Here is a 144,179-nt window from a genome sequence, read left to right as displayed (position 1 = left end):
TACATTTAGGAAAGGAGAGTTAGGAAAGTAGAACAGGGACAGCCTGGAGGCACTGCAGGACACAGTGCAGGAGATGATCAAGTTATGGACAATCAATGCTTTTTTAGTGGGGAAAAGCCATGCTTAGAGACAAAGGAATAAATAGTTCAGTTAAATGTTTGAGTTCTCCTCATCCAATCCCAGGTCAAATGAGAAGAGGCAAGAAGGAAGCTAGCTAACAACACCTACTGTGGACCAGTGCACTGCTAGTTTGCTCACTATCAAATTTGTCCCAGACGCTTTTACAGAGTAGGTGGTATCACCCTACTTTTACATTTAATGAGAGGTGCTGGGGTTAAATGATTTGACCATGTTCACACAGCTAGTAAAATGGTAGTACCTGAATTCAAACCAAGTGTATATGATTCTAAAGTATATTCACTTTTCTCCACACACCAACATAGTTTAAAAAACAAAAACTCAGGAATGAGAACACTGAAGAAGGCTTAGTTGGTAGTCACCCTTTACTTGATGTCAAAACTTAATAAGCTGCTTCCCTGATAGCTCAATGAACATTTATGTGTATTTGCTGGCTTTTATATGCAAATTTTACATGTTTCCTTTGTGAAGATTTTAGGATCCTAAAGAACCTTCTCATAACTGTACTTTGTGCATTATACAGCCACATGCATTTCCCTCATGGCACAACTCACTGTGCCTTGTATTTTAGTTGTGTCCGTATCTGTCTAGCTTGGAAGCTTTAGAAAGATAAGGCCGTGTTGTCTTCATCATTGTGGTACTCACCATGCCTCTGTGTTTCTCATGGAGTGGACATTCATTGTTCAGTAGATATTTTATACTCGAGGCTGGAAATTAATCATCACAGCACCCGTACCTTGCAAAAACAAGGGTAGGAACAGGGAGAAGTCAGGAAGGATCCTTAGGGAAAAGCCAGAAGAATGAAGCTGGAAGCACCCATTTTCCTCAAGATTTTCACAACCAGTTGATGCTGCTTGGCCCATTCTCCCATTTATAGGCCAGGGAGAAATAGTCAAAGGCATATGTAAGGAAAAGTAAGTTCCCAGTTGGCCCCCTCCTCGTACTTGTAGGTGAATTTGCCATTATTGTGCTGTGTGTGGAAGCACAAGAAGGAAGGAATTAACTCGTTCTTCAGAACTGCTGATTGAGGAGCTATTTGCTGGAAGTACCACAGGTAGGCAGAGCCAGGTTGCCTTTTAAGAGTAATCATTGTATTAGCCAAAAAATCTGGAAGCAATCCAAATATTGAAATGACTTAAATGGTCCATCCACTCTGGAATATTATGCAGTCATTGAAAATGTTTAGAAAGACTAGCAACATGAAAAAAGCCGTGGTATGGAGACAAAAATAAAAAGGTTACACTGGGTGTGGTGACTTAGGACTGTAATCCCAGTGGGAGGATCGCCTGAGTCCAGGAGTTCAAGGCCAGCCCGGGCCACATAGAAGGACTCCGCTCTACAAGGAATGTTTAAAAATTAGGCCGGCGTGGCGGCACCTGTGGTCCCAGCTACTCAGGAGGCTGAGGCGGGAGAATCGCTTGAACCCGGGAGGCAGATGTTGCAGTGAGCCGAGATCGTGCCACTGCTCCAGCCTGGGCGACAGAGCGAGACTCCGTCTCAAAAGAAAAAAAAGCCGGTTTTACCTTAGAGACATAAGGATACGGGGATCAAACAGCTGTGAAGACTTCTTTTTATTTGTTCATTCGACATGCATGTATTAAGCACCCAGTTGGCCAAAAGCTAGGACAAAGCCAAAAAGATTACTGCTGCAGATTCACAGTTACAATACAATGGCCCCTTCTCCCCAGAAGCCACCGCATTCACACGTTGTGCTTTTCTCAGTTCAAGCGGCCTCTTCCTTTTGAGTAACCCGGGTAACCGCGCTGTGCCCGCGTGTGCCGGGTGGGGAGGAGAGCCCGCAGCCCCAGCCCCGCGGGGCCTGGTTGTCTAGTCGAAGGGAAGTAAACGGCCCCAACGCAAGCCTGCCTGCGAGACGTGCCCAACGGGGGTAGGTCGAATGAGGAGGGTTGTGTGAGTTGCGCGGGCGAGCGGGATAACGGAGGAGGGAGGCCCGCGGCCGAGGCTCGGGCGGGCGGGGGGCGGGTAGGGGCGGGGTTCGCCGGCGCGCACTCCCAGGCAGGCCCCGCCCCCCTCGGCCAGCTCTGCGCGTTGATTGGCCCCTGCCGGCCTCGCGCTCCCTCGCTCGGGGTTGGCGGGAGACCTTCGAGCGGGTATCGCTGCTGGCGAGCTACCGGCGAGTAACCGTCTGAGGCCCGGAGCGCTGCGGCCGAGGCTTGACCGCCGCTGCCCTGCCCTCTCCCGCGCAGCCCCGGGCTTCCGCAGGTACCTGTGCTCGCCCCCGGGAAGGGCCTCGCAGGCGAATCTCCAGTTTCGAGTATGCCTGGTCCCTGGGTTCTCTCGCCGGCGACCCCACCGCCCGCCTTAGATGAGAAGGCGGTGCTCCAGCCTGGTCCTCACGCCGCCTCCCGTGGGCGCCCTCAGCTGCCTTCGCGGCGACGACACACGCGCTCCCCACAGCGGGTCCTGGGCTGCGGGGCCTGTCGAGGGAAGCAGTGGCCGCGCAGGTTGGGGCGTTGGCCGCCCTCCGCCCTCCGCCCGGCGGCGTAGCGGGTGGAGGTTCCAGGGGGAGGACGGGCAGGGCCGAGACCGGAGGCTGCTCCTGAAGCTCGGCCGCCTGCTCAGAGGGAGGACCCTGGGCAGGAGCTCCCGTCTCCACGTGTGCCCGCCGCCTTTATTGTGGGGGGAATGGAGATTTGGGGGTCTTTTTAATAAATCCTGCCTCTTTATGTCCCATTAAACACCTCTTTTTGCCCCCAAGATCGTCTGCCCCAGAATCTTGAGATCTGAGGTGCTGTGCCTCAGTACCAGGCCCTTAGCCCATGTCTCAGAATTCACGAAGATTCTCTTACATGACATCCAGTAGGACTGGAGGCCCCCTAGTCTCAACATTTTAAAAAGCCTTATGCCGAGTTGGGCTGATCCTTGAGGCCAGGATTCGAGAGCAGCCCGCAGCGAAAACCCCGTCTCTACAAAAAAAAAAAAAAAAAATTAGCCGGGCGAGGTGGCGGCACCTGTAGTCCCAGCTACTTGGCAGGCTGAGGCGGGAGAATCGCATGAACCCGGGAGGCAGAGGTTGCAGTGAGCTGAGATAAAACCCGTTTCTACAAAAAATAATTTTTTAAACAATTAGCCAGGCATGGTGGGGGGCGCCTGTAATCCCAGCTACTCGGGAGGCTGAGGTGGGAGAATCGCTTGAACCCGGGAGGCAGAGGTGGCAGTGAGCCGAGATCGCCTTATAGCTGGGGTTAGCTGGTTTTGTTTTCTTGGCAAGGTGACGGTAAGTAATACTGGAGTGCTATGTGTCAAGTGTTTTATACATGATGGTATTTAATATTTAAAACAGTGATTTACTGGTTAAAGAATATGGGACTTTGATGTCAGTTCTGCATTCAAATTCTAGCTTTATCACTTACTAATTATAAGCCTTTGGGAAATTTAACTTCTCTAAGCCTCAAATTTCTTATCTAGAAAATAAGGATAAAATAATACCACATAGAGATGTTTTGAGAGTTAAATGAGATAATGCATATAACACATTCATCAGTGTCTGGCACATATTCTGTGTGTGTGACTGCACTCATAAGGAAGTTAAGGCTTACTTGCCTGTCCCAACTGAGTTGCCAATGGATATTGCTATTAGGTTTTCCATATAGGCAAATGAATACCCAAACAACTTCTGCTTGTTTCATTTTATGGCTGTGAACCACCACCCTTTATATTACCCCCCCGCCCGGAGAAGAGGTTATTTCAGATGCCTCTCGAATTTTTGTGATATACTTACCAAAAAAAAAGAAAAACGAAGAAAAAAATCCCAGACATCCTATTCAAGTATGAATTCTGGTATGATTTTTTTAATGTCCATGGAGCCCATATAAAAATTAATTGAAGGAGGCCAAGTGTGGTGGCTCACGCCTGTAATCTCAGCGCTTTGGGAGGCCAAGGCGGGCCGATCACCTCAGGTCAGGAGTTGGAGACCAGCCTGGCCAACATGGTGAAACCCCGTCTCTACTAAATATACAGAAATTAGCGGGGCATGGTGGCGGGCGCCTGTAATCCCAACTACTTAGGAGGCTGAAGCTGGAGAATCGCTTGAACCCAGGAAGCAGAGGTGGCAGTGAGCCGAGATCGAGTTATTGCACTCCAGCCTGGGCGACAAGAGTGAAACTCTGTCTCAAAATAATAATAATCATAGTAAAATTAAAATCATTAAAAGATTTTACCTGATGAGCATAGTTTCTCCTACTTCTCCTTCTTTCCCCATCTCTTGCCCTTCCTAAAATGGCTCATGGTTCATTTTTTTTTTTTTTTTTTTTTTTTTTTGAGACGGGAGTCTCGCTCTATCGCCCAGGCTGGAGTGCAGTGGCCGGATCTCGGCTCACTGCAAGCTCCGCCTCCCGGGTTTATGCCATTCTCCTGCCTCAGCCTCCCGAGTAGCTGGGACTACAGGCGCCCGCCACCTCGCCCAGCTAGTTTTTTTGTATTTTTTAGTAGAGACGGGGTTTCACCGTGTTAAGCCAGGATGGTCTCGATCTCCTGACCTCGTGATCCGCCCGTCTCGGCCTTCCAAAGTGCTGGGATTACAGGCATGAGCCACCGCGCCCGGCCAGCTCATATTTTAATTTGATTTTTGTTCTTTTCTTCTTGCTTGCTCTATCAGAACTCTCATTCTCTTAGTATATCTAAACGAAGAGCAAAATTAAAAGATACCCCTAGGTAGAAACTGACCAAGACTAGCATTGATAGCTTCTCTCCTTCAGCTTGTTCTATGCAACTTTCCTGCCAGTGTTTGCTTATTAATGTCAATGAAGCTCCTCTTGGGGTATTTCAGACATTTTCTTCTCATTCAGTTTTCTGAAACTGTATATGAAATATCCCAACACATACATAACATACATAAGGGAATAGTGTAAAGACACCTACTGCGGACATATTTTACCTTTTTGATTGATAGAAAATTTGGATTATATTTTATGACATATCCATGGTTGTTTTAATATAAAAGCACTATTTTAGGTTACGCTATTAGCATTGAGTAAAACTTATCTTCTGGAATATGTGCCACAGTTATTTTGTGTTCTGGTACATTCCACCCAAGTCTAGCCCCAACACTCAAATTTGAAGCAGAATTCTTAGCCACGGTACTATACCACTGATAAGTCCACACTAGAATTTGAGAAGCCTGACTACTGTTTAGTTTCTTCTATCTGGATTTAAGGCTGCTCTTACTTTTAAAAAAAATTTGCAGATGAAGCCTCCAGCTGTCTCCCAGATGAGGTGGGCAGGAAAGAGCAGAAAGTTCTTACTCAAGTCTCAAGACTCAATTTATCACCTATTCCTCTTTCTATGGAGTTTATAACCCGCACCCCAAGTACATAATTGCCTTCAATTTGGCAGGACTTTAGGATCTAGGAAGAAAGATGGGATGAGAGGAGCAATTTGATAAGTATAATTTTCTCTGCCTAGTTCTTCAAAATGTAGCCCTGTACTATCTAATGTGGTAGCCACTGGCCACTTGTGGCTATTAAACACTTGAAACTGAATAATTTAATTTTTACTTTAAAAACTGAAGGAGCATATTTTTCTCTTACAAATTGCTTCATTTTTTAAAATAGGACTGCATTTCACTTTTACTGTTGAAAAATTAGTATCAGAACTGGGATTTGTATGTAAGCATATTCATCTAAAGTAACAACAACAAAAAAAAGAATTGAGATATGCTTTAAGAGGAAAACATGCAGCAGATTTCAAAGACAGAATGTGAACTATCTCATTGGTTTTTATATTGATTACATGTTAAAATGGTATTTTGGACATATTGGGTTACATAAACTTTATTATTAAAAGTTATTTTATCTGTTTTGTAAGGTGGCTCTAAAAATACAAAATTACATATGCGGCTTACATTATATTTTGGACAGTGCTGCTCTAACCTTACTATATTTTCCAGTCCTTCCTTCAGCAGGGAAATTTCTGAGGGTCAGGAAGGGGAATCTATACCTCACTCCTTGAACACCAAGGGAGGCATGGCTGCCTGAGTCACTGTGAGGTTGCATTCAGAGGTTCTCAGTAGGGTCCTAGAGTAGTTTCCTGTGTTGCCTATTCATACCTCCATTTCCCATTACCCTAGAAATATTTGACCACAAAAATAATACTAAGTGTAGTAATTATGTGAACTATTCACCACCAAAGAAGGTGATGATTACATATATTATTAAATATTGATAGATTAACTTTGTCTCAGATTTTATTAGATTATAACAACATACATTCATATACACTTATAATCAGTCACTCAAATAGCTTTGTCATACACTTACAACTTTAAAAATTAGAACAGGCCAGTCAGTCATGGTGGCTCAAGCCTGTAATTCCCGCACTTTGGGAGGCTGAGGCAAGAGGATGGCTTGAGCTCAGCAGTTTGAGACCAGCCTGGGCAACATAGTAAGACCGCATCTCTACAAAAATTTAAAAAATTTGCCAGGTGTGGTGTCATAAACCTGTGGTCCCAGCTACAATAGAGGCTAAGGTGGGAGGATCACTTGAGCCCAGGAGGTCGAGGCTGCAGTGAGCTGTAATCATGCCAGCATACTCCAGTCTGGGTGACCGAGCAAGACCCTGTCTCAAACACACACACATACACGAGAAAAAAAGGAAAACAGAAAAGTAAGTAAAATAAAAATTAGACCAATTTTTGAAAGGCCTTCAAAGCTCATCTGCATTTTGCTAGAATTGCTTTCAGCTTTTCAATAAATACCAATAAATGCTTATTGAATAAGTGAATTTTATAATATATCAAGGAATTTACCAATAAAGAGATATGGGGTTTTGTGTGTGTGTAGGTGTGGGGGGGTGTGCTTTGTAATACAATTGAATTGATATTGATAATAAGTTCTGGAAATAGTTTTCCTTGTTTATAAAAATTTTGAGGTAGCATATAACAACCATATAATAAAATTATGTCAATTCAAGCAGAATAGAAAAAATTAGCAGGAAAAAAGAAGACCACAAATAAATTATGAAGTCAGCATCATTTCTATAATTAACTTTCAAATTTGGTCAAGTTCTGTAGCCAAAGCAAAATGGCATACAGTATCTTATTATTTGGGAAGAGGATGTCTATCTGTTACCCAAAGGAAGCATAGCTTTTCCTAGCACTGAATTTCAAAAGCAATTTTTAATGGGAGTCACTGTCACAAATAACATTTTAATGACAAGTTCAGTAACATTTTATATGACTGCATATGGTAGTATCATCCAGTTGTTTTTATATGAAATGAATGTGTGTGATGAATAATTGTATGTTTTATTTTTACAGGAATATTGGGAAACCAAAATGAGGCACAATCAGATGTGTTGTGAGACACCACCTACTGTTACTGTTTATGTAAAATCAGGGTCAAATAGATCACATCAGCCTAAAAAGCCCATTACTATGAAGCGTCCTATTTTTAAAGATAATTGGCAAACATTTGAAAAAAATACACATAATAACAACAAATCTAAACGCCCCAAAGGACCTTGTCTGGTTATACAGCGTCAGGATATGACTGCTTTCTTTAAATTATTTGGTAGGTTTAAAATATTGTAATAGTGGTAATTATAAAGTACTAAAAACCTAGAATGTAAACATCTAATTGTTTTCATGCTAATCAAAGAGGATATCATTATTTTTGTATTAAATTTCCCATCTCCAACCAAATTTGTTTTTGTTTTACTTAGTCTTTTTTTTTTTTTTCAATGTTGGGTTTTTGTTTGTTTTGTTTCCTTACGGATTAAAAATTCATACTCATCTAGCTTCTAGACTACTTAAATCCAAATGTCAAATGTAAATTCTGGGCAATTCAACTTCATAGCCCATGGCATGAGTTTTGTTTGACCTAAAGTTAAATACTACATAAAGAATCAGGTGAGCTAACTGACCCAGTTTGACTGGGCCTAAGGGGTTTCCCAGGACTTTCTCTGCTAAACCCAAGAAAAATAGGAAGCTTGGTCCCACTAGAGAAGTTTCAGGATAACAGTTTGGGAACATTGTTAAAAATTAACTATGTTTTATCATGTCCATATAATGAAACTGAGTTTAAATTTGTTTAGGTTATGAGACAGTGCTACTTTGCTGATACATTTCTTAACACTGGCAAAAAGAAACTTCTTTATAGTACTGTACTCCTAACTAGGAAAGAGAGGGAATCTTTTTTTTTTTTTTTTTTTTTTTTTTTTTTGGAGGTAGGGTAATAAGGTAAACAGATTAGAAAAAAGGGTAGAATAGATGAGTTCTGAAAAATATCTGGAGTAATGAATCAAGTCAAGTAGAGGCTACAGTCCGGTAGATCTAGGTAACAAGCTTCCTTGTTTCTAGAGGAAGGTCAGGTGCATTAAAGCAAGCTAGTTACGATTTAAAGAAAAGCAAAATGAAAAGATGAAAAAGGAAAAAAATGTAAGGAATATAAGTAGAAAAAGATATAAAGATGCTTCCCCATCAGGATTTAGAATGTTAATAAAAGTTCCCTTTCTTTTCATTAAGAGCAGAACAAAATTATTACCTGCAAACTTTTTTAGTACCAAAACTCATCATGAGAAACGGGAAAATACCTGGCTGTACCATTTTAAGTAACTTAAGAACTATAAATAGAGGCTGGGTGCAGTGGCGCATGCCTGTATTCCCAGCACTTTGAGAGGCCGAGGCGGGCAGCTCAGCTGAGGTTAGGAGTTCAAGACCAGCCTGACCAACGTGGAGAAACCCTGTCTCTACTAAAAATACAAAATCAGCCGGGTGTGGTGGCGCATGCCTGTAATCCCAGCTACTCAGGAGGCTGAGGCAGGAGAATCGCTTGAACCCGGGAGGCAGAGGTTGCGGTGAGCCAAGATTGCACCATTGCACTCCAGCCTGGGCAACAAGAGTGAAACTCTGTCTCAAAAAAAAAAAAAGAAAGAAAGAAAGAAATATAAATAGAATTAATGGGCCAGGCGCAGTGGCTCATGCCTGTAATCCCAGCACTTTAGGAGGCTGAGGGAGCAGATCACTTGAGGCCAGGAGTTTGAGACCAGCCTGGCCAACATGGTGAAACCCCATCGGGCATGGTGGCACATGCCTGTAATCCCAGCTACTTGGGAGGCTAAGGCAGGAGAATCGCTTGAACCTGGGAGGTGGAGGCTACAACTGAGCCGAGATCATGCCACTGCACTCCAGCCTGGACGATGGAGCAAGACTCTGTCTTAAAAAAAAAAAAAAAAGCCAGATATGGTGGCTCATACCTGTAATCCTAGCACTTTGGGAGCCCAAGGCAAGTGGATCGCTTGAGCTCAAGAGTTCAAGACCAGCCTGGGACAACGTGGTGAAATCCTCTCTCTACAGTACAAAAAAAAAAAAAAGTTATCTGGGCATGGTGGTACACACCTGTAGTCCCAGCTATCTGGGGGGCTGAGGTGGGAGGATCTCGAACCCAGGAGGTTAAGGCTACAGTTGAGCCGAGATCACGCCACTGCACTCCAGCCTGGATGACAAAGTGAGACCCTATTTTAAAAAGGAAAAAAAAATAGCAAGTCAGAAATTACTATTCTCAGGAAATCAGTAGTTATTCTTGGAACTTTCCATGTGACTACATTGATGATATTTTAGTGTACACAAATGGATATAAAGAAGTTATGCCTTTTTACTTAAAATGAAAGAGAGGAGACTGGCATGGTGGCATGCACCTGTAGTTCCAGGTACTCAGGAGTCTGAAGCCAGAGGATCACTTGAGCCCAGGAGTTCAAGGCCCACCTGGGCAACATAGTGAGACCCTGTCTCTTAAAAAAAAAAAAAAGAAAGAAAAGAAAGAGAAAGAGGGAATGGAAAAAAGCAGATTTTTCTAGATTACATCCTGACAACTATTAATATATTTTGAGACTATATATTTTAGCCCTTTAGAATTGAAATTAATATTTTACCTACTTTCTAGATGTTATTATTTTAACAATGTGTTTGTTGATCTTTTTATCATAATAATTTTTTCAAATGTTAATTATAAATAACTAATGAATTATGAATCCTTTATATAGACATTTTCATATGTATTTGAATAATAGAAAGTGGAATAGAGATAAATAGGAGAGAAGAATGCAAAACTAAAAATACTATTGGATATTCAGTAAACCAAACACTTCTGCCATTCTCCAGTCTGAGCCATATATTAAGGCAAATCAGATGGGTTGATGAAGGATAAAGCAGTAGTGTTTTGTACAGTCCTTGCAATGGTAAATACACCAAAGAACTGAAAATTCCACCTTAGGCAACACTGGTTCATTCATTTTTGTTTTATTTCTAAGCACTATGTGTAATCTCTTGACATAGAAATTCTTCAAAAGGAAACATTCTGTTTTTAAAAGACAAGTTATAGCTATCTTTTGTTGTAGATGACGATTTAATTCAAGATTTCTTGTGGATGGACTGCTGCTGTAAAATTGCAGACAAGGTAAATTTGGTAACAGTATAACCATTAACCAGCATTATAATGTAACTGAACCATTAGAGCTTTAATGAGACCTTATAAGAATTTTCTATCTTATTAGTTATGATTAAGAAAAGAGCTAGCGGCCAGGTGCAGTGGCTCACACCTGTAATCCCAAAACTTTGGGAGGCTGAGGTGGGCGGATCACTTGAAGCCAGGAGTTGGAGACCAGCCTGGGCAACATAGTGAGACCCCCATCTCTAAAAAATTTAAAAATTAGCCAGGTGTGGTGGCATGCACCTGTAGTCCCAGCCACCCAGCTGAGGTGGGAGGATCACTTGAACCCAGAAGTTGGAGGATACAGTGAGCTATGATCAATTGTGCCACTGCATTCCAGCCTGGACAATAGAGCAAGACTCTGTCTCTAAATAAATTAATTAAATTTAAAAATTAAAAAAAATAAGAGCTAGCCTGCGCTGCTCCTTCGAAGCAGAATCTTTACACATTAATTTTTGGAATTAGCATATAGCATAGATTGAGTCTATACTTGAAGAATTGTAGAATATTATTGATTACATTTAAATGACCTTAAATTTATATTTGTATTGAAAACAGAAAGCAGAACAGGTGTGGCAGCTCATGCCTGTAATCCCAACACTTTGGAAGGCCAAGGCATCAGAGGGTCACTTAAGCCCACGAGTTCCAAGACCAGTCTTGGCAACACAGGGAGACCTGGTCTCTAATTAAAAAAAAAAAAAAAATTATCTGGACATGGTGACTCATACCTGTAGTCACAGCTACTTAGAAGGCTGAGGCAGGAGGATTGCTTGAGCCAGGGAGATCAAGGCTGCAGTGAGCTGTGATACCACCACTGCACTCAAGCCTGGGTGACAGAACAAGACCCTGTCTTAAAAACAAAAAAAAAACAAACAAACAAAAAACACAAACAAAAAATCAGTATAGACTTAATGCATTTTAATCAGTTATTACCTTTTATCAGGTTGTGGAGAAAAAATATTCTGAGATTTACTGAGGTAGTCTGCATTTTAGTATTTTGTAAGTAACTCAGAGAAAACAAATCTCAGTAATTTTGTAGGTAAAATTAGTTTAACATGTTCTTTAGGAATCAGTGTTTCATAAAAGAATGTCTAACTTACACATTGGGAGCAGCGATGTTTCTATGTTCTTTAGATTTTGTTGAATGGTTAAAATTTCAGCTTTGTGACTCATGCCTGTGATTCTAGCACTTTGGGATGCTGAGGCAGGCAGATCACCTGAGATCAAGAGTTCAAGACTAGCCTGGCCAACATGGAGAAACCCCGTCTCTACTAAAAAATACAAAAATTAGCCGGGTGTGGTGGCGTGCACCCATAGTCCCAGCTACTCAGGAGGCTGAGACAGGAGAATTGCTTGATCCCAGGAGGCAGAGGTTGCAGTGAGCCGAGATGGAGCCACTGCACTTCAGCCTGGGTGACAGAGCAAGACTCTGTCTCAAAAATAATAATAATAAAATAAAATTTTCAGCTTTTTATTTTAGAAAAAAATTTCTTGGCCGGGCGCGGTGGCTCAAGCCTGTAATCCCAGCACTTTGGGAGGCCGAGATGGGCGGATCACGAGGTCAGGAGATCGAGACCATCCTGGTTAACACGGTGAAACCCCGTCTCTACTAAAAAATACAAAAAACTAGCCGGGCCAGGTGGCGGACGCCTGTAGTCCCAGCTACTCGGGAGGCGGAGGCAGGAGAATGGCGTGAACCCGGGAGGCGGAGCTTGCAGTGAGCTGAGATCCGGCCACTGCACTCCAGCCTGGGTGACAGCGCGAGACTCCGTCTCAAAAAAAAAAGAAAAAAGAAAAAAATTTCTTGTGCTAAGAATTTTCAGCTTTGTAAATGCCATTTTGTATCAAGCAGTCATATTTGAAAATTAAGCGTGACTTTACATCACTACTAGCCAACAGTAAAGGGAATGAATGGAAGGTTAGCTTGTGATTAAATACAAAGTACTGGGGTGAACATTTTTATTTAAGCTTAAGATGACAGGGATACACTAGAAGAAGGTTTATAAAATTTTTAAAATTTCATTTTGGAAAATTTAAAACATACACAATTTGAAGTAAATAGAACAAACAGCCTCCATATGCCTCTCATCTAGCTACAGTAGATCAACTGTGGCCATTCTTGTTTCTTCTAATGCTTCTCACCAAAAACTGGATTATTTTGAAGCTGATCCCAGACATCCTAACATTTTTCCATAAATATTTCACAATATATCACTAAAAGTTAAGGGCTATTTTAAAACAATTACAATGTCATAATACTTTTAAAAATTAACAGTAATGCTGTAATATCAAATATACAATTCATGTGGAGTTATGATGGGTTTTCTTTTTTTTCTTTTTCTTTTGAGATGGAGTCTCACTCTGTCATCCAGGCTGGAGTGCAGTAGCATGATCTCAGCTTACTGCAACCTCCGCCTCCCGGGTTCAGGCAATTATCCTGCCTCAGCCTCCCAAATAGCTGGGATTACAGGCATGTGTCACCACGCCTGGCTACTTTTTCTGTATTTTTAGTAGAGATGGGGTTTCACTATATTGGCCAGGCTGGTCTCGAACTCCTGACCTTGTGATCCACCGGCCTCGACCTCCCAAAGTGCTGGGATTACAGGCTTGAGCCACCGCGCCCGTCAGGAAGTTTTAAACTTTACGGTTTTAAGGTGCATTAAAGTTGTTGCACAGAAGGGGGCAGTGTTTGAAAAGTAACTACTGTATCTTAACACTATCTCAAGAGTACTTTACTGGAAGTTACTGTGAAAACTTGGTATCACCTTTGTGGCAAATCCTGTTACAATAGGATGAATAAATGTCTTATGAGAGATAATCTGATACATTATTGTAACTTGTTTTTAATTTGAACAGACAGAACATGGCCTATGTGCTAATAATCAGGCTAGAGATGTATCTTTCTAATAATATCTTTAAAATACATTCTCCCCATGAAAATAGAACCATGTTGTTCTAATTTCTGAAGTCATTTGGAAATCATTTTAACAAGTTATTTTAAAAAGTTAGTATGGATGTCTGCAACTAACTCAAAGGGCTTAGAAAAATTATATATACACATACATACACATAAATAGAGATAGCAAACATGGCAAATTTGGTGCATCTAAGTGAGGATGCATGGCTGTTCATTTTGCTGTTACTTCAATTTCTGTATAGATTTGAAGTTTAAATTAGATAAAAGTGGGATTTTAGCTCAAACTATTGACAATAATAAAATTTAGGAGTCCGTTCTAGTAAATAATGATATAATAAATAGTCAAGAATTACTTTTCACTGTTCACATGGTGGATTACAGAAAGTCAAAAAGTAAGTACACAATTCTATAATAAGTAACACTTTATTGTTTTAACTTATTCATCAGAAAATTTTAATGTTAACTATTTTAAAGCAGTTTTCTTTGTGAAAGCAAAATATTAATATTAATTTTTAACTTTTTTCATTATAGTATCTTTTGGCTATGACCTTTGTTTATTTCAAGAGGGCTAAATTTACTATAAGTGAGCATACCAGGATAAATTTCTTTATTGCTCTGTAAGTATACTTTCTACTAAGTCGTTTTTGTGTTATCTGTTATATATATTACACCTTATTTAAAACAGAGGCTGTTTAAAACCTTATGTATATCTTTGAATAGGCCTTCCTGTATAAATGCTATACATTTTTTACTTTAATAGGATATTTTTATGTTTTTTTCACTTACGCTATATGCCTAAGATTTCCTTTTTTTTTTTTTTTTTTTTTTTTGAGACGGAATCTCACTCTATTGCCAGGCTAAAGTGCAGTGGCATGATCCTGGCTCACTGCAACCTCTGACTCCCTGGTTCAAGAGATTATGCTGCCTCGGCCTCCCAAGTAGCTGGGATTATAGGCACGTGCCACCACGCTCAGCTAATTTTTGTATATTTAGTAGAAACGGGGTTTCACCATGTTGGCCAGGATGGTCTTGATCTCCTGACCTCGTGATCCACCCGCCTTGGCCTTCCAAAGTGCTGGGATTACAGGTGTGAGCCACTGCGCCTGGCCAAGATTTCTTGGAGTATTCCACTTCAGTTTGTATTGCATGTTTTACATTTTTCAGAATGCTTCCATGTAAATTATCCCAAATTCTCCTCTTTGTGACTTAAATATTTTTTCAAACCAGAATATTCTCTGAAATTTTCCATTAATATATAGTAAAAATCACCATCATCATTGCCCTTTTACATTGAACAACTTGTAGAAATGCTCTAAACATAATCTTTGTGGACCTATATATCTAACATAGGCATTATTCATATTTGATACCACTGGTATTCACTGGCTCTTTTACTAAACACACTGAGCTGTGACAAAGGAATACAGTTTGTTTTCCAATTCTTCCATTGACTTTATATTAGTTTATATTATCATTGTAATCTGTGAAATGATTTTCCAATCTATAGGTCAGAATTCATTTAGACTTTGTATTATTTAAGAATATATTTCCAGCCAGGTGCGGTGGCTCACGCCTGTAATCCCAGCACTTTGGGAGGCTGAGGCGGGTGGATCATCTGAGGTCAGGAGTTCGATACCAACCTGGCCAACATGGTTAAAACCCCATCTCTACTAAAAATACGAAAGTTAGCTGGGCATGGTGGCGGGCACCTATAATCCCAGCTATTCGGGAGGCTGAGGCAGGAGAATTGCTTGAACCCTGGAGGTGGAGGTTGCAGTGAGCTGAAATCACACCACTGCACTCCAGCCTGGGAGACAGAGCGAGACTCCGTCTCAGGGTAAAAAAAAAAAAAAAAAAAAAATATATATATATATATATCTATATACACACACACACACACACACACACACACACACACACACATATATATCCTTTTCTACCCTATAGCTGGATATAATGCTGCAGTTGGGAATGCATGAATGTACATATATATGGGTTTTTTTTTGAGACGGAGTCTCACTCTGTCACCCAGGCTGGAGTGCAGTGGTGCAATCTTGGCTCACTGCAACCTCCGCCTCCCGGATTCAAGAGATTCTCCTGCCTTAGCTTCCCAAGTAGCTGGGATTACAGGCACCTGCCACCACGCCCAACTAATTTTTTGTATTTTTAGTAGAGACGAGGTTTTACCATGTTGGCCAGGCTGGTCTCGAACTCCTGACCTCGAGTGATCTGCCTGTCTCAGCCTCCCAAAGTGCTAGGATTACAGGCATGAGCCACCACGCCCGGCCACATGAATATAATTTCAAGTGTTTAACTAGAAAACACATATAAAAAATATTTAAGTTGAATATCACAATAGCTGTCAGCACTGAAGATTAAGTTTTTACTCAAAGTGTATTTAATTCAGAATCAAAGAGTGATTAAAGAAATAGGACTAGACTGGGTATAGTGGCTTATGCCTGTAATCCCAGCACTTTGGGAGGCGGGGTGGAAAGATTGCTTCAGGCTGGAAGTTCAAGACCAGCCTGGACAACATAGCAAGTCTCTACAAAAATAAAAATAAAAAAATTAACCAGGCATGGTGGCGTGTGCCTGTAGTGCCAACTACTTGGGAGGCTAAGATGAAGAGGATCACTTGAGCCCAGGAGTTCAAGGCTGTAGTGAGCTATGATCACCACTGTACTCCAGCCTGGGTGACAGAGAGAGACTCCGTCTCAAAAAAAAAAAAAAAAAAAAAAAAAGACTAGAAGAAACTGATTTCTTTTTTTCTTTTTTTTTTTTTTTTTTTTTTTTTTGAGACGGAGTCTCTCTCTGTCACCCAGGCTGGAGTGCAGTGGTGTTATCTTGGCTCGCTGCAACCTCCACCTCCCAGGTTCAAGCAATTCTCCTGTCTCGGCCTCCTAAGTAGCTAGGACTACAGGCCCCTGCCATCATGCCCAGCTAATTTTTTTGTATTTTTAGTAGAGACGGGGTTTCACTGTGTTAGCCAGGATGGTCTCGATCTCCTGACCTCATGATCTGCCTGCCTCGGCCTCCCAAAGTGCTGGGCTTACAGGCATGAGCCACTGCTCCTGGCTGAAGAAACTGATTTCTACATGTATTCAGGAGATACATTTTCCAGTACACAGGGAAAAATGAACTCAAAATTTGGGATGATTGCTAAACTGGAAAAATATAATAGTATTAGGTAATACTGAGTACTATGTGCAAGGCACCACAAAAAATTTTAATGTAGTATTAACTCATTTAATTTTCTCTATGAAATAAATTTTTTATTATCCCCATTTTACAGATGAGGAAACTGAGAGGAAGATTAAGTACTTGCTAAGAGCAAACAAGTTAGTAAGCAGCAAAGCAGGGGCACAAACTCAGGCATGGTTATCAATGACCAAATTCAGCCATCGACCACTAAGTTAAATTGCTGTTTATATATCTCAGTATTGTATTGTATTTGTAACTTGATGCAATATTTATTTTGTGGGTTTTTTCACCTGAGAATTAAAAACAAACCAAAAGAAGCTTTAGTTTAAATCTTACTAGATGCCTGAAATTGAATTTGTTTCACTTGTTTTATAAAGTTATTACCAGTAGAGCACTATTGAGTTTATGCAATAAAATTATCTGTAAGGTTGTATTGCATGTTGTATTATGTAAGCTCCATATTAAAAATAACATGAATTATAATTTCCATTTTAAGTATAATCATACTTTTTGTATGGCCTCAATAGTTCTCATTAAATATTTTCTCAGCCATAGTTCTAAAGCTCAAGTTCTTTTCATTTTTATACAGTCTTATAATGTTTCCTTTCTGTTTATTCTTATAAGACTCTGAACTTCTATTATCATTCTTCCACACTACCTTTCACAATTATTTGTTTCATACTCACTTGCCTTCTCTACTTAATTGTAGGCTCCTTATCCTTATGGTCAAGGAACATGTTACTTTTTATTTCATCTTCCAATTACTAACATACAGGAGATTCTTAATTTTTTTTTTGTTTTTTTTTTGAGACAGAGTTTCACTGTGTCACCCAGGCTGGAGTGCAGCAGCATGATCTTGGCTCACTGCAACCTCTACCTCTAGGGTTAAAGTGATCTTCTTGCCTCAGCCTCCTGAGTAGCTGAGACCACAGGCACATACCACCGTGACACCCGGCTAATTTTTTTTTTTGTAGAGATGGAGTTTTGCCATGTTGCCCAGGCTGGTCTCAAACTCCAGAGTTCAAGCCATCCTTCCCAAAGTGCTGGAATTACAAGCATGGGCCACACACCTGGCCTTCTGGCTGCTTTTAAGACCTCTTTGGTGTTTGGCACTGGTTTCTTTTTAATAACCTACTTGGGATATGGTAAGCTTTCTGGATTTGAAGATTAAGGATTGATGTTTTTTGTTTTTGTTTTTTTGTTTTTTGAGATGGAGTCTTGCTCTGTCACCCAGGCTGGAATGCATTGGCACAATCTTGGCTCACTGCAACCTCCGCCTCCCAGGTTTAAGTGATCCTCCCACCTCAATCTCCCAAGTAGCTGGGACTACAGGTCCCACCATGCCTGGTTAACTTTTGTATTTTTAGTAGAGACAGAATTTCACCATATTGGCCTGGCTGGCCTCGAACTCCTGACCTCAGGTAATCCACCCGCCTCAGCCTCCAAAAGTACTGGGATTACAGACGTGAGCCAATCAGCCCAACGTGAAGATTGATGCCTTTCAACAGACAACTCAGAAAATTCTATCCACTGTCTCTTCAAATATTCCTCTTCCTCTGCTATGTCCTTTTTCTCCTTTTGAAACCAGTTAAACTTGTTATGCCTCACTTAGTCTTCTACATCACTTATTTTTGAAATTTTCTTTTTCTTTCTTTCTCTCTCTCTTTTTTTTTTTTTTTTTTTTTTAGACAGTCTCACTCTGTTGCCCAGGTTGGAGTGCAGTGGTGCGATCTCAGGTCACTGTGATCTCCACCTCCCGGGATCAAGTGATCCACCCACCTCAATCTCCCAAATAGCCAGGACCACAGACATTCACCACGACACCCAGCTAATTTTTTGTATTTTTTTGTAGAGACGAGGTTTCTCCATGTTGCCCAGGCTGGGTTTCGAACTCCTCAGCTCAAGCAATTCACCTGCCTCAGCCTTCTAAAGTGTTGGGATTATAGGAGTGAGCCACCGCACCCATTCCCATCTTTGCTATTTTCTTTTTCTCTTCTTCTTCTTTTTTTTTTTTTTTTTTTTTTTTTGAGATGGAGTCTCGCTCTTGTCGCCCAGGCTGGAGTGCAGTGGTGCCATCTCAGCTCACTGCAAGCTCTGCCTCCGGGTTCACGCCATTCTCCTGCCTCAGCCTCCCGAGTAACTGGGACTACTGGCGCCTGCCACCACGCCTGGCTAATTTTTTTTTATTTTTAGTAGAGACGGAATTTCACCATGTTAGCCAGGGTGGTCTCGATCTCCTGACCTCGTGATCCACCCGCCTCAGCCTACCAAAGTGCTGGGATTACAGGCGTGAGCCGCCGACCCTGGCCAATCTTTGCTATTTTCTATCTATGTTTCTTTGGGCTGCATTTTAGATCATTTATTTAGATTTATCTCTCAGTTCACTAATTTTATCTTCAGCTTATGTCTAATATGCTAATTAATTTCATTATAAAATTTTGCATTTATAAAAGTTCTATTTTCTTATTTTTCAAATATACTTTTCCATTTATCATATTATCAAGGTACTTTTAATTTTTTTACATGTACTGGAAATAGTTATTCTTACATTTTGTGTCTATTCCATTACTTTCAGATTTCACGGTCTGTTTCTGCTCTTGGTACCTTGTTCCCTTATGTGTTTTATAGTATTTTTATTGTAAGTTGCCTGTTTTTCTTGGAAAGTCATCTGTGAGACTTGTATTATTTCCAATGAGAAATCTACCCCATCCTAATCGTGGTGCCTGTGTTATCTAATATGTTATTTTTTCTCTACTTTTAAGATTTACTCTTTATCACTGGTTTTGAGCAATTTGGTTATGCTGTTCGTTGGTTTAATTTTCTTCATGTTTCATGTGCTTTGAGGTTCATTGAACTTCTCTGTAGGTTTATAGTTTTTACTAAATTTCAAAAAGTTTCAGCTGTTATTCCTTCAAATGTCTTCTGTCCACCTGATTTTCTGTCTGCCCTATTCAGATTACAAAGCATTGAAAGAATCCTGCATTGTTATTGATACCGGCCTTTAGAGTCTCCAATTCCACCTATTCCTTGAAGTGCCACATCAAACTGATGCTCTGTTTATTTTTTTTAATTTTTTTCTTTTCTTTCTTTCTTTCTTTTTTTTTTTTTTTTTTTTTTTGAGACAATCTCCCCCTGTCGCCCACGCTGGAGTGCAGTGTTTCGATCTCAGTGGCTCACTGTAACCTCTGCCTTCCGGGTTCAAGTGATTCTCCTGCCTCAGCCTCCCAAGTAGCTGGGATTACAGGCGCGGGCCACCACGCCCAGATAATTTTTGTATTTTTAGTAGAGATGGGGTTTTACTGTGTTGACCAGGTAGGTCTCCAAGTCCTGGCCTCAAGCAATCCGCCCACCTTGGCCTCCCAAAGTTCTGAGATTACAGGCGTGAGCCACCATGCCCGGCCCTCATCCTGTGTTTATGATTTTTGTTTCTTTTTTCTCTATGTATTTCATCTTGAATAGTTTCTATTGTGTCTTCAATTCACAGATGTTTTCTTTGTGGTATTTAATCTGCCATTAATCCCAATCAGTATATTTTTCATTGTAGACATTGTAGTTTTCATCTCTAGAAGTACATTTTCAATATGTCTACTTAACTTTTTGAACATACAGAATAGTTATAACTGTTTCAATGTCCTTATCTTTTATGTCAACCTTGTCAACCATGGGTATCAGTTTGGGGTTGATTTTGATCGATTATTCTCCTTATGATGAGTCATGTTTTCCTGCTTCTGTGCCTACCTGGTCCCCATCAAGTATTTAGCAGAATACTGAGTTTCATATGTGTATAAGAAAATTACCTGAATCTGGGGAAAGATGTTAAGAAAAGATTAGGAAGAATACTGCCTAACATTCACATAGGGCTGCAAATAGTGGCTGTTCCCACCAGCCAGGCTGAAAAGATTCATAATTCATGGATCTTTGAGAAGAGTATTCAGGAAGGTCTTGCTTCAGTAGTGAGGAATAACTAGCCCCAGACTGAACATTGTTCCAGATCCACCTAAAAAATCATAAAAGCAACATCTGAAAGAATCAAACTATTTCAAAGTAATTTTAACTGCATCCCAGAACAAAGCTCAAGATTTGTAGGAATAAGAAATACCTAGAACCCAACAAGGTAAAATTAACTGAATCTCTATTTTTGAACTGCATTTCTTTAAGTAACGTTAAACACCTTTCATGTGATTATAAGCCATTTTTATGTCTTTTGGTGTGTGTGAACTACCTGTTTCTGTCCTTTACCCATTTCTTTTTTGGGTTGTGATCTTCTTTGTTAGGTATCTGGCTAATACAGTTGAAGAAGATGAAGAAGAAACCAAGTATGAAATTTTTCCATGGGCTTTAGGGAAAAACTGGAGAAAATTGTTCCCTAATTTCTTAAAGTTAAGGGACCAGCTCTGGGATAGAATTGACTATAGGGCTATTGTAAGCAGGCGATGTTGTGAGGAGGTAAGAATTTTTAAAAAACTTTACATATGTAATTTTTGTTTTCTGTTTATCTAATTATCCTTGTTTTTTAAATGTGCTTCTAATGTTTTGGTATTCTGGGTTTGTTTTTTTTTTTTTTAATATGTAGAGTAGACCATTGATCATTGCCATGAATACAACTTGTGTATTACAATGTTGCTGTCTTGTTATCACCATAACTAAAAACTGTCATCCAGGTAAGCCGTGCTCACGGCTGTAGTCCCAGCACTTTGGGAGGCTGAGGCAGGTGGATCTCCTGAGGTCAGGAGTTTGAGACCAGCCTGGCCAATATGGTGAAACCCCATCTCTACTAAAAATACAAAAATTAGGCTGGGTGCAGTGGCTCATGCCTGTAATCCCAGCACTTTGGGAGGCCGAGGCGGGCAGATAACGAGGTCAGGAGATTGAGACCATCTTGACTAACATAGTGAAACCCCGTCTCTACTAAAAATGCAAAAAAATTAGCCGAGCGTGGTGGCGGACACCTGTAGTCCCACCTACTCGGGAGGCTGAGGCAAGAGAATGGTGTAAACCCAGGAGGCGGAGCTTACAGTGAGCATAGATTGCACCACTGCACTCCAGCCTGGGCGACAGAGTGAGACTCTGTCTCAAAAAAGAAAAAGAAAAAGAAAAATACAAAAATTAGCCAAATGGGGTGGCCGATGCCTGTAATCCCAGCTACTTGGGAGGCTGAGGCAGGAGAATCACTTAAACCCAGGAGGCGGAGGTTGCGGTAAGCTGAGATGGTCCACTGTACTCCAGCCTGGGCAACAGAGCAAGACTCCATCTCAAAAACAAACAAACAAAAAATTGTTATTTCTATTTTTCAGAGCAGCCTACTTCTATAGTACGTACTTTTTTTTTTTTTTTTTTTTGAGACAGAGTCTCGCTCTGTCGCCCAGGCTGGAGTGCAGTGCTGCAATCTCAGCTCACTGCAACCTCCGTCTCCTGGGTTCACACCATTCTCCTGCCTCAGCCTCCCGAGTAGCTGGGACTACAGGCACCCGCCACCATGCCCGGCTAATGTTTTGTATTTTTAGTAGAGACAGGGTTTCACCATGTTAGCCAGGATGGTCTCGATCTCCTGACCTCGTGATCCACCCGCCTCAGCCTCCCAAAGTGCTGGGATTACAGGCGTGAGCCACCACGCCCGGCTTATAGTAAGTGCTTTTATTTTAGTGTATTTCTTCTGTCTAAAGGATCATCAATATATTGAAAAAGGGTGATATGAACAGACCAAAATATCTTATTTAGGATTAGAATAACACTGGAGTTGAATAACAATTTCTGCTCAATAAAGTATGTGAAATTTCAGGTTCCCAAAACTGAAACACTATTTAACATGTGTATTAAATGGTATACAATTTAAATTTTTTTTAAAATCATAACTCTTTTCACATAGAATATATTGTTTCCTTGATGCTAAATCTTATTAGGATAAATCAGCAGGACACTAAAAATTTAATAATCAAGTTATTTTATCAGATGTTCTGATTTTTTTTTTTTTTTTTTTTGAGACGAAGTCTCGCTCTGTCGCCCAGGCTGGAGTGCAGTGGCCGGATCTCAGCTCACTGCAAGCTCCGCCTCCCGGGTTTACGCCATTCTCCTGCCTCAGCCTCCCGAGTAGCTGGAACTACAGGCGCCCGCCACCTCGCCCGGCTAGTTTTTTGTATTTTTTAGTAGAGACGGGGTTTCACTGTGTTAGCCAGGATGGTCTCGATCTCCTGACCTCGTGATCCACCCGTCTCGGCCTCCCAAAGTGCTGGGATTACAGGCTTGAGCCACCACGCCCGGCCAAATGTTCTGATTTTTAATAAAGTCAATATTTCAAACTACAGAAAAATTCTAGAGTAGAAAATTAAATGGAAAGCAGTGGTCACTGTAAGCTGTAGTATTAGTTCAGAAAAATATGATAAATGTGGGCTAGTTTATATACTTGCAAATCTTAAAATTTGATAGAATTAACTTACTCATTAATATACATTGACTTAGTGAGCACTTAGTAAGTATCTACCAGAAACTATATTATTTCTTTTAATTTAAAAATGGCAGCCAGGCATGGTAGCTCACATCTGTAATCCCAGCACTTTTGGAGGCTAAGGTGGCCTGGATCGCTTGAGTCCAGGAGTTCAAGACCAGCCTGGGTAACATGGCAAAACACCATCTCCACAAAAAATACAAAAAATTAGGTAGGTGTGGTGGTGCACACCTGTAGTTCTAGCTACTTGAGAGGCTGTGGTGTGAGAATCACCTGAGCCCAGGAGATTCAGGCTGCAGTGAGCCATGATTATGCCACTGCACTCCAGCCTCAGCAACAGAGCAAGACCCTGTCCCAAAAAATAAAAATAAAAAAGGCTTGAACAATAATAGCAGTATTACATCTATTAATTACAGGCAGTAGGGATATGAATGTTTGTTATATTATTCCCAATGCTTTTTCATAATTTTAAAATTTAGCAACATTTAAAAAAATATTAATGGAACTTATTTTTCCTCTTCAAAAAGGTCACCTTATTTAAATGAATTTAATTCCATTATCCTTATCACAATACTTTGTTTCTTTCTGTAGCACTGAATAAAATTTGTAATTATTTATTTGCTTATCTATTGTCTAAACAATAAACTATAAATGTAATGAAGTGAAAAATCTAGTACACTTCTAATATCTCCCATCTCTGTCCTCACACTTCAATTACAACAATCACGCATTATTCTCTTTTACTGAGAAAACAGAAGCAGAACAGACTGTCCACATGCTCACATCTTATCATCCATCCTACCTACATGCATACCCCTATATTCTGCCTTCCCTTTGTTATTGTGAAAGAATGATCTTTGCTCCTATCCCAGTCCATTCCCTCTACTTGTGCACTAGATCTCATTTTTTCTTGCTTTCTCAAGGACATCACATTCCAGTAATTGTCCCCTTTCCAGCATTTCACATTTTTTATTTTATTGGATCACTGCCATCAGAATATAGAATTGCTCTAAGATATCCATCAATAAAAATAAAAACGAAAACTTTATCCCCCAGCTACCACTACATTTCTCTGCTTTGCCTTCCTTATAACTAAACTCCTTGAAGAATTGCTTGTATTCTGTCTCTACTTCTGTTCTTTCCATTCTCTTTGAACCTGTTATATAAAGTCTTTTTTCCCTCATTCTGTAGAAACTTGTCAGGCCACCAAATATCTCTATATGGCCAAATCCCAAGGTTAATTTGTAGTCCTCAATCTACTCAATATAGCAGCATTTGACACTATCCCTCATTTCTTCCTGAAACACTGTTTTCACTTGGTTTTGAGGATACCAGGTTTTTTTCAGTCACTTTTGCCAGTTCCTTTTTACCTCACCAACTTCATTAGAGTGCCCCAGGGCTGACTTAGGATCTCTTCTCCTTTCTATTGGTATTAACTTATTAGGTGACCCCATTCACTCTCAAGGCTTTAACACTAACAACTAATAATTTCTTCCAATTCCAGATCTGCATACCAAATCGCCTGTTGATATTTTTTGTCTAATTGATACCTCAAACTTAACATGCCTAAAATTGAACTCCTGACTCCTTGACACAGACCTCCAGATCTGCTCCTCCTGCAGTCTTCCACATATTCATAAGTAGCAACTCTATCATTTTAGTTGCTCGGGCCAAAACAATTATTTCCATTTACCCTTCTTTTTCTTATATTTGTACCTTGAAAAAATATCCAGCATCCTACCATTTCTCACCACCTCCACCACTAATAGTGTACTTTTAAATTGTCACCTCTTGCCTCAATTACTGGCATAAGTTTCCAAATAGTCTCTCCACCCCCCACCTTTTTTTTTTTTTAAAAAAAAGACAAGGTCTTACTCTGTTACCCAGGCAGTGGTGTGATCATGGCTCACTGCAGCCTTAACCTCCTAGACTCAGGTGATCTCCTGCCTTAGCCTCCCAAGTAGCTGAGACTACAGGCATGTGCCACCATGCCCAGCCAATTTATTTTTTGTAGAGATGGGGTCTCGCTATGTTGCCCAGGCTGGTCTCAAACTCCTGTGCCCAAGCAATCCTCCCACCTTGGCCTCCCAAAGTGATGGGATTGCAGGTGTGAGCCACCATACGCAGCTATAATCTATTCTTCATACAGCTGCCAGAGTAATTTTTTTTTTTTTTTTTTTAGGTAAGTCAAATCATGACTTCTCTATTCAAAAGCCTCCAGTATCTTCCAGCCATACATAGGGTAAAAGACAAAGTCCCTGTCATGGTCCAACATGGTCTATCAGCCCTTCTCTCTTATCTCTTTGATTTCATCTCAAATCTTTGCTCTTCCATTCAAGCTACACCAGCCTCCTTACCTCAAAGATACCAGTTACACTCCCATCTCATGGTCTTTGCACTTACTATTCCCATAACCTAGAATGTTGTTCCCCAGATATCAGTATGCTTCACTTCCTAACTACATTCAGGATTCTGCTTAAATGTCACCTCAGAGAGACCTCTCCTTATCACCTTATATAGAGTAGTATCTCCCTCCATGGAATAGAAGTGCCCTCACAATTATGTTCAATTGAATTTTGACAAGGGTACCAAGAAAATTCAATGGGGAAAGTGTAGTCTTTTCAACAAATGGTGCTGGGACGACTGGATATCTACATGCAAAAGAATGAAGCTGAACCTCTGGTTCATACCATATATAAAAATTAACTCAAAATGGATCAAAGACCTAAATGTAAAACCTAAAACCACAAAACTCTTAGAAGAAAACATAGGGATAAGTCTTCATGACCTTGAATTAGGTTTCTTAGAGATGATACCAAAAGTAACAAGTAACAAAAGAAGATATAAAATAGACATCATCAAAATTAAAACCTTTTGTCCTTCAAAGGATACCAAGTGAAGAGATAACCTACAAAATGAAAAAAATGTTTTTGCAAGTCATCTATTTGATAAGCGTCTTGTATCTAGAAATATAAAGAGCTTTACAACTTAACAATAAAAAGACAATCAATTTAAAAAATGGGCAAAGAATCCAAATAGACATTTCTCCAAAGTATGCAAATTGCTAACACACACACACACACACACACACTTGAAAAGATGTTCAACATCATTAGCTGTCAGGAATTGCAAATCAAAAGCACCATGAGATATTACTTCACACCCACTATGATGGCTATAAACAAAAATAAAAGTATTGGAGGATGTGGAGATACTGGAACACTCATACATTTCTTATGGAAATGTAAAATGGGGAAGTTGCTTTGCATAACAGTCTGACAATTCCTCACAAGGCTAACATAAAGTTACCATATGACCCAGAAAGTCTAGTCCTAGCTATATATGCCAAAGGATAAAAACAAAACTATGTCCACATAAAAAATTTTAACATGAATGTTCATAGCATTATTCATAATAGCCAAAGTAGAAACAACATAAATGTCCATCGGCTGATAGAATGGATAAACAAAATAAGGTATATCCCTACAATGAAATATTACTTGGCAATTAAAAGGAATGAAGTACCTGGTACAAACTACAATGCAGGTAACCTTGAAAAGATTATGCTACATAAAAGAAGCCTGTCACAAAGGACAACATATTGTATGATTCAATTTATATGAAAGGTCCAGAATAGACAAATTCAGAGACAGAAAGTAGATTAGTAGTTACTATGGGCGACAGAAAGGAGAAAATGGAGTGTGATTGCTTTATTTATAGAGTGATGTAAATATTTCAAAATCGAGTGTGGTTATGGTTGCTCAACTCTGAATATATTGAATATCATTGAATTGTACATTTCAATTGGGTGAATTGTAAGGTATTTTAATTACATTTCAAAGCTGTTAAAATTAAAAGTAGTTCCTCCTACTATTACTCTGTATTCCCTTTCTCAGTTCCAATTTTCCTCATAGCACTCAACCATCATATAACAGACTCCTTTTTACTTATTTATCTTGCTAACAAACTTCCTCCCACTAAAATACAGATTCCAAGAGAGCAGGATCTTTGTTTTGCTTTTGTTTGTTTGTTTTGTTTTGTTTTTGTTTTTGAGACAAGGTCTCATTCTGTTACCCAGGCTGCAGGCTACAGTGTGCAATCATAGCTCACTGCAACCTTGAACTCTTGGGCTCAAGCAATCCTCCCACCTTGGCCTCCCAAAGTTCTGGGATTACAGACGTGAGCCACAGTGCCTGACCCTATTTTGGTTTTTTTTGTTTGTTTGTTTGTTTTTAGACAGAGTTACATTCTGTCACGCAGGCCGGAGTGCAGTGGCACAATCTCGGCTCACTGCAACCTCCACCTCCTGGGTTCAAGCAATTCTCCTGCCTCAGTCTCCCAAGTAGCTAGGATTATAGCTGGGATTACAGGCATGCACCACTACGCCCAGCTATTTTGTATTTTTAGTAGAGACAGGGTTTTCACCATGGTGGCCAGGCTGGTCTCAAACTCCTGATCTCAAGTGATCCACCTGCCTCAGCCTCCCAAAGTGCTGGATTACAGGCGTGAGTACCCAGCCTTATTTTGTTCTTATCCTATCTCCAGAGCCTAGAACAGTGCCTGGCACATAGTGGGTAGTCAATAAATATTTGTTGACTGATCAAATGAATAGAACTTCCAATTCTGTTTCATACCTTCTTATCCATGAAATAGGGAAACAATAAACTATAATTATTCACTGAGCTCACTTTGCACTGCCCCTTACTCCAGTGGCAGATAGAGAAGCTGTTTTTTGGCTGTTCCAACAAGGTACATTTGAATCATGTTGGAGTATAGAAAAGGTAACTGCCTAGTAGATTTTATCCTGTTCTGTTAAGTATTCACTGGACAACTACTTTATCAATAACACACCAAGTTCAGTGGCCTGGGAGTTTATTGTAAAGAAGTATTATTTCACCCCATTCCCATTCCTGAAGTAGCAAGACATACTGTTGAAAATTTAACTATTCTATACATTTGTTACTGAAAGCCTAGCATACTGCCAAATGAAACATTTCTTTAGTCTCATATCCTAAAATAACCTCAAGTTAGGATAGTAGCTACAAACTAGCTTACAATAATAATACTTTACATTTGCATAGTGCTTTACAAATTATGACTTTTCCCAGAAATTATCACACAAATAGCTGTGAGGGTGGTGGCATCCCCATTTCACAGCTAATGAAACTGAGGACCAAAGAGGCTGGGATTTACTCAAAATCACAGAAGTGGCAGATCCAGAACATCTAATGACTTCCTAGTGTTCTCTTTTTTCTGTGACATCTAGCCTCCATATAAGCTTCTCATATTGGTTAGTTTAGAAAATGCATTTATATCTTGTCTTGGGAATTAAATAGCCTCAGTATTCTCTCCGTTTCACAGATGCAAAAACTGTGGCTTAGTAAGATTGTGATTTGTCCATGGCCATGAAGTTAATAAGTAGCAGACCCAACGTACTTAAACTTAGTGCTCTTTGCATTATACACCACTGACATAAGAAAGAACAAGTGCTGTCTTTTCAAATAATGAGTTTTGTAATTTGTCTCTTTTATTTTTTTAATCTTGGCTGCAAAGAAGCTAACAGCCAGGTATTATCCTTGACCACATCGACTCTATTACATTTTATTACTGGCATGTCTGCTTTCCCCTTTTAGTCGAAATTTCCCTTTTGGGTCTAAATTCAATGAAATTTTTCCCCCTTTTTTGTCAGCTGCCTCATTCTTTTTTGGAAAGAGATGAGGTGTGATTAAATTGGAAAATATATGTAGGGCTTCTCCAGAAAAGAGTGGACTATTTCTTTGTTTATTCTGATTTTTATCTTCTTACCTGATGATCTTATCAACAACTCCTTTGAGGTGGGATTTTATTACATTGGTGATGGCTTAATTTCTAAACTGGTTCACACATTAGGGAGGATGCCTATCAAATGAGAGAGTTAGACTACACTTCCAGCCCCTTTCATGCATCATGGAGGGTAGCAATTTAATTAAGAAGTTTTTCTCTATTCCAGTTAATATTCTGGCCAAGATGCCACAATATCATCATAGCTGAGTTCTTCACTATCTATTACTTGATTCCAGATTAGGAATTTAGAAAGCAATGAGATAAGTAGTGTGTTTTGATAGAATAATCCAATGACAGTATGCAGAAGAGATCCAATATAGGGAATGTATTGGAAACTGCTAAACTTGCTATAGCGGGAAACAAGGGTGTGACGAAAATTGATAGCAGTGCTGAAGAAAATGAAACACATGTTAGAAATGTTAAAAAATTATAATTATCATTCCCTAGTGACCAGTTGGATATAGGGTACATGGGAGAGGGAACTGTCAGTTTCAAATCTATATAACAGGAAGAGTAATGGGTTCCATAATGGAAATAAGGAAGGCTACAGAAGCAAACTGGATTCTTTGGGGAGATAAAGGAATTTGGTATATAGACATGAATTTAAGGCAGTAACTGGATGTAATTAAATGAATGCTCAACAGGTATGGTAAAAGTCATTACATATAAATGATGCTTAGAGTATTTAAGAGATTCAAGGTGAAAGTAATATTAATACTTTTAAAGAACTTTCCAGGCACTGTTCTAAGTATTGCCCATGTATTAACTCTCACAATTCTTAGATCTAGCTAGGTAATCCCAGATAAGAAACTAAGGAACAGAGAGGTTAAGTGACTTCTCCAAGGACACATAATAATTAAAGCAGCACTCCAGTATTCAAACCAAGGCAGTCTGACTCCAGAGTCAGTGCTTTTTTTTTTTGTTTTGTTTTGTTTTTAAATTTTTTATGCCTATATCTGTCTCCTCCCCATTCCTCCCCATTCTCCTCCCTGACAGGGAGAGGAGAAGCTGACTGGGTTGGTTTTGAAAGTCAGTGCTTTTAACACCTATACTTTACTACCTCTTGAGATCACAGAGAGGGAGAGTATATACACAGAAAAACAGAGGGCCAAGTATCAAATTTTAGGAACACTGTTGCCCAGGCTGGGTTTCGAACTCCTCAGCTCAAGCAATCCACCTGCCTCAGCCTTCTAAAGTGTTGGGATTACAGGCGTGAGCCACCGCACCCATTCCCATCTTTGCTATTTTATTTTTCCTTTTTTTTTTTTTTTTTTTTTGAGATGGAGTCTCGCTCTGTCGCCCAGGCTAGAGTGCAGTGGGGTGATCTCTGCCCGCTGCAAGCTCCACCTCCCAGGTTCATGCCACTCTCCTGCCTCAGCCTCCCAAGTAGCTGGGACTACAGGCACTCGCAACCACGCCCGGCTAATTTTTTTTTGTATTTTTAGTAGAGATGGGGTTTCACCGTGTTAGCCAGGATGGTCTTGATCGCCTGACCTCATGATCTGCCTGCCTTGGCCTCCCAAAATGCTGGGATTACAGGCGTGAGCCACCGTGCCTGGCCAATTAATTGTTTTTTAACCCAATACATTCCAAAGTTAAGAATTACATATTGTTTTGGAGTAACTGTATTATCTTTCCCAAACTTAGAATATTCAGAATTGAAAAATAAATACCCCAATAACCTGGAAGGTTGCTTCAGTCCTATTTCCTGTTTAAAATAATTTACTTTGTCGATTATTGTCTTAAAGATCCAAGCAATGAGTCACTTTTTAGTGATGATCCTCCCAGCCTTATCTGGAAGTGTTTTGTTTTATAAATCAGCAATTTGGATTTTTATCTTCACTTTAGAGACAGTTGTTCTTGAGTTATAATTTTTGAACTCAATTTTAGTAAATTTTGAAATATTACTAAAATTCTAAAAGTAAGCTTTCCATTATAGGTTATGGCCATTGCACCAACCCATTATATCTGGCAAAGAGAACGCTCTGTTCATCACAGTGGAGCTGTCAGAAACTACAACAGAGATGAAGTTCAGCTGCCCCGGGGACCTAGTGCCACACCAGTAGATTGTTCACTCTGTGGTAAAAAAAGAAGATATGTTAGACTGGGATTGTCTTCATCATCATCTTTATCCAGTCATACATCAGGGGTGACAGAAAAACATTCTCAGGAATCATACAACTCACTGTCAATGGACATAATAGATGATCCTTCTCAAGCTTATACCAGTTCTCAAGGTATGATTTAGTAATATGCCAGAATTAGATTTATGCATATTGTTTACTGAGCTCTAGTCAGTCCTTGCTGGCAGGGATACATAATAATTTATATACTTCAACAATATGAGTTAAATTAATCTTGAAACTTTCTCCCCTTTCAGTTACTTTTTGTCTTGTGTCCATATCTGTTTTGTGGTGACCCAACTGAACAGATTTTTAATGTGACCTATGTTAAGTTGAAAACTAATGCACCATAAGCCTCGGTATTTTAAGAGCCTGAATCATTTTTTTGAAATGTTTATTTTGTTCAAAAGGGTTTCAAGAAGAAAATAAATTTACTTGTAATCTCACCTTCCAACTATTGGTTTCCTTCTGTATACTTTTCTAACAAAATTAGAACCATAATATATCCAGGCTTGCTTTTTTCATTTATCACAAAGTATTTTCCTATATCATTACTGAGTCCTCCAAAACCAGTTTCTTTTTTTTTTTTGAAACAGAGTCTGACTCTGTTGCCCAGGCTGGAGTGCAGTGGGACAATCTCTGCTCACCGCAGCCTCCACCTCCCGGATTTGGCTGATTCTCATGCCTCAGCCTCCTAAGTATCTCGGATTATAGACATGTGCCACCATGCCCAGATAGTTTTTGTGTTTTTAGTAGTGAAGGGTTTCACCATGTTGGCCAGGCTGGTCTCGAACTCCTGGCCTCAAGTGATCTGTCTTTCTCGGCCTCCTAAAATGCTGGGATTACGGGCGTGAGCTACCGCACCCAGCCCAAAACCTGATTTTAAATTCTGATGTGGTATAAGTACCATAATTTCTTCATATATTTCATTTTGTTGGGATTTAAGTGGCTTTCAGCAATAGTGTATTAATTAGAAAAGAATCTTATTAGCTGGAAAAAATACAACTGCACCATAATTTCGTTCAAATTATTTTATATATAGTATTATCTGACATTTATTTTCTAGAAATGTCTAGAAATAGCACTAGAATAATATTCTACTACTATCAGTGATCCTTTCTACTTACAAAGCCTTCCAGATTTTCACCCATCTCAAGACAGGGCGGACAGATTTTTCATGGTCCTTTCTAATTCTATCATGAGAAATTAACACACCTGCATTATTTCAGAATTTTACCTATTTGTTTTTACCACAAAGAGATTAATAGTGGCTACTGAAGCTTTACTAAGGGAGAAACTAGACCATAAGATTCTTGAAGGTAGGGGTTATGCCTCAGTCATTGTTCTATTTCTTGACCATAGTAATCACTCAACAAATTTGCACTGCAGTATATAGTCTCTTCCTTTTCAACATCTTCAGGCATATTTTTTATTATGCTGAGGCAAGAGGATCACTTGAGGCCAGGAGTTTGAGACCATCCTGGGAAACACAGCAAGATCCCATCTATTTAAAAAAATTGTCTTTTAGCATCCTTCCTCTCCCAGCTTCCTTTACTCTTTGATCCTTATAATAGGTAAGCTTTACTGAATGTTTACAATGTCCAAGGCAATATATAATGCATTTTGTATTCATAATATCATTTAATATTCACAGCCAACTTTAGGGTGAATACTATACCTCCACTCAGCAGATAAGGAAACTAAAGCTTAGAGAAGTTAAATAATTTGCCCAAGGAGCTGGAGTGACATGTGAACCCAGGTCTCTGACTCAAAACTAGAGCCTGAATTCCTAAATATTATGGTCTACTGCCCTTTTGATGCAATCCTGCCATTGGCAGTGAAAATAAGCTGCCACAGAAGCCTTCTAGCCAACTACTAAGGAAGTGGCGAAAGCATTAAGAACCAAGTCCCTGCTGAAAGGCTACATGAAGTGAGCTGGGAGAGAGTTCCAAGAATTTGAACAGATATTTACAGAAAGCAAAAGAGAAGCAGTTATACGTATTTTATTCCGACCAACCACTGTAGATATCAACGGTAATAACCCTCCATAGTATAGGCCTTGACATCTCAACAGGAAATTTGAGTGCACCCAGGGAAGAGGGGGCTCTGCCAGTCAGTATACTTTGGAGAAAAAATAAAGGTCTTTGAGGGATTGTGGATGAAAAGTGGGGTATTAACCTAGGGGAGTTGTAGAAGGAACCGTGTGCTTTCATCCTTTAACTGGGTGAAAGCCATGATTTAGGATTTATAGGTCCTATACAGGAAGGAACAAATATTTACCCAAAGCCATTTTATTCTGAGTATTAACCCATGGTTAACTGTAAAACTCTTTGTTTCAGGATGTCAGAGGGTAAGCAATACAAAGGAAAATTGATTGTACACATATTTTACCGGTAAAAATATACATTCATTTTCCTCCTATAGTTTTAATGGAGAGTGAGCTCATTGGAAATAGAGGGGAGAGTGCAGGATAATAGGGACACACGATGCTACAGGAGTGGGATAAGTCTCTCACTGCCTAAACCGCTGCTGAGTTAGTGACCTCTACTAGCAAACTTTTCTTCCTCCAGTCCACCTAAGGTTGGAATCATCTGATAGTATGTGGTTGCAAAAAACTGAATTCAGCATTCTCCAAGAAAGACACAAAAAGTTTATGGTCTGCTTTAGACTTCTGTGCTAAACTTAGCATAGATGGTGATCAGTGCTTCCATCTTTCTTTCAAACACAAGCAAGCAACTCCTCAATTTGCAGGTAAAGACATATTTTCCTACCTTAAAATATTTTTTGTTAAAACAACACATTTAAATAAAAGTTTTAGATAAACATGTTTATGACATTTATTAAGAACAAACTGTTTTTTCAATTTGACAAGGTGGGGTAAAAATACTGTCAAAAATTTGACTTTTGGGGCTGGACACGGTGGCTCGTGCCTGTAATCCCAGCACTTTGGGAGGCCAAGAGGGGGCAGATCACCTGAGGTCAGGAGTTCTAGACTAGCCTGGCCAACATGGTAAAACCTGTCTCTACTAAAAATACAAAAATTAGCTGGGCGTGGTGGTGCATGCCTGTAATCCCAGCTACTCGGGAGGCTGAGGCAGGAGAATCACTTGAACCTGGGAGGAGGAGGTTGCAGTGAGCTGAGATGCTGCCACTGTACTCCAGCCTGTGTGAAAAGAGCAAAACTTTGTCTCAAAAAAAAATAATAATAATAATTTTTAAAAATGACTTTTGGGAAGGATAGAGGAAGCATTCTTTTTTTTTTAGGTGAAACATTCTTTACATATTTATATACATGACAATCACCAATCACATGCTAGATACTTAATCTCATTTAACACCCAACCCCCTAAGAAATCTTGAAGTGGCCTTATTATATTCATTTTACTGATGAAAAAATAAACTCAGAAAAGTCACACCATTACCAGGTAAAACAATAACAGAAACAAGATGGGAACCCAGTTCTATCTGAATATGTAACATATTTTTATAATAACTAAACTACAATTGTTTCTCCTGACCGTATGCTGTTGTAAGCTTTATGATGCCTGGGCTGGTCCATGTGAAACATAGATATATATTATGTATTATCTGAGGACCCATGAGATTTTAAAGCAAAGTCAAGGGAAAAAATATATACCAAGCTTTAGCCCTGGATCATATAGAGAGGCATGTAACATTCCAACTGTTAAATAATCTAAAAACCAAATAATTTTTCCTCAGAAATAAACCATTCTTTGAATTTTCTTATTTTTGTCATTACCACTGTTCTAGTCATCCAGGTTTAAAATTCTTACACTTAATGAAGGCATAATTAGGGCATATAAGTTAATAATGTGATAAGGGCTATGCAAAGTATATGATCAACATTGAGGAACACAAAAGATTTCAGAATTCTGTGGGGTGAGAGGTTTGGTGAAGGTTTTTCAAAGTAAGATATTAGCTGGGCATTGACTGAGTCCTGTTTTGCCCAGAGAATTAAGGGAAGGGTCTTCTGAATAGCAGACAGAAGTTTGAAAATACAGCTGGTCCTTGACTTACCTATGGTTGCTATACGCATTCAGTGGAAAGCTGTATCATGGTCTCTCTTGATGCTGGGCAGAGGCAGTGAGCTAGCTGCAGCTTCCAGGCAGCCATGAAATCATGACAGTAAACAACTAATTTTTGACAGTGTATTGTATTGCCAGATGATGCTGCCCAGCTGTAGCCTAATGTAAGTGTTCTGAGCACATTAAGGTAGGCTAGGCTAAGCTGTGATGTTTGGTGGTTAGCTGTATTACATGCATCTTTTTAAAAATATTTTTTGCCGGGCGCAGTGGCTCACCTGTGTAATCCCAACACTTTGGGAGGCCGAGGCAGACGGATCACCTGAGGTCAGGAGTTCGAGACCAAACTGACCAATATGGTAAAATCTACTAAAAATACAAAATTTAGCTGGGCGTGGTGGCAGGCGCCTGTAGTCCCAGCTACTCGGGAGGCTGAGACAGGAGAACTGCTTGAACCCAGGAGGCAGAGGTTGCAGCGAGCCAAAATCATGCTCCTGCACTCCAGCCAGGGCAACAGAGTGAGACTCCATCTCAAAAAAGAAAAAAATAAAATAAAAATATGTTTTAAAAATAGAGATGGGGTCTCACTACGTTGCGCAGGCTGGTCATGAACTCCTGGCCTTAAACAATCCTCCACCTCTGCCTCCCAAAGTGCTGGGATTACAAGTGTGAGCTACTGTGCCCAGCCAAATGCTTTTTTTCCCCACCAGACAGGATCTTGCTCTGTCACCTGGGCTAGAGTGTAGTAATGTGATCATGGCTCACTGTAGCCTCAACCTCCTCTGATTCAAGTGATCCTCCTACCTCAGCCTCCTGAGTAGCTGGCACTACAGGCATGTGCCACCATGCCCAGCTTTTTCTTTTTTTTTTTTTGTAGAAACTTCCTATGTTGCCCAGACTGGTGCTGGTCTCGGACTCCTGACCTCAAGCAATCCTCCCACCTTGGCCTCTCAAAGTGCTGGGGTTACAGATGTAAATCACTGCACCTGGCCCAAATGCATTTTTTACTTAATGATATCTTCAAGTCACAAGTGTTTGTTGGGACATAACCCCATTATAAGTCAAAAAGTCTCGATATATACATTTTCTCTCTGCATCCAATGAATTACTAGCTTATCTGGTTCTTCTTTCATAATATTTTGTTTGTTTCTTTGTTTGTTTGAGATGGAGTTTTGCTCTTGTTGCCCAGGCTGGAGTGCAATGGTGCGATCTCAGCTCACTGCAACCTCCGTCTCCCAGGTTCAGGCAATTCTTGTGCCTCAGCCTCCTCAGTAGCTGGGATTACAGGCAAGCTCCACCACACCCAGCTAATTTTTATATTTTTAGTAGAGACAGGGTTTCACTATGTTGGCCAGGCTGGTCTCGAACTCCTGACCTCAGGTGACCCACCTGTCTCAGCCTTCCAAAGTGCTGGGCTTACAGGCATGAGCCACCCCGCCCGAACTGTCTGCTCATTTTCTACTATTAATCACCTTATATATGTATTACTATGAAAGCTCTGATTTTTTTCCTCCAGTTAAATTCTCATAGACACCACTAACAGATTAACTTAAAATATCTTTTACATGACTATAGAAACTTCAGAAGTTCCTACTGCCTCTGAAAATATGAAGTTCAAAATGAAAGCCTCCCACAATCCCAGAACTATATACTATGTATACCTAAATTTCCCTCTAGAACAACCAAGTCAACAGACAAAACAATACATGATCCTTGGCTGGGCATGATGGTTCACGCCTGTAATCCCAGCACTTTGGGAGGCTGAAGCAGGCAGATCACTTGAGGTCAGGAGCTCGAGACCAGCCTGGCCAACATGGTGAAACCCTGTCTCTACTAAAAATAGAAAAATTAGCCAGGCATGGTGGTGGTGCATGCCTGTAATTCCAGCTACTCCAGAGGCTGAGGCAGGAGAATCGCTTGAACCTGAGAGGTGGAGGGTGCAGTGAGCTGAGACTGCACCACTGCACTCCAGCCTGGGTGACAGAGCGAGATGCTGTCTCAAAAAACAAAAACATGATCCAGTGTAGGCTTAAAGATATCAGGAAACTTCTAGTGACTATTTACTGGGCATAAAAGGTAGGGCCCCTGGAAGGCATTGGGATGACAGTTTTCAGTCAGTCTCAAATATTTAGTTTACAGGACAGCCAGACGTGGACGTAGAAAACTAACATTAGAAGGTATCTGTCCCGGCCGGGCGCAGTGGCTCAAGTCTGTAATCCCAGCACTTTGGGAGGCTGAGACGGGCGGATCATGAGGTCAGGAGATCGAGACCATCCTGGCTAACACAGTGAAACGCCGTCTCTACTAAAAAAAAATACAAAAAACTAGCCGGGCGAGGTGGCGGGCGCCTGTAGTCCCAGCTACTTGGGAGGCTGAGGCAGGAGAATGGCGTAAACCCGAGAGGCGGAGCTTGCAGTGAGCTGAGATCCGGCCACTGCACTCCAGCCTGGGTGACAGAGCGAGACTCCGTCTCAACAACAACAACAACAACAAAAAAAAAAAAAAAAAAAAAAGAAGGTATCTGTCCCATAAACCAGACTGTAAACACACTTATTGTTTGGAGGAGGGCTGAAGAAAGGGCTTAAGCTGGGCCTTGATTGACTAGAATGGACAACTACCAAAGAAAAAGAAGAGAAATAGAAGAAAACTACAAAAAAAAAAAAAAAAAAAAAAAGGGGGGGTGGGGGAACTGAGGGAAAATGAATGGATACTGTTAAAAAGGTCTTATTCAATTCAACATCTACTGAGCACCATGTGCCAAACAGAAACTAAGTATTCTCCAAGAAACAGGAGTGAAGGGCAGAACTTTTCTTGGCTCTTTAAGCCAGCCCCTTCTCAAAGTAGACAACTGGGGACTGACACATAATAGGCATTCAAAGCATTAAATGAATGACATAATTTCATTACTAGCTAAATAGAAGGGTAGAAGAAAAGGGAGTATTCCATGATGGAATTAAAAAATGGACGTCAGGCCAGGCGTAGTGGCTCATGCCTGTAATCCCAGCAGTTTGGATGGCTGAGCCAGGTGGATCACTTGAGGTCAGGAGTTTGAGATCAGCCTGGCCAACATGGTGAAACCCTATCTCTACTAAAAATACAAAAATTAGCCAGGCATGGTAGCGTGTGCCTGTAATCCCAGCTACTTGGGAGGCTAAGGCAGGAGAATTGCTTGAACCTAGGAGGCAGAGGTTGCAGTGAGCCAAGACCGTGCCATTGCACTCCAGTCTGGGCGACAGGGCGAGACTCTGTCTCAAAAAAAGAAGCACTTCAGATCTTCTATATAGTCATGCGCTACATAATGACATTTCACTCAAGGTGGGACTGCATACAGGATGGTTTTCCTCTAAGATTATAATGGCCGGGCATGGTGGCTCACACCTGTAATCCTAGAACTTTGGGAGGCTGAGGCAGGTGGATGGATCACTTAAGGTCAGGAGTTTGAGACCAGCCTGGCTAACGTGGTGAAACCCTGTCTCCTAAAAAAATACAAAAATTAGCCGGGCATGATGGCACATGCCTGTAGTCCCAGATACTCAGGAGGCTGAGACAGGAGAATTGCTTGAACCCAGGAGGTGGAGGTTGCAGTGAGCCAAATCGTGCCACTGCACTCCAGCGTGGGCAACAGAGCAAGACTCTGTCAAAAAAAAAAAAAAAAAAAAGAAAAGAAAAGAAAGAGAAAAGAGAGAAAGAAAAGATTATAATGGATCTGAAAAATTCCCATCACCTACTGATATCATAGCCCTGTAGTGCAACACATTACCTTTTTTGTGTTTAGATACACACATACTTACCATTGTCTTATAAATGCCTATGGTAGTTAGTACAGTAATATTTTATCCAGGTTTGCAGTCTAGGAGCAGTAGGCTATACCATATAACTTAGGTGTGTAGTAGGCTATACCACCTCAGTTTGTGTAAGTACACTCTATAATGTTCACACAATGATGAAACTGCCTAACTATGCATTTATCAGAATGTATTGCCGCTGTTAAGCAATGTATAACTGTATCTGGAAATGTTATAAAAGCTATAAAGGCATCATTATTGTATAAATGTTCAGCTAGTTATCATACAGAAATATAACACCAGAATACTCTGCTCCTGATTCAATCACTTGTCTAAATGCAGCCAGAGTGATTTTCAAAACACAGATCTGAACATGTCACCCCTTACTTAAATTCTTCAACGGCATCCCATTTTTCTTAGGATAGACCAATTCCTTCACAGGCATATAAGAACTTGCATGGCCTCATCCCTATCTATCTATCCATCTTTTCCACTCGACCCCAGCATCACTTTTTATTCCCATTTCCCCTGCTGTAGTTAATTCCTACTTACCATTCAGGTCTCAGCTCAATTGTCACTTGCTAGAGCAAAGTCCCCCATTATGGTTACTCATAGTACCTTGTACTTCTTTGGGGGGAATTTATAACAGTTTTAGTTTTATATCTGTGTGACTATTTAATGTCAAGCTCTATCATAGACTGTAAACTCTAAAAAGGCAGAGATTTTAAAATGTTCTATGTTCTGTAATACATTATTTAATAAAAAATTTACACACATGTATAATTTTAAATACTTCTAGCCTAAGAGATAAATCTAGGAATGGTAGCATTTACCCTCCAAGGCATTACTATTTTACAGCCCATAAAAGAGGCCGGGCATGGTGGCTCTACACCTATAATCCCAGCACTTTGGGAGGTCAAGGCAGAAGGATTGCTTGAGCCTAGGAGTTTGAGACCAGCCTGGGAAACATGACAAAACCCCGTCTCTACCAAAAAACCCACAAAAATTAGCTGGGTGTGGTGGCATGTGCCTGTAGTCCAACTACATGGGAAGCTGAGGTGGGAGGCTTGCTTGATCCTGGGAGACTGAGGCTGCAATGAGCCATGATCATGCCACTGCACTGCAGCCTGGGTGACAGAATGAGAACCTGTCTCAAAAAAAAAAAACAAAAAACAAAAAAAAACACACACACACACACAACCAAAAACCCATAAAACATCTATATTTAAACAGCGACCTAATCACTCTAAGTCACTGTTTATCTGTAAAATATGGATAACCTGAAAGATAAGTTGTCCATAGTAAGTGAAAAACATATATAGTTTTCAAAACAATGTATGATATGTGGTAAATGCTAAATAACTGATGCCTATGAATATAAGTCCCATTTGTAATTAATTCATGTTTCTAAAATGTATTGCCCAAACTTTTTTTTTTTTGAGACGGAGTCTCGCCCTGTCACCCAGGCTGGAGTGCAGTGGCACAATCTCAGCTCACTGCAACCTTCGCCTCCCAGGTTCAAGCGATTCTCCTGCCTCAGCTTCCCAAGTAGCTGGGATTACAGTCGCCCGCCACCACAACTGGCTAATTTTTGTATTTTTAGTATTTTAGTAGAGACAGGGTTTCGCCATGTTGGCCAGGCTAGTCTCGAACTCCTGACCTCAGGTGATCTGCCTGCCTTGGCCTCCCAAAGGTGTGAGCCACTGTGCCCGGCTCCTAAACATTTAATTTACATAGTAACACTGAACAATTCTGATGTTCTTTCAAGCTGGTTAAAAAGATTCTGAGGGGGATAAAAGAGATTCAAGAGCTGTTACATATTTTGTTATAATTTTTAAGGTGATTATATCATTCTTAAGTTTCCCCCCATTATTTACTGTAACCCAGACTATTATTTTTTAAGACATATACAACTCATGATAAGATGTATTTAAAATGGACAGATACATAAAGTTTATCTTAAAATGCAATTTTATTTCAGTAGTCAATGACCATCAATCAAATAAAGGAAAGAAAACTAATTTCTTGAAGAAAGACAAATCTATGGAGTGGTTCACAGGAAGCGAAGAATGAGATGGTCCAACTAAACCAATTTGGAATCATTAACTACAAAATGTCAAACTAACTGCAAGACAAGTGTCAAAATGGGATGTTTAAGCAGTTTTGCCATGTTATACATCTTTATTTTGTTATTTTCAAAATTATATGTAAAAGTTATATAAGTCACAGTAATAGCTAAAAATGCCAATCTATGAAAGTAGTGATTTTCAATATAAAGTTCTATTTTGATATTTTTCCATCTTCAAGTCAGTTGCTGTCATCTGGAGTACTCAGTTGTGGTTTGATCTTCCTCAACTTGACAAGAAAAGCTAATTTAAGAGAAGAAAAACATAAAGTCATTATATTAATTAGAAGAAAAAACACCATTTAATATGTTCTGAAAACATTACTCACCTGTATGACCATGTTGCCAGTGTACTGGTCTAGCAACGTAGGGAAATGATCCATATGGAAAATCAGAATGTGATTCTTCTGTTGTAAAAAATATATGTACTATAAGCTACATAAAATATTTTCTAATTTTTTCACAAAACTGTTAAAATATGAGTTACTCTAAGTTTTTTCTCTTTTTTTCCTTGTATTTGTTTTAGAGCTACTCTGCCAGTTATTATACAGAAATGATTTGTCAATGATTATATAATAAACATATGATTTTATAACCAAATGGATAAGCCCATATCATAAATCAATGGATACTTGAAAACTTGTTCATGGCCTAAATAATGTGCATATATGACAAAGATCTAAACTCAGTTCTTTCAAGAATTCCAGCAGCATCTTAGAAGTTGCTTTTTGGAATATTAGCTATTTGCCTATCAGGTTCCATTAAATTCATTCCGTTCAGTAATAATCAGTGATCTAAATATAAAACAACCGTAATATACTTAAATTATTTCACAAACCAAGCTCCTTGTGACAAGTAAAATATGAAGATTATAAAAAGCTCAATTCTTCAAAGATATCAGAGTTTTATGTAAAAGGCAGGAAAAGTAATTATTCTGTGCCTTATACATCTTAGCAAAATATCACACTTCAATTTCTATAGAAAATTGCTGAGGAATATTTTTATAATCTTTTGGTCAGTATACTCAGGAACTCATTCTCCATTTATTACTACATGCATAAAGTAAAACTGAAGCTCACCACGGTCATCCTCTTGAAACAGCTCATCTTCAACTCCAGTTTTCTTTTGAGAATCTAGTTGTACATCTATGTTGATTTTAGGTTCTACTTTTTGAGCTAAAATTCCAGTTTTCCGTTTTGCAAGGCAAACCAACCAATCTTTGACAGTGACCTCGCTTATCTTTTCACATGAAAGAGCAAGTTCACAGATGCGAATTCCATCTAAAAGTTCGATAACCTGTGTGATGCTTTCAGAAAAGTGAAAAATGTACATTTCTACTAAAATAATAACATTCTATTTATTTAAGTTCCCTATACCTCTTGCCCACATTTAAATACTATAGTTAAATTAAGGCAGGAGAGGGTTTAAATATTCAAGTTAGGAAGCATAAAAAGTACTTTCACAAAATTCTAAGTAAACAAACACAGAGACCATAATTTAACATTACTGTTCACATTATACTTTTAAAAAGTTTCTTCCAGATTGTCAGAAGAAAATGCGCATCTTATATTACTATTTATGTAAAAAATGATTTAAACAGTAATATAGGGCTGGGCGTGGGTCATGCCTGTAATCCCAGCACTTTGGGAGGCTGAAGCAGACGATCGCTTGAGGTCAAGCGTTCCAGACCAGCCTGGCCAACATGGTGAAACCCTGTCTCTACTAAAAACACAAAAATTAGCCGGGTGTGGTGGTACACACCCATAATCCCAGCTACTTGGGAGGCTGAGGCAGGAGAATCACTTGAACCTGGGAGGTGGAGGTTGCAGCGAGCTGAGATCACAACACTGCACTCCAGTCTGGGTGACAAAGCGAGACTCTGTCTCAAAAAAACAAAACAAAACAAAAAAAGGTTTAAAAAAAAAAACTGGCCAGGCGCGGTGGCTCACGCCTGTAATCCCAGCACTTTGGGAGGCCGAGGCAGGTGGATCACAAGGTCAAGAGATTGAGACCATCCTGGCTAACATGGTGAAACCCCATCTCTACCAAAAAAGAAAAAATTAGCTGGGCGTGGTGGTGGGCGCCTGTAGTCCCAGCTACTTGGGTGGCTGAGGCAGGAGAATAGAGTGAACCCGGGAGGCGGAGCTTGCAATAAGCCGAGATTGCACCACTGCACTCCAGCCTGGGCAACAGAGCAGACTCCGTCTCAAAAAATAATAAATAAATAAATAAATAAATACTAAATAAATATACAATATAAATGAACTTGGGACTTGTCATTTTAAAACAGTTGTATAAAATGTCATGTACACTTTATTCAGTTACAAAATGAATATTTTGGCTGTGCGTGGTGGCTCATGCCTGTAATCCCAGCACTTTGGGAGACCAGACGAGCACATCACCTGAGGTCAGGAGTTCAAGACCAGCCTGGCCAACATGGTGAAACCCCTTCTCTACTAAAAATAGAAAAAATTAGCTGGGCGTGGTGGTGGGTGCCTGTAATCCCAGCTACTTGGGAGGCTGAGGCAGGATAATTGCTTGAACCAGGGAGGTGGAGGTTGCAGTGAGCCAAGATCATACCACTGCACTCCAGCCTGGGTGACAGAATGAGACTCTGTGTCAAAAAAAAAAAATTTTTTTTAGTTTGGAACTTAAGCAAAAGTGCACTTAAAAGTCACATTACAAAGAAAAACAGTTCTATTACTCACTTTGCTAGATATACAGCACATACACCACCATGCTTAAGACGTGGGTAAAAAACAGGCAAAGTAATATGAGGGTTTAACATATCCAAAGCTACCTGTGTAGGGGGAAAAGAGAACTGCATCAGTCTGATTCCGTTTAAATAAAGCATAAGTTTTCTTATTGTGGTGAAATGATACAGCAATCACTCAAGGTATTTCATTTTTTAGAAGGTAGTATTATTAACTATCATTTTACTTCTCCCAAAAGGGTATGTTAATTATTATACAGTTGGGCAAGGTGGCTCCTGCCTGTAATCCCAACACTTTGGGAAGCTGAGTCAAGAGGATCCATTTGAGGCCGAGTTTGAGACCAGCCCAGACAACACAGCGAGACTCTGACTCTATTGAGAAAAAAAAAAAGAGTGGCTGGATGCAGACGCCCAAGCCCGTAGTCCCAGCTACTCAGGAAGCTGAGATGGGAGGGTCACTGGAGCTTAGGAGTTCGAGGCTGTAGCGACCTATGACTTTGCCATCATACTCCACCCTGGGCAAGAGTGAGATCCTGTCTCAGGGAAGAAAAAATAATTTGTCATAGTACTTGATGATACTGAAAAATCATAATGATATGTCTTGTACTTGGCACATTAATATGGAAATACTGATTTGGCTATGTATGTATATATGAATATAACCAAAGATTCCTGTATGCCTGTATTATCAATATTGCCAAGTGTAAAACACGCCATTACAACATAAAACATTTAAACATTTGAGACAATGTGAATTTCTTTTTTTTTTTTTTTGAGACAGGGTCTCGCTCTGTTGACCAGGCTGGAGTACAGTGGCACGATGTCACCTCACTGCAACTTCCACCTCCTGAGCTCAAGCAACCCTCCCACCTCAGCCTCCCAAGTGGCTGAGATGACAGGCAGGCACCACCATTCTCAGTTAATTTTTTGTATCTTATGTAGATACAGGGTTTTGCCATGTTGCCCAGGCTGGTTTTGAACTCCTGGATTCAAGCGATCTGCCCGCCTCGGCCTTCCAAAATGCTGGGATTATAGATGTGAACCACTGCACCTGGCTGACATTGTAAATTTCTATTGCCAAAACTTATAAATCTAAATGCTTTATTTCAGCTTTGGCAACAGAAATTCACACTGTTGACCAGAGGCAGTGGCTCACGCCTATAATCCCAGCACTTTTGGGAGACTGAGGTGGGTGGATCACCTGAGGTCAGGAATTTGAGACCAGCCTGGCTAACGTGGCGAAACCCTGTCTCTACTAAAAATACAAAAATTAGCCAGGTATGGTGGTGCACACCTATAGTCCCAGCTACTGGGAAAGCTGAGGCAGAAGAACTGCTTGAACCTGGGAGGTGGAGGTTGCAGTGAGCCAAGATTAAACCACTGCACTCTAGCCTGGGTGACAGAGTGAGATTGTCTCAAAAAAAAAAAAAAAAAAAAAAAAGAATCATATCCCTTATTTCCTCTTTACTCTTCTTTCAATTTCAATTGCAGTGTACACGGCTGTAGTCACAGAAGATGCCAATAAGTACAAAAGATAAGTGAAAATTTTTCAAATAAAAAATTAATTAAAAACAAAAAAAAATCTGGTCAAAATAGAAAATAAAGTAACATTTACTGTCATATGAACTCCAGAAAGCTTGGAGTTATGCTGGCATATCTATTTACTAAATGAGAAAATATTAGTTTATATGTTTTTTAAAAACAGTACTAATCGGTCAAGGGACATCTTATTAATTCACCAAATATTTATTAAGCACTCTCTACATGACAAACATTTTTCTCTAAGTGGTAAGGATATAGTTGGAACTTATAGTCTGTTTCATGGGATCTAATGAAGAGGTAGACATTAAACAAAAATTTAAAAAATATAAATAAATAGGACAGAGGGTGGTGAGTGACATGAAGAAAAACAGTTATAAAGCAGAATAGGCATGGTAACTCACGCCTGTAATCCCAGCACTTTGGGAAGCCAAGGCAGGAGGACTGCTTGAGCCCAGGAGTTCCAGACCAGCGTGGGCAATACAGTGAGACCCCACATTTATAAAAATAAAAAAATTGGCTGGGTGCGGTGGCTCACGCCTGGAATTCCAGCACTTTGGGAGGCCGAGGCGGGTGGATCACCTGAGGTCAGGAGTTCAAGACCAGCCAGGCCAACATGGTGAAACCCCATCTCTACTAAAAATACAAAAATTAGCCGGGTGCAGTGGCGCACACCTGTAATCCCAGCTACTTAGGAGGCTGAGGCAGGAGAATAGCTTGAACCCGGGAGGTTCAAGTGAGCAGAGATCACGCCACTGCACTCCAGCCTGGGCGACAGAGTGAGACTCGTCTCAAGAAAAAAAACTGCCAGGCGTGGTGGCGTGCACCTGTGGTTCCAGCTACTTGGGAGGCTGAGGAGGGAGGATCACTTGGGCTTGAGAAATCAAGGCTGCAGTGAGCTGTGATTGTGTCACTGCACTCCAGCCTGGGTGACAGGGTGAGACCCTATCTCAAAACAAACAAAACAAGCAGAGTAAGAGGGAAAGAAAGTGACAGGTTAGGGAAAGGAGGTGTCATTTTATACACAAGCTGGTCAGTGAAGAGATCTGAAGAAAATAAAATTAAGTTTAACCCATGGAAATGTAGGGAAGAAGTGAGCTCCTGGTGGAGGGAACAGCAAATATTTAATACAAACACTCTGAGGTAGTAGGCTACTTGGAAAGTCTGTTGAGGCTACTGTCACTGCAGTGGAGATAAAAGGGGGGAAGTGTAAGAGATGACATCGAAGGTGGTGGACACAGATTACATAGAATCACGCAGTCTTTAGCTTTACTTCTCAATTGAGAAGCCACTGGAGAATTTTAAAGAATGACACGGGCTGGGCGCGGTGGCTCAAGCCTGTAATCCCAGCACTTTGGGAGGCCGAGACGGGTGGATCACGAGGTCAGGAGATCGAGACCATCCTGGATAACACGGTGAAACCCCGTCTCTACTAAGAAATACAAAAAACTAGCCGGGCGAGGTGGCGGGTGCCTGTAGTCCCAGCTACTCGGGAGGCTGAGGCCGGAGAATGGCGTGAACCCGGGAGGCGGAGCTTGCAGTGAGCTGAGATCCGGCCACTGCACTCCAGCCTGGGCTACAGAGCGAGACTCCGTCTCAAAAAAAAAAAAAAAAAAAAAAAAAAAAAAGAATGACACGATCTGAACTTTTTAAAAAAACTTTTTGTGTGTGTGGTAAAATCAACATTGCCATTTTAAGTGTACAATTCACTGTCATTAAGTATACTCTGACTCACTTTAAAATCTACATGCAGAAAACACTGAGAATGCAAGGAAAGATGATGGTGGCTTGTAATAGCAAAGAGCAGTTGGTGTGGTAAGAAGTGGTATATATTTTGAAGACAGAGCCAATTGGAATTAGGATTAGGATTGGCAGTAGGATGTGAGAAAAAGAAGACTGAATTCAAAGTTTTCAGCCTAAGCCACTGAAAGAATGGAGATGTCATTTACTAATGAGGAAAATGATCAAGATTATGGGAGAGCAAGCTTGGGGGAAATAAGAATTCAGGTTTGGATATGTATTCAAGATGCCTATTAAATATCCAAGTCGAGGCCAGGCATGGTGGCTCATGGCTGCAATCCAAGCAGTTTGGGAGACCGAGGCGGTTGGATCACCTGAGGTCAGGAATTCGAGACCAACCTGGCCGACATGACAAAACCCTGTCTCTACTGAAAATACAAAAAAAATAGCTGGGCATGGTGGTGGGTGCCTGTAGTCCCAGCTACACAGAGGGCTGAGACAGCAGAAATGCTTGAACCCAGGAGGCAGAGACTGCAGTGAGCCGAGATCATGCCATTGCACTCCAGCCTGGGCAACAGAGTGAGACTCCATCTCAAATAAATAAATAAATAAATATCCAAGTGAAGATTTCAATGACAATCAAGGGTCAACATGATGACATACATGGGCTCTCAGACTGTAGTTTTACTATGTTATTGACAAGGACCAAAGTCAGATAACCAAAAAACCTGCAAATCCTCTTGAATGCTCAATTCTCAGTTAACAGCATTTATCCAGTTACTCAAACCAGAAACTTAGAGTCATCATTTTCTTTTTTCAAAGCCCAATCAAGAAGCCATCATTTTCTTCACCTGGAATTCTCTTTTGAGACTCTGGGGTTTTGGTGCTTCTGTTTGAATTAAAGTCTCACAAATCTACCTCCAGTGTTTCTCAAATTAATCCCACCGACATTGACTTAGGTCAAGACCTCATCATATCTTGTTGAAATATTATAATACCTTTCTGCATAGACTCCCAACCTCCATTCTTTCTCCAGAATTATTCTAAAACAGAAATCTAGACAGTCTGCTCTCCTACTTACAAGATAATGTCCATACTATCCAGCTTGATAAACATACAACTTTCTTTATTATCTAGCCCCTCATGACTGCATTTACAGCCTCATCTCCTCCTACCAAGTTCTACAGCCATGGTGTTTTATACTTCTAAGTCTTTTTAGTAACTGTTTATGTGTCCATTTCATTTCATCTTATTTAATTAATTAATTATTATTTTTTTTTGAGATGGAGTCTTGCCCTGTTGCCCAGGTTGGGGTGCAATGGTGCGATCTTTGCTCACTGCAACCTCCGCCTCCCAGGTTCCAGAGATTCTCCTGCCTCAGCCTCCCGAGTAGCTGGGATTACAGGTGTGTACCACCACGCAAAACTAATTTTTTTTTTTTTTATCTTTAGTAGAGACAGGGTTTCACCATGTTGGCCAGGCTGGTCTCGAACTCCTGACCTCATGATCCACTCACCTCAGCCTTCCAAAGTGCTGGGATTACAGGCGTAAGTCACTGCACCCGGCCAGTTTAATTTAATTTTTGAGACAGAGTCTTGCTCTGTCACCTAGGCTAGAGTGCAGTGGTGCAATCTCAGCTCACTGCAGCCTCTGCCTCCTGGGTTCCAGCGATCCTCCTATCTCAGCCTCCCAAGCAGCTGGGATTACTGGCATGCACCACCACCACACCCAGCTAATTTTCATACTTTTAGTAGAGATGGGGTTTCACTATATTGGTCAGGCTGGTCTCAAACGCCTGACCTCAAGTGATCCACCCGTCTCAGCCTCCCAAAGTGCTGGGATTACCGCCATGAGCCATCATGCCTGGCCAACAGCTATTATTTTTTAATTTTTAAATATTTCTTATTCATTTTTTGTTTTTGAAAGCTCTTTTGAATGCATAATTTTTGTCTTAGCACAGCACATGGTACATGGCAGGTTCTTAATAAATGCTTATTGACTCCAGAAACAAAGTGGTTCAGAAATTCAGAGGCAGGTAATAATCCTCTGGCTAGATGAGGCAGGATATTTCACGCAAGAGATGACCTTTAAGCTTTGAAGGGAGAACAGAGTTTAAACAGGCAGAGAAAAGGGGAAAGGAAGATAATCAAAATGATGAAAATCATAACTAACATTTATTCATTGCTTACTATGTACCAGGTACTTCACATGAATTTTCTTATTTAATCCTCAACAACTCTATGAAATAGGTACTATTATCATTACTGTTTAATACATGAGGTGACTGAGGCATGGAAAGATTCAGTGACTTACCCAAGGTTACGCTGGCGATTATGGAGCCTGGCGGTGGACCAACCTGAATGGACCCCAAACTTATCTCCCTCTATTCCTTTCCCTTCCTTTTCTCTCCTCAGAAACAGTCAGTGTCCAGAAGTTGGTAACATTCCCAAATTTTATACTTCTACAACATATGTAAATAGCTACAAACAATACATGTTGTGTAGTTTTAAGTTTTCCATGTAGGTAGTCATTTCACATACTCTCTTATAATGCTTTTTCTACCAAACACCAAGTCTTTCAGATTTATTGATGTAGCTAGAGTACATTTATTGTTAGTGTTCCATTGTGTCCACTCCCTTTTGATGGTTAAGCTGTTCCCAAAATGTGTTAAATTCTTTTATTAGTCATGCTCTTTTTTCTGTTTTTCTTTATGGTTTAACACCTTTTTTATTCATTTAGCATCATTTGGGTTGGCATATATGGAGTCAGGTTACATAAAGGACTAGAGAAAGGAAGGTTCAGATCAGAGTCTGGACACCAGAAATCTTTGACTGAAAAGCTCTGGATTGTTTTTTCAGCAGGAGAATGACAGTATCAGAAATACATATATATACACATATACATATATTTTTTGCTTTTTTGCTTTTTTGAGATAGAGTCTTGCTCTGTTGCCCAGGCTGGAGTGCAGTGGCGCAATCTTGGCTCACTGGAACCTCCACCTCCCAGGTTCAAGCGATTCTGCTGACTCAGCCTCCCAAGTAGCTGGGATTGTAGGCACCCACCACCATGCCTGGCTAATTTTTGTATTTTTCTTTCTTTGTTTTGTTTTGTTTGTTTGTTTGTTTGTTTTAGAATGGAGTTTCACTCTTGTTGCCCAGGCTGGAGTGCAATGACGCAATCTCAGCTCACCGCAACCTCCAACTCCCGAGTTCAAGCGCTTCTCCTGCCTAAGCCTTCCGAGTAGCTGGGATTACAGGCACAAGTCACCACGCCCAGCTCATTTTATTTGTATTTTTAGTAGAGATGGGGTTTCACCATATTGGCCAGGCTGGTCTCGAATTCCTGACCTCCCACATTGATCGGGCTGGTCTCAAACTTCCGACCTCAGGTGATCTGCCCACCTCGGCCTTCCAAAGTGCTGGGATTATAGGCGTGAGCCACTGCTCCCGGCCTACATTTGGTATTTTTAGTTGAGACGGGGTTTTGCCATGTTGGCCAGGCTGGTCTCGAACTCCTGACCTCAGGTCTCCCAGAGAGCTGGAATTATAGGCGTGAGCCACTGCACCCAGCCCAGAAGTATATTTTAGGAAAATTATTCTAGAGATGAGGGGAATGGATTAGAAGAGGGAAGGCCCAGAAGGTGAGATGGCAGCTAGGAGAAGAATTAAGTAGACAAAGGGAGCAACAATTAAAAAAAAAAAAAATAGTGGGAATGTGAAAACAAATTTGTTTGTTTGTTTGCTTATTTTGAGACAGACTTGCTCTGTCGCCCAGGCTTGAGTGCAGTGGTGCAGCCTCAGCTCACTGCAACCTCCGCCTCCCGGGTTCAACCAATTCTCTTGTCTCAGCCTCTTGAGTAGCTGGGATTACAGGCAACCGCGATCACGCCTGGCTAATTTTTGTATTTTTAGTAGAGATGGGGTTTCACCATCTTGGCCAGGCTGGTCTCAAATTCCTGACCTCAGGAGATCCGCCTGCCTCGGCCTCCCAAAGTGCTGGGATTACAGGCGTGAGCCACCGCACCCAGCCAGAAATTTACGTTTAACATACGCCTTTTGATCTTTGATCAAACATCAACCCTCAAGCAGTACTCTTACCAATGTACAATTTTTAGAAACATTCTTAAGAAAAGGAAATTATTCATGATCTAGCTTCTATTTAATAGTTCTGTACTTTGGGAGGCCAAGACGGGTGGATCACGAGGTCAGAAGATTGAGACCATCCTGGCTAACACGGTGAAACTCCGTCTCTTCTAAAAAATATAAAAAACTAGCTGGGCGAGGTGGCGGGCGCCTGTAGTCCCAGCTACTCGGGAGGCTGAGGCAGGAGAATGGCATAAACCTGGGAGGCGGAGCTTGCAGTGAGCTGAGATCCGGCCACTGCACTCCAGCCTGGGCGACAAAAAAAAAAAAAAAAAGTTCTGTATTACAATTATTCATGAACACCAACTATAATTCTTTGGTCCTAACGGTATATAACTCTTCCCCAGCAGCTGACACCCTCCCACCGTCCTTCTCTATTCCCTCATATTGAGTAATCATCTGGCACTATTATTCAAGAGAGAGTCAGCTGAATAAATCTAAAAAGGAGTATTATTTTTAGATCAGGAATGGTTCAGCAGGTTTCTACAAAGCTTCAATGATATCGTTAAAATCCTTTGTTGTGTTTCATGCTCATCAAATGAAATTCTGATGACCTATTTAATCTCCCAGGTATTTTTGACATTCCTATGGATGACCTAAACAGAGCCCTTTCCCCCTTATTGAGCTGTAACAAGCAAGTCATAGATGAGAAAAATGAACTGAGGTCTTTTTGTACAGGAAGCTGTGCCACTAAAACTATAGGCTTTAGTTGTATCAGAGCTAGAAGCCAGTGCTGATAAAAATCATTTTCACGGCCGGGCACGGTGGCTCATGCCTGTAATCCCAGCACTTTGGGAGACTGAGGCAGGCAGATCATCTAAGGTTAAGAGTTCAAGACCAGCCTGGCCAACATGGTGAAACCCCATCTCTACTAAAAATACAAAAATTAGCTGGGCATGGTGGCATGTGCCTGTAATCCCAGCTATTTGGGAGGCCGAGGCAGGAGAATTGCTTGAACCTGGGAGATGGAGGTTGCAGTGAGCTGGAACTGTACCACTGCACTCCACCCTGAGCAACAGAATGAGACTCTGTCTCCAAAAAAAAAAAAAAAAAAAGATTTTCTCTCCTCTTTGAACTTTGCTTCATTTATCACCAAAATAGTCTATCCTTCCAGCAGCCAATTAAGGAAAGGAAGGAAGACTCCTAACCAGACCTCGGTTCATACTGTGAAGCTATGAACTGTGAAGTGGCATCACCAAGGATAGGGCAACTTACTCTGGAATTCTGAAACTCTTAAGCCAGCAAATACTTCCATGTCCCAGATCTCCACCATGTTTGATCACAGCTTAATGTATCCTCTCTTGTCATCTATCTTTTTACCTTCATCTTCTCTGCTTCTTTTCCCTAAGTCAACCTCCCAGTGTTTCTCTTCCTCACAATCTCTCTGCTCCACTTTCTGGAGCTTTGTTCATGATGAACAGCTCCATCCTCGACATCTCCAATGAACACACTCCTCTTGATATCCTGACTTTAACTGTCTAGTTGAAGATGCCTTCTGTCTATTCCTTGTCAAATGGAAGCTACTTATTCCCCCAAATCTCAAAATTCAGGTTAGGTGCTGGGTTCAATATGCTTCCAATGCTGCTTCCAAAGTACGATTTATCCTGGAAATGCTGAGGTTCATGATGCTTGACTAGTCTTTGGTCCTAGTTTTCAGTCATCATTCCACATTCAATGACAACTTCAGCACCCAACTCGGTAACTCAGTATGTCTCTGCCCAAAATCCCACCATGAGATTAAAAGGCATGAAACAAAAATATTCTTTCCATCCCTAGAGATAGACATGAAGCAAATGAAGGAAGACCCTTGCCCATGCAAAAGAAGCCTGACACCTATCTTCTCTGTAGTCAAAGGAGTAACACAGGACCCATGTTAGAAAACTTACTGCGTCAAATGTTAAAGCTTTTATGTCTTCGGTTGCTCCTGAAATATCCTTATGAATAAAATCCACATTGTCTGGCCACTCTTCTACATGACTTAATTTCCATGAATCACGCCAGTGTTTGTAATTCTTCTTAGCCAGATCATGGTGGTCTTTTCGTACCTCAAAACTTATGACTCGTCCTTGTGATCCAACTTAAGTAAAAAAAAATTTGATATTTCACAATGTTAATCAGTTTATTAAAAAGTGTCAAAAACGTATTTGCAAAGGTACTACATGTATGTGAAAAAAAAAATTGAAATAGTTCAATGTTACAAGTCTTCCTCTCATCCCTGATCCCCAATTAATCTCCCTCCCTCTTCAGAGGCAACCACATCACCAGCTATTTACCTTTCCCGTGATAGTCACTGCCTATACAAGCATGCAAGTATCTATCTGTTTTTAACACACAATGTGGTGTATTATACACATTGTCCTATACCTTCCTTCTTACTTACCGACAATGTCATTTCAGTGATTCTAGATGTACTGCATTCTTTTTTAAAAAATTGCATTCTTTTTAACAGCCATTATATTCCAGTGTATGGCTATGATGAACATTTAGCTTGTTTCTAGTCATATGCTAATACAAACAATATGGCAATGAAAATTCTTACACCTACGTCTTTGTATCAAGCCAGTATATCTCTATAGGATAAAGTCCTAAAAATGGAATTGCTGGCTCAAGGGTCATATGAATTTATTCACATAATATTACATTGTCCTTCACATAAGTGGTGTCAACTTATATGCCAACCAGCAATGTATTAGAATACCTATATCTCAGGCCGGGCACAGTGGCTCATGCCTGTAGTCCCAGCACTTTGGGAGGCCAAGGCGGGTGGATCACGAGGTCAGGTGATCAAGACCATCCTGGCTAACACGGTGAAACCCCGTCTCTACTAAAAAATACAAAAAACTAGCCGGGCGAGGTGGCGGGCGCCTGTAGTCCCAGCTACACAGGAGGCTGAGGCAGGAGAATGGCGTAAACCCGCGAGGCGGAGCTTGCAGTGAGCTGAGATCCGGCCACTGCACTCCAGCCCGGGCGACAGAGCGAGACTCCGTCTCAAAAAAAAAAAAAAAAAAAAAAATTAGCCTGCATGGTGGCACATGCCTGTAGTCCCAGCTACTCAGGAGGCAGAAGGACGGCATGAACCCGGGAGGCGGAGGTTGCAGTGAGCCCAGATGCGACACTGCACTCCAGCCTGGGCAACAGTGCATGACTGCATCTCAAAAAAAACAAACCTGTATCTCCATACTCTCCCTGAAAGTTTTTGAACTTTTTATCTGTGTCAATCTAAAAAATGAATAGAGTTTATCATTTTTAATGTAGATTTTTGAGTTTTTTTTTTTTTTTTTGAGACAGGGTCTCACTCTGTCACCTAGGTTGGAGTGCAGTGGTGCAATCATGGCTTACTGCACCCCCCACCTCCCAGGCCCAAGCAATCCTCCCACCTCAGCCTCCTGAACAGCTGGGATGACAGATGTGTGCCACCACACCCAGCTAATTTTTTGTATTTTTGGTAGAGACGAGGCTTTGCCATTTTGCCCGAGCTGGTCTCAAACTCATGAGCTCAAGCAATCTGCCTGCCTCAGCCTCCCAAAGTGCTGGGATTACAGATGTGAGCCATGACGCTCAGCCTTTTAATGTAGTTTTAACTTGCATTTCTTTTACTATGGATGAGGTTGAGTCTTTCACATATTTAAAAGGTATTTGTGGCCTGATACAGTGGCTCGCCAAGGTAATCCCAGCACTTTGGTAGGGCAAGGCAGGCAGATCACTTGAGGTCAGGAGTTTGAGACCAGCCTGGCCAACATGGTGAAACCCTGTCTCTACCAAAAAAACAAACAAACAAACAAAAGGTATATATATTTGTGTGTGTGTGTGTATGTCTGTGTGTGAAGAACTTTTAAACTAATTAGCACGGTAATACTGCAATTCCAGACAGGAGTACTACATTTTAACTTAAGGCAATTAACTTTCCACCCACCTCTATCTGAAGCGATTTGATACCATTTGGAGATTATCCCAGATCAATCAGTTTACAGTTTACTAAAGAAGTTTAAATTCCAAGGTATCTTTTGAAATGTAACTCCAACTGCAAGTTATGAGGTTCTCAGGAGATAAAAATTAATGTTAATAGTAATATAAGCTGGGTGTGGTGCCCCATGCCTGTAATCCCAGCACTTTGGGAGGCTTAGGCAAGATTGCTTGAGGCCAGGAGTTTAAGACCAGCCTGGGCAACAGTGAGACCCAGTCTCTACAAAAAATTTAAAAAATTAGCCAGCTTTGGTGGTATGTGCCTATTGTCCCAGCTACTTGGGAGCCTGGGACAGGAAGATCACTTGAGCTCCGAGGGTCAATGCTGGAGTGAGCCATGATCATACCACTGCATTCCAGCCTGGGGAACAGCCTCAAAAAAAAAAAAAAAAAAAAAAAAGGTAATATAAACTAAACAACTGGAAAAGAAATTATGGAGAAAAATACCCATAACATAGGTAAATAGCAATAATTTCTTGCACATTTATAGTTTAGGATTATTCAAGCCATGACACTCCTCTGATACTATATATTTTAGAAATAAAGGCATTTATCCGTTCTCACCAGTTTTTATGAATCCACTTTGTCAAATGAAACCATGCAGTTAGGAATTTGTCATAGATTATGAGAAAATGACTGCCTTTAACTATGTACAGAAAAGTCAAACAAAAGATTGAGGAGCCCAGAATGAATTTACTGGGTTAATATAATCTAGATAATATTCATATGTGAAGACATTAGGTCAAAGAACAAAAGGTGTGAGTTTAATTTCAGCATATTTCTGTCTGTAATCTTTATAAAATCTACTCAAAGAAAGTACTGTGACTATTCAACAGTTTATCATTATGTAGGGAAGAGAACACTGTACAGACAGTCAGACCACCCAAAACAACCCTGACACTCAGAGAAATTAGGTAGGCAAAGGGGTACTAATCAACTAGCATAAAAGTAACCAGAAATTAAGTGGTAGGAACATGAAAAAATATATGTTTAATATACACCTCTTGATTTTTGATCAGACACCCACCTTCAAGCAGTACTTTTATCAACTGACAATTTTTAGAGACTTTCGGGAAAAAAAAGAGATAATTCTTCATAATGTAGCTTTTTACTTAACAGCTCTGTACTATGATTAATTTCTTTATGAACACCTACTATAATTCTTTGGTCCTAACGATGTCTAACTCTCCCCCCAGCAGCTGACAACCTCCTTCCATATTCCCTCAGGCTAAGTATTCATCTGGCACTATTATTCAACAATAACATGACAAGTACACAAGGAGGTTCCGAGCAGCACTATTTATAATATCCAACTCAAATGTCTATCAACAGTAAATGGGTAAATTGTGAAGAGAGTACTATACAGCAACTAAAATGAAAGAACTACTGCTGTATGCAATGAGTGAATCTCACAAACATAATGATGAACAAGAGTAGCCAGATACAAAGGAGTACATACTGTATGATTCCATTTATATAAGTTCAAAGGAGGCAAAACTAATCAGTGGTGATAAAAGTCACAATAGTGGTTTCCTTTGGTGATGATAAGGACTGGGAGGGGACATGAGGAGGCATCTGTGGGGCAGAGACACTCCTTACCTTGATCTGGGTAATAAGTACAAGTGGTCACTATACAAAGATTCGCTGAGGTATACACTTGCGATCTGCACACTTGTCTGTAGCTATGTTATATTCCAATAAAACGTATACTTAAGAAAAAAGCAGCAGCATTAGAGAGCATGAAGGAAAAAGACAAAGCAAAGAAAATGGAGGGAGGATCAGAAAGAGACTGACTGGAATAAATGTACAAAATGGAAAGAAAAATAGGTGCTCACATTCAGATTCTAGGAGAATGCTACCTCAATGTTAGGTATTTTCCCAAATATCCTCATAACTTTCTGTTATTATGAACAAATTGAACGTTTTCTTTGTTACCGAGATCCAGCTCAATCCAATCTCTTACCTGCTTTGGATAAAAATAAGCTCATTCCACCAGAGCCTGAGCCAGCTTCCAAAACAGTATCACCTGGGCTGATATCCATCATCAAGAGAATCATACTAATATCCTATGATTGAAAACAGTATGGGTGACTCAGCGACCTATAAATATGTACTAAGCGCCTAGTCTTATCTTACACTGTCGAGTATGGAGAAGGGAGTGAAAAAACGAATCAGACTCTGGACCTGCCTACAGGCACTCTGCCTACAGAGTTTATATTTCACTTGATGAAATAAGAGAGATCCAAGAATCAGTTAACAAATAAGGCAACACTTCAGAATAATACCAAAATTACAGACAATATAAGTTCTTAGAACAGCAGGATGGCCTAGTTTAAAGACAAAGAGTAGACAATTTATGGGAACAATCACAAGGTAAAAACAGCTTTAAACAAAGCAGAGGTAGAATAAATACAGTTTGTTATCTCAGGAGAGATACGCAGAGAACTAAATGCCAGTATGAGGCATTAGAACTCGGCCTGATAAGCAACCAGGGTGTGTCACCGAGGTGATATAAATGGCATTTTATGAGGATTAATCTGGCAGAAGAATACAGGATCTACTGGAGAAAAATCAAGAGGCAGGAAGACCAGTTAGGAATTTACTATATAATCTCTGCATAAAATGATGAACTTCTTTTTTTTTGGAGACGAAGTCTCGCTCTTGTCCCCCAGGCTGGAGTACGATGGCGTGATCTTGGCTCACTGCAACCTCCCGGGTTCAAGCGATTCTCCTGCCTCAGCCTCCCGAACAGCTGGGATTACAGGTGCCTGCCACCATGCCCGGCTAATTTTTGTATTTTTAGTAGAGACGGGGTTTCCCCATGTTGGCCAGGCTGGTCTTGAACTCCTGACCTCGGGTGATCCGCTCGCCTTGGCCTCCCAAAGTGCTGGGATTACTGGCGTAAACCACCCTGCCCAGCCCAAAATGATGAACTTATTTATTTTTTTTGGGACAGAGTCTCGCTCTGTCACCCAGGCTGGAGTGCAGTGGTGCAATCTCGGCTCACAGTAACCTCCGCCTCCTGGGTTCAAGCGATTCTCCTGCCTCAGCCTTCCAAATAGCTAGGATTACAGGCACCTGCCACCATGCCCAGCTAATTTTTTGTATTTTTAGGAGAGATGGGGTTTCACCATGTTGGCCAGGCTGGTCTCAAACTCCTGATTTCAGGTGATCTGCCGGCCTCAGCCTCCCAAAGTGCTGGGATTACAGTCGTGAGCCAACGTGCCCGACCAAATGATGAGCTTCTAATTTAGAATTAAGATACTGTATAACAGTGGTCCCCAACCTTTTGGGCACCAGGGACCCATTTCGTGGAAGACAATTTTTCTACAGATTGGGGAGAGGGTGATGGTTTTGGGATGAAACTATTCCACCTCAGATTATCAGGCATTAGTCAGTCTCTTATAAGGGGCATGCAACCTACATCTGGTGCATGCGCAGTTCACAGGAGTTTGCACTCCTATGAGAATCTAATGCCATGGCTGAGCTGACAAGAGATGGAGCTCAGGCAGTAATGCTCACTACCACCGCTAACCTGCTGTGTGGTCTGGTTCCCTGTTACAGGCCATGCACTGGTACCAGTCCTCAGCCTGGGGGTAGGGGAGCTCTGCTATATAAGGAAAAAAAGGGACTATGCTAGAAATAGATTGGAGGACCCATTTGCCAAACATATAGTTGGAATTGTTTTTGTTAACACAACACGAATGTTATGGATGACATTAATAAAAACTGTTTTTTTTTTTAATTTATTAAACAAATTTTTTTGGTGAAAGGGTCTCACCCTGTCGCTCAGACTGGAATGTAGTAGTGCAACAGTAGCTCACTGCAGCCTCGAACTTCTGGGCTCAAGCCATCCTCCCACCTCAGCCTCCAAAGTAGCTGGGACCACAGGCATGTACCACCATGCCCAACTAATTTTTTTCTATTTTTTATAAAGATGGGGTCCTGCTAGGTTGGCCAGGTTAGCCTTGACCCTAGCCTCCAGGAGTCCTACTGCCTTGGCCTCACAAAGCACTGAGATTACAGGTGCGAGTGACTGCACCTGCCCCCTCACCTTTTTTTTGAGACAGGGTCTTACACTGTTCCCTAGGCTGGAGTGCAGTGGCAAGATCATGGCTCACTGCAGCCTCAAACTCCTGGGCTCAAGCCATCCTCCCATTTCAGCCTCCTGTGTAGCTGGGATCACAAGTGTGTGCCATCATACCTGGCTAATTTTTTATTTTTTGTAGAGACAAGGTCTCCCTGTGTTGCCCTAACTGGTCTCAAACTTCCGGGCTCAAATGATCCTCCTGCCTCAGCCTCCCAAAATACTGAGATTACAAGCGTGAGCCACCGCATTCGGCCTCCAGTCATACTTTTTAATACTAAGATGGAATTATGTAATTCTTACAGGGAGATCAGTTTTTAAACAACAGTGGAGGTATTCCCTCAAGCATTTCGAAGTTGTAAAAGTTGAAGTTAAACTATCTCCAGCTACTACTTGGAAGCTATAAAGAGAAGTCAACACCTAACAAATTTAGTACTTAAATTCCTCCTTAGAGTAGAACAATGTGACTTATATCTGTAACAAATGGAAAGGCAGAAAGTACACTAAGGATGCCTATTTATAACTTCATGAAATGTAACTAATCTTTCTTCATTTTGTCTAATGGGGAGAAAGGAGACATGGGGAAGCAAGATAAAATTACAAAAGTCTTTAGTTTTCTTCAAGAGCTTACGATACCATGGCCAGGAGCGGTCATTCTCACCTGTAATCCCGGCACCCTCAAGGGAGGATCCCTTGAGCCTAGAGAAGTTTGAGACCAGTCTGGGCAAGTTAGGGTGACCCCAACACTAAAAAAAAAATTTTTTTTTTGATTAGCTATAGTGGCATACACCTGTGGTCCCAGCTACTCAGGAGGTTGAGGTGTGAGAATTGTTGGAGCCCGGGAGGTTGAGGCTACAGTAAGAGGTGATTGAGCCACTGCACTTTAGCCTGGGTGATATAGCAAGACCCTGTCTTTAAAAAAAAAGCTTATTATACCTCAGTAGCCTAAGCTTCTGAGGAAAGTTTTCTTAGTCCCTGGGTAGACCATTTAAAATACAGACTGGATTCCTACTCAGAAACTTCTAATGGTCCTTCACTACAAATGGAATAAAATACTCAAACCACACCTCATAGAGGGACCCTCATCTGACCCAGAGGCCACAACAGAAACTCTGCAGTATTCCTCCCTTTGCAAGAACAATTCTTATCCTAGATCTTTACAAGGCAAGCTCTTCCTTATTTAGGTTTCCTATCAAGTGTACCTCCTTGGAGACCATCTCTACTCACCTGACATAAAGTATGCTCGTACCCCAGGTCACCCCAATGTCATTGTTAATGTATTTGTCTTCATGACACTTAATACTACTGGAAATGACCTTATTCTTTCATTTACTTGTTTGTTCTTTGTCACCCCTTCTAGAATGTAAGGTCTATGTTGAGAGTGAGGACTGCAGTTCAACACTATACTTCCCTAAATAGTGCCTTGAGTATGTAAGGCAGTCAATCATTTGCTGAATAAATAATGAACGAATCCTGATCTGGAGAAAGGAGGAGTTGTGTTACACAGGAACATTCTACTCAAGGACTGTGACTGTGACTAAGGATTGAAATAATCTGCTAGCAATAGATGATTAGCATAAACTTCAAACTAGGGCTGGGCGCGGTGGCTCCCGCCTGTAATCCCAGCACTGGGAGGCAGAGGTGGGCGGATCACTTGAGGCCAGGAGTTGAAGACCAGCCTGGGCAAAAAGGTGAAACCCCTGCCGCCCCCCGCCCCGCCCCCGTCTCTACAAAAATTAGCCCGGGGTGGTGGCACATGCCTGTAGTCCCAGGTACTCAGGGGGCTGTGGTGGGAGAATCGCTTGAACCTGGGAGGCAGAGGTTGCAGTGAGCCAAGATCGCAACATTTCACTCCAGCCTGAATGACACGGTGAGAACCTGTCTCAAAAAAAAAAACAAAAACAAAAACAAAAACAAAAACTGAAACTAGGCTTTAGGCAGTTAACTTTTTAATAAAGACGTCATTTTATGTTTGGTGTTGAATGTTAGCTATTTTAACATAAAACTCTATTTCTTCCCTAAAGGAAAAAGCACCATAATGTATCTACTGTTGATAAAATATACTCTTGTAACATGATTATTAAATATTATTAAAATATCATCATAGTAGTACTAAAAAATTGTTCCCTAAGAGTTCAACATTCTCTTGAGTCCTGAAGTTGTAAACTTAAGAGTAATGGGGAACAAAATTAGTACTTACTATGTACCTAATGAGTTCACATCACCCTAACAGAAAGTTGAAATATTATCCACATTTTAAAAAAAGGGGAATCGAGACTCCCAAGTTAAAATTAAAATCTGGGCGTTTCCTAATGCTAATTTTCATCATGATATGTAAAAGTTATATCCATTGGTTTATCTTAAAAGCCTGAGTACAATAAAAAATCCAAACGTTCTGAGATATGCTTTGAGTACATTAATCAGGACTGAGTACTGCATCTGTCTTTGCTCCTCCTGGAAACAATACACACCTTATCTCCATCACATTACCTTTGGGACTGTTATGGCAGTCCCTCTTTTCATCAATAATACATAGTCTTCCAATGCTGGCCTCCTCAGCGTGAACTGCTTACCCAAGGAACTCCTCAGTATCTGGCCGGGAAACTTGCCCACGATCTTGCTGAACGGGACTGCCCCCCAGCTACTATTTAAGAGTCCAACTTTGTTCAATCTAAATAATTTCTTAAATTGTGTTTCTCTCTTCTCAGTCTCAGCTAAAATCAGTTCCCCAACCTGAAAGGGTCTCTGTCTGGAAGTTGAACAAGAAGGGGAGACGTGAGGCTCTTCGATCTCGGTAGCAGACTGGGCCTGCGAGAGCATCGAAGGATCCTCGGATATCTGGTGTGCCGGACCGCACCGGCCCTGGTCTCCACTCGAGTCCTCGCGCTCTCGAGGGGATGACTCTTCCCGCGGAGTAGGCAGTCTGAGGTTTTCCAGTGACGAAAGACATCCGGTCCCAATGTCCGAGATGCTCAGAGGGAGAGATGGGCAAGACTCTGCTCCTGGGGCTTTCCTTTGTGCCGCCTCGTGCTCTCTTTCTCCGTCTCGCAGGTCTCTAGGCGAGGACCTGCAACACAGTGACTGAGCTCCTTCGAAGGGCTCTTGCCCTAGGCCGCGCAAGAATGAATTGGTTCCGAGTCCCTGCCGCACGCAGAGCAAGACAGGACCGCTGCACCTTGCCATCAGCATGGTGTTTTGCGCAGGCGCCGTCGCAGACGAGTGACGCAACCTAGCGCGACCCTTCCTTTCCCTGTCGCGCGCATGGCGCAGCAGCCCGACGGCGCCCGCGTCGGGGAGGGGGCGGTGCGCTAGGTCGAGCAGTGGCGCCGGAGCAGCGACGTTCTGGTTGAGTGACCATCAAGGAGTATGTCCTTGCGCGCGGGCGCCCGTTTTCCTTTTCGGAATGTGGGTAAATAATTTACCGCTGGCCGGGCGCGGTGGCTCAAGCCTGTAATCCCAGCACTTTGGGAGGCCAAGGCGGGCGGATCACCTGAGGTCGGGAGTTCGAGACCAGTCTGACCAACTGGAGAAACCACGTCTCTACTAAAAATACAAAATTAGGCAGGCGTGGTGGCACATGCCTGTAATCCCAGCTACTAGAGAGGCCGAGGCAGGAGAATCGCGTGAACCTGGGAGGCAGAGGTTGCGGTGAGCCGAGATCGCGCAGTTAGACTCCAGCCCGGGCAACAAGGGGAAACTCCGTCTCAAAATAAATAAATAAATAAATAAATTTACCGCTAACAGACGTCCTCCAGGTTCGCTGGCGGTCAGGAAGATTGAGACAAAACTTACAGCGCTGTGCAAACTGAAATGCCAGGCTTAGCACGCTAGTGTCTTGAACACGGACATCACCTAGTCACCCCCAAGATATACGTATGAGTAGAGCTAATCCGGAGATGCATTTGACAAACGGCGTGGGACGCTCCAGTTGCTGATTGGCTCTCCTTTCCCAGTTGACTGCGACATCTCCCAGCCCCAAGTCCCTTTTGAAGGGGCTGTGACAGCCTGCCGGTCCCCTCACCCACCCCTCACGCCCGGAGAGTCCGAGAAGGTCGATTAGAGTACTCACTATGTGCTTATGTAACAGATGTTTTCATTATTAAAATATAACTAGTTTACCCTCCCAAAACTAAATAGAAGTGTCTTAAAATGGAAACAGGTATCTTTGGAGGCCAAAGTTATCTAACGTTAAATATCACTAGCCTACCCGCATTTTGGGAAGCCGAGGCAAGCGGCTCATTTGAAGTCAGGAGTTCGGGACCAGCCTGGTCAACACGGTGAAACCCCGTCTCTACTAAAAATACAAAAATTAGCTGGGCGTGGTGGCACGCACCTGTAATCCCAGCTACTCGGGAGGCTGAGGCAGGAGAATCTCTTGAACTCGGGAGGCAGAGGTTGCGGTGAGCTTAGATCCCTGCAATGCACTCCAGCCTGGGCGACAGAGCAAAACTCCTCTCAGGGAAAAAAAATTAGTCGGGCGCGATGGTGCACGCCTGTAATACCAGCACATTGGGAGGCTGAGGCGGGGGGATCACAAGGTCAGGAGTTCAAGACCAGCCTAGCAACATGGCGAAACCCCATCTCTACTAAAAACACAAAAATGAGGCCGGCCTGGTGGCAGGTACCTGTAATCCCAGCTACTCAGGAGGCGGAGACACGAGAATAGCTTGAACCCGGGAGGTGGAGGTTATAGTGAGCCAAGATCGAACTACCACTGCATTGCAGCCCACACGACACAGCAAAACTCTGTCTCAAAAAAAAAAAAAAAGGAAAAGAAAAAAAGGAAAAGTCACTAGCCTCGTTGCTGGACATTAGTTGACCGGGCAAAAGTTTACTGAGAGTCTGGCAATAGGAGGCACGTTAGACACTCATTTAAGTTTACAACAATTCTGTGTTAGAAACAAATCCATTTTATGAGTAAAAGAACTGGCCCAGGGAGATTAAGTAATTTAGGGAAACCAGGCACGGTGGCTCACACCTGTAACCCCAACACTTTGAGAGGCCCAGGCTGGAGGATTGCTTGAGCACAGGAGTTCAAGACCCACCTGTGCAACATAATAAATATACAAAAATTAGTCAAGAAGCATAGCTGACATGTGGCATGGCAGAGTTTCCCATTTGGTCAGTCCGGTTCAGCAGCCCACGCTCTTTGTACTGTAACACTGTTTGGAAAGACTGGTCAACAGTACAGTTGAACTTAAAGTTCAAGTATATTCAAAGGGCTGTGAAGTCAATGTGAATTCTGTTTAAATTTGGTGAAATAAATCTTGTTATTCTTTTTTGTTTGTTTGTTTTTGGAGACGGAGTCTTGCTCTTGTCGCCCAGGCTGGAGTGCAATGACACGATCTTGGCTCACTGCAACCTCTGCCTCCCGGGTTCAAGTGATTCTCCTGCCTCAGCCTCCTGAGTAGCTGGGATTACAGGTACCTGCCACCAGGCCGGCCTCATTTTTGTGTTTTTAGTAGAGATAGGGTTTCGCCATGTTGCCAGGCTGGTCTTGAACTCCTGACCTTGTGATCCCCCCGCCTCAGCCTCCCAATGTGCTGGGATTACAGGCGTGAGCCACCGCGCCAGGCCGTTATTACTTTCTAAGACATACATTAATACTTTCTAATCGGTACTTTCTAGGACATCAGCCATCATAAACTCTATTAACAGGATTTCTCCCTTCTTTTTTTCCTTTTTTTCTTTTTGAGACAGAGTCTCACTCTTGCCCAGGCTGGAGTGCAGTGGCATGATTTCGGCTCACTGCAATGTCAGCCTCCCAGGTTCAAGCAATTCTGCTGCCTCAGCCTCCCAAATAGCTGGGATTACAGGCATGCACCATCATACCCAGCTAATTTTTGTATTTTTAGTAGACAGGGTTTCACCATGTTGGCCAGGCTGGTCTCGAACTCTTGACCTCAGGTGATCCACCCACCTCAGCCTCCCAAAGTGCTGGAATTAACAGCCATGAGCCACCACACCTGGCCAGATTTCTCCCTTCCAATTCTAAAAATGAATAAAGAAACTGCTCTCTCCACACCCCAACTGCATGTCTCACTTTGTGTAGTTTTTTTTAGGAAAAGTTCTTATGACCAATATTTTCTGGAGTTGTAGGCTTTTCTCACTACTGTTTCTTGTGATAGGCTTTCTAAGACAGAAACTCATTTTTGATTACAGAATTCTTGAAATTAAGGAGATTAACATGGGTCTGAGCCGGAACCTCCCAAACTCTAAGCCCTGTGGTGGTTTTAAAATTTATCATACCGGCCAGGCGTGGTGGCTCACGCCTGTAATCTCAGCACTTTGGGAGGCCGAGGCGGGCTGATCACCAGATCGGGAAATAGAGACCATACTGGCTAACATGGTGAAACCCCGTCTCTATAAAAATACAAAAAAATTAGCCAGGCATGGTGGCGGGCGTCTGTAGTCCCAGCTACTTAGGAGGCTGAGGCAGGAGAATGGCGTGAACCCAGGAGGCAGAGTTTGCAGTGAGCCGAGATGGCACCACTGCACTCCAGCCTGGGCGATGAGCGAGACTGTCTCAAAAAAAAGTATCATACCTACTTTATTATTTCTTAAGTATTATCAAATGATACTTGGCTGTTATTTCAGAAGAAGCAGGAATTGGAAAAAAAGAAGGTACACTAACAAGATATGGGAAGTAAATTTACATATCTTTGATTTTTAAAACAAACTAAATGGAAAATGGCATCACTTTCTTTCCATTGTTTGAATAACAGCCACAATGTTATAAGTATTTTGTTTTTTATACATCTAATGAAATACATTAGTACAGTTTGGAAAGTAATATTATTTATTCATGATCTTTCAGAGCATTAAAACTCTCGAAAAAGAAGTCACTATGTGTGCCTTTCTATTTCTGGCTATTCTTCTTTACTTCTGTTTTCCCTATGAAATTGTCAACCTGCACTCTGAAACTATTATCTTGATGGTGAATTTGTGATACATCATCAACTTATCATGTTTACTTAATTAATTAATTAATTTATTGAAATGGAGCTTTGCTCTTGTCGCCCAGTCTGGAGTGCAATAGCGTGATCTCAGCTCACTGCAACCTCTGCCTCCTGGGTTCAGGCGATTCTCCTGCCTCAGCCTCTGAGTAGCTGGGATTACAGGCCTGTGCTACAGGCCTGTGCCAGCATGCCCGGCTAATTTTTTGTATTTTTAGTAGAGATGGTGTTCCTTGTTGGCCAGAATGGTCTTGAACTCTTGACCTCAGGTGATCTGCCTGCCTCAGCCTCCCAAAGTGCTGGAATTACAGGCGTGAGCTACTCCACCTGGCCCATGTTTACATTATAAGGCTAAGAAAGGTACTGTTGCCTAGTGACATTTAGTCAAGCAATTACTTTAAAATCTGAATAGCTCTCAATAAATATCATGGCTGATGGCTGGCGTTTTAAAATCTCCAAACAAGCCACCAGTTCGAGTTCCATAGGTGATCTCCTCTAGCTTTTTGCACATGCTTCTTCCCTCTATTTTTGTATAGCTTTCCCTTGTCCTCCAGCTATCAACCTCACATTGCCACTGGAATGGTGGCTTTGTACTGATCCCAAAAGACCTAGAGTAGTTCCTTTCACTTGTGCTCCCAGTGGCTTCTGCCTGTTTTTGTTTTTCTTTTAGAAGTAGGGTCTTGCTCTGTCACCCAGGGTGGAGTGCAGTGGTGCCATCATAGCTTACTGCAACCTCAAACTCCTGAGCTCAAGCAATTGTCCTGCTTCAGCTTGCTGCGTAGCTGGGTCTACAAGCGTGTGCCACTGACACCTGACTAATTTTTTTTTTTTTTTTTTTAAGACAGGGTCTTGCTCTTGTTGCCCAGGCAGGAGTGCAATGGCGCAATCTCGTCTCCCTACAACCTCCCGATCCTGGATTCAAGTGATTCTCCTGCCTCAGCCTTCCGAGTAGCTGGGATTACAGGCATGCACCACCATGCCCAGCTAATTTTTGTATTTTTAGTAGAGATGGGGTTTCACCACGTTGGCCAGGCAGGTCTCAAACTCCTGACCTCAGGTGATCCACCCGCCTTGGCCTCCCAAAGTACTGGGAATACATGCGTAAGCCACCGCGCTCGGCCAATGTTTTCCATTTGTTTGTTTGAGACAGGGTTTAACTCCCATCACCCAGGCTGGAGTGTAGTAGCATTTTCTTGACTCACTACAAGGTCTGCCTCCTGGGCTCAAGTGATCCTCCTGCCTCAGCCTCCCGAGTAACTGGGATTACAGGCACACGCCACCATGCCCATCTGATTTTTGTATTTTTAGTAGAGACGGGTTTCACTGTGTTGGCCAGGCTGGTCTCAAACTCCTGACCTCGAGTGATCCACCTGCCTTGGCCTCCCAAAGTGCTGGGATTACAGGTGTGAGCCACCTCGGTTGGCCATAATTAAAAAAAAAATTTTTATAGACGCAGGGTCTTACTATGTTGACCAGGGCAGTCTCAATTCCTAGCCTCAAGCAATCCTCCCTCGTCAGCCTACCAAAGTGCTGGAATTATAGGCGAGAGTCACCACATCCAGCCAGGGTCCTGTCTTTAAATCTATCACGGCACATGTCATACTATATGGAAATCGCTATTTATCATTTCCCAGGATAGAGGATAGAATTATTGGGGAGAAGACTATGTCTTGTTCATCATTATAATTCCAGTGCCTGGCACACAACATCCCTCAATAAACATTTGTTGAATAAATGAATGAAGAAAGTGGAAAATGAGAAAATTAACAGCGCTGATACCTAGACCCCTGTACTAAATAACTCAATGTATAAACATGGTGCAATTATATTTAATAGTTATCATGTATTTTGTTCTGTGTCTGTACATTCATTTAGTTTTTATTAGAACTGTTGAAGTTCACATATTTTTTCTTACTGTATTTTAGCAAAATAGAAAATATCTACATCTAAGACTATACCTGCTTTTCTCCTGCTTTTTCACTTTCTCCCCAGTTGCTGCTAAACTTGAATCTGGATTCTGTAGAACTTCTCCTCTAGGATTTACTATTGTGTTACTAGAAACTGCAAATCCAAATTCAGAGAACTTTAAAACCTTCTCAAACATGTGTACAGGCATCCAGGAAAAATTGATGATATTGAGAACTGGAGGGTCTTCTTATCACCACCCACTACCAGCACTCACTAAACCCCTTTTTTGTTCCTAAATTAGAGGATATTATACAGGATGAATGAAAACCAGTTTGTTAGCACATTGTAAGCCATCATTTTAGAGTTTCAAGAATTGATCAATCCTTCCTCCTCCCGGGGAAGATCTTAGATCCTCTTTCCTTCTCATCAGGGTCCTTCTTTTGGAGAATGGACTGACTCCTCACCTCCATCTGCCCCACCCCTACCTAGTCAGGGTCCTGCTCCTGTCTAGGCTTCAGAGAACCTCCACACTGAGTTTCTCCTTTCCACCCTCCATCTCTTTCTCAGGTGCACCAACTCACCGTCAATAAGTCCTCTGGATTTTAAAGTTAGTTGTGAGACATTTAAACTTTGTGTTTATGTTCACTCTCTTTGTTCACCAAGCTTATAATGAATGCACACAAAATAATCAACTCCACTGCCAGTTGTGGTGGCTCACGCCTGTCATCCCAGCACTTTGGGAGGCCAAAGCGGGTGAATCACAAGGTCAAGAGATCAAGACCATCCTGGCCAACATGATGAAACCCTATCTCTATTGAAAATACAAAAATTAGCTGGGCATGGTGGCATGCACCTGTAGACCCAGCTACTTGGGAGGCTGAGGCAGGAGAATCGCTTGAACCTGGGAGGTGCATGTTGCAGTGAGCCGAGATTGCGCCACTGCACTCCAGCCCAGCGACAGAGTGAGACTCCATCTGAAAAAACAAACAAAAAAGTCAGCTCCTCTAAACTTTAAGTCTTAAAACCTTGGCAGATTCATTCTTCATTCATTCACTCACTTTGCATAATTGGCTCCTAATCCTACATATCTTACAACCAGAGGATTTATCTGGATACCCAGGAAAATTCTGTTCTAATCTTTCTTCTGTGCATTGCTGTTTTTTGTTTTGTTTAGATTTTGCAAAATTATAGTCACGCCCTTTTTCTCTTCTTCTCATTCTTTACTCTTTTCTCGTTCTCATTCTTTGTATTATAGATTATGATTGAGCATAAACAACAGTAAATGCTTTGGCTCACACCTTAGCAAGACCATGTACAAGTATCACCATGGTGAGCTCTCCTACGACAAGAAGTCTTGCCTAATTAAGTGGCTCTTGTTTGTGTTCTGTAAAGTCAAGCAGTTTGGTAAGATTGTGTATTAGTTAAGATACAGTTTAGCTGTAAGTGAAGTAGGACATTCTGGGCTAAAGCGACACTCTAAAGTATCATTCTACACTTCATCCTATGCTATGGTCATTCTGTAGTGATCCTGTACTCATGCTATACTACATCCCAGTCAGTAAGAAGGAGAAAAGGAATAAAGTCATACCGTCTTTGAAATTGTCTCTAAAAATGCTCATATTACTTCTGCTTACATTTCACTGACCAGAACTTAACCACATGGCCACATCCAGCCGCAAGGGAAGCTGCAAAATTTTATTACAGCTGGACATAAACCAGCTAAAACTGAACTTCTATTATTATTGAAGAAGTGGGGAATGGATTTGGGGCAATTAGCATTTTATCTTATGGGTGCATGCTAGCTAGTTTAGGTAATCCCCATTGAACAAATATGTTGTATTCCTAAAACTTAGTTATAAATAGGATCTTTGCAATCTGGTGTAAATAGTGGGTACATTCCCAGGTCTGTTCAAAAACCTATTCAGGGATAAAGTAGCTGAAACAGTGTTCATTTTTGAAAAAGCCAATAGAAAACTATTAAAAAGACACTTGAATCTTTTAAGCAAAAATTAAATATAAAATCCATATTTTCGAGTCTGGGCACAATGGCTCACACTTGTAATTCCAGCACTTTGGGAGGCCTAGGTGGGAGGATTACTTGAGGCCAGGCATCCAAGACCAGCCTAGGCAACATAGCAAGACCTCATCTCTTTAAGAAGTAAAAAAATTCCATTTTTTTCAACTGTCTGCTAGACACCACCACCATCATTCAGCATGGATCAAACTGGACTAACTCATCATTTTTACCTCTCCTTCATTTTCCCCTTCTTCCAGTTATCTGGAACCCTTATCCCCGGATAGCCCCTATATCAGTTAAAATCATATGATTTTCTATCATTTTCAGGCTAAAAAGTTTCAAATCACCTGTGATTCTTTTCTTTCCACCTCTCTTTCAACCTAGACAGATAGACATACTGTCATACCCTGTGATCAGTGACCAGCTCCTATGGATTTCCTTCCCAGATCCTCTATAGGCACAATCATCTTCCTCATAGACTATTCCATAGTCACAAAGTTTGAGTACTTTGGCACATGTGCTGAGAATCTACTGTGTCCTATGCATTGTGCTAGGCTGGGGATACAGAGATTGGAGAGAGGGGCAGGGAGTAGGTCTTTCCCCCAAAGAACTCACAATCCATTAGGGAAGATACAATGGTATACCATGGTCAGAGTGGTGGGAGCTGCCTGCCCAGAATTCAGGCCATAAAGAGGTACACTGTCTGTGAAGAATTAGAAAACAACACTATAGCCAACTACAAGTTAGTCTGCTTCTTATAATCACGGTGTGCCACCAATTATAAACAATGTCAGTGGTAAAATACTCTCCTCCAAAACTTTTAGTATGGGCTTAAGTTTTAAACACTGCACTTTGCTTACTACTATAGAGTTTGAAGTACATATGTATGTATATGCATATGTAACCTATGCTTCAAATGAGCATATCTTAATTATCCTTTGATAAATACTGTATTCTATAAGAAAGTTAATTCTGGCTGGGCGCGGTGGCTCACACCTGTAATCCCAGCACTTTGGGAGGCCAAGGCAGGTGAATTACGAGGTCAGGAGATCAAGACCATCCAGGCCAACATAGTCAAACTAAAACACAAAAAATTAGCCGGGCATGGTGGCACACGCCTGTAGTCCCAGCTACTCGGGAGGCTGAGGAAGGGGAATCACTTGAACCCAGGAGGCAGAGGTTGCAGTGAGCTGAGATCGTGCCACTGCATTCCAGCCTAGTGACAGAGCAAGACTCCATCTCAAAAAAAAAAAAAGAAAAGAAAAGAAAAGAAAGTTAATTCCAAGAATTTGTAATTATATAATTGGCCCTGACACTGTGGATGCAGTTCCAAGAGTTCTTTTTAGGTTCTTAAAGTTTCAGAATCATTTGAGCTTGCTATGGGCACACTTCATAGTACCCCCATGGTACTATATATGCCTGTGTTACAACAGGAGATTCCAAATAAGCAATAATAACGCATCAATTATAAAGAAGCAGCAGCAGAATTTGAAGTGCTTTCATCCTGTCATACTGTGACTGATGTTTTTGTGTTTAAAATATTTTAACCATAGAGACATCTGAAAGTTACTAGACATCTGAAAGTTACTGAAAGACACAAAGTCATGGAGAGTATAACAATTACTAAAATTTATTGAGAAACAGGATTTGTATGAATCTGACAAATTTATCTTTAAAACTTTTCTTAACTATTTGTATATATGTTATTTAATGTAAAAGAAATTGTTGGCCGGGCGTGGTGGTTCATGCCTGTAATCCCAGCACTTTGGGAGGCTGAGGCAGGCGAATTACGTGAGGTTGAGAGTTCAAGATCAGCCTCACCAACATGGAGAAACCTAAATTAGCCAGGTGTGGTGGTGCATGCCTGTAATCCAGCTACTCAGGAGGTTGAGGCAGGAGAATTTCTTGGATTCGAGAGGCGGAGGTTGCAGTGAGCCAAGATCACACCACTGCCCTCCAGCCTGGGCAACAAGAGTGAAACTCCGTCTCAAAAAAAAGAAAAAAAAAAGGAAAAGAAATTGTTCAAAAATGCCAGGTGCGATGGCTCACGCCTATAATCACAGCACTTTGGGAGGCCAAGGCGTGCGGATCACTTGAGGTCAGGAGTTCATGGCCAGCCTACCCAATATGGTAAAACCCCATCTCTACTAAAAAAAAAAAATACAAAAATAGCTGGCATGGTAGTGGGTGTCTCTAATCCCAGTTATTTGGGAGGCCAAGGCAGGATAATCACTTGAACCCAGAAGGCAGAAGTTGCAGTGAGCTGAGATCAGACCACTGCACTCCAGCCTGGGTGACAGAGCGAGACTCTGTCTCAACAAATAAAACAAAACAAAACAAAATTAAAGTGAATAGAAAGAATACAAAGTGCTGTCTATCAACTGTGAGAAAATACAGATTAAGAAATCTAGCAGCACTGACTATTGAATGGGAATATGTGAAGATCAATTTTGTTGAAATCACAAATCTGCAGAAGTTAGAGGCTTGAAAACAAAACTGTTATTATTCATCACTGCAACAGACCAAATATGTAGATATAATCTCTCCCTCTTTAAAAAAAATTTGTTTTTAGGCCGGGCGCGGTGGCTCAAGCCTGTAATCCCAGCACTTTGGGAGGCCAAGATGGGCGGATCACTAGGTCAGGAGATCGAGACCATCCTGGCTAACACAGTGAAACCCCGTCTCTACTAAAAAATACAAAAAACTAGCCGGGCAAGGTGGTGGGCGCCTGTAGTCCCAGCTACTCGGGAGGCTGAGGCAGGAGAATGGCATAAACCCGGGAGGCGGAGCTTGCAGTGAGCTGAGACCCGGCCACTGTGCTCCGCCTGGGCAACAGAGCCAGACTTCGTCTCGGGGAAAAAAAAAAAAAAAAAAAAATTTGTTCTTAATTTTATGATTTAGACTCTGTGTTCCCCTCTGTTGCCCAGGCTGAATTGTAGAGAGGTGATCCTAGCTCACGATAGCCTCGAACTCTTGGCAATTCTCCAACCTCAGCCTCACCGGTAGCTGGGACTGCAGGTACCCAACACTATGCCTGGCAAATTAAAAACATTAACACGTAATCTCACTGTGTCACCCAGGCTGGAGTGCAATGGCACGATCTCGTTTCACTGCAACCTCTGCCTCTCGGGTTCAAGTGATTCTCCAGCCTCAGCCACCCGAATTGCTGGGATTACAGGCACCCACCATCACACCCAGTTACTTTTTGTATTTTCAGTGGAGACGGGATTTCACTATGTTGGCCAGGCTAGTCTCAAACTCCTGACCTCAAGTGATCTTCCTGCCTCTGCCTCCCAAAGTGCTGGGATTACAGGCATGAGCCACCAAGCCTGGCCTCAAAAAATTTTTTTTTAGAGATGGCATCTCACTATGTCACTCAGACTGGTCTTGAACTCCTGGGATCAAGTGATTCTCTCACCTCAGTCTCCCAAAGTGCTGGGATTGCACGCATAAGCCATCGCAACTAGCCCTGGCTAACGTTTATTTATTTATTTTTCTTGTAGAGACAAGGTCTATGTTGTAAAAATGTTTTAATTTAGTTAATGTAATTAACAATATTAACTCACTTTTTTTTCCCTTTTTTTGTGCTATGGTATCTATTATTAATTTATTTATCTTTTTTAACTGGCAGGGCTTCCTATGTGAAATCCAATAAAAGAAAATTACCAGCGTGTTTCTTTCATGATCTTTATTATTATTTGTTTCATGTTATGATTATTACTAAACATATTTTTGTTTTGTAGAGGAGGATGATTTTAAAAAGATGATCCACTCAGGTGTTGGGTGTGCTAGCTACCACTGGAATGATTGGCTCTGGAACAGGCTCTTTTAATGCAGTGTGGGGAATGAAATGATAGCAATCCTACAAAGTGCGGACTCAGACAAGGATTCCCTAAGCAGGTGGGGCTTGAGGTGGGGGATCAAGAAAGACTTTCTTGTAATTTTTATGTTGATATAATTTAAAAAGGTGCACAAAGGTCTCCCATACCTGTTTTCCACATTCCCCGACTTTTTACATTTTTTTCATCCCTTTGCTCTTTCTTTTCTTTTCTTTTTTCTTTTCTTTTTTTTTTTTTTTAATTATTATTATTTTTTTTTTACAGAGTTTCGCTCTTGTTGCCCAGGCTGGAGTGCAATGGCACGGTCTCAGGTCACTGCAACCTCCACCTCCTGGGTTCAAGTGATTCTCCTGCCTCAGCCTCCCGAGTAGCTGGGATTACAGGAATGTGGCACCACACCCAGATAACTTTTTGTATTTTTAGTAGAGACAGGGTTTCTCTAAGTTGATCAGGCTGATCTCGAACTCCTGACCTCAGGTGACCCACCTGCCTCGGCCTCCCAAAGTGCTGGGATTACAGGCGTAAGCCACTGTGCCCGGCCCCGTTTGCTTTTTCATTCTTTCTCTCTCGCTTTCCTTCTCCCTCTCCCTCTCCCACTCTGTCTTCCTTTCCTCCCCGTCTTTCTCTATGCACATAACACACACATGAACACTTTTCTTACTGAACCATTTGAAAGTAGATTAGAGATATGGCATCCCTTTATCCCTAAATACTTCAGCAGGTACATCCTAAGAACAAGAACATGTTCCCACCTAACCACAGTACAGATTATCACATTAAGGACGTTTAACGTTGTTATCATACTATTATCTGATATAGACCACATTCAAATTTTGTCATTTTGCCCAATAATATCTTCCACAGTTTTTTCCAGCCCAGAATCCAATCCAGATTCACACATTTCATTTAGTTGTCATGTCTCTTTAGTCTTCTTTTATCTGGAAAAAAAAACAGCTCCTCAGCCTTGCTTTATTTTCTTGACCTTGACAGTTTTGAAGAGTACAGGTCAGTTGTTCCATACGATTCTCCTTGCTTTGGGTTGACTGACGTTTCTTCCTGATTAGATTTGGATTATGCATTTTTAGTAGAAATACCACTGAAGCCTCAGTGTGGTGACTCACGCCTGTAATCCCAGGAATTTGGGAGGCTAAGGTGGGTGGATCACTTGAGCTCAGGAGTTTGAGACCAGCCTGAGCAACATAGTGAAACCCTATCTCTACTAGAAATATAAAAATTAGCCAGGTTTGGTGGTGTGTGCCTGTAGCTCCAGCTATTTGGGAAGCTGAGGTGGGAGGACCACTTGAGCCGGGGAGTTTGAGGCTACGCTCCAGCCTGGATGACAGAGTGAGACCCTGTCTTAATAAATAAATAAATAAACAAAAAGTTACTACTGAATTGAAGTTTTCCTTCATAAGACATCATATCAGGAGTCATATGTTGCTGGTTTGTACCTATATTGGTGATGTTAACTTTGATTGCTTAGTTAAGTCAGATTAATTATAATATCTCCACTGTAAAGTTACTATTTTGACTTTGTAAATTAGTAAGTAATTTATGGGAAGCTACATTGAGATTAGTTTTACAGTCACTGATGACTTTTTAGCACTCTACTATTAAAAAAACCATTTTAGGAAAAGTTTTCCTTTTTTTGTTAAACTTCATTGAGGTTAATTTATATGCAATAAAATTTAACAATTGTAAGCTAAATTTTAATAAAATTTAGAAATATTTAGTAAGCAAACAATCCAGTGATTTTTAGTAATTTAATAAAATTGTGCAGTCATTACCACAAACCAACTTTATGTTATTATTCTTAATTTTTTTTGAGACAGAGTCTCCCTCTGTCCCCCAGGCTGCAGTGCATGGCATGATTGTAACTCGCTGCAGCCTTGAGCTCCTGGGCTCAAGGGATCCTTCTGCCTCAGCCTCTTGAGCAGCTCAGACTACAGGAGTGTGCCACCACACATGGCTAATTTTTTATTTTTTGTAGAGATAGGGTCTCACTACATTACCCAGGCAGATCTCAAATTCTTGGCCTCAAGTGATCCTCCTGCCTTGGCCTCTTAAAGTATTGGGATTACAGGCCTGAGCCACCCCAGCTGGCCACAGTCCAGTTTTAGAACATTTCTATTGGCCGTGCGTGGTGGCTAACGCCTGTAATCCCAGCACTTTGGGAGGCCGAGGCAGGCAGATCACCTGAGGTCAGGAGTTTGAGACCAGCCTGGCTAACATGGTGAAACCCCATCTCTACCAAAAATACAAAAATTAGCCGGTTATGGCGGTGGGCGCCTGTAATCCCAGCTACTCAGGAGGCTGAGGCAGGAAAATTGCTTGAACCTGGGAGGTGGAGGTTGCAGTGAGCTGAGATCGCGCCATTGCACTCCAGCCTGAGAGACAGAGCAAGACTCCGTCTCAAAAAAAAAAAAAAAAAAAAAGAACATTTCTATCATCGTAAAAAGCGCCCTCATGCCTGTTTACACTTCATCTCCGTTCCCACCCAGCCTAAGGCAATTATTCACCTGTTTTCTACCTCTAGAAATATGCCCTTTCTGAACATTTCATATAAATAGCATTGTACAATATGTAGTTGTTTTGTATCTGACTTCTTTTACTTAGCATAAGATTCTTGAGCTATATTCATTTTGTAGCATATATCAATACTTCATTTTTATTGCTGAATTTTATATATATATATATATATATTTTTTTTTTTTTTTTTTTTGAGACAGAGTCTTGCTCTGTTGCCTAGGCTGGAGTGCAGTGGCACCATCTCAGTTAGTGCAGCCTCTGCCTCTTGGGTTCAAGCTATTTTCATGCCTCAGTCTCCCTAGCAGCTGGGATTACAGGCATGCACCACCACACCCAGCTAATTTTTGTATTTTTAGTAGAAATGGGTGTTCACCATGTTGGCCAGTCTGGTCTCGAACTCCTGACCTCAGGTGATCTGCATGCCTTGGCCTCCCAAAGTGCTGGGATTACAGGCTTGAGCCACCACGCCCAGCCTATTGCTGAATGATATTTTATTGTTTGGATATATCATATTTTGTTTATTCATTCACTAGTTGATAGACATTTGGATTGTTGATGGCTTTTTACTACAGAAATAATACTCCTGTGAACATTTATGTACAAGTTTTTGTATGGACATATGTTTTCATTTTTCTTGGGTAGATACTTAGAAGCAGAATTGCTGGGTTGTATGGGAAGTTCATGTTTAATTTTTAAAAAGAAACTACCAAAGTATTCTCCAAAGAGGCTGTACCTTTTCACATTTCCCCAAGCAATGAACAACGGTTCCGGTTTCTTTACATCCTCACCAACACTTGTTGTTGTCATCATCTTTTTTATTGTAGCCATCTTAGTGGGCATGGAATTGCATCTCATTAATGTTTTCACTTGCATTTCCTCAATGGCTAACTATGTTGAGCATTTTTCATGTGCTTATTAACTATTCATATGTCTGTGGTGAAATGTCTATTCGAGTTTTTTGCTGATTTTTAAACTGGTTGTTTACTTTCTTGTTTATTTATATATCTTTTGCATGCGGATATCAGTTGGCCCAGTACCATTTATTAAAAAGACTATTCTTGGCTGGGCGTGGTGGCTCATGCCTGTAATCCCAGCACTTTGGGGGGCCGAGGTGGGTGAATCACCTGAAGTCAGGAGTTCGAGACCAGCCTCGCCAACATGGTGAAACCCCGTCTCTACTAAAAATACAAAAATTTAGCTGGGTGTGGTGGGGCATGCCTGTAACCCCAGCTGCTTGAGAAGCTGAGGCAGGAGAATCGCTTAAACCCAGGAGGCAAAGATTGCAGTGAGCTGAGATTGTACCATTGCACTCCAGCCTGGGTAGCAGAGTAAGACTCTGTTTAAAAAAAAAAAAAGAAGCAGCAGCAGCAGCAGCAGGTCAGGTCAGGATCTGGAATATGATGTTTGAGGCAATCCGTAGGGAGTGATGCTGGGGAGGTTGGCAGGGACCAGGTTATAAATAGTTTTATAATCCATATGTATTAAGCGGTATAGATTTTTTCCTGTACATGCCAGCAAGATTGGGAAGGAAGGGCTTAAAGTAGAGAGAGATGGCATGGTTACACTTACGATTTGCAAAGATCATACTTAGGTAGCAGCCTGGAGGAAGAGAGTCCAATTAAAAGCAGTAGTGGCAGCTTAGGTGAGAGATGTAAAGGCTCAAATAAGAACAGAGGTGATAGAATTGGATGGAGGTAAGGGGATTGAATGAGGAGTTATTTAAAAGATAAAATAGAATCTGATGATTTACCTGATGTGTGTATGTGTTTGGGTAGAAGTGAGATGTGGGGCTGGGGAATAAAGAGGACTGACTCCTGGCTTTCTACAGTGCTAACTGGACAGCTGGTGGTAGCACCAACTGACTCAAAGAATACAAAAGAATGAGCAGAATTAGGTCCAGCTGCGCAACCTAACATATAGTACTTGGAGAAGAAAGTTCATTTTCTCTCACCTAAATGAAGTGCAGCCACGGTGGCTCATACCTGTAATTCCAGCATTTTGGGAGGCCAAAGCAGAGGATTGCTTAAGCCCGGGATTTTGAGACCATCCTGGGCATGATAGTGAGACCTCCCCCTCCCCACACACACCATCCCTAAAAAAATAAACAATTAGCCAGGTGTGGTGGTGCACACCTGTAGTTTCAGCTACTCAGTAGGCTGAGGAAGGTGGATTGCTTGAGTCCGGGAGGTTGAGACTGAAGTGAGCCATGACCATGCCACTACACTACAACCTGGGCAATAGAGTGGGATCCTATCTCAAAAACAAAAAACAAAAAACAAAACCAAAAAAAGTCCAAAGGACTTGGTCCAGGGCACATGTAATGCTTCTGGATTTCTAGGTCCTTCAGTCTTGTGGCTCTGCCATTCTCAGCGTGTTATTTTCTCTTCAAAGCCCATGTGGATGTTCCAGTCCTGGCTATCACATTTAGTTCCAGGGATTAATAATGAAAAAACAGTGAAGAAAAGCATACAGTCTCATTTTAAGAATATTGTTCTACAGTCCCATCTCACATGGGCTCACCTTATTTGAAAGAAGGCTGGACAGGCTGGGTGCGGTGGCTCACACCTGCAATCCCAGCACATTGGGAGGCCGAGGAGGGCAGATGACTTGAGGTCAGGAGTTCGAGACCAGCCTAGCCAACATGGTGAGACCCCATCTCTACAAAAAATACAAACATTAGCTGGGCATGGTGGCATGCACCTGTAATTCCAGCTACTCAGGAGGCTGAGGCAGGAGAATTGCTTGAACCCAGGAGGAGGAGGTTGCAGTGAGCCGAGATTGTGCCATTGCACTCCAGCCTAGGCAAGAGAGCAAAACTGTCTCAAAAAAAAAAAAAAAAAATGCTGGACAATGTAGTCTTTGTTATGGAAAGGTTTATGCCCAGGTAAAAATGGAAGGTTCCTTAATGTAGTAGAGAAATTTAGGGATAAATGGAATTTAGGGTACAATTAGTAGCCTCTGCAACAAGATGTTTTAGAGGGAATTACAGGGACTTCCATTAGGACTCATTGAGCTTAAACCACTCTTGGTGAATTGTCCATATGCAAATGCCTTGCAGACAGTTGGATACGTGACTCCTTTTCCTAAAGTGTGATTCTCATAAATTCACTTGTCTGCCCCAAACTTTCAATGACTTTTTACTCCTTACGCTGGCATTCAGCACCAGGCTACACTTCCTTTCAAGGTACTAGCTGACAAAACCACCCCCTATTCTTTGAATGTGCCCCATCCTTTTTTGTTTGCATGCCTTTGCTCTTCTAGTACCTTCTGCCTGGAATGCCCTTTCGAGAACTCTTGTTCATACCTAATAAGTCTACCTCATTGGATCCTCAAAAACTGAATCAGATGTTACCATCTTCTAAATTCCTCTAAAAATTTGCCTACACTTCTGTGCTTATCATCTTCTGCTTTGTACCTAAAAAGCACTCAACAGGGCCTGGTGCAGTGGCTTACACCTGTAATCCTAGTGCTTTGGGAGGCTGAGGCAGGTGGATCACCCGAGGTCAGGAATTCAAGACCAGCCTGATCAACATGGTGAAAAACCCCATCTATCCTAAAAATTAGCCGGGCGTGGTTGTGCACATCTTGCAGTCCCAGTGATTCAGGAGGCTGAGGCAGGAGAACTGCTTGAACCCGGGAGGTGGAGGTTGGAGTAAGCCGAGATCGCGCCACTGCACTCCAGTCTGTGCGGTAGAGTGAGACTCTGTCTCAAAAAGAAAAAAAAAAGCACTCAGCAAACATTGGTGAATTACATTGCCTTTGGCTTTGTTATTTGTCCCTCAAAGTGGCTGAAAGATCTATACGAGATTTTCTATGTGAGGAAACAATGTGCTTTGGACAAGGGTGAAATACCGCCTTTCTAAATGTCTTCGATGTGTTTCCTTAGAGAGCTCTTCCCTGACCCCGTCCCTCCATGCCAGCCTACTTTCTCTTATGCCCTGTACTTTCCTTTGTTAGCACTTACCACAAGTACTCTTTATTTTTTGAGATGGAGTCTCGCTCTGTTGCCCAGGTTGGAGTGCAGTGGCACCTGGCTCACTGCAACCTCCGCCTCCTGGGTTCAAGCAATTCTCCTGCCTCAGCCTCCCAAATAGCTGGGATTGTAGGTGCCTACCACCACGCCCGGCTAATGTTTGTATTTTTAGTAGAGGCGGGGGTTTCACCAGGTTGGTCAGGCTGGTTGACCTCAGGTGATATTCCCGCCTTGGTGTCCCAAAGTGCTGGGATAACAGGCATGAGCCACCGTGCCTGGCCTGAGTGTCATTTTAAAGGAAAGATTGGGATAGTAACTGGGGGGGAAGTGGAGTCAAAGGAATTTTTTTTTTTTAAGAAAGGATAAATAATAGCATGTTGATATCTTGATGAGAGGGATGAAGTTCAGAGGTAAAAATGGATGCTCGCAGAGAGGGAAGGCTTTTTAGAGTCATATTCTTGACTAGGCAAGAGGGGATGGAACCTAGACCTGAAGTGCAGGGCAGCCTTTGCCAGGAGCATAGGCTGTTCACTCAGAGTAGCAGGAGAGATGGGGCACAGGTGGGTGGATTCTGTGGGACTGGAAGCTTGTGGAAGTCCTCTTGTGATTGCCTCTATTTTCCCAGGAAATAAGAAGCAAAGTCATTTGCTGGGAGTGAGGATGGAGGAGTAGGTTTGAGGCGACAGATGATATGAACTAGTGGAAATGAATGGACTAGAGTAACAGTTGTTTGATAACTGGGCAACATTAACTTCCCACGTGAATTTCAAGTGGATAAGAGTCAGAATCCCAGCACTTTGGGAGGCTGAGATGGGTGGACCGCTTGAGCTCAGGAGTTTGAAACCAGTTCAGGCAACATGGCAAAACTCTGTCTCTGAAAAAAAAAACAACAACAAAAAAAAACCAAACAAAACAAAAAATGCAGCCGGGTGTGGTGGTGCGTGCCTGTAGTCTCAGCTACTTGGGAGGCCGAGGCGGGAGAACAGCTTGAGCCTGGGAGGCAGAGGTTGCAGTGAGCCAAGGTCACACCATTGCACTCCAGCATGGGTGACAGAGCGAGACCCTGTATCAAAACAGAAACAGGCCAGATGCGGTGGCTCACGCCTGTAATCTCAGCACTTTGGGAGGCCGAGGCGGGTGGATCACCTGAGATCAGGAGATCGAGACCATCCTGGCTAACATGGTGAAACCCCGTCTCTACTAAAAATACAAAAAAAACTTAGCCAGGCGTGGTGGCACGCACCTGTAGTCCCAGTTACTCAGGAGGCTGAGGCAGGAGAATTGCTTGAACCCAGGAGGTGGAGGTTACAGTGAGCCGAGATTGTGCCACTGAACTCCAGCCTGGGCAACAGAGAGAGACTCCGTCTCAAAAAAACAAAACAAAACAAAACAAAACAAAACAAAAAAACAGAAAAGAAAACAAGTCGTAATAGAGTGGCTACGGCTTCTCTTTAGTGACCTTCAGGTGTTTGCAGTTGGATAGTTAGTCTTTCCCAGGCTTGTGGTTTTACCAAGGCAGGAACGTGATATGAGAAAGAGGCAGGGGAATTGAGGGTTATAATTATATAGTTTAAGTTACATAGAGAGGGAAGTGCAGCCATCAGAGAGAAGAAATGAAAGATGGTGAAAAGAATGTGGACTCAATGGTAGAAAGATGGGCTGGAGACTGAGAACTAGAGGGAGCAAACTGGAAAGATAGGAGTTGGTTGTAAGAGAGGGGGTGTGGAAATTGAGATTATGGAGTTGGTGCCATTATTGCAATGACAAGGTATGGGACATGACCATGGGAGGGATTGGCTGATGTAGGGTAGAGGCCAAGATTATTGAAGAGGAGCAAGTTAAGGAATTGATATGCTTGGATATGGGAGGGTCATACATGTGAACCCTACATGTACTCATTGGGTAAGATTGTCAGAACCCAAAGATAACTTGGGTTAGAAATCTAGCTCCTTTTCTACTTCCTAGCTCTTATTAGTTTTCTTATGTGAAAAATGAAGATATTAATAGTTTCTACATTGCAGGGCTATTGTGAGGACTAAATGAATTAATACACATGAAACACTTAGAGAGTGACATATAGTAAGTGCACAATAAGCTTTTATTTTTATTTGCATATTTATGACTAACAAATCTGATAATTTTAGCTCAGAACTTTCTTCATGCAAACTCATATCTGCTCTTTTATAACAAAAATCCTTGAAGTAGTTGTCTATACTTATCTTCAGTTTTTCACCTCCCTTTTTCTCCTCTACCATTCACAATAAAAATTTCCCCCTACCTCTCTACTAAGAATGTTTTCTTGTTGTTGTTTTGAGACAAGACCTCACTCGGTTGCCCAGGCTGGAGTGCAGTAGCAAGATCACCGCTCACGGCAGCCGTTACCTCCCCGGCTCAGGTGATCCTCCCACCTCAGCCTCCCAAGTAGCTGGGACCACAGGCACACTCCACCACACCTGGCTAATTTTCAATTTTTTTGTAGAGATGGGGTTTCTCCATGTTGCTTGGGCTGGTCTCGAACTCCTGGGCTTAAGTGATCCTCTTGCCTTGGCCTCCCAGAGTGCTAGGATTACAGGAGTGAGCTGCTGCACCTGGCCTAAAAATGCTTTTGAAGGCATCAATGACCCTGATCTTCCCAAGTCTACTAGTTAATTCTTAGTTTTCATCTTTGCTGCATTTGACATGGCTTTATCGTGTTTTGCTTCTGAAATTATAAAAATTTGGTTTCTGGGTCACCTCCTTCTCCTGGGTTTTCATCCTGCCTTGCTGTTTTCTCTTCTCAATCTCCTCTGCAAGATCCTCTTCCTCTCCCTGACCTCGAAAGATTGGCACAGCTTGGGGCTAAATTCTTTTCTATCTATACTAACGCTCAACATGATCATTCCAGTCCCACGGTTTCATATAGCATCTGTATGCTAATGCTTCCCAAACTCATCTCTCTAACTGTGATGTTTTCTCCAAGTCCCAACTCATATATCTTAACTTCTTGCTTGTTTTTTTTTTTTCTTGAGACAGAGTCCCGCTCTGTCACCCAGGCTGGAGTGCAGTGGCTGGATCTCGGCTCACTGCAAGCTCTGCCTCCCGGGTTCACGCCATTCTCCTGCCTCAGCCTCCCGAGTAGCTGGGACTACAGGTGCCCGCCACCTCGCCCGGCTAGTTTTTTTGGGTTTTTGTAGTAGAGACGGAGTTTCACCATGTTAGCCAGGATAGTCTCGATCTCCTGACCTCGTGATCCGCCTGTCTCGGCCTCCCAAAGTGCTGGGATTACAGGATTGAGCGACCGCGTCCGGCCTATATCTTAACTTCTTATTGAACAACCCTACTTGAATGTATAGTAGGTATCGCAAACTTAACTATCCAAAACTGATTACATTCTAGTCAGGGAAGCAGATAATAAACACATTTAAAAATGAATCTCTAGGCTAGGTGCAGTGGCTCACACCTGTAATCCTAGCACTTTGGGAGGCTGAGGTCGGCAGATCACCTGAGGTCAGGAGTTCGAGACCAGCCTGGCCAACACGGTGAAATCCTGTCTCTACTAAAATACAAAAATTAGCTGGGCATGATGGCGGATGCCTGTAATCCCAGCTACTCGGGAGGCTGAAATGGGAGAATCACTTGAACCCAGGAGATGGTGGTTTCAGTGAGTGGAGATTGCGCCACTGCACTCCAGTCTGGGTGGCTGAGCAAGACTCCATTTCAAAAAAAAAAAAAAAGAATCTTTATTTCAGCTAGTGCAAAGTGCTACAAGGAGAAATAAAGCAGAGAAAGGAAATGAGAGCTTAAGTATTCGAAGGAATTAGGAAAAGCCTCACTCAGGCCCTGCCAGGTCAGAAGGAAGGGCAGTCAGTGTGCAGAGAACAGCAAGTGCAAACATTGATCTCCATTCCACTCAAAACTCTTTCCCCAATTGAGCTAATGGTATCACTATTCACTTATTTGCCCAGGCATCAGAGTCACTCTTCATCCATCTGTTTTCCTCACCCTTCACAATCAATTCATGTAGCAATTCCTGTTGGCTCTAACTTCAGATTATATTTGGAATCCGATCATTTTTCGCTACCTTCATTGCTTTCATCAGAGTCCTACCAATCATTGCCCTTGTTCCGACTACTACTCCACAGCCTTCTACCTTGTCTTTCTGCTTTCATTCTTGCCTACAGACTTCATCTAGCAGCCAGGAGGTCTTTCAATAATATAAATCAGATCATGTTATTTCATTGCTCAAAACTGCAGTGGGGCGGGACGCGGTGGCTCACACCTGTAATTCCAGCACTTTGGGAGGTCAAGGCAGGAGGATCCCTTGAGTGCAGGAGTTCGAGACTAGCCTGGGCAACACAGAAAGACCCCATCTCTTAAAAAAAAAAATAAAAAAAAAACAACTCTCCAGTGGCTTATTTCTATCATACTTAGAATAAAATCCAAATACTTTAATTAACAAGGTACTAAATAATCTGGCTCCCTCTGAACTCAGCTACTACCTTTGATTTTTCTAGTTGTCACTATCTACCCTAAGTTTCTCCAAAGCTTTTTCTTTCAATTAGTCAAGGTCTTTGTTGCCTCAGTCTTTGCACTTGCTATTCTTTCCACATTGACTGCTCTTCCTTCTGATCTTGCATGGTCTGAGTGAGGCTGTCCCTAATTCCTTCCAATACTTAAACTCTATTTTCCCTCTTTATTTCTCTTTATAGCAGCTTGCACTAGCTGAAATACAGTTTTATTTGTTTGTTTATTATGTGCTTCCCTGACTAGAATGTAAGCTTCATGAAAGCAGGAATCTTGTCTCTCATGATCACTGGTGGATTCCTGGTACCCTAAAACAGTGCCTGGCACATAGCAGGCATTCAGTTTGTTTGAGTGACTGAATGAATCCAAGTGCCAAATTAGATGTCTCAAATTTAGCATTCCCAGACTAAAGACACTATCATCTTCTTGCACAAAAATCTTCCAGGATTCACTGTCCTAAGTGAATTGGGTCACCAACCAGTCTCTCCCAGTAAAAGCTCAGTAAGTAATCCTTGGCCCTTTCTCCCTCTCTCCCTTGGCCACTTGAAATCTGGCTCATTGTACATAATAAACATCTCTTGAAACTTCCTTGCATCGCCATTTCTCGAAGCCACTCACCATCATCTCCACCTGGGTTTTCGAGCCTCCAACCTAGCTTCCTCCTAACACATTCATTACACTGTCTCCATGTAATCTTTCTAAAATGCAAATCTTGGCCAGGCGCAGTGGCTGGTGCCTATAATCCCAGAACTTTGGGAAGCTGAGGCGGGTGGATTACTTGAGGTCAGGAGTTCGAGACCAGCCTGGCCAACACGGTGAAACCCTGTCTCTACAAAAATACAAAAATTAGCTGAGTGTGGTGGCGCACGCCTGTAATCCCAGCTACTCGTGAGGCTGAGGCAGGAGAATGGCTTGAACCAGAAGGTGGAGGTTGCAGTGAGCTGAGATTGTGCCATTGCACTCCAGCCTGGGCACAGTGAGACTCTGCCTCAAAAAATAAAAACAAACAAGAAAACAAAACAAAACAATACAATAAAATGCAAATCTCACCATGCCATTCCATAGCTGTAAAAGCTTGAGCCTTTCAATGGCCCTGAGAGTGGTTTTTATCTTTCCTGGCAGGCAATAAGCTCTGTGTGGGCAGAACAGTACCTGGCATTCCTTTAATTAGAATGCATTGATTTGGTGAAATATTTAAGAGAAACATAAAAATCTACCCCGCCCGCCCCCTTTTTTTTTTGGATACAGGGTCTCACTCTGTCACCCAGGCTAGAGTGCAGTGGAGCAGTCATAGCTCACTGTGGCCTCGACCTCGTGGGCTCAAGCCATCCTCCTCCCTCAGCCTCCAGACTATGGGCGCGTGCCTAAAAATGTCTATTTGATATAGCAACATGAGATAAATCTGGAGAAACAGGAGTGAATAGCCGTTTCAATCATTACTTTTACATTATTATAATTGAATAAATTGTTGTGTTGTAAATGATTACAGCCTGGAAATGAATAGGGGAAAACGGAAGCAGTTGTTACAATCATCATGAATTGGAAAGTGAAGATTTCTTCTTATTTATTTATTTATTTATTTATTTTTGGACAGAGTCTCGCTCTGTTACCTAGACTGGAGTGCAGTGGCGTGACGATCTCGGCTCACTGCAACCTCCACCTCCCGGGTTCAAGGATTCTCCTGCCTCAGTCTCCCGAGTAGCTGGGACTACAGGAGCGCGCCACCACTCCCGGTTAATTTTTGTATTTTAAGTAGAGATGAGGTTTCGCCATTTTGCCTAGGTTGGTCTCACCTTGGGCGATCTGCCCGCTTTGGGCCTCCCAGAGTGCTGCGGTAACAGGCGTAAGCCACCGCGCTCGGCTGAAAGATTTCCTTTAAACCTTTCGTTCTACCTTATCATTTTTAAAAAAGTTTTTAAAATCATTATTTATGGCCGGGCGCGGTGGCTCACGCCTGTAATCCCAGCACTTTGGGAGGCCGAGGCGGGCGGATCACAAGGTCAGGAGATCGAGACCACGGTGAAACCCCGTCTTTACTAAAAATACAAAAAATTAGCCGGGCGCGGTGGCGGGCGCCTGTAGTCCCAGCTACTCAGGAGGCTGAGGCAGGAGAATGGCGTAAACCCAGGAGGCGGAGCTTGCAGTGAGCCGAGATCGCGCCACTGCACTCCAGCCTGGGCGACAGAGCGAGACTCCGTCTCAAAAAACAAAAACAACAACAACAACAACAAAATTATTATTTATTTATTTTTTGAGACGGAGTTTCTCTCTTGTTGCCCAGAGCTGGAGTGCAATGGCGCGATCTTGGCTCACTGCAACCTCCACCTCCCGAGTTCAAGCGATTCTCCTGCCTCAGCCTCCCGAGTAGCTGGGATTACAGACATGCGCCACCACGCCCGGCTAATTTTTTAATTTTTAGTAGAGACGGGGGTTTCTCCATGTTGGTCAGGCTGGTCTCGAACTCCTGATCTCAGGGGCTCCGCCCGCCTCGGCCTCCCAAAGTGTTGTGATTACAGGCGTGAGCCACCGCGGCCGACCGTCTTTCTTTCTTTCTTTCTTTTTTTTTTTTTAAAGGAACGGGACTTGATCTTGATTCTACAATTACTTTCTCCCATACTCCCACGCCCGCCCCAGAACAAGTTAGCAGCAGGCCCTAACGGGCCACCGTCCACAGGGTGGCTCCGTCCACAGGGTGGCTCCGCCGAAGCTCTCCCGCGACGCGAAAAGCCACCCCCTCAGACCCCGGCGCTCCCTCAGCCCCCGGCGCTCCCTCCGCCTCACTTCCTCCTCCAGGCCCCGCCCCGCGCCGGTGCGCCTGCGCACGGACGAACACGTGGCTGCAGTGGGGCCAGAGCAGCAATGGCGGCGGGCGGCGGCGGTAGCGGCGACCCCCTGGCCCCGGCTGGGGTCCCTTGCGCCTTCTCCCCGCACAGCCAGGCCTACTTCGCTTTGGCCTCTACCGACGGTCACCTACGAGTATGGGAGACGGCCAACAACCGGCTGCACCAGGAGTACGTGCCTTCCGCGCACCTCAGTGGTACCTGCACCTGTCTGGCCTGGGCGCCAGCGCGGCTGCAGGCCAAGGTAAAGCGAGCGGGACAGCGCGGGGCGGGCGCCTTCCCGGGCTCGGCTTCGGGCCTGCGGGCCGGGTGGCGCGTGGCCGGGCATCGCGCGTGGCTCTCGGCGGCCCGGGGCGAGAAGGCACGGAGCGCGGCGTCGGCGCGCACTGGGCCCAAGCCGCCAGCCCCGCGTGCGGCCTGCCGTGAGGGCAGTGAGGGAGGGAGCAGCTCGACTCGGCCAGTCGCGTATCCGAGCCCTGCCGGCTGGCTCTATGCGGCCTGGGCCCCACTCTTGACGGGCAGCCATGTTCGCCGAGTCCCCTGGTCCCGCTGGGGAGGCTTTCTTCTGCCGGACCTTGCTCATCAGAGTCCTGGTTTTTGATAGAGCCCCATCTTGGGACTATCTAACTTTCCTCTTTCTCTGATCCAGCTCATCGGTTTTGCTCTGGGCAGTTGGTGTGGACTAGTCTGTACTTGCTTCCGGACCTTCCCCCTCCTGCCCCCCCCTTTGGGTGCCGGCTCACCACGTGTTCTTGTCCACATCCAGGTCGTGGGACTCTCAACTCTTAACTTTTGCCTTTCCCAGGCACCTCTGGATTCTCAGCCTTTTGAACTCGCTGCTTTTTTATTTTAACATCTGCTCGCCCCTCCCGCCCCGCTTTCAAGCCCATCACACCACTCCCCACCCACCCCAATCTGAAGTCTGTGTTAGGATGTGGAGGTAAAGTGAAGTAGTAGCTTGATTTCGTGAATGTTTCATGAGGCCAGATGAAGTTACCCTTAGATGGAAAACTGCCGAGTTAGGCAAAGCTTTTCATTGTTAGGGACCCGTGTCAGGTAAATGCCATTCACAGTTGAGTCACTCAGCTCCATCTCTCTAACTCAGCACGCACGTGGTTATTGCATTCATAGAGTAGCCAAACCGAATCACTGCAAATTGATTTGGAAGCATCAGGTATCCTGAGGTGTGTGGTGTGAGCTGTTTCAGTATGGAGAACTGCAAAAGCTCGTATTTAGGATAGATCTTACTCTCTTTGACGACCTGGGAAACCTGCTAAATTTTTGGGTTGGGAGAAGGGATACATCTAAGTTGCTATACTTTGGATATGTTCAGATATTTTTCAAATTTTACACTACGTTTTCATAGTTTATTCTGTTGATTCATAAAGTAAACCTATTAGGGCTTATAAGTCAAACACAAAACTTAAAAAAAATCAGTTTTTATTGTTAAAATTACAGTGCTCTGCTTATCTTTTATTTTCAAAGTTTTCTGTGTTTGTATTTTAACAGTCCTGCAAAATGATAGTAATACTAATGCTGAGAGAAATACGGAGCAGTGGTTAGGTAGGTGCATGGACCCGAGCTAGCTATACTGTCTATATTTGATTCCAGCCTCTGCTTCATAGTGGTAATTGCGCCTCTGGTTCCTCATTTGTAAAATGAGGATAATAATACCTACTTCATAGAGTGGTTGTGGAGATTAATATATTTAATAATGCAGAGAACACTTAGAATAGTTCTTGACAGGTAAGTGCTTTAAGTGTTAAGTATTATTAATGTCTGATATTTGTATGGTTAGTCCTGAAATGTTGATAAGGAAGGAACTTTCTACCTTGTTTGGGGGGAAGAAACAAACTCTGGGAAACTAAGCAACTTGAATAAAGTAAAAAATGGAACCAGGATTAAAACTCAGGTCCTTGAGAGCCCAGTTCTTGGTTATCTGCAAAAAATAGTTAATATTAGGTTGGAAAAAATGTCACCCACTTTGCTTTTTTCTTGACTTTCAGTTGCATTGTATGCCCAAGAGAAGTTTCCTAACCTCATATTAAAAGTCATAATTTTGGAATATGTGCAACACTATGGTAAATTAGAAAAATAACTGGATTTGAGTTCATAACCAAGACTCAAAACTTGTTTTGTCGTATTGAGCAAGTTGTTTTAATTTTGAGGACCTCATTGACAAATGAGAGTTGAGCTACATTAAACAAATTTTTTTTTTTTAGATTTCAGCGTCGAATGACTTGACCCAAGCCTTAATAACCAATAAAGGAGTGTGGCCTCTAGAGTCAAGGTGCCCCGAACTCCTGGTCCAGTGCCCTAATTTTGTTACTCTTCGGTCTTGAGTCACAGAACTGAGAGAGCTGGAAGGAATGTAGAGACATTCCCTACTTTGAGGGTGTGTCCTCTTGGAGCATCAGTTTGACTTAAAAACCAAGGAGAGGCAGTTTTCTTGTATTAAAATAAACTTGCACATATATTATGGTATAAAATTAAAAAGTCGTATGTCTTATCTTAGAAAAAAAGGCACATGTTAAGGTGCTCTCATCTTACTAAACCCTTTCTTTTATTTTACATCTTTGAGGCTTAGTGTATGAGGCATGAAAAGGGTATACTCTGAACCCACTTTCCAGCATTTTGTTAAGGTCCTGGTATATGATGGCGTATAGTACTCTCAAATTTGAAAGAGAAGTAACATCATCCACCTTTTAGGATCCTCAGGATCAAATTAGGCAGTGTATGTGACTGGTGTAGCATGGCCTAGCATGTAATAAGTGGCTTAATGTTATTATTGAATGAATCTGGACTCATTTTACCATTTAATATGGCATTTAATATGGTAAATCAGTTTGTAAGAAAAGTAGTCTACCTTTGGTTTAGTAATTGTCAGTTTGCTACCCAAAGACAAAGTGTGGTGATGATAACTCATCAATGGAGAAAGATAGATAGTGTTGGGTTTCTTGGGTAATGGGTTAAGTTTGTGGTTCACGAGTGTTTAGAACAATTAGATTCTCACCTCTTGTTGGTCACAGAATGATTACAGTACTTTACATTCATGCCACAATAGTTTTTAGAGGGTTTTCATATGTTATGTAGCTGAGCACTCCATTTGGTCTTTGGAGCCAGGGGTAAGAGGACCTTTAATGAGGACAAGAAAATAGGAAAGTGCAAAAATACACGTGGATGGACTCTATCTAGATGGATACTATTTTTAAGAGTTCCTCAAGTTTATGTGTGTAAACTGAGGCAGAAATGTTAATTATATTCTCTACCAAAGCCACACAGTACAGTGGCTCAGCCAACTAGGAACCGATGCTGCTGTTTGTCTTCAAACTTTTGAAAGTCTTCCAACTTTTCTGCTTTTCCTTCTCTAACAGACCTGTCTGCTATTGGCTGTCGTAGTAAATGTGTTTATACTGCTTTGCTGTCACTGCAATTAGGATGACCCTGTACAGCTTAGTACTTGTTGAATGAAGCACATGGCATTTCAGACATTGGACAGGATAGCTGAGCTGGGTGTCTGCATTACCATCCCTTAGAGATGTAAGACAGTTCACATGTCTGTCTTGAGGTCTTGCTAACAGTTAAACTTCCTAAGAAGTAAAGGTTGCAGATAGATCTGATTGGCAGAAATAGAAGTTTCTATGTATTAGGACTTAATTGATTTGTTATAAATGCTGTATGTGATTTTATGTAAAAACTTACACACATACAGTGGCAGTGAGGTAGATCAAGAAACTTACATGCAGTGGCAGTGAGGTAGACGAAGAAATGGATTAGGAGACTAATTGCAGAATGAAACTTGAAACTTGGCATACTTTTTGGTGTCTAGAGTTCAGTATTTTTCAGAGCAGATTTTGATCCATTAGTGAAGTGTGTAATAAATTTAGTGGATTGTAACATTAAAAAAAAAAAGAATTGAAAGTATCAGTACTGCTAGCCATGGGAAACTTCTCTGTGAAACTTGTTTCTATACATGTATTTTTATGAGAGTGTAGTGACTCTGCATGTAAAACTCCTTTCTCTGGGATCTCAGTCTAAAAAGTCATTACTTTAATTACTTTACAAATTCAGACTTTTCATAACCTGAATGTGCTTTTTTTCTGTCTTCATCCCATCTGTACAACTCCTTGCTTTTATAAATCATGCACATGCGCCATTCAGATTCTCCCTCAGCCTTATTGTTTCTGGATCAAATGCTGATAATGGATCAAATGCTGATAAGCTTTTCTTGTAAGACAGGTTTCAGTATTATTCATTGCTTAACTCAGTCTCTTCATGGTGGAAAAGACGCCTTAGTCTGAGAAATCACCTCCTTGGGATATTCACTCCTGGTGCCTTCAGGAATTGAGATTTTCCAGTTACAAATATATGAACTAAATTTTTTATCTTACCTTTTTATTACTTTACATATTTATCTGTATAATCTGTGCTGGGCACTTAAGAGGAAGCACAACTGACTGACTAAGGTGTAAAAGAAGAAATACGCTTCTTATTTGCCTTGTCTAATGCAGGGTATGACGTGTGTCTTAAGGGAAAGAAATTTCCGTGGAGGAGGTGGTATTTGAGGTGCGCCTTAAAACATGGATAGGATTTTTAACTAATGAAAATTGACGTGAGTAGGAAAGGTCCCCTCCCAAGTGAAGGGAAAAGCAAAAGCAAAATGGGAAAATGTGTGTATAAGGAGTGTTAATGTAAGGGCGGAATTGGAGATAAGACTGGAGAAGGTGGGTTGAAGGCAAATTGTGGATGCTTTTGAATGCCATAGAACTGTTCATATTGATTTATTCTCTGGAGAGTCATTGAAGTTTTTTGATTACAGGAATAACATGTTTAGATAGTAAATGCGAACAGAAGTTTGTGATCTATAATCAGCACTAAACTCTTGGTTTCAAAAATGTTTAGTATGGGTAATACTTGGAATATTAGTTTTCATTAAAATGTACATTGGTTATATACACTTCTGGTCTGATTGATGTGTTACCTTTTTAGGTATGCTCATCCTGCTGAATAAAGACTATCCAACCTGAAAAATAAATGAGTCGTGAGTTCTTTGAGTTTAATAAACTGGAGTATTATTTAGGTTGAGACCAGTGATCCTCAAAGTTGGTCATAAATCTTGTAGATATTCTTTCTGCCTGCCCCTGCTTGCTTGTACCAAAAAATACAGAGATTTGCAGATGCAGAAATTAAGGCTTTGACTATGTTATGTTTGACATAGGCTATGTAAATTTCTAAAATTTTTTTGTGCTTTTTAATGGAAATTCAAATTGTCTATAAAGCATATACATATTTGGGCTTATCTTTGTTTCACACATTGAGAAACTTCCATTTAGATAGTTTTGATTTGGAAAAACCAAGAGTAGAAGAAAGATTTCCTGGAATCTTTTTTTGTTTTGTTTTGTTTGAGATAGAGTCTCTTGTTGCTCAGGCTGGAGTGCAGTGTAAGGATCTTGGCTCACTGCAACCTCTGCCTCCCGGGTTCAAGCAATTCTCTGCCTCCCAAGTAGCTGGGATTACTGGCGCCCACCACCACTCCCAGCTAATTTTTTTAGTATTTTTAGTAGAGACGGGGTTTCACCATTTTGGCCAGGCTGGTCTTGAACTCCTGACTTCGTGATCCACTTGCCTCAGCCTCCCAAAGGAGTGAGCCACCGTGCTCAGCCTTCTTGAAGTCTTTTAAAAAAGATGACTCTTTTCCTGCTGAGATGGTACTAGGTTGATGAACTTCCACCCACTTTCCTTGCCTGAAATAGGTGTTTGTATTTATAACCTTATACAGAAATTATATTTGCCCCTGAAATCATTGAAAGGTAGTTTTAGAAATTCATGTAACTGAAGCCGGTACCTAGAACACTGCTAAAGCTGAGGTTTCAATGTTTCAACAAATTAAATGAGACCATCAGACTTCTTGTTCTTTGGCTTTTAATTGTAACTTCTCTTTTGTGTTTATTAATACATTTCTAAGGACTTGCAAGATGTATATTATTTTTCCTGTAAGTAGAAGGTTATCTTTTTTTGTTAGACTGCATTTTGTTAATCTAAGTGTGTCCAATGAGTCAAATTCTTTAAATGTAACATCCCTCTAGGATAACTAAAAGAAAAAAATGGGAAGTGCTTTTTATTTTTATTTTTATTTTTATTTTTTTTGAGACCGAGTGTTGCTCTGTCTCCCAGGCTGGAGTGCAGTGGTGCAATCTTGGCTCACTGCAAGCTCCGCCTCCTGGGTTCATGCCATTCTCCTGCCTCAGCCTCCCGAGTAGCTGGGACTACAGGCGCCCGCCACCACGCCCAGCTAATTTTTTGTATTTTTAGTAGAGACAGGGTTTCACCGTGTTAGCCAGGATGGTCTCCATCTCCTGATCTCATGATCTGCTCGCCTCGGCCTTCCAAAGTGCTGGGATTACAGACATGAGCCACCGTGCCCGGCTGGGAAGTGCTTTTTAACTCTGTTCCCTGATACTCTTTATGCACTAGTAACGTTGTGGTTGTCATTGGTTGTTTTTGAATTAAGACAGATTTTTACGTGTCTTGGGCTGTGTGTGTGCCCATGCATGCTGTAGAGCTAAGATCCTACACTATTAAGAAGAAGATGTTCTCTTTTCTATGGCATTGGCTTGTTTTACAGTGAAAGAATGGATTTCTCAGAACTTTATGCTAAAAACATATAGGCTGGTGAGCTGTAATTTAAAAAAACACGGAAGAGAACTTCTGAAATCATAATAAATATTCAGCATTATAAACTGATGTAGTGCTTTTAAGTTAGAGTCATTGTCTTTTTGTTGGGTAGACATGAGCTGTTAGCATCACTTTTGAAATAAAAGAAGTCTTGTGGCATTTGCCACTTGAGTGAGACTTATGTCTCTGAAGTCATTGAATCACCGAGCCAGCCCTTGACCAGTCACTGGGGCAACCTCTTTTGTGTGTGCTCTGAGCTGCCCTGCTAGTTAAAGCTATTTGTTGACTCAAATTGAAGTTAATGCATGTTTATAAAGGTAAAAACTTTTGAGTCCCTTTTCTCGACAACTAAGCTAGAATTTGTGGAAAAATTAGGAGGGGAAAAGGAGAGTTGGCTGCTGAGGTATGGACTTACAGATTCAGAGAGTTTTGGGTATGAATCTCTTTGGATGGGGAGTGAAGGCTTCGCTTGGATTGGACCTGTCAGGAGGGGTGGTCTGTTTCTGAGACGTGGAAGCACCATTGAGGCTTCTTGGACCTGTTAGGAGAGTACCAAGAACACACCAGGTTTTCCTATTTGCTGTCTTTTTTCCGTAGGGGTGGGAGACGGGGGACAGAGAATTATGAATTTCTCTTCCCATTGGAGGAATTTCTTTTTAAAGTAGTGAGAAGTAAATCACCCAATAGCTTCTCTCTTCCTGCTTTTTAAAATGTCTTTTGTTGTCTGGTGGGCATTTGTATTTGTTCATTAATGATGTTTTAGTGTTTGAAATACTAAATAAAAACATTGTTTTTCTTGTTTTCCAGGAAAGTCCCCAGAGGAAAAAAAGGAAATCAGAAGCTGTAGGAACGAGTAACCAGACTGACTTATTGGCTCTTGGCACAGCAGTTGGTAGCATTTTATTATACAGCACAGTAAAAGGAGAATTACACAGTAAATTAATAGTAAGTGTGTATATATTTTATTTAAAAGTGATGTGACAGGGAAGCTGATTACTAGAGATTATTAAAAAACACTTCAAGGTATGTGATGGATCTGTGCTGTGGGGACAGTTTAAGTAGCTGAATAGTAATATTTGATAAAAGCTGTAATAGTTAACAGCAGTCCTTAATTATGGGTCAGAGGATGAAGACTTCTTGACTAGGTTTAAAATAAGGAAGGGTTACAGGAACTCTAAGGAATCATAGATAGCAACTGTGGGAAGCAGCTCCCCAACTCTTGACCTAGGGGAATAAAGGAGGCAGTTGGAGTTACTGCTGACACTGAGATCTTTTAGGGGCAGGTGTTGTGCTGCTGTTGCTGTCTCTTGAGGAGTGGCCCCACGGGCATGGGATCCAGACCTCAAACTGAGAAGGAGGCTCCAGGTGCCTGGTGCTAGTGTCTCTGACGGAGGTGATGAGACTGGTTCTCCTAGGGTTGGAAAAATTGCATATTGGGTTCAGCTGCTGCTGTTGGGCATTACCACTGTTGGGGTGATGCAAATAAAGAGACAGGAAGGACAAGTCCCTTTTGTCTCCATCCTTGTCTCCCTCTAGCAGTTCCTATTGGCAGAGCCTATGGATCCAGCTGGGAAATCAGAAATCAGGTTTGCTGAGTCCCAGCATCACAGCAGAATATAAAGGGCGGGAAGACAGTAACTGAACTGGCCTAGTTGGTTCAGACAATATCTATTGCAGTGTGTTTTTGTTCGCTGGACTTCTGTATATAGGAGTGTTTTAAGTTTTTTGTTTTAAGTAACATTTATCTATAGAAAATTTTTAACTACATAAAGTTGAAAAGGAAAAAAATTTATACCTAAGTCTCTCACTGAGAGATCTTCTTAATAATTTGTGTATTTCTTTGCTTTATACATACATTAAAAAAAATATGGTTGGCCATCTGTTCATATAGTTTGTATCCTGATTTTTTTCATTAGGTTACAACATAACTATCTTTTATATTTGTCAAGAACTGGTTGTAGAGATTTTTAATGCCAGCCTAAAATCCCATTAAGTGGAATAGTCCATTATGTTACTTAACTTGTTGACCATTTAGGGGTTTCCAAATTTTTAAATTGTTGTAAAACAATGAATTTTTTTTTTCTTACATGGATTCACAGAATTACTAACCGAAAATTAGTGAGCCAAAGGGATGCTATATATGTAGTATAAAAATACTTTCTGGAATAATTTTTACTAATTTATGCTCAATATCAGTGATAGGAGATAAGTACTTTATCTCAGCAATATCATTATTCATACTGAATAGCCCATTAAAACAGCAACCATGACAACAAAGAAACAGATAATTTGGTAGATGAACATTTTAATCTGATTTTAAGTTTGCATTTAGGAATGTATTTTTTTTTATTGAATATTACAAAAATAATACTCAACTATAAATGAATTTTAAAGCATTCAGAGATCCATCTCAAGAAGGCATCCTTCCCTATATTCTTCCCCACTCCAAGTTGAGTGTGGTCCTCAGGTGAGCTCGTACATCTACTATAGGTAGGAGGCTGTCCTTTAATTTGATAGGTTTTTTGTGGTCAGCAGGTACCTAGCATCTTGTGCAGTGTGGTAGCCGCTCAGCTGCTGTGGCTGCTGGAGCTTAGAAGACTTATTTTTTAAAGACAGAGTCTCACTCTGTTGCCCAGGCTAGAGTACAGTGGTGCGATCTCAGCTCACTGCAACTTCTGCCTCCTGGGTTCAAGCGATTTTCATGCCTCAGCCTCCTGAGTAGGTGGGATTACAGACATGTACCACCACTGCCGGCTAATTTTTGTGTTTTTAGTAGAGATGGGGTTTTGTCATGTTGGCTGTGCTGGTCTCGAACTCCTGGCCTCATGTGATCTGCCTGCCTTGGCCTCCCAAAGTGCTGGGGTTACAGGCATGAGCCTCTGTACCCAGCCTAGAACTCCTTTTTATATCATTTCAGTACCTTACAAGATTGTAAATACATCTTTGACAGGGATGAATTTATCAAAAAGGAGTCAAGAGGGTCAGGGTGAGGGGTGCTGGGATGGTATGGTAAAGTGGAAAGGGACCAGGCTTTGGAGCTAGCCTGTCCTGAGGTTGAATCCTACTCGTTGTGTGTTCATGTGTGAATAATTTAACTTCTCATTCCACTTAATACCCATTCCTTAAGTGGGTATTAACAACCTACCTTGCATGATTTTATGAAGACTTAGATGTAATAATATATTGAAAGTGTCCGGCTTGTAAGTGGTATTTAGTAAATATTTGTTGAATGAGTAAGTGAACAAGTGAGTGAACACATTGCTAAATTGCTTTCCAAAAGGGTATGCTAGTTGACACTGCCGCTGGCAGTAGTATTATGTAACCTCACCAGCATGGGCATCATAAGGCTAAACACATTGCTACAGGAACAGACTAAAAATGCCACTTTGTTTTGGTTTGTATTTCTTTGATTACTAACAAGGTTGAATACTTCGGTATATTTTCTAACTGAATTCTTTCTATGGAACGTATCTGTTCATGTCTTTTAGTTATTTGCGTGTGTATAAGAATTAGTTCTTTGAGTACACAGCTGATAGGAAGGAAAGTAACTGAATGTAACATTTTAAAATGTTTTTCTTTTGAAGTGGTAACAATGTTATTTGGAAGTAGCTTTAGTAATTTTGGGTAATCACTTTTATTCTTAGCTATGTACATAGTGATGTTTCATTGTATATGTATTTACTTTATTCCTGCAAGATTTTAATACATAAAGCTAAAAATGGTATAAAAGTAAAGTAACTGTAGGAGAGATGTCACAAGGTAGCATGTGACTATTTGTCAGATGAGTTACAGCAGTCTTGGGAAGGCCTGGAGGAGAAGGGTTTTCATTTGGACCTTCTGGGATAGGTAAGATTTGGATAGAGAAGGGTGGAGAATCCTTTCAAGGGGAAAGGAAGTTGGGGAGATGGCAAGAGCGAATGCAGGGAGACCGGAATGTAAAAGATTGACTTGGCACAGAGTAAACTAATTTAGAGGAGAGGCATACTAGGGGGTAATGGATAATGGATAAATATGACTTTAGGTAGAAAGAATGAAATGCTTGCAGTGTGGGTGATATAGTACCTCATTCTGCTAAGCGAGTTAGTCCTGGAATGTTTGTGAGATGAGAAACATGAATGAGCTCTTCTCAGTTAGTTTCTATTCCTACGTGCCTCTTAGTGAGTGGGCATCTTGCTGTGCTGTAAATGTGTAAGTATTGTTTCTATGCTATGGCCCCATAGTACAAGTAAGCATTTAGTGTTTACTGGAAGTAACAGTGACTTTTGTTTTGAGACATAGCTTTGGTACTTTTTTTATAGGAGATTTTTAAAGAATATTTTTGACTACACTTGATTTTTACCTTAAATGTGGACTTGGGGTGTGAAAGTAGTTTATTTATATATTTATTTTATTATTATTATTTTTTTTGAGACGGAGTCTCGCTCTGTCACCCAGGCTGGAGTGCAGTGGCCGGATCTCAGCTCACTGCAAGCTCCGCCTCCCGGGTTCACGCCATTCTCCTGCCTCAGCCTCCCGAGTAGCTGGGACTACAGGCGCCCACCACCTCGCCCGGCTAGTTTTTTGTATTTTTTAGTAGAGATGGGGTTTCACCGTGTTAGCCAGGATGGTCTCGATCTCCTGACCTCATGATCTGCCCGCCTCCCAAATCCGCCTCATGATCCGCCTCCCAAAGTGCTGGGATTACAGGCTTGAGCCACCACACCCGGCCAGTTTATTTATTTTTAAACAGAGGAGAAGGAAAGTTAACATTTTGGAATTCTAGCTGTGTATCTCTTTTTTTTTTTTTTCGATATGGAGTTTCGCTGTTGTCACCCAGGCTGGAGGCAATGGCGCGATCTTAGCTCACTGCAACCTCTGCCTCCTGGGTTCAAGTGATTCTCCTGCCTCAGCCTCTCAGGTAGCTGGGACTACAGGCATGCACTACCACACCCAGCTAATTTTGTTTTTTTTTTTTTAAGTAGAGACGGGAGTTTCACCATGTTGGTCAGGCTGGTCTTGAACTCCTGACCTCAGGTGATCCACCTGCTTCAGCCTCCCAAAGTGCTGGGATTACAAGTGTGAGCCCCACCACACCTGAACTGTTTATCTCATTTTTGATATTGGAAAACTAAAATGGATAAAGGTTAAAGCTTTTAGTTAAGGCCTAACATTTTAGTTAATTATTTGGTAATGACTCTAGGGTTCATATTATCATAACATATAAGACAAGTTTTATTTTCTTCTTGAATTTTTTTTTTTTGTATACCATAAATATCTTCATTTTTGTTTGTCAGTTAAAAAAAAGAGCCGGGCGCAGTGGCTCACGCCTGTAATCCCAGCACTTTGGGAGGCCGAGGCAGGCGGATCACAAGGTCAGGAGATCGAGACCATGGTGAAACCCCGTCTCTACTAAAAATACAAAAAATTAGCAGGGTGCGGTGGCGGGCGCCTGTAGTCCCAGCTACTCAGGAGGCTGAGGCAGGAGAATGGCGTGAACCTGGGAGGCGGAGCTTGCAGTGAGTGGAGATGGCGCCACTGCACTCCAGCCTGAGGGACAGAGCGAAACTCCGTCTCAAAAAAAAAAAAAAAAAAAGAGTTGACTCCTACCTCTACAGATTATTAACTGCATCTCTAACATGGTTGCCTCTATTTGCCTTTCACATCCTCTGCCAGTGACTGGCCTCAGATCACCAGTGGAACCTTTTAAAAAAATACACGATTGGCTCTATCTAGTTCTACCGATCTAAAATATCCACGTATGGGCCAGGAGCACTGGCTTATGCCTGTAATCCCAGCATCTTGGGAGGGTGAGGAAGGAGGATCACTTGAGCCCAGGAGTTTGAGACCAGCCTTAAATTTTTGTTTTTAATCTACAGAGTGGTGGACATGACAACAGAGTCAACTGCATACAGTGGCATCAAGACAGTGGCTGTTTATATAGTTGTTCAGATGATAAGCATATTGTGGAATGGAACGTACAGGCATGCAAAGTAAAGTGGTGAGTAACATTCATGGTATCAGGAGATGCAGTAGAGGTGGATAAATGCTGGACTTATGGGGAATGCAGACATTAATAAGGTTATAGGTTCCATTTTCAAAGAACCTTTAATCAAATCGAGCATGCAAGATTTTAATACATAAAATACTAAAATACATACAATACGTAAAAGCTAAAAATGGTACAAAAGTAAAGCATCTGTATGAGAGATGTCACAAGGTAGCATGTGACTGTTTGTCAGATGAGTACAGTAGTGATGGGAAGGCCTGGAGGAGGAGAAGGGATTTCAGTTGAACCTTCTAGGATAGGTAAGATTTAGATAGAGGAGGATGGGATAATCCTTTCAAGGGTGGAGAACGGAAGTTGGGGAGATGGCAAGAGCAAATGCAGGGAGACAGGAATGTAAAAGATTGACTTGGCACAGAGCAAAGTAATTCAGAGGAGGGACATACTAGGGGATAATGGATGGTAGATGGTATGGGTGAAAGTATCCTAAGAGCCTGGCTCTGTGTCATAGATAAAGGTCATAGACAATTGATTATAGTTCAACCACCTGATCCTGAGGTTGGCTGCGTAGGAGATGCTTAGTAAATGTGGGCTGTTGAATACAGTTCCACCTACTGTGTAGTTGAGGACCCTCATGAGGAAAATGATGCCCATGGTCCTGCAGCTGCCAGAGAAGATCCTGCTCTTTTGAGTTCTGGTATAGTTGGGGTTTTAGATTCTGTCTGGTATGCAAGAGAGAGCCACTGGCCGAGTGCAGTGGCTCACACCTGTAATCCCAGCACTTTGGGAGGCCAAGGTGGGAGGATTTCTTGAGACAAGACTGAACAACATAGAACCACCTCTTTACAAAAAAAAAAACAACAACAAACCAGTTGGGTGTGGCGGTATACATGGCCTGTGACCCCAGATACGATGGAGTCTGAGGTGGGAGGATTGCTTGAGCCTGGGAGGTTGAGTCTGTAGTGAACCATGATTGTGCCACTGCACTCCAGCCTGGGTAACAGAGCAAGACGCTGTCTCAAAAAAAAAAAAGGGTGGGCTTGGTGGCTCACGCCTGTGATCCCAGCACTTTGGGGGACTGAGGCGGGCAGATCACGAGGTCAGGAAATCAAGACCATCCTGGCTAACACGGTGAAACCCCATCTCTACTAAAAAGACAAAATTAGCTGGGCATGGTGGCGGGCATCTGCAGTCCCAGCTACTCAGGAGCCTGAGGCAGGAGAATGGCGTGAACCCGGGAGGCGGAGGTTGCAGTGAGCCGAGATTGCGCCACTGCACTCCAGCCTGGGCGACACAGCGAGACTCCATCTCAAAAAAAAAAAAAAAAAAAAAGCCACTGCTGGTCAGTGTCTGTGGGATAGTATTCAGAGTAATGCTTTAGGAAAAAGTAATCTGTCAGCAATGTGTACAATTTAGGGAAAGGAGCTAGTTAAAGTCAGAGAAGGCGGATAGATTGTTACTGTAATCCGGTTATAGGATGGTAAGTGTGGGAAGTTAAAATGGGAATGATCGCAATCATTGAGTTGATGTGGAGGAGGGATACTGAGTTTAGTTTTCAACTTTGCTAACTAGGCAAGTAAACCAGTTTAGAGGGAGGACGTACTGGGGGGTAATGCATGGTAGAGGATAGAAATTATGGTTAGAAGAGATAAATGGTTTTGGGGTTTTTAGACAAGTTGGCTTTGAAATAACACTTTGTGAAAGATAAGACCCAGCAGACAGGGTGGTGATAGAGGCTTAGAATTTAAGTGGGGGTTTGGGATTGGAGATGCAGGTGAGTAAATCATCTCCCTGATGGCTCAGTGAGTATTTGTGCTTCATTTTCATTTACTTGTAGCAGACGTAGTAATTTCTATGTTAGTAACCTGTTAGAAATGCCTGCAGAGATTCTGATCCAGTAGGTCTGGGATAGGGCCTGTGTTACTGTATTCTGGATGAGAGGTCACAAAGATAGGTCCTTCACATAGGGACTAGTAATGTTCAAGGAGCCGTTCAACACATTGTGTGCTTTATTGTACGTAATCATAAGCCTGTAAGGTGGACTCTAGCCCCACTTTGCTGTTTTGAAGTAGGTTAAACAAGAGCCTGACCTCTCATACACTAAACTGTGTTGTCTCATAATTTCATTATGTTTCCAGCTTCATCCTTAGCATTCTTATGCTGCTGTTACTTGATTTTGTTTTCTGTTCTAGACACTATGTATTGATTTTCTGTTGTAGAAGATGAGGATTTAGCTCTTACCTTCTTTTCCCCCTCTCAATTCTCTCAATATTGTCGTATCATAGTGTTTGATAAGCAGTATTTGTTTACGTTATGGACTAGTTAAATATTGTTACAGCTGAGCCTTAGACTTTCCTATGTTTAATATTTTTTGTACAAAATTTTGCTTTTCTTGGGGTTTATAATTGCTTTGGTTTAATTTCATTTTATTAGTTACTAGGTCATTTTCTATTTAGTGGTATAAATCTTCTCAGTTGTTTCTAGACACATCACTCAGTCAGTTTTATTCATTTCTTGGAAGACTTCTTTGTCTTGTAAGTTCTGCTGAATGATGATTATCCTCAGGTTTTCCTTTCTCTCTTTTTTTTTTTCTTTAGATGGAGTTTCGCTCTTGTTGCCCAGGCTGGAGTGCAATGGCGCGATCTCAGCTCACTGCAACCTCTGCCTCCCGGATTCAAGTGATTATTCTGCCTCAGCCTCCCGAGTAGCTGGGATTATAGGCACCTGCCACCATGCCTGGCTCATTTTTTATTTTTAGTAGAGACGAGGTTTCAGCATGTTGGTCAGGCTGGTCTTGAACTCCTGACCTCAGGTGATCCACCTGCCTTGGCCTCCCAAAGTGCTGAGATTACAGGTGTGAGCTACCATGCCTGACCATGAATTATTTTCTTTTTTTCCTTACATCCTCTCTATTGTGGGTGTGTTTTGATTTGTTTGATTTGGCCTCTTTTATGTTTAAGGCATCTTTCAAATCACTGGAGATCCTGGGCTGCCTGTTGCTATTTGGAAATAAAGCATTAAAAAACTGATTGGTGGCTGGGTGTGGTGGCTTATGCCTAAAATCTCAGGACTTTGGAAGGCTGAGGTGGAAGGATTGCTTGAGCTTAGGAGTTTCGAGACCGTCCTGGGCAACATAGTGAGAACCCCCTCTCTACAAAAATGAAAAAAATTTAGCCAGGCGTGGCGGTGTGTACCTGTAGTCCCAACCACCTACGAGGCTCGGGCAGGAGGGTCGCTTGAGCTCAGGAGATCAAGGCTGTAGTGAGCTGTTAACCTTGCTACTGCACTCTGCCTGGGCAACAGAGTGAGACCCTGTTTGGGGGGAAAAATACTGATTGGAAGGCTTAGTTACGAGTGTGTGACTTTTCAATTGTTGCGCTTCATTTATAGAGTGATTGGGAAGGCTTCAAATATCAATATGTGTAGGTCATTCCACTGGAACCAGTTACATTTCCCAGAGAGGAATTTTTTCATCTAGTGCTTCTTAAGCCTTAAATGTACATACATCTTACTTGTGCATACAGATCTGATTTAGTAGGTGTATCTAGGTTAGAGCTTGAGAAGGCATAATTCTCACAAGTTCCCAGATGATGCTGATTTATGCTTTGAGTTGCAAAGCTCCTGAGGTATTGGGGTGTGGGGAGGATAGACAGAAAGTATTATTAGCCTAACTAGCATTTTCAATACTGAGTGGGGAAGTTTCAGGAAGCTTATCAGGCTCCTCTAGGCAGGATGGCGATTGTGTCTTATGTATGTATCAACATAGTGAATATATGTTGAATATTGAATGTAAATGAGAATTGAAGCTGTAGGAATCGATGATAAATTGGCAAAAATTTTAGAAGCTGATAAAGGTAAAGGAAGAGTTCTCTCGTACATTATAGCTGCATTTCTTTGATTATCAGTGAGGTCGAATGTTTTGTGTTTATCAACAATTTGTATTTTTCCTATGAGTTGCCTGTTTGCCTGTTTATATCCTTTGTCTATTTTTATTTTGAGTTCTTTTTCTTATTGATATGAAGAAGCTATTTGTGTATTATGTTACTCCTTTGTAATATATATTTTTGATACTTTTTTCTAGCTTTTTACATATATATTATTATTATTATTATTATTATTATTTTTGAGACAAGGTCTCACTCCGTCACCCAGGTGGAGTGCAGCGGTGGTATCTCAGCTCACTGTAAACTCTGCCTCCAGGGTTCAAGCGATCCTCCTGTCTCAGCCTCCTGAGTACCTGGGATTGCAAGTGTTTGCCACCAGCCATGTCTAATTTTTGTATTTTTAGTAGAGACAGGGTTTCACCATGTTGTCCAGGCTGGTCTTGAACTCCTGGCCTCAGGTAATACACCTGCCTTCGGCTCCCAAAGTGCTGGGTTTACAGATGTGAGCCACTGTGTCTGGTCACATAAAATTACGTTTTAATTTTATGTCTTATTTGTGGAACAGAAGTTTTTATGTAATTAAATCAGGCCTTTTTTTCTTTATAATTTCTGGTTTATAATTGTTGTGGAAGACCTTTCCTAACCCTAGGATTATAAAAACATTTTCATACCCTGTTTAAATACTTTTAAATTTAATAAATTAATTTTTTTTGCATGTGTGGCATAATGTAGGTATCTAATTTTGTTTTTCCAATGACTAATTTGACTTACTCCAGTATTGACTGGCAGAACCATACATTTTCTTCCACTTAATAACCTCTTTTGTTATTAAGGTTCCTACTGTTACTTCCTTGTTTTTTCTTGGAGACAGAGTCTTGGTCTGTCACCCAGGCTGGAGTGTTGCGATCTCGGCTCATTGCAGTCTCTGCCTCCCGGGCTCAAGCGATCCTACCATCTCAGCTTCCTGGGTAGCTGGGACTACTACAGCATGCCTGGCTAATTTTTGTAGTTTTTGTAGAGTCAGGGTCTCGCTATATTGTCCAGGCTGGAGGTCTCGAACTCCTGGACTCAGGCCATCTGCCCACCTTGATCTCCCAAAGTGCTGGGATTACAGGCATGAGCCGCCATGCCCAGCCCCTGCTGTTACTTCTTGATTGTATAAGTGAATAGCCAAGTTCCCTGTTGCCTATGACAGCATTAATATGAGTAACAAACAGCAAAGACTTGAGCTTCTAATCATATTTGAGGTAATGAAAAGGAATCATTTGTATCTAATTAATTTTTACCTGTCAGACTGGGGTGTATTCGTGTGAATTTGGGGTAGAAATAACCTTTTTGGGTTGCAGCTTTTGAGAAATCATTTGTGTTATTAAGGGAATTAATTAAAGGCCAGCCTTCCAGAGAAAGCGAGAGTTGAGATAGGGTTAGGATGGGCTTGGGGAGGTCTAGCCAGTATGGAACTTTCCTGGACATTCACAAAGTTCATCTCCTGGGTCACAGAGTGTATAACTACCCATTTTACATTCTTGCCACTCTCACTCACCCATTTTCTGATATGTTGAGAATCTTTATCGCATGCCTGACAAAGGGAGATTGTGCCGTGTTAAGGAACCCAATCAGTGAGGTTTTATCACAGTGGTATATCCAGGGTTAGTTACCTGACACAAGCTTTTAGGGAATGTAATTGTCATAGGACCTGAGGTGATATTTTTAATGATTGCTCAGTTTGTTTTTTTGTTATTTTCTGCTCTGAGTAAAGTTTTCTCTTATGTATTGAGATGCTTTTGTTTCTCTTCACAATATAGCAAATGGAAAGGCGACAATAGCAGTGTCAGTTCCCTATGTATCAGCCCAGATGGAAAGATGTTGCTTTCAGCTGGTCGAACAATCAAACTATGGGTTTTGGAGACCAAAGAAGTCTACAGAGTGAGTGAATCAAATTATTTGTAAGCATAAAAATTACAGTAAACATGGAGAAAGGCAGAAGTTTGAGCCATAAAATATTATTTTAAGAATACAGATTCTTCATTGTGAGGTACATCAAATAGTTTAGTGGACAAAAGTTAGCCTCCTAATCTGATTTGTTGATGTTAAAAAGACTACACATGTCTACTTCAAATGTATTGGAAAAATGAATAGAACCAATATTCAAGAAACAAGATTTTAAAAGAAATTTAAATATATATACCAACTGTGTATCCACAAAAAAGAAAAAGTTACCTTATAAAAAACAAAATAGATTTTGAGACAGGATCTCTCTCTGTCGCCCAGGCTGGAGTGCAGTAACGCCATCACAGCTCACTGCAGCCTTGACCTCCCAGGCTCAAGCGATCATCCCACCTCAGCCTCCTGAGCAGCTGGGAATATAGGCACTTGCCACCATGCCTAGCTCAAAAAAGATTTTCTTAATAAAAAATTTTTTACTATGTGATGATTATGGTAATTTTGATTTCTAGCCTACATTCAGCATTTAGTCTACTTACTGTATTTGACTGCGGAGATTTAGTATTACATTTTTGGAGGAGGAAAAAGCTTTCACTCAGGGCTTACTGAACATTTGGTGCTGTGATGATGCCTTAATATTGTGGTTTCGACTCACTGAGAGTAAAATGAGGACCTACAATTCCTTGGCTGTGTCTGAGCACCTAAGTGTACGCCTTTTAAAATGGATAGAATTAAGTGAATCTTTAATTCAAGAATGTAAGAAATAAAGGTGCAGAGTGGTAGGGTCATGGGAGTTAGAAGGAACATCTAAATTTTCAGTATTTTCAGATGCATTTTTTTAAGAAGTGGGAGTATTGTAGCACAAATAACCTTATTTGCTTAGAATTGAATTTAATAGTTACTTCATTGTGAAGCTCTCCTTTCAGATATGTATCACATATGGCTTGTTTATGATACATATATACTAATAATTTTTGTCCCTGCTTTGAATCTGCTCTCCTAACTGGGATTTAACTTTCTCTAGCATTTCACAGGACATGCAACGCCAGTTTCGTCACTGATGTTCACTACCATCAGACCTCCTAACGAGAGCCAGCCCTTTGATGGAATTACAGGTCTTTATTTCTTATCTGGAGCAGTACATGACCGGTTGCTTAATGTCTGGTATGTAGTTCTTTTGGATTTGGGAGGTAGCATTGAAAGAATCTGTCAGAGCTTATGTAGTTAATGTAAATTATGACTGTGGGACTTTGTTGTATCTAATACTGGATTTACATTGAGTCATAATAAAGAATTGAGCCTGTCTACAAAACAGATCTTTCTGAGAAAAAAATTAAGTGCATTATGTAATAAAGCCTCCTGTGCTTGTTTAGTGATACAGTGGACTGAATAGTTTTGTGGTTGGGCAGTTTAGAAATAACTTTTAAAAAATTTAGAAAGACCTTTAATTTTGAAATATGTGGCACCACTGGGTTAATGCAGTAATGTCTGTTTATGGAGGGCATACAAATTCCTTGGCTGTCTGAGAATTTCCAGTAACCCCTTTTTGCAGTAGCTGCTATTAACTAGTTCCCTTTGAAACCACTTTTAAAAGTTAAAATCGGGCCGGGCGCCATGGCTTACGCCTGTCATCCCAGCACATTGGGAGGACGAGGCGGGCAGATCACGAGGTCAAGAGATCAAGACCATCCTGGCCAACATGGCGAAACCCTCTCTGTACTAAAAATACAAAAATTAGCTGGGCGTGGTGGCACGCACCTGTAGTCCCAGCTACTCGGAAGGCTGAGGCAGGAGAATTGCTTAACTCAGGAGGTAGAGGTTGCAGTGAGCCGAGATCGCGCCACTGCACTCTAGCGACAGAAAGAGACTCGGTCTCAAAAAAAAAAAAAAAAAAAAAATCAGTGATACAAAGTCATCAAAAAAATTTTTTAGAAATTTCCTGGATTTTATTACAGCATCTGATGGTGAAGTTGGCTTGAAAAAAAACCATCCTGCTGTTCATAGACAAAATAAGTAGAGATTAGAGATCTTTTTAGATCTCTACTTTTCTCATCTTAGTAATAATTAATTGAGCATGCTCTTCACCATGTAGAATTACTATGAATTTATACAAGATAATACTCATTAGAAGTGGGACTCATCCAATATGTATTCCTTAAAAAGGTAGTTGTGTGGGGGTCATAAGTCAAAATGTGGGCCTCTGTTTACCTTCAAAACCACCAGCAAAGCCATAATTCCTAATTATGACTCTTATAATTAAACAGATTTGGTTTTCTGTTTCGTGTTTGATTTTTGAGAAGAGCCAATGGAGATAAATTCTTTTAGTTTTAGAGGGTCTGACAATTACATAAGAAATTAGTGGTACTAAAAAATTAAAATCTACTACCAGCATTCCCTGGCATTACTGAGTTGCACAATCTCAAATGTTTTACCACTTAGGCTGCCTCATACGTAGGAGTCTCCAGCTACAAAATTTCATAATATAAAATAAAAGTTGCTTTATGTTAATCTTAAGAACCTGAATAGTATCTTGGTATAAAGGAAATAAACTTAAAATTAACCATACACACAAAAGAAAAATATTAAAAACCATATTGAAAAGCTGCCCAACGAGCTCTGTAAATTTGCGTGGGGATAGGTAGAGCAGGCCTAAAGTTCCCTGATAATTTCCTTTGAAAGACACATTTCTGTGAGGACATAACATGCAAAGGCTTCTTGCTGAGCGAAGATTAAAAGATCAACCCCAGTACTATCTTCTATTGATTAGTTAAGATACTGTGTATAGTGGTCTGATGGCAGAGATTTTGAACATACATGAATGACTTCATGTTAGAGTGCATCTTACTCAGAATTTTTGCATGAAAACATTTAGAATTCATCAAATCAACTCTTAATTTTCTTCTGGACTCCAAAGAAGCTGGTTTGAGTCATGTTTGTAAATCATGTTTGTTATATATTATTTTTAAAAATGTGTACCTAAATTTTAAAAACAGCTATATTGAAGTATAGTTGACATGTAATGAACTGTACATACCAGAATGTACAAACTGATGAATTGTAACATACATATACATTGTGAAACTCTCACCACAAACAAGATGTTGAATGCGTGTCTTCATGTCTTCTTGTAACCTCTCAGTTTCCAGACTTGTTGACAGGTTTTGGGCCATTACAAATAAAGTTGCTATGGACATTTTTTGTGTACAAGTCTTTATATGGACATGTGATTTCATTTCTTTTGGGTAAATACCTAGGAGTGCAGTGGCTGGATCATATGATAGGTGTACATTTAACTTTTCAAGACATCACCAGATTTTTTTTCAAAATGGTTGTATCATTTTGCATTTTTACCAGCAGTGTATGAAAATGGGAATTCCTTCACATCCTCATCAACACTTGGTATAGCATTTACTTTTAGCCATTCTAATAGGTGGGTAGTGGTATTTTGTGCTGTTAAATTGGCTTTCTCTAATGGCTCATGATGTTAAGAGTCATGTTTTTGCGTTATGGATATCCAGGGATCCCAGTATCATTTGTTGAAAAGATTATCTCTGCTGACTTGGTTTTGCATATACCCCTCCCCCTGTAACCCCGAACATCTACACACACCCACACATCCCTGCACCCACACTCTTATCCCTATATCAGTTCTCATTTATAGTTGTTAAGTCCTATAAAGTCCCCATGAACACTGATTTAGGCAATAACATTACTCCTTTGGGAAATAGAAGATTAGGTTCCCGTGAGCCTCCAGTTATAACATTTTTGTCATCTATTTATTTTTTGTTTATATTATTTATATTGTAAAGATAGCCAACTTGTAACATTTTTGTCATTAATATATAAAACCTTGTTTTATGTTTGTTTCTATTTAAAGATATTTAATGCATATGTTTTTGATTGATTAACTTGGAATTCAGAGCACTACAACTCATGTCTGAGTGAAGCTTATGTAACACATATTTTCACTGTAAGGCACATCACAGCCTTCTTGTGCTTAGGAACACCATAGAACACTTCAGAAGTATGCTTGGGGGCCATTTTAAATAGTGAAATCTCCAAGAAAGCACAGAAATGCAAAAAACATGGTACTAGCTGAACTACTTGTTGATAGTATGAAAACGGCAATGGGAAGGCAGAAGGTAGCTACCTTAGCTGAAGACGTTGAATGTGTTAGGCAACTCCGATTTTTCACTAGTCTACATGACTGAAGGAGCATAAAATTGTCACAGTGATTTTGAGGTTACAAATAAAATTTTGCAAAAGATGAGTTTGCAAATAAGGAATCCATGAATAGTGACAATCAATTGTATACGTGTGTATATATAGGTCTGTTTCTGTGCTCTTTACTCAATACCATTATCATGTTAAATCTCCCCAAATTGACCTACAGATTCAGTGCAGACCCATTCAAAATCTTAGCAGGCTTTTTTGTTTGAGAAATTGACAAACTGATTCTAAAATTCAAATGGAAATACAAATGACAATAGGCAAAATCATTTTGAAAAAGAAGAAAAACATTGGAGGACTAAGATTGATTTCAAGACCTGTTATCAAGTGGCATTAATCATGATAGTGTGGTGTTAGTATCAAGGTAGACAAACAGATCAATAGAAAAGAACAGAATGTTACTCTTGTTTAAATCTGCTACAAATGCATTATTGCTTTCTCTTTTCTCAAGCAACCATGTTATATGGTAGTGACATGGATGTTTCCCTTGTTTTGATCTTTAGTCACTTTACCAGTTTTCAAAAGATGACAAAGCTATTGGGAATTTCATGTGCCGATCTCCCTGCCCCCTTAGGTGTTTGCCTTTTTAGAAAAAAAAAATTAAATCTGTCTTGCGATCTAATTGCTGGTTTTGTTATCTAGGCAGGTCCGATCAGAAAACAAAGAAAAGAGTGCAGTGATGTCATTTACAGTTACCGATGAACCTGTCTATATTGACTTAACTTTGTCAGAAAACAAAGAAGAGGTAAATGGCTCGATTTTTGAGAATTTGTTTTTGGGTTTCACAGATGTTATTTTTACAGTCAAGGTTTTGATGATTTAATGACTTGAAAAAGAGAGAGGACCTGAGGGAGTAACAACAAACTAACAAAATTTAGACTGTTCAAAGGAACTTAAATCACTGTGATAATCTCTTATGGGGGAAGGGAAAATTTTGTACAGGACGGTAGTAAATTCAGGAACTCGTTATGTGAATTAAGAAAAGTTGTTGAGATGGATTTTGTTGCTAGGAGTATGTATATACTATTCTTTAATCAGATGAAATTGTTGGTGATAGATCCTAACTAAGGGGTGTGTGTGTGTGTGTGTGTGTGTGTGTGTATTTATGTATATATACATATAAATCTCTTTTTTAAAACATTTTTTTGAGATGGAGTTTCGCTCTTGTTGCCTAGGCTGGAGTGCAATGGCTTACCACGACCTCTACCTCCCGGGTTCAAGCGATTCTCCTGCCTCAGCCTCCCGAGTAGCTGGGATTACAGGCATGCGCCACCATGCCCGGCTAATTTTGTATTTTTTAGTAGAGATGGGGTTTCTCCATGTTGGTCAGGCTGGTCTCGAACTCCCTATCTCAGGTGATCCAACCGCCTCAGCCTCCCAAAGAGCTGGGATTACAGGTGTGAGCCACTGCACCCAGCCTATATATGTATATATTTTATAAGAATGATGTCCTCTTGTTTGCTGCCTATAAAAAAAGAATTTTTCATGTAAAAATTAGGGATTCGATGATTAAAGGATTAAACCTGTTGTCACTCAAGTACTTGATGTTTCTGTTTGACTAAAGCTTTGCAGGATTTTGATTTGCACAGAATCTCATGTTTTTAATGCAAGTTAAGGATATTTCACTTTTAACTCAGTTTAGTTTTGAAATGCATATTTTGCATTAACCTCTAGGATTTAGAGATGATTTAGACATTTTTCATCATGTTTTAATACTTTGAAAAAGTGTTTTGGGGAAAAAGCATTGGTTTAAAACTAAAAAAAATTTGGTTTAATGTTGTTTCTGGCTGGGTGTGGTGGATAACTTGAGCCCAGGAGTTCATGACCAGCCTGGGCAACATAGCGAGACCCTGTCTCTACAAAAAATAAAAAAATTACCTGGGCATGGTGGCATGCACCGGTGGTCCCAGATACTTGGGAGGCTGTGGTGGGAAGATTGCTTGAGCCTGGGAGGTTGAAGCTGTAGTGAGCTGTGATCCTGCCACTGCATTCCAGCCTAGGTGACAGTGAGACCCCGTCTCAGTAAATAAGTAAATAAATGAATATATACAGCTTCTGTTGCTAATAAACTTGGCTTTCTAATATGAAGTGGGGGCCATTGATGATCACATCAGTGATTCCCTATAAAGATTTTTGTCTTTAAGAAAACTAGTAGGGGCCAGGCGCAGTAGCTCACACCTGTAATCTCAGCACTTTGGGAGGCCGAGGTGGGCGAATCATGAGGTCAGGCGATTGAGACCTTCCTGGCTAACACGGTGAAACCCCGTCTCTACTAAAAATACAAAAAATTAGCCGGACGTGGTGGCAGATGCCTGTAGTCCCAGCTACTTGGGAGGCTGAGGCAGGAGAATGCTGTGAACCCGGGAGGCGGCGTTTGCAGTGAGCCGAGATCGCACCCCTGCACTCCAACCTGGGCAACAGAGCAAGACTCCATCTCAAAAAAAAAAGAAAACTAGTAGGAATCCTACACTTAATTACAATAATGATTTAATGTTATTATAAAGTTGTTGGACACACTTGTGCATATTCAGTGTGATCAGTGCACTCACTATTCTGATGATTGGACGTTCTGATCATAGGGAACTCATGAGAAACATTTTGGTATTTTCCCCTATAACTTTTTTTTTTTTTTTTGAGACAGAGTCTCTCTTTGTCGCCCAGGCTGGAGTGCAGTGGCATGGTCTTGGCTCACTGCAATCTCCGCCCCCGGGTTCAAGCAGTTCTCTTGCCTCAGCCTCCCTAGTAGCTGAAATTACAGCCTGCACTACCACGCCTGGCTAATTTGTGTACTTTAGTAGAGACAGGGTTTTGCCATGTTGGCCAGGCTGGTTTCGAATTCCTGGCCTTGAGTGATCTGCCTGTCTCGGCCCCCCAAAGTGCTGGAATTACAGGTATAAGCCTGTAATTTTTTTTAGACAAAATCTTGCTCTGTCACCCAGGCTGGAGTGTACTGGTACGATCTCAGCTCACTGCAGCCTCTGCTTCTCAGGTTCAAGTGATCCTTCTGCCTCAGTATCCCAAGTAGCTGGGACTATAGGTGCATACCACCACGCCTGGCTAATTTTTGTATTTTTCTAGTAGAGATGGGGTTTTGCCATGTTTGGCAGACTGGTCTTAACTCCTGACCTCAAGTGATCTGCCCACCTGGCCTCCCAAAGTGCTAGGATTACAGGCATAAGCCACCCTGCCTGGCCAAAAGTTTTAAACCTTTATTTGTGTGTGTGTGATTTTTAGAGGTAGGTTCTTTAAGTCTAAATACAAGTAATTTATGGAAGAAAAATCACTTTCCTTGGAGTCTATGTAGAGAATAGACTGAGGGGTGTTTTTGGTTTGTTTTTTTGTTTTTGAGACAGAGTCTCCCTCTGTCGGTCAGGCTGGAGTGCAGTGGTGCGATCTCAGCTCACGGCAACCTGTGCCTCCCAGGTTCGAGCAATTCTCCTGCCTCAGCCTCCTGGGTAGCTGGTACTACAGGCACACACCATCACACCCAGCTAATCTTTGTATTTTTAGCAGAGATGGGGTTTCACCATGTTGGCCAGGCTGGTCTCGAACTCCTGACCTCAGGTGTTCTGCCCGCATTGGCCTCCCAAAGTGCTGGGATTATAGGCGTAAGCCATTGCGCCTGGGCAAGACTGAGTTTTTTCTTTCTCTTTTTCTGAGTGAATTCTGTTGCTACTTTTAGATTTAATTTTAGGTTTGATTCAGAGTTTATCTTGGAATACTGTTGGCATTATATTTAAAATGATCAATAATAAAAGAGGGAGCACAACTGTTTTTTTTTGTTTGTTTTGCTTTGTTTTTGAGATGGAGTCTTGCTTTGTCGCCAGGCTGGAGTGCAGTGGCACAATCTCAGCCCACTGTAACCTCTGCCTCCCGGGTTCAAGTGGTTCTCCTGCCTCAGCCTCCTGAGTAGCTGGGACTACAGGCGCATGCCACCATGTCCAGCTAATTTTTGTATTTTTAGTAGAGACCGGGGTTTCACCATGTTGGCCAGGATGGTCTTGATCTCTTGACCTTGTGATCGGCCTGCCTTGGCCTCCCAAAGTGCCGGGTTTACAGGTGTAAGCCTCTGTGCCCAGCCTTTTAAATAATATTTTAACATATTAAACTAGGAGTGATGGATCAGGAAGCCAAGATCTAGTTCCGGCACTTCATATAAGATTGTAGTTAACAGCAATAAGTTAGAATTAACATTCCGAAACAAAACTGATTATGGTATTGCAGAATAATCTGCTTATTTTATCTTCAAAAATTGCCAGCCTCTCTATAGACAGTTGGAGATTAGATTTGGATGCCTGTCAGTTGAAGTTGCAGAACGGAGAACTAGAAAATTTGATGACGGGGAAATGATCTCTTCCCCTAAACTTTGTTTTTCTTTTTTTTTTTTCGAGATGGGGTTTCACCCTGTTACCCAGGCTGGAGTGCAGTGGTGCCATCAAGGCTTACTGTAGCCTTGACCTCCCCGGGCTCAAGTGATCCCACCCCAGTCTCATGCTGGGACTACAGGCGTGTGCCCACCATACCCTGCTAATTTTTATTGTATTTTTTGTGCAAATGGGGTTTCACTGTATTTCCTAGTCTGGTCTCGAACTTCTAGGCTCTAGCTATCTTCCCACCTTGGCCTCCCAACGTGCTGGGATTACAGGCCTGAGCCACCGTGTCTGGCCTTCCCTGACAACTGCCATGTAGCACTAAACCTCAGAAAGACTGAAATTTTCTCTAATAAAATGTCTCCTTTCTGAAATTTCTTATTTTTAAATACACCAGTAAAGAATTTTAAACATTGTCAAAGTTGTTTTCACAATGGAAGTTAGTCTCTTTTTTCTAGTTTTTAACTGATATATTACAGTTGTGCAGTTAGTCTTAAAATGTTTTATATATTTCATTTTCTCTCAATATATTGGCTACTCCCTGAATTCTCTCATTACCTTTGTAACTAGAGTAGGGATAGCAGTGTTTTGAAAGTACTTTCATTTAAGCTTTCCTTAAGAAAGTTCCAGAATTTTGAAAAATGAGCTTTAGAGAGGCTGACAGCAAGAGTCTGTTAGGTGGAAGCATGCAGGGAGCCTTGGCCACTCACTGGTAGTGGACGGAGGGAGAGAGGCAGTGAGGGCTTATAACACCCCTTTCTAGGTGGATAGGGGCGTCTCCAGACAGCTTAGGCCACTTACATTGACGGGATGGAGGAAGAGAGGTGATGAGGGCTTACAACATCCCTTCCTAGCCATACATGCAAAATGGCTTTTTCTGTATTCCCGGCATGAGGGCATGTCAGCTCCACGTTGTCAGCCTTTGCACTTGGTGGTAACTTTGTTCATCTAACTTCGAGGGCCCATTCTCCTTGATTGTTACCTTCTTGGCTTAAATATTTATCTAGAATCTTGACACCACCACCACTAGTGGTTATTTTGACAGAGGTAATTATTTTTAAATGGATTCTTGCTGTTTTTATTTTATTTTATTTTTTTCTGGTTACGTAATGGGGTGGGAAGGAGAGCTGAGTTTTCATAAGTTAGATTGGGGACTGGAGTATGTTATCCATTATAATACGCTGGTTACATTTTTCTTTCAGCCTGTCAAGTTGGCTGTTGTTTGCAGAGATGGTCAAGTCCATCTTTTTGAACACATATTAAATGGGTAAGTAAGAAATTTTCCAAGTAAGAAATTTGTTTCTTTCCCTGACTTGTTACTTGGTCATACTCCCACCAGGTTATTCTTTGCATCATATTACTATTCAGCTAGATTATTTTGAAAACAATTTTCTTTGTCCAGATGACTATATACATTGCCAGTTAAAGCTGGGTGTCAAATTTATATATTTGTGATGAGGAGAGTGGCTTTTTATGATGCATCCTTAGTAAATGTTGGATAATTCTAATGATACATTTCAGAAGAAAGTGGCTCAGTTGGAGAGATTCACTTGTGAGCCTTGATGATGTTTTCTTGATCTTTGAGCGTGCTTTACTTCCCCTTGCCAGTGCTGTTGTTTTCATGGACAGAGGGGAGGATTGTTGTTAGGTTGTGTAGCAATCATAGACCAGGAGTGAGCAAACTGGCTTGCAGGACACATTCAATGGAGACCATTTGGGGTCTGGAGAACCTGAAATTTTTATTATTTTGCCCTTTTCAGAAAACTTGCCAAACCTTGTCATTATACGGTAAACATGGTCTGAGACTCAGTTTTGCACACAGTTTGTTAAGCTTTAAAATGGTTTTAACCTCTTGTCAGTTGGCACCCTTCTTTTAAAATACCAGTATAGGAATTTATTTAAATATAAACAGATTATGAAAAAAGTGTATACTCATTTCAAAACACCCAGGATGCCCAAACACTTGATTTTAAAACCTGAGTCTCCCTCCATTGAGTTCTGTTCCTCTCAGTGACTGTTAACCTTTTAGTGTGTAACTCTTGAAGCTTTTATTTATAGAAGGATGTGTGTACCTGGAATGTATAATTGAGACTCAGAAGAAGTGGGGCCTTTGGTGGCTGGCCACAGTGAGGATTCCCTGGGCAGTGGCAAGCCAGTGAAAGATTACAAGCAGAGGATTCGATGAGCTTTGACCTAAGTTTTAAGACAGTCGTTCGTTGAGAATAGACTATAGAGGGCGAAAGGCTAAAGCAGAGATCCCAAATCCTGGGTCTAGAGATACTTGTGGAGTCAGGATGATAGGAGGAGTAAGTTGGAAAGATAGGGATCATGAGATGCTTACACCTGGAATATTATGCAGGATGTACACTTGTGGAGAATAAGTGGTAATAAAATATGTAGGGTGTGAGGAGTTTGTGGCTGAAATAGTGAGGAGCATGTTCGTTTGAGAAAGGAGTTGACAGATCTGAGTGTCAGAAGTGTCCGTCAACCTGGACACTGGGTGTGGAAACCACTAAGAAAGGAATTCATTTAGAGTAATATTAGAAGTAATGACCTCAAGCCATTGAAATCTTTAAGAAATGTGGATGGCGGCAGAGATCATTGGATGATGGCAAGAGGGAGCGGTAGCTGGTATCTGGTGACAAGAATTGAAAAGATTTTAGGGACAAAAAAGGGATAGACTTTTGTTTTAAAGTGTTAGTGAAGAACAAGGAACTCACTTGCATCATGTCCAAGGCCACTGGCACACTGTAGCTGTTTTCTCTCACTGGGAGAGAAAACAGCTACAAGTTGGGAGTGCTGCAGGGACAAGCCATGGTAGAGGAAGAATGTGAAGAGAACCCCTAGAGAAGCCATTGAGGACATAATTTTGCTGCTGGAACTACATTCCAGAGGCTTGCTGAGGCTTTTGGGGGTTGGGAGAAACTGGAGATGGGACTGACTGGAACAGGGCATGGACAGAACCATACAGAACCTGAAGTACAGGGTGGCGAGAAAATGTTTGGCAGTTTGGGGTTCTTGGTGGGGCCTGAGAAAATGAGAGAGAGGGGGAAGTAGGTCTCCAGGCTGATTTTGGTGGTGAGGTTTTGAGCATGGGTAGAGGTAGGTGAGATCTTGAAAGGAGCACTCATGTTCCAGAGACCCAGGTGATTCCTGATGGCAGTATAGAGGCTAGAGGAGGGTCACATTTCATGACTTGATGTCAGTTCCAGAGAGTTAGTGTGAGACGTTTTTTCAGATTCTCTAATCTCATTTCCCCCTCCATTTCCAGGTACTGCAAAAAGCCTTTGACTTCAAACTGCACAATTCAGATAGCAACACCTGGGAAAGGCAAGAAATCAACACCAAAACCCATCCCTATTCTAGCTGCTGGTTTTTGCTCAGACAAAATGTCATTGTTGCTTGTATATGGCAGTTGGTTTCAGCCTACTATTGAGCGAGTGGTACGTAGCTGCTACTCTGGAGTAAAGCAATATAGCATCCCTATGTCCATGGAAGAGAGTGATTTTAAAAATAACAACATTGGTCTTTAAGATAAATAATATATTCTTTTTTAATTAAAGGATTTCTTCATGGAATGGTTTAATTTTGAGAGCTCTATATCCAACATATTTTAACACCTGGTCAATATAATCCATTGTTTGAGTTATTTGTATCAGCCCTCTCCCTTGGTACTATGTTTTAAAAATCTGGTGTGTATTTTGCACTTCTGGCATATCTCAGTTTGGACTAGCCACATTTCAAGTGCTCAGTGCCACGTGTTCCTAGTGTCTTACTAGTTGGGTAGTACAGGTATGACTTATGTTGAATTTTGCCTAGTTACGAAGATATACATCTTAATAATAGGGTCTCTTAGTGTTAACACTCATTTTTTAAGTGGAAATGTAATGGGCAGTGCAATGATTTAACATTGTTTACTACAGACATTTCTGTGAAGACTTGTGAGTTATCATAAGCATGTACAGTACGTTACTACTTAAGCTTGCATTTAAAATACTTTTACTTAGTATGGTCCTTAGCAAGACTATGAGTGGAATATTATATGCCCACACAAGCATACATACATATGGTTTAATTTAAAAAAAAAAAAAAAAAGGGAGAAAAGTGTTAAGCTGTAAACATGGCTCCTTTCTGTATGTGAATTCCATCCCTCTCTGGTTGCAGCCATTGTTGACTATTTGTTTTGTGTCTTTCCCGATATTGATTAATTACATGGGCATATAGAATTATGTATTACTTTAAATCTTTATTGGTTTGCTGCATCTGACTCCCCCAATCCTATTTAATATGTCAGAACATACAGATGCATTTTGTTAATCATCAGTGCTATCTCTGACTTGCTTATGGAAAGGACAATAGGAGAGTTAAGAGTAGAACCATTTACTATTTTGAGCACAGACTATTTCTTAAAAGGATGATGAACTGATATGTTTTCTTTAAAACCTGTTACATTTCAAAATTCTGTTGACCTTTAAAAACAATAAATGTGAAAAATTCAAGCAATTCATGGCTGAGGAAAGTAAACCTTGGTACCCACCCTTTGTCTTAACTGCCATCAGTCTGAGTGGTGATCATGGTTAACAATTGAGTATGGAAGCCTTCTATACTTTTTAATATTTTATAAAAACGCACAAGTAGTCATTTATCTTTCATTTTGTTCTTGTTTCCATTTGCTTTGTTTGACACTGTCTTTTTTTTTCTTTCCTCTCATCTCCCCCTTTAAAAAAAATATGTTTTCAGGCTTTAAACTCCAGAGAACCTCATATGTGTTTAGTAAGAGATATTTCAAACTGCTGGGCCCCCAAAGTAGAAACAGCTATAACAAAGGTGAGCACATTACAAATTCGAAGTTTTAAGAAAAAGGATATTTCTTTGGGTGAATTTGGGTGAATGGAACTGTTACTTAGTATTATGATTAAACTGAGTTTATCTTTTTATTCTTTAATATCTTTATTCTCTTGTCTTATAAATTTTGTGGGATTATGCGTTTAGATGTCAAGATTGTACTCCTGATTTGTTGAGTGAATGAGTGAATAGAAGACTAGCAGTTGAAGACCTTGGATGTGGTTCTTCCCTGCCCACCATGCATAATCGTCTGGGCCAGGAAGAATGTAGGGATAAATATCAATATCAGATTTACCAATAGATGGTTTTTATCAGTCTCAGTGCTTAAAAGAGCATTACTCCCCATCTCTGCTAAAAATACAAAAAATTAGCTGGGCGTGGTGGCGGGCGCCTGTAGTCCCACCTACTTGGGAGGCTGAGGTGGGAGAATCACTTGAACCTGGGAGCTGGAGGTTGCAGTGAACCGAGACCATGCCATTGCACTCCAGCCTGGGCGACAGAGCAAGACCGCATCTCAAAAACAAAACAAAACAAAAAAAAAAACATTACTTTGCTGAGAGGAATGCTGTATTTCAGGGTGTAGTAAAACCATCATGGGGTTAGAATTTAACACTACCAAAGCATGTGAACATCATCATGGTGCTCTATTTTGCATATAACTTGGTGTCTACGTGTAGGGGTCGTGTTTCATGGTTTAATGAGAAAGGGAAAGCCAAGACATGCTATGATGACATCCATATGGTTTCGCTGCTGGCTGAGTTTCAGAGATGACACCTTTCTCTTGGCTGTCTGAGCATTTCTGGCAGAGATTGAATTCCGGAGGTAGTTGTAAAATGTGTAGCTTCACTTTTGAAATTTTAAAAAATCATTGTGTCCTTATGTAATCTGTAGTTTTTTAAAGCCAGTCGAATTTAGTAGTGGGGGCTTGTATACCAATGTTAGTGACACTAAATATTAATAAGTTCTGATAACCTACTACCATCGGGCCAGTCGGATTTTACTCTTATGTGGTATTGTAAGCTTTAAATTCACAGTCTTTCAGATTGTCACCTAAAAAGTTTGTCAACATTCAATTTAAAATATATCTTAAATTAATATCATATTAAATTAATTATATTGCATTTTTCCAAGAGAGGAGCCCTTTTAAAAGCTGTTTTCTCATTGAGGATACGTAAGGACTAAGGTATGATTTCCTTTTTCACATTTTGGCTATTCCTGTTGAACAGGTGAGGACACCAGTGATGAATTCTGAAGCAAAAGTTCTGGTGCCTGGGATTCCTGGTCATCATGCAGCTATCAAGCCCGCTCCTCCACAAACCGAGCAAGTAGAGAGCAAGAGGAAATCAGGGGGAAATGAGGTAATGCAACCACTTTGACCATATATTTGAGTTTGTGATTTAAAATTACTGGGAAATTATGGCCAGGCGTGGTGGCTTACGCCTGTAATCCCAGCACTTTGGGAGGCCGAGGCGGGCGGATCACGAGGTCAGGAGATCAAGACCATCCTGGCTAACACGGCGAAACCCTGTCTCTACTAAAAAATACAAAAAATTAGCCGAGCATGGTGACTGGTGCCTGCAGTCCCAGCTACTCAGGAGGCTGAAGCAGGAGAATGGCGTCAACCCGGGAGGTGGAGCTTGCAGTGAGCTGAGATGGCGCCACTGCACTCCAACCTGGGCGACAGAGCACGACTCCATCTCAAAAAAAAAAAAAAGAAAAACAAATTACTGGCAAATTCTAGTAAGTGTGTTGGATAGAGCCAAAGTTAAATCTGTAGAAATTTACTGAGATTTCTGCTGTTATGCTCTTTATGCTCTCTTTTATCTTCACCATCATAGGTTTCAAAATTCTAGATTGTCATCTTTGTTTAACGGAGAAGATGGAACCTTTAGTAACTAGAGAGGGTGCTGTTTTGACCATCAGTTAGTATTTAGCTAGGTAACATAAATGGAATAAGTCAAGCCAGGACTTGCTGTGATGACTATCATTGGTTTCGCATGTTGCTGAGTTTCAGTGATGCCTCTTTTCTCTTGGCTGTCTGAGCAATCCTGGCTAACTCAGTGCCAGTTGGTCTCTAAAAGTAATAGTCATTATAACTACGTAAGTGTTTATGATTTTCATTTTTTTCTCAGTTCCCAAAATCCTTTGTGGTTACTGTACATGTCTGTGCAGAGTTGTTTTTTATCTTCCATTCACATTCTTCCCTCTTACATAAGGAATCTGGAATTTTAACTTTTATTCTTACAGAAATACTGTGTTTGTTTAGCTGATTTTACTTTAATTTTTATTCTTTTGTTTTTCTTTGTCCACTTCGAAGGATAATTTAACTGATTTTAAATGTGTTTATTGGGTGGTGCGGTGGGGATAACATAGCTTCATAAAACATGTTCATAATGTGTTCATAAAAGTTATTCCTCAGTTACGTGATAGCTGACTTTAAAAATAAAGTACCAACTTTCTTTGGCCTGGCCTAGTTTCAACTTCTTAATTTCCCCATGTCCTTTTTAATATTTTTTGTGTTAGGATAAACCAAGCACATCTGTTTTGCTCTGTTAGTCATAGAACAAATTTCTTTTTGACTTAGTTACCAAGAGGCTGACAGAACATGTAAGACTTGATTTGGTCAGGAATCAGTTCTATACAATTGAGGGTGTTTGTTGTTGTTTTTGTTTGTTTTTTGGAGATGGGGTCTCGTTCTGTCACCCAGACTGGGGTGCAGTGGTTTGATCTCAGCTCACTGCAACCTCTGCCTCCTGGGCTCAAGTGATCCTCCCACCTCAGCCTCTTGAGTGGCTGGGACCATAGGTGCATGCCACTATGCCTGGCTTATTGTTTTGTAGAGACAGGGTTTTGCCATGTTGCCCAGGCTGGTCTTGAACACCTGGGCTCAAGTGTTCCGCCTGCCTCAGTCTCCCAGAGTGCTGGGATTATAGGTGAGAGCCACCACACCGAGACCACAGTTGAGTTTTTGTATAGCAAATTGCATCATGTTTATTTACACATAACTGTTAAGTATTTATCAAGGACACTTAGTTGTAGTATAGCATATTCTAGCTAATAAATCATTTGGAGCTCACTGTTAAAAATAGGAAGACATTTTTTACAAATTGTTTTGGGAACATAACGGTCTTTATGCCCTTGTAATAATATTTTGTTTCCTCCTGCAGATCTGAGGGTGACACCAAGGGGTAGTTGTAGTGGGGCAAGCTTCTCTGAGAATAGGTCTTAAGTCTTGGGTTTTAGAATCAGATGCCAGGTCCTTGCCTCTTCTGAAGGATTTTTATGAATGAACATTTTCAAACCATGTGCTTCTTGGGCCGTTGTTTTTTTCACTAGAATCTGGAAGCTTGGATTGCACATGTTTCACCTGTCTCCAACATTGGCATTATGGTAATGAGGTTCTCTTGGAATAAGAATGAACATATTAGTGTTTTCCAGGGTTGAGGTGTAAATCGTGTTTTTTTTTTTTTGTCTCCAAACTTCTTTAAGTCTCCTCTGGTAACACATTAACAATCCTTTCTGTTCTGTAGGTTAGCATTGAAGAACGCCTGGGAGCAATGGATATAGACACACCCAAAAAAGGAAAGGATGACCTCCAGACGAATAGCTTTCCAGTTCTTCTTACCCAGGGCTTAGAAAGTAACGATTTTGAAATGCTAAATGTAAGTATGTAGCAATTTTTAACTAAATTAACGTGGTTAATATTTCTTAGAAAATGATTGACATAGCACATTCACAGCTGTGAGCCATCATGTTACAGAGCCATTTGGAGTGTAATGTTTTATGAGTTTGGTCAAACATGTATCACTTGGTGGCATTATACAGACAGTCACCAACCTACAAAGGGATTGCATTGAGTTCTTTTGAACCTGGAATGCATTTTCTCATAGAAATACTGTTCTGAATTATTAGGTTATTAGGCTTTAGTTCATAAAAGCCTTTATAAACATAGTGTAGCTGAATGATAATACTCAGCATTCTAGATCACAATTTATATTTTTTTCTGTAGGAAAATGCGTTCCTGAGTTTTTACTCTGGATTCCAGAAACTTATTTCCCCCTGGCCGTGAGAGGGGGCAGTGAGGTGGAACCTTGGCAATGGGTAGGAGGTTTGGGGGAAAATTCAAGAGGGTTGGGGGTTATGTTGTAAAATATGTAGAGGTAAAATTACTAGAAACTTTGTATAAAGGGAGGCATTTTTGATTTCTGTGTAAGTTGGTGACTGCTTGTATGAAGTTACTCAGTTTGATTTCTCGTAAATTCTACAGTTTGACAGCATTCTATCTAGAACATTTAAGTGAAAACTGGTTGGATTCAAGTACTGCCTGATCAGATTAAAGCAGTTTACATTTGCTAATGCGTTTATTCTTAATGACTCAGAGCAGTGTTATGATTTCACTGAATGTCAATGTGACTTTAATCCATAACCTATGAGTAGTGTGTCTGATTTTACTTGATCCGTTTTTTTAGGGTACATTGATCCTAAAATTACTTTTAAAATAGTCTGTGAATGTATTGTGGAGGTAGACTTTAGTTTACCATGGCATAGAAACCTGGGTGAAGATTTGGTGAAAAATCTGTAGAAAACAATTGACAATGTTTTTGAAACGGAATATAACTTAACTGCCCTCATTGCCTACTAATTATGCTTTGAAACCTTCCTCAGTAGGTACAAATGAATCGAGTACAAATTTTTGCTTTTTCTTATTAAGAAACAGTTCAAAACATTTAGAATAGTACAGTGGACCATCACGAACTCATTACCTAGTTTCAAAAATTATCAATACTAGCCAATCAACTGTTGATTTGTTGATAGTCTCACTTGTCTCCCCAAGTTATGGTGAAGCAAGTCTCAAATGATTACATACATTTTATCCATAAATATGCCCCATTCAACTTAAAACATCCTTTTAAAAAATAACCATAATCCATTGTTGCACCTCAAAAAAGTAATTCTTTAAAAATTGTCAAATATTAGTGTTTATGTTTTCCTGATTGTCTCAAAGTTTTTTTTTTAAGTTTTGCTTTATTTATTTATTTTTGAGACAGTCTTGCTCTGTAGCCCAGGCTGGAGTGCAGTGGCACGATCTCAGCTCACTGCTGTCTCTGCATCCCGGGTCCTGGTTCAAGCAATTCTCCTGCCTCAGCTTCCCAAGTTGCTAGGATTATAGGTGCATGACACCATGCCCAGCTAATTTTTGTATTTTTAGTAGAGACGGGGTTTTACCATGTTGGCCAGGCTGGTCTTGAACTCCTGACCTCGTGATCCACCCGCCTTGGCCTCTCAAAGTGCTGGGGTTACAGGCATGAGCCACTGTGCCAGCCTATTTTTGCTTTCTTTAAAACAAGATTTCAACAGAGTCTACACTGTATTTAGTTGGTATGCCCCTTCTGTGTCTTGCAATTTATTTTTTTGGAGAAGTTAGGTTATTTGCGCAGTAGAGAGTTCCATGTTCAGTATTTTGCATACTGCATCATTGTGGTATCATTTAACACATTGCTTTGTCTATCTTATTCTCTATATAGGTTAGATCTAGAAGCTTGACGATCTAGATCTAGATCTGGTTAGATCTATAAGCTAGAAGAGATTCAGTTTAAAATCATTTTTGGCAAGAACATTTCAAAGATGTTAATGTGTAACTTTCATTAAGTGTTATAGGTTGTTGAAAGGAAAAGTAAAATGCTGTTTATGAAAACACTTCTTAAATTGTATAGGTTACTTAGGTAGAAATAATAGAGAAGTGGTTGAATGATGAAAAATTGTGTGCTTGAAAAGTGTAGAGCATAAAATACACATGCCCCTCTGCTTTTTTTTTTTTAATGAGACAAGGGTCTCACTCTGTCACCTAGGCTGGAAGGGCAGTGGTGCAGTTGTAGCTCACTACATGAAATCCTGGGCTCAAGTGATCCTCCCACCTCAGCCTCCCGAGTATCTGGGACTGCAGGCACGCACTACCATAGCCAGTTAATTTTTAACATTTTTTTGATAGAGACAGGGTCTGCTGTGTTGCTTAGGTTGGTTTCAAAGTCTTGTTCTCAAGTAATCCTCCTGCCTTAGCCTCACAAAGTGCTGGCATAAAATAACCCTTTCAGAAAATTTTTATTCTGTTGATTGATTGATGGATTGTCACCCAGGCTGGAGTGCAGTGGTGCGATTTTAGCTCACTGCAACCTCTACCTCCCAGGTTCAAGTGATTCTCCTGCCTCAGTCTCCTAAGTAGCTGAGATTATGGGTGTGCGCCACCACACCTGGCTAATTTTGTATTTTTAGTAGAGACGAGGCTTCACCACATTTGCCAGGATGGTCTCAAACTCCTGATCAGGTCACCTGCCCCTCTTGGCCTCCCAGAATTCTGGGATTACAGGCGTGAGCCACCGCTCCCAGCCAAGTAAACCCTTTTTTAAAAAAGAAAAGAATGGATGTTCTTATAATGTGTTACCTAGGAGATTATGCATTTATACATTCTGTACTCTAATAAAGAAAGAAGGAAGTAACATTTTTCCTTCTAAAAAAGTTTTCCCCCTTCTCAAAAGCTGCCTTATGAGGATACATAGTTATGAGGATATTAAAAATAAGAACAAAAGAAGAATGTGAGCAGTGATAGGGGTACAACATGGGTGCTTCCAAGAGGTTAATACTGTCTGTCATAGAAAACCTGGCATTAACATTAATGGCATTTGGAAGGTGGAATTGTAACTCAATGAATTAGTCTGTAGCTTATGCAAAAAGAGAAGGGTATTTATGTAATTCATGGCACCCATAGGAGATATTTTTAGATATTTTAAAAAGCATTTAAGTTAAATATTTTTTAAAAGTTCCATTTATAGTAGTACCAAAAAATACCTAGGGTATATCTAAAACAGATAACTGTCTCTACACTGAAAATTATAACAGTTGAGAGAAGTTAATGAAGACCTAAGTAAATAGAGGTCTAAGCCCTGTTCATGGGTTAGACTATTCTATATTTTAAAGGTCAAGAATTCTCCCCAAATTTGTCTATATATTTAATCCATTCTCAATTAAAATTCCAGCAGTCCTTGTCAGCCACCTTCATAGAAATTGACAAACCTATCCTAAAATTTATGTGGAAATGCAAAGGACATGGAATAACCAAAGAAATGGTAAAATAAAGAACAAGTTGGAGGAATCACCCAGTTGATTTCAAAATAAAGCTATAGTAGTCAAGATAGTTTAATATTGGTGAAAAAATAAATACAGATTAAGGGGCCAAAACAGAGTCCAGAAATAGACCACATACAATTGAAAAAATGGATCTCAGTTTTATCTCACCTTCACAAAATCAATGCAAAATAGACCATAGACTTGACTATAAAACCTAAAACTACAAAACTTCTAGGAAAAAACAGGAGAACATCTTTGTGAACAGGATTGGAGAAAGATTTCTTAGATATAGCACAAAATGCATGAAATGTTAAAGAAAAAAATTGGTCATTTGAACCTTATCAAAATTAGAAACTTCTGTTCTTAGAAAAACAGTGTTAGGAGTATAACAAAACAAGCTGAGGGCTGGTAACAACAGTAGCAACTCAAGTTAGACAAAGGATTTGAATCTGAACTCAAAAGCAATTGGTAAGGGTTTGAACAGACACTTCACAATAGAATTCAAATGGCCAATAAGCACGTGTAAAGGTATTATGCATTATTAATTATCACAGAAAGGCAAATTAAAACCACAATGAAATAAAGCTTGCATACACCCCTTGTAGGTTGATAAAAATGAGACAGACAGACAATAATACCATCTGTTGGTGAGGATGTAGAGCAGCTGAAGTTCAAATATGTTGCGTTGCTGGTGGAAATGTAAATGGTATAACTACTTTGGAAAACAATTAGTTTATTAAAAATTGAGGATATATCCACCATATGATGCAGCCATTCTGCTGCTAGATATTTACCAAGAGAGTAACACACATACGTTCATACAAAGACTTGCTCGTGAATGTTCTTTGTGATGGCCCCAAACTGGAAAGAACACATATGTCCTTTAACAGGTGAATGGAGAAACAAATTGTTTATCTAGCAATATAAGTACTGTGTTATTAATAGACCAGTAGTATGCATGAATCTCAAACTAAGGCTGTGAGAAAGAAGCCAGGCAAAAAGTAACATGAATTCCTATTTATATAAAAATTCTGGAAAAGCAGACCAATATATAGTTCATTAGCTGCCTGGAATGGGCGTGGAAAGGGACCCAAGGAGACCCGAGGGTGATAACAGTGTTTATTTTTATCATAGTATTTGTTTCATGGGTAAAGAGTATGTCAAACTGATCAAGTAGTACACTTTAAATATGTGGTGTTTATTATGCTTCATGTGTACTGCAGTAAAAAAAATACAAAAAACTAGCCGGGCGAGGTGGCGGGCGCCTGTGGTCCCAGCTACTCCGGAGGCTGAGGCAGGAGAATGGCGTAAACCCGGGAGGCGGAGCTTGCAGTGAGCTGAGATCCGGCCACTGCACTCCAGCCTGGGCGACAGAGCCAGACTCAGTCTCAAAAAAAAAAAAAAAAGAAAAGAAAAAAAAAGAAAAATCTTGTCTTCAACACCACCTTTTTAGTAGTTGTAACTATGGCTTGTAGGTTTGTTTCTTTACATATATCCTTGCAGAAATGAATGAGGCTGACTTCTCTGTTTATTATCATTTCACTTAGTTTGGGATAACGTATTTTTATTTGCTTATTTTAAATTAGAAAATCATTACTATAGAGCCTTGGTCTTTAGTGGGCATGGAAGTATCCAAGAGCTTGTTAAAAATTCTTGTGCCCTACAGTTTGGGATAACTTCTAAATAGCTAGGCCATACTTTTTTGTCTGCACCATTCTGGTTTATACCTCTCATCTTGGTATAATTAATAGTGACTCCTTCCATTCACAGAAGTGTCCCAGTTTGGACAAGAAATTATATGATCATTCTCTATTTAGAGCACTTGTGGTTTTCACAAACCTCCTGTCTTTGAACCTTCCATTATGTTTCAGTCCTTTCTGGTTTCTCGGTATACATAATGGAGAACAAGTTCAGGGTTCTTTAGGGTTGTATTCATTGACCTGATGCGCTGCCACTCTATTTGGCCATTTAAGACAATGAAGCCTGGTGGTCTGGGTAACCATCTTGTGAAAATTGGAGACCTAATTTACAAGAGCATGTTGTATATCAAAAGATAATTTGTAGACTAGTTCATGCAGAATGTTTCCTATAGCCTCTAGATCATTGGAACTTTGTGCTGTTATTTATAATGAAGAGATGGTTTGAGGAGTATTTAGTGTCATCAAGCACCTCTTGAATTGTTAAAGTTAATATCAGCATAGTTTGTTTTGAATCTTGTATTCTGGTTATTTGAAAATGAAAATTTAGGTTAAGATGATTAAATCAGTATAGTCTATCCCTCAGTTCTTCAGTAATGATGTATAAAATGTTTTATTTCTTTTGCATAAGAAACAAACTATATAATTGTGTCAGTGGTAGTTTTTAAATAGTACTTGATGGTTTTAGAAGGGCTTAGTGTAAAGATAGCTTTACAAGCAAATTAAATCCATAGGGAATTCTGAAAAAATATTTTAGGAACTGTTAAAGTAGGTTGGAAACCAGGCATGGTGGCTCATGCCTGTAATCCTTATATTTTGGGAGTCTGAGGCAGGAGCTTTGCTTGAGCCCAGGAGTTTGAGACCAGCCTGGGCAACATAATGAAACCCCAGCCCTACAAAATAAAAATTTAAAAACTAGCTAGGCATAGTGGTGTGCCTAGCTACTCAAGAGGCCGAGGCAGGAGGATCCCTTAAGCCTGGGAGGTCGAAGCTGCAGTGAGCTGTGATCATGTCAGTGCACTCCAGCCCAGGCAGCAGAATGAGGACCCTGTTTCAAATAAATACATTAATAGGTTGGAAACTAACTTTCTCTATTTTTGCCTTTTGGTGCCACTGCTGTTTGTATTCTGAGCACATTTATAGCAACAACCATCACCAAAAAATACATACACCATTAGAAAGACTCTCTGGGACTAAACTCTTTCAAAAGGACCCTAATTTTCACCTTCTACTTCTATAAAGCATGTGGGGCTTGAAGAAGGTGAACAACCTGCCCCAGAAGATGTGCTTCTAAGGGGCAGGACCAGAACTGATCTGCTCTGTGTCCTTTGCTGTAACCCAGTGTGGAGACTGGGTCTCTACCATAGACGTACCCTTAAAGGATTTTGATTCAAGCTCTCATTATGTCATCTTTTGATTGGCGTAAAATTTTACCAAAAATTTGCCACCTAATTTAAAAGGATTTCTTGCTTTCTGAGTAATTTTACTGTTTTGCTCACTCTAGGGGGGGGATACAGCTCAAATTTCATAAAATGGAGGTTTGGGAACATCTCTAAAGTGGCGTATGTCTGTATTCAAATGTCTAGAGATGTTTTAATAAAACACAAAGAAGTAAAATTACTTCAGTAATGAAGTAAATTTACTGATACCCAAAGACTGTGCTTGTCTGTTAACCACAGGACATAATATAACATACTCCATTCAGTCCCTCCAACCTTTATTTTTGCTGAATTCTGTTTGTAGTTTATTGCCTTGGTCTTAAATGATGTAAAGAATTCATTTTTACAGATTTTTTTTTTTCCTGTAGTGTCCTTGGTTTTTGAGTATGCTCATCTTAATAATCCTTTTATTTTCTCACAGAAAGTACTTCAAACTAGGAATGTAAACCTTATAAAGAAGACTGTATTAAGGATGCCCCTGCATACTGTTATTCCATTGTTACAAGAGGTAACTGACTGCTTTTTTCATTTTAGCATCCTAATGCCATGAGTTAAATGGAAAATTCAGTAGTTAGAGAAATGGATTTGTAATATGTCAGGACAGATGGCATTTAGAGTGAATAATGGATGAAATAAAGTATTTTAGACAAAAAAAAAGTGAAATGATTAATTCCTGGGGCAGTGAAAGGAAATGTCATTGGCAGTTTTACCTTTATTCTGCTAATGGCTGTTGTGTGTCTGTTTACCTGGAGGCACTTGGAACTTGTGGCACAGAATGCTGTTTGTACGGGATATTATCTACATGGGAATAATTGCTGTAAACACCCCAACATAAAGCTCCCAAATTCTCATTTTGGTTTTTCCCATTATGTCCTGTGAGGTACCTTAACCTAACACCGAAACCGTTTTTATATGTGTTGATTTTCTTAATCACAGATGGGTTGTTAATCTCTGTGACTGGCAATATGGAATTGGAGGTGGGAGGACTGCTTGAGCCCAGGAGTTTAAGACTGTAATGCGCCATGATTGTACCTCTGAATAGCCACTACACTCTAGCCTGGGCAACATAGCAAGACCCCCTCACTTTTTTTTTTTTTTTTAAAGTATGCATAATTTCACTGAAACTTGCCCTACAAGAGTGGGTATAAATTTTAAAAAATTAGGCCTAAAAATAGAGTGTATTCTTTGTAATTAGAAATTATACTTGGATTCCATTTGTCTAACATGCTGCTGAAGTGTTTTGCAAGTATAGTTATAGTATTAACATGTGGACTGGTGTACTGTTATTGGTGGGGAAAACTGCGTACCTAAAAAAGCAGTGTCTTGTATAGAAAAGGTTGATCATATGTTTTTGTAATACTACCTACTATAAAAATTTGCCTAACCTTGATTTTTTTCTTTGTATTTTAAAAATTGAGATATAATTCACATAGCATAAAATTTAACTCTTTTAAAGTATACATTTTAGTGTTTTTCAGTATGTTTGCAAGTTATGCAATTGTCACCCCAAAAAGAAATCCTGTATCTATTAGCAGTCACTCTCCATTCTTCCTTCTCCCAGTTCCTGGCAATCACTAAGCTATTTTCTGCCTGTGGATTTGCCAGTTCTGGACATTCCTTCATATAAGTCCTATCCTAGACTTTTATCAGCTAATTACTCTGATTTTTGGGAATGTCTTCGTAGACTATATTATGCTAGTTTAAAATAGACTACTTATTAGAATAATAATTTCTCAGTATTGTCATTGTGTCATAGGAATTGACAGCATTGGTTGCGTCTGAAGTGCTGTTGTTAATAGTGTTTTTTCTTCCTTAGCTTACAAAGAGGTTACAAGGACATCCTAATAGGTAAGATTAAACAGGTGACTTAAAAACAGTGTTGTCTGACAGCATGAAATTAAATATTAGGTGGTTCTGATTTCTAACTAATAAAACTTTTTTTTTTTTTTTTTTTTTTTGAGACGGAGTCTCGCTCTGTCGCCCAGGCTGGAGTGCAGTGGTGTGATCTCGGCTCACTGCAAGCTCTGCCTCCTGGGTTCATGCAGTTCTTCTGCCTCAGCCTCCCGAGTAGCTGGGACTACAGGTGCCCGGCACTGCTCCCGGCTAATTTTTTGTATTTTTAGTAGAGACGGGGTTTCACTGTGTTAGCCAGGATGGTCTCGATCTCCTGACCTCGTGATCCGCCCGCCTCGGCCTCACAAGTGCTGGGATTACAGGTGTGAGCCACCGCGCCTGGCCAGTAAAACTCTTTTTTTTTTTTTTTTTTTTTTGAGATGGAGTCTTGCTGTGTCGCCCAGGCTGGAGTGCAGTGGCCGGATCTCAGCTCATTGCAAGCTCCGCCTCCCGGGTTTTTACGCCATTCTCCTGCCTCAGCCTAAAACTCTTTAAATGTCAAATATTAACCCCCTGTCATCTGCCTTATTTTAAGTTGAATGATTCTTATTCTTAGTGTTTTATTATAGTTTTCTTTTGGAGAATGCCTAAATAGATATTTTAGCTTTATTAGCAGGTCATTTAAATGATTAGTCTTATTTTATTTAATAACTTAGTGTTGATGTCACAAAATAGCTGCTTATAGTACCTGCCGAACCTCTGATAGCTGCTTAAGACTCTGTAAAAATATATTTTAGCTAAAAGACTAAATATTGTGTCTTTTTTCTTGATAATCTGATCAAACATTTAAATAAGATGACATCTTAAAGATCCTAAGCTTATAATATATTATCATCAGTATCTAGATAGTAAAATATGTAGGTTTTCTTATAAAAAATTTTTTTCTCATGGGCTGCATAACCCTTCCGAGCTCACAAAGGAGGAAAACTGGCCGGGCGCGGTGGCTCACGCCTGTGATCCCAGCACTTTGGGAGGCCGAGGCGGGCGGATCACAAGGTCAGGAGATCGAGACCACGGTGAAACCCCGTCTCTACTAAAAATACAAAAAATTAGCCGGGCGCGGTTGTGGGCGCCTGTAGTCCCAGCTATTCGGGAGGCTGAGGCAGGAGAATGGCGTGAACCCGGGAGGCGGAGCTTGCAGTGAGCTGAGATCCGGCCACTGCACTCCAGCCTGGGCGACAGAGCGAGACTCCGTCTCAAAAAAAAAAAAAAAAAAAAAGGAGGAAAACTAAATAATTCATTAATTGTGATTGTTTTTTGCACACTTTTGGTCTGTATTTGCCTTTTAATGTTAATAGAGGACTGCTGTTCTTGACAGAATAGGTTTTTATGTTTATCGTTAACATAAAATGCAAAACCAGTTGAACTCAATTTGGATGAAGATTACTGCCCTCATATCAGTTAATTATGAAGCAAAGCATGGGTTTTATTTATTTATTTATTTATTTATTTATTTATTTTTTGAGACAGAGTCTTTCTCTGTCACCTAGCCTGGAGTGCAGTGGCACGATCTCGGCTCACTGCAAGCTCTGCCTCCTAGGTTCACGCCATTCTTCTGCCTCAGCCTCCCGAGTAGCTGGGACTACAGGCACCTGCCACCATGCCCGGCTAATTTTTTTGTGTTTTTAGTGGAGACGGGGTTTCATCATGTTAGCCAGGATGGTCTTGATCTCCTGACCTTGTGATCCGCCCACCTTGGCTTCCCAAAGTGCTGGGATTACAGGCATGAGCCACCGTGCCCGACCTTATTCTTGAACTGTTACAGAGGAAGGGGTTTTTGTCCTGTTCTCTGATGTGGCTCCCAATCCCTGCCCAAGATCTATGACACAGATCTCAGATAATCTGAAAGAGAAAACGGAAAGTGATATATACACAGTGATAATATTTATTATAGTCATCTTCACAGAGCAGCATTTATAGATCTTCACTTGTCTGTCTGGGTTTTTGTAATAGCTCAGTTGAATTTACTTTTGAATTTGTGAACATCAGTTTACTTGGGTTTTGTTTTGTTTTTCCCCAGTGCTGTGCTAATGGTTCAGTGGCTAAAATGTGTGTTGACAGTTCATGCATCATACCTGTCCACGGTGAGTCTTTTCAGCTTCAGTTGCCAAGTATGAATAGTTTGGCTTTGATAAGGATTGTAAACTTTGACAAGTATGGCTGAACAAAACCATCCTTTCCCCATCTGTCCTTCAGCCTTTAGATGCTTCCTTTAGAGATTTTGTTTTACTCCAGGTGCAATGACACGAGCCCTTTCATGATGTCACTGCTGTGGCCTTTTATAAATTGGCCTCTCCCTGCCCCCCTCCGATTTAAAAATTAGCATGTATTCTATAGAGATGTTTACAAATACAGAAAGGAGAAAAGTTATATAATGGCGTACTAGGATTTAGATGTTTTTCTACACACACACACACACACACACACACACACGGCAAGTTTTAAATGTTTTTATACATGCTAACATGTCTGTCCTGCCTTGCCCCAGGAGGATAAACTGTAGTTAATGGTAACAGTAACATAAATAAATATTTACTACCTGACAATTTGCTGGTGCTTCTGTCAGCTCTTGATTGCCTATGCAAATAGAAGAGGGAAAGCAACACCAGAAAAAAAAAAATTTGTATTCATAATATGAGTTGGGTTCTTTGCCACATCATTACATCTGTTATATTTTAAGCTGGAAATGAAAGTATTCAATTCTTTTTCTTTATCTAGTGTTTTACATTAAGTTTTAAGTTTTTAGTGGATAGTTGTAAAAAAATCCTGAATTGTTCTTTAAACTGTAGCTCTTCTTAACACAGTCGCACCCAGCTCTTGCCTTGTTGCACTCCCTTGTTCTCTGTCACTGGCTCGTTTGCCTTCAGTGGCTTGAATTAGGGAAAACTTGGTTAATCTGCTTTGAGGTCAGTAGTTTGTTCTTTGTGTGTCTGGGGAGAACTCGGTAAGATGCTGGAATGGCGTGGAGACAACAGTAAGGATGGATACTGGGTCTCCCAACCTGTAGGATTCTTGGGAGGTGACCTGGGAGCTCTGGTAAGAGGGTGGCCAAGGGGTATTACAGTTGCATGAACGATCCCAGCAGATGTCGGATCTTAGGAATCTGGATGGCAAATGGGGCAACACTAATGTGGCCTCAGTTACTTGCTTAGAAGTGAGGAGAGACCAGGAGGCCTTGTAGTGAAATCTTTTCTGGAATCAACTCCTGAGGTATAACTATCAGAATAGTCGTGGTGTAACATTCAAGGTCATGGCAGAACAGACCAAAGAATGGTATAGGGAGGGCCCCTCAGCCCGTAGCAGTTATCGAGGAAACCATGTTTTTCCTCGCTCTTTTCCTTCATTTCTTCCTTCCTTTGCAGATATTTTTAAGTGCTTTCTCTAAGCCAAGGGCTATGCCAGGCATGGGAATTCAGCACTGTACAAAACACTCTGGTCCCCATCTTCTTGGAGCTGATAGTCTGACCAGGGACACAAAAGGGAGGTGATAAATTGGAATGCAGTCACCTTAAACCTTGCTTTACTAATTTTCATGTCTGTCTGCTGTTTAAAGTTAACATTTGAATGAAACACTTATTTACTAAAGTATCAGAAACAGGAGTGCAGGGAAAGGCTAATCAGGGGTAAAGAGTGGGGTCCCTTTTTCTGTAGTGCTACAGGGACAGATGAAAGCATGTCCTGGGGGTAGGGGGTGAGTTGGGGAAGCCAGCATTGTTCTTTTTTTGTTTTTTCTTGAGACGGAGTTTCGCTCTTTTTGCCCAGGCTGGAATGCAATGGCACGATCTTGGTTCACCGCAACCTCCGCCTCCTGGGTTCAAATGATTCTCCTGCCCCAGCCTCGCAAGTAGCTGGGATTACAGGCATGTACCACCACGCCCGGCTAATTTTTGTATTTTTAGTAGAGATGGGGTTTCTCCATGTTGGTCAGGCTGGTCTCGAACTCCCGACCTCAGGTGATCTTCCTGCCTCAGCCTCCCAAAGTGCTGGGATCACGGGTGAGCCACTGCACCCAGCCGCTAGCATTGTTCTTAGAGCCCAGAGATGGGAGGAAAATTAACCAGATGCAGGTGTTTGAAGGCAGTGGGACAGGAAGACCTTTGTTCTGGACTTCCAAATGGCTTCCTTTAAAAAGAGGCATTTATATTTTTCCAGTTGCTTTTTATAGTTGATCTAGGATAGAAAAATTATGGCCATGATGGTTTCCTTTCATAATGTTAAAAATGATCATCTGTGTGAAAACAGAGAGAGCAAGGGGCCTTTAAGATTTTATGAGAAAGGCAAATTACCATTGTTTTATTCCTCAACGAACCTGGAGGAGCCAGGCCTTTATCAGTCGTGTTGTGTTCCAAATGTAACAGCAATATTCTCAATACAAAAGACTCCGACGAGAGCAACATGGGAGCAAAAAAGAGAGTGTTCTACTTTGATTTTGTAAGCATGCTTCAGAGGACTCATTAACAGGAAGTATATTTAAAATGCAAAAGGTCAGCTTTGTACTGTGTTCTGCTGGTCTCTGGGAGCTGGGAAAAGGTTTCTCTACCTCTTTGGGCCTTATAGTAAGGGTAGATAATATGTTAGCATCAGAGGATAAGATTCAGAGGAAATCTGGAGGTATGTGGTAGAGGCATTTTTAATTTCCTGTCTACTTTATACTGGATATTGGCCTTATCTGAAATAATTCGATCAATACAGAAAAGTCCCACCTTGCAGTTTCACTCTCTTGCACTTGTATCATTGTTTTTTTATAAGACTATTATTTTTTCCTCTTAGGACATTGAGGGTCTTCTGTGAAAATTCGTGATGTTGTTAGGCTGTGTTGCAAGTAGCCACTGCCACTGGAAGTACTTGTAAGCAGATGTGTGTGGTGCAGTGGCTAAATACTGAGGCATAGCTGAGCATGATTTGCATGTTTGTCATCTCTAATATGTTAATAGTGCCAAATGATCATTTTTTTCTCTAGTTGCCTGACCTGGTACCCCAGCTGGGGACGCTCTACCAGTTAATGGAAAGCAGAGTCAAAACTTTTCAGAAACTTTCACACCTTCATGGAAAGCTTATTCTTCTGATTACACAAGTGAGTAAATTGTATTGTTCTTGGCTAAAACTTTTGGATATGGTAGGAATGGAGAGAGGAATAGGGATCATTTTGAGACAGGGTCTTGCTCTGTTGCTCAGGCTGCACTGCAGTAGCGTGATCATAGCTCACTGCAGCCTTGCTCAGGTGACTCCCAAGTAGCTGGGACTACAGGGATGCACCACCATGCCTGGCTAATTTTTAAATTTTTCGTAGAGATGGCGTTGCCCAGGCTGGTTTTGAACTCCTAGGCTCAAGGAATCCTCCCACCTTGACGTCCCAAAGTGCTGGAATTACAGGCGTGACCCACCACGCCTGGCTGAGAGCTCCCTGTTTCAATAAGAAATTGGTAAATCAGGATCTAGTCTTTAACTTGGAAAGCTTATCAGTTTGACAGTAAGAAAGCTTAGTTGTGCCTATTTCAACTTTTACTCAAATTTTTTTCTCACTGTTGTGTTTCAATTGTTATACAGTTAGTAAGTTACAGGGTATTTATACAGTTAAAATTCTGGCACAGAAGGATATTCTAATCACCTCAGAGTTTTTCAGCTTTACAGAGTAATTCTTTCTCTCTTGTATCTGAAGGATTTTTTTTTTGCTCTGTATTGTGTGAAAGTCCTCCATTACGGTGGTGGAGGGTGAGTTAGTAGCAGTGGGAAGGTTAGGAATGCTGGTGGTTGTGATACTTGGGATATGCTTACACTCTACTTCAGAACAGTACTTCATCTTCTTCCAGGTAACAGCATCAGAGAAAACAAAGGGAGCACCTTCCCCTGGACAGAAGGCAAAGTTGGTGTATGAAGAAGGTAAAGATTGGGGGCATGGGATGGAGTCTAGAATTACAACATTCAGTTTTCAGTGACTGAGTTCTGTTATCTTTGTGGAAACATCAGTGTAAGATCTTCCTTTGGCGCCGGGCGCGGTGGCTCAAGCCTGTAATCCCAGCACTTTGGGAGGCCGAGACGGGCGGATCACGAGGTCAGGAGATCGAGACCATCCTGGCTAACACAGTGAAACCCCGTCTCTACTAAAAAATACAAAAAAAAAAAAACTAGCCGGGCGAGGTGGTGGGCGCCTGTAGTCCCAGCTACTCGGAAGGCTGAGGCAGGAGAATGGCGTAAACCCGGGAGGCGGAGCTTGCAGTGAGCTGAGATCCGGCCACTGCACTCCAGCCTGGGCGACAGAGTAAGACTCCGTCTCAAAAAAAAAAAAAAAGATCTTCCTTTGGCAAGCCTCCTCTAATTAAAATAGGCAAGTCCATGGCAAAAGTCTGTGGTTGATCAGATAAGAAAAGAAAAGGCACAAGTATAATACAATGACAAAAAGGGCATTAGGTATGGAAGAGATTTTTTCTTTTTTCTTTTTTTTTTTTTTAAGACAGGGACTCAGGCTGTTGCCCAGGTTGTAATGCAATGGCGTGCTCACAGCTCGCTGCAGCCTCGATCTCCTGGGCTCAGTGCAGTCTTCCTGCCTCAGCCTCCTGAGTAGCTGGGACTGCAGGCGTGCTACCACCATGCCTGGCCAACTTTGAGATTTTTTGTCAAGACAGAGTTTCACTATGTTGCCCAGGCTGGTCTTAAACTCTTGGGCTCAAGTGATCCCAACGTGCTTGGATTACAGGTGTGAGCCACCGTGCCCAGCCAGGTATGGAAAAGATTTAAATAGAAGAATACTATATGAACAAACTTAATGTTAATACATTTAAAAATCAAGGTGGTATAGTTAATTTTTAAGGAAACATTAATGACCAAAATTGACTTTAAAATAAAAAGTTTGAAAAAGCCAGTAGCTCTAAAATTGACTTTATAAAACCTCTCACAAGATATGCCCAGAAATTTTGAAGGTTATTTGATCAAGCCTTCAAAGAACAAGTCTTTTTTTTTTTTTTTTTTGACAGGGTCTGTCTATTGCTCAGGCTGGAGTGCAGTGGCTCGAGGTCGATCATAGCTCACTGCAGCCTCAAACTCCTATACAAGCAATCCTCCTGCTTTAGCCTCTAGAGTAGCTGGGACTGCAGGCTTGAGCCACTGTGCCTGGCTAATTTTTTTTTTTTTTTAATTAAGGTAGAAATGAGGTCTCTTTGTTGCCCAAGCTGGTGTTGTGCATGTGGCCTCAAAAACAGTCTTCTCGCATCAGCTTCCCAAAGTGCTGGGAATAGAAGCATGACCCACAACACTGGGCTGTCTTTTTTGTCATGTACTAACAATTTAGTCATTTTATGAGCCAAGTAGAATCTTGATAACAAAACCTGGAAATGTCAAAGAGAGAACATTTTAGATCGTCCTCAAATATCCTGAGTAGCAAATTGATCGTAGATGTAGAGTTACAGCTAGACCAATGGATTGGCATAGTTACCCCTGAAAAACCCGTAGCTCTGTGGACTCTTGGTGTATTAATTGATGGTGTGTATTGTCTCATTGTGGAGAAGATAGCCTGCTCAGTAAATCGTTAGAAACACGGTAATTTACATGGAACAAAAAATTTTACCATCATCACATCACACATCACATTCCATATTGTGAGAAATGGAGAAATTTAAAAGAGTAAAAATGGTCAGGTGTTGGCCATGATTTGGGAAATGGGAACTCATGCTGTGGTGGGAGTATGTGTGCATTCTTATTAGAGAGCAACTTTGTAATCTCAAAGTTTGCAGTTTGCATATCCTTCCATTCATCGGGGGCAGTCCCAGAGTGATCCCAAAGTGCTTGGATCCCGAAGTGCTTTTGTGTGTCCCAAGGACCAACACTTCTCCAAGTATGAACAGACGACCTATGGGGATGCCCGGAACTCTTCGAGAGGCTCATGATGTCCTCCACCTTTCAACCAGTCTTCTGTGGGAGGCTAGATTTTCTTCATATAGTTCAAATAAAACAACATATCCAAAAAATAGAATGCAGAAGCAAATATGAGAAGTTCGTAACAGTGCCACTCTACTTAGTAGAATTTGTTGTTGTTGTTTTGGAAATTCCATTTTTCAATTTTAGTATATGTGTTGCCGAAGTGAGCACAGAAATACCATTTTTCACTAAAACATTATTTATGTTAACATGTAATGGATGGGCATTTGTAAACAGATTAAATATTCTTAAATTTAAAAATTGAATTTGAATGTGATAAATATAGGTAGACTTTTCCCACATAACCAAAAACTTTTTGGAGCCCTCAGTTTTTTAAGAATGTGAAAACATTTTAAGGCTAAAAGGCTTGACAACATAGCTTTAAAACATAAATGTAAAGAGATTATATAAGTATGTTCATTACAGCCTTTATAATTAAGAAAAAGACTTGTAAACAACATAATTCTTCATTAGTGGGAGCATGTTTAAAATGATTTATTCCTTTAGCATAACACTACTTTAGCCAGAGTGCCTGGAGTTGAGGTCGAGTTAACATGCATAAGTTTGATTACAAAATCAAGTCATAAAATGATACCTTTTGTATAGCATCGTATAATTGTAAAGGATTAGTACGCAAAATAAGGGTGGCTTGAACATAAGCTCCGCGATACTGTAACGTTCGGTTTGGTAACTGAGGTGGCTACTAAATGACTAACGGGTGGTTAGTGTAGACAGCGAAGCCGGACAGAGGGATGAGTTACCTCTCCGGCCATGCGGAGCCAGATAGCATGACACTTCACCATGCTGCACATAACAGCACACAATGGAAAACTCAGAAATCCTTAATTTGTTACATTTTCCGTTTGATAGTTTTGGACTGCAGTTGCCAAGGGAAACTGAAACTGGGGAAAAGGAACACATATTGGGGGAACTGCTGTATAAGTCTTTCGTGAATATGTACATGTGTAATTCATGGGTAATATAATGTATATGTTATAACAGCATACTGAGGAATGAGAAGCTCACAATAGTGGTTTCTTTTGGGGAATGGTCTTAGGGAGATGGGCATGTAAGGGAACTTCATCTGGAGATAATGATTTATTTTCTTAAGAAAAAGTAGATAGAAGAAGGATGTTAGAATGTCTTAAAAAATAGGAACCCCATTCTATGATAACATTAGCACACCTAACGAAATCAATTCCTTAGTTTTATCCAATGCCCAGTTTATCTTCATCTTTCTCCAGTTATCCATAAAATACCCTTTAAAGCGGTTTTTCCCATACTAGACTCGAGTTGTGCATCATGGGGTTGAATCTGGTTACTGTGTTTCTGAAGTCTCTTTTTAGTTTTTAAGAACTCCCCTTTTCATGACATGGACTTCGCTGGAGACTGGGAAGTGTATTTCACAGAATGCCCCACCTTGTGGTTGTGGATTTGCTTCCTTTTGGCTTCTTTTAGTTTGCTCCTGTAAGCTACAGTTCCTTTAAACTGAATGTGAGGTCTAAAGGTTTGATTAGATTTTATTTTTGGAGGGGTTGCATCAATGCTCATCACTCATATTATATCACACCAAGAACCACATTGTGCGTGTTCACAGTTTTTTCCTCTCCATTGTGAGATACATTGTCCTTAGTGCTTAGAAAATAATCTAGCTGTGTTAATTTTTTTTAATGTTTGAGTGTTTACCCCCCCCAACAATCATACATCTAATTTATCAGTTGCTAATATTACATTGTTAGTACTTTGTGGATTAAAAATAATGCTAATTCTTCCATAAGCCAGCTTTTCTGTGTTGAAGTTTTCCTCATCCACTGGGGCTATTTGGTGGCCCTGATATGGCTTAGTATTTTAAGATGAGATTTTTGTAAGGGGTTTGGCTAGTTAGTTTGGCCCAGTGAGATCTTGAAGGAATAATATAATGAATATACCTTTATATATGTAAGAATAAATTAGCCAGGTGTGGTGGCTCACGCCTGTAATCCCAGCACTTAGGGAGGCAGATGTGAGCGGATCCTTTAAGTCCAGGAGTTCGAGATTGGCCTGGACAACATGGTGAAACCCCATCTCTACCAAAAGTTAGCTGGATGTGGTGACTACTCAGGAGGCTGATGCAGAAGCCTGAGGCTTGAACCCGAGAGGCAGAGGCTGCAGTGAGCCAAGATCGCTCCACTGCACTCCAGCCTGCAAAAAAAAAAAAGAAAAAATTAAAGTTATGTCTTAGTTGGATAATTGCTAAATGTAAATAATATTTCTAAAAGTAAGTTCAGGAATCTGGTTCTGTTTATTTTCCAGGCTATACCCTCTGTTTTCTTCTAAAATTAAGGCTGGATTTTTTCTCCCCTTACAGAATCTTCTGAAGAGGAGTCTGACGATGAAATAGCAGATAAGGACTCTGAAGTGAGTGATTTGTTTGCTGTATGTACATCAGCCTGTATATCCTCATAGTCTGTAAGAATGAGGCCTTCATGAATGCTTTCCTTGTTGGTATTTCTACTAGGATAATTGGGATGAAGATGAGGAGGAGAGTGAAAGTGAAAAAGATGAGGACGTTGATGAAGAGGAAGATGAGGATGCTGAAGGAAAAGATGAAGAAAATGGTGAGGACAGAGATATAGCAAGTGAAAAAGAATTAAATGGAGATTCTGACTTAGATCCTGAAAATGAAAGTGAAGAAGAATGAAGACAGCAAAGCAAGCCGGTCAAACCATATAAACTCTGGCTCACCTTGCCCAGTGGTGAGGGTTGCCTCTGTGCCAGGATGCCAAGGACCGCTGCACATTTCCAAATTCACAGCGGTGGATCCCATGCCACTTTGCTGTCCTGAGCACCCCAGACTTGACTGTGTAAATAAGAGTGTTTCATTCAAATGTTAATAAACTTTACACAGTATATAGACACATTTTCTGCAATGTACTGACATCAGTGTCCAATATATGGTATATTTTTATAATATAATATCCTAGCCTGATTGGTTATATCAAGAATTGACAAGTGCAGATAAAGACCTTTCCCATAGGAGTTCAAGAACTGGACTGTTGTGAAGGAGTCAGCTCTTATCTCAGGTTGGTATCTTTCATCAAATCCAGATGCAAAGCAGCACTAGTGAAAATTTTTTTAATTTAGTACATTTAATTTGATACATTTTCATAAAATATGAAGGGATAACTAAAAACTGAAGTGAAAATGATGGTAATTTAAAAAAATCATCAGTATCCCTAGTTTATGTATTAACTGTGATAATCTGACATGAGTCAGATTGAATATTTGGAGTGCTTCCCCAAAATAACCACTTATTTTTTAAGCTGTCATGTGAAGTATTTTTTTTAAAACAAAACAAAAATTATGGTCATTAAAAAAGCTAGATTAGCCTTATTAAGGATTTTTCTTGACTGCAAATTGCTTATAAAGAATCATCAGTATATAGATTAGAAGTGCTCATTACCTGCAACTTTTAAAAAAATTCAGTTATAGCTGCTTTTGAAGAGGTTTTCATTTTATTTAAATTACTAATGGATCAAAGAACAATTGTTTATTTTTTCTCTTTGGTTTTAGATATTAATGATAACCTTGTTGGAATTTTTTTCCAAAGAAAATATTTTTATAATTAAATAATTTAATGTTTTCCTTCCTTTTCATTACCTACTCTTGGCAGTGTTAGGGTATCTGTTTACCTTCAAAATGATAAATCTCACTCAAGATTTTTTATGTATGTATAAATATTTTGGTGTGCTACAAAAGCCTTTGCAAATTATCAGTAGTTTTTTTTTTTTTTAAAAGAATGAGCCGATATTGGCTTAGTGCTCACTAGGGGACATGCAGATGGAAGCTCACCTATAAGAAATGGCTGGACAGATGGATTTATTTTTTCCCACCTGTGAATATGTAAAACAAAACCATTATCTTTGAGGGACTTTTTAATACCAATGGCAGAACAGAGATTTGTGTGCTCAACTTAAGAGCCAGAGCCATATAAGCATCTTGGGAAAGCAAGTTTGAACCAGCTGCTGGTGTAATGTACAGTTATATTTGTCTATAAATGGAGCTGTTTATGGCAATTTAATACCATTCTCTTTGTAAAGTGAATAAATATTCATCTTTACCCAGTGCTTGTCTTGTGGTATATGTAGAAGAATACAGCCACATGTTTGGGCTTATGGTGTGAAGGTTTTTAAAAAGCAATTTTGCTCCCCTGGCATTAAATAGGTAAATGCTTTCAAAGCTTGTGGATAACCTAGAATTTGCAACGAAGGGAAAGAATCAAGACATTTGTGTTAGTCTAGTGTCAGCTATAGGTTGACACTAGACTATCAACCTATAGTCTAGGTTGATTCTTCATGCATTCCCACTTGGCTGGGTTGTGACTTTCAGAACCCAGGGCTGTAGTGACAGTAAAGA

The 144,179-nt window shown here is 41.0% G+C and overlaps 3 protein-coding genes and 3 non-coding genes across 18 annotated transcripts; 5 read left to right on the top strand and 1 right to left on the bottom strand.

Annotated features, from left to right (window-relative positions):
* Window positions 1-5,963: 5,963 nt before the first annotated feature.
* SPDYA (speedy/RINGO cell cycle regulator family member A) lies at window positions 5,964-41,642 on the top strand. The gene is made up of 6 exons (XM_005576229.4): window positions 5,964-7,667; window positions 10,492-10,550; window positions 14,032-14,117; window positions 20,976-21,147; window positions 30,906-31,203; window positions 40,899-41,642. Exons 1-6 carry the CDS (start codon window positions 7,433-7,435, stop codon window positions 40,988-40,990), a joined length of 942 nt encoding a protein of 313 aa, XP_005576286.1. The 5' UTR covers window positions 5,964-7,432; the 3' UTR covers window positions 40,991-41,642.
* Window positions 40,871-62,425, bottom strand: TRMT61B (tRNA methyltransferase 61B). 11 transcript variants are annotated; one of them, XR_012422521.1, is made up of 7 exons: window positions 61,717-62,425; window positions 57,103-57,205; window positions 53,063-53,253; window positions 43,751-43,842; window positions 42,122-42,322; window positions 41,372-41,449; window positions 40,871-41,286 (listed from the first exon to the last, which is right to left on the bottom strand). XR_012422521.1 is itself a non-coding variant. In XM_074012069.1 (7 exons), the coding sequence occupies exons 2-7, from the start codon at window positions 57,194-57,196 to the stop codon at window positions 41,225-41,227; spliced, it is 744 nt and encodes a 247-aa protein (XP_073868170.1). In that variant the 5' UTR covers window positions 57,197-57,205; window positions 61,698-62,425; the 3' UTR covers window positions 40,871-41,224. The 11 variants fall into 11 exon arrangements, 8 of the variants coding, with proteins under 8 accessions (XP_073868170.1, XP_005576288.3, XP_073868171.1 ...); XM_074012069.1 differs by having other exon boundaries at window positions 42,122-42,348; window positions 61,698-62,425; XM_005576231.4 differs by having other exon boundaries at window positions 42,122-42,348.
* A 25,353-nt stretch (window positions 62,426-87,778) lies between these two features.
* On the top strand, window positions 87,779-143,883 carry WDR43 (WD repeat domain 43). 3 transcript variants are annotated; one of them, XM_005576225.4, is made up of 18 exons: window positions 87,779-88,035; window positions 95,274-95,411; window positions 100,322-100,443; window positions 106,139-106,259; window positions 107,302-107,441; window positions 111,150-111,252; window positions 116,080-116,144; window positions 118,149-118,320; window positions 119,618-119,704; window positions 120,949-121,080; window positions 123,253-123,384; window positions 130,402-130,488; window positions 131,797-131,828; window positions 133,894-133,957; window positions 136,834-136,947; window positions 137,684-137,753; window positions 142,132-142,181; window positions 142,282-143,883. In XM_005576225.4, the coding sequence occupies exons 1-18, from the start codon at window positions 87,811-87,813 to the stop codon at window positions 142,462-142,464; spliced, it is 2,037 nt and encodes a 678-aa protein (XP_005576282.3). In that variant the 5' UTR covers window positions 87,779-87,810; the 3' UTR covers window positions 142,465-143,883. The 3 variants fall into 3 exon arrangements, with proteins under 3 accessions (XP_005576282.3, XP_073868165.1, XP_073868166.1); XM_074012065.1 differs by lacking the exons at window positions 87,779-88,035; window positions 100,322-100,443 and having other exon boundaries at window positions 95,288-95,411; XM_074012064.1 differs by lacking the exons at window positions 130,402-130,488; window positions 131,797-131,828; window positions 133,894-133,957; ... (2 more) ...; window positions 142,132-142,181; window positions 142,282-143,883 and adding an exon at window positions 123,732-123,818.
* Window positions 106,894-106,978, top strand: LOC123568504 (small nucleolar RNA SNORD53/SNORD92). Its single transcript, XR_006691878.1, has one exon. It is a non-coding gene; the product is annotated as a small nucleolar RNA SNORD53/SNORD92 (small nucleolar RNA).
* LOC123568502 (small nucleolar RNA SNORD53/SNORD92) lies at window positions 120,442-120,519 on the top strand. Its single transcript, XR_006691876.2, has one exon. It is a non-coding gene; the product is annotated as a small nucleolar RNA SNORD53/SNORD92 (small nucleolar RNA).
* LOC123568503 (small nucleolar RNA SNORD53/SNORD92) lies at window positions 121,692-121,768 on the top strand. Its single transcript, XR_006691877.1, has one exon. It is a non-coding gene; the product is annotated as a small nucleolar RNA SNORD53/SNORD92 (small nucleolar RNA).
* Window positions 143,884-144,179: the final 296 nt, after the last annotated feature.

The sequence above is a fragment of the Macaca fascicularis genome, chromosome 13, assembly GCF_037993035.2.
Source record: "Macaca fascicularis isolate 582-1 chromosome 13, T2T-MFA8v1.1".
Taxonomy (NCBI): Eukaryota; Metazoa; Chordata; class Mammalia; order Primates; family Cercopithecidae; genus Macaca; species Macaca fascicularis.
This window is presented reverse-complemented; position numbering and strand designations above follow the sequence as displayed.

Excerpts from the sequence above, each read along its gene's own strand:
- SPDYA (XM_005576229.4), top strand. The coding sequence starts at position 7,433 with ATGAGGCACAATCAGATGTGTTGTGAGACACCACCTACTGTTACTGTT. Across the intron at positions 7,668-10,491 it reads TGCTTTCTTTAAATTATTTG|ATGACGATTTAATTCAAGAT; the intron begins GTAGGTTTAAAA and ends CTTTTGTTGTAG. Across the intron at positions 31,204-40,898 it reads AGCTTATACCAGTTCTCAAG|TAGTCAATGACCATCAATCA; the intron begins GTATGATTTAGT and ends ATTTTATTTCAG.
- TRMT61B (XM_005576231.4), bottom strand. The coding sequence starts at position 62,415 with ATGCTGATGGCAAGGTGCAGCGGTCCTGTCTTGCTCTGCGTGCGGCAG. Across the intron at positions 41,450-42,121 it reads GTTTCAAGAGGATGACCGTG|AAGAATCACATTCTGATTTT; the intron begins GTGAGCTTCAGT and ends TTTTTACAACAG. Across the intron at positions 41,287-41,371 it reads CTGGCAACATGGTCATACAG|CTTTTCTTGTCAAGTTGAGG; the intron begins GTGAGTAATGTT and ends CTCTTAAATTAG.
- WDR43 (XM_005576225.4), top strand. The coding sequence starts at position 87,811 with ATGGCGGCGGGCGGCGGCGGTAGCGGCGACCCCCTGGCCCCGGCTGGG. Across the intron at positions 106,260-107,301 it reads AGACCAAAGAAGTCTACAGA|CATTTCACAGGACATGCAAC; the intron begins GTGAGTGAATCA and ends AACTTTCTCTAG. Across the intron at positions 111,253-116,079 it reads TGTCAGAAAACAAAGAAGAG|CCTGTCAAGTTGGCTGTTGT; the intron begins GTAAATGGCTCG and ends TTTTTCTTTCAG.